Source organism: Cucumis melo, chromosome 2, assembly GCF_025177605.1.
Source record: "Cucumis melo cultivar AY chromosome 2, USDA_Cmelo_AY_1.0, whole genome shotgun sequence".
In the NCBI taxonomy this organism is placed as follows: Eukaryota; Viridiplantae; Streptophyta; class Magnoliopsida; order Cucurbitales; family Cucurbitaceae; genus Cucumis; species Cucumis melo.
The window spans coordinates 22,442,790-22,571,382 of NC_066858.1; the positions used below are offsets into that span (position 1 = coordinate 22,442,790).

The 128,593-nt window shown below is 32.9% G+C and overlaps 12 protein-coding genes and 1 long non-coding RNA gene across 22 annotated transcripts; 7 read left to right on the plus strand and 6 right to left on the minus strand.

Annotated features, from left to right (window-relative positions):
• Window positions 1-1,126: 1,126 nt before the first annotated feature.
• Window positions 1,127-4,279, minus strand: LOC103494240 (uncharacterized). 2 transcript variants are annotated; one of them, XM_008455343.3, is made up of 3 exons: window positions 3,358-4,279; window positions 1,635-1,799; window positions 1,127-1,520 (listed from the first exon to the last, which is right to left on the minus strand). In XM_008455343.3, exons 1-2 carry the CDS (start codon window positions 3,758-3,760, stop codon window positions 1,678-1,680), a joined length of 525 nt encoding a protein of 174 aa, XP_008453565.1. In that variant the 5' UTR covers window positions 3,761-4,279; the 3' UTR covers window positions 1,127-1,520; window positions 1,635-1,677. The 2 variants fall into 2 exon arrangements, with proteins under 2 accessions (XP_008453565.1, XP_050936928.1); XM_051080971.1 differs by having other exon boundaries at window positions 1,127-1,799; window positions 3,358-3,977.
• Window positions 4,280-21,586: 17,307 nt separating this feature from the next.
• Window positions 21,587-22,656, minus strand: LOC103494348 (uncharacterized). The gene is made up of 3 exons (XM_008455477.1): window positions 22,483-22,656; window positions 22,039-22,221; window positions 21,587-21,910 (listed from the first exon to the last, which is right to left on the minus strand). Exons 1-3 carry the CDS (start codon window positions 22,654-22,656, stop codon window positions 21,587-21,589), a joined length of 681 nt encoding a protein of 226 aa, XP_008453699.1.
• A 7,283-nt stretch (window positions 22,657-29,939) lies between these two features.
• On the plus strand, window positions 29,940-33,008 carry LOC103494239 (uncharacterized). Its single transcript, XM_008455342.3, has 2 exons — window positions 29,940-30,288; window positions 32,712-33,008. Exon 1 carries the CDS (start codon window positions 29,995-29,997, stop codon window positions 30,265-30,267), a length of 273 nt encoding a protein of 90 aa, XP_008453564.1. The 5' UTR covers window positions 29,940-29,994; the 3' UTR covers window positions 30,268-30,288; window positions 32,712-33,008.
• A 1,346-nt stretch (window positions 33,009-34,354) lies between these two features.
• LOC103494238 (pathogenesis-related homeodomain protein) lies at window positions 34,355-42,830 on the plus strand. Of its 3 annotated transcripts, XM_008455341.3 has the most exons (12): window positions 34,383-34,876; window positions 34,996-35,041; window positions 36,615-37,223; window positions 38,380-38,545; window positions 39,050-39,173; window positions 39,264-39,376; window positions 39,507-39,860; window positions 40,414-40,641; window positions 40,740-40,829; window positions 41,180-41,230; window positions 41,490-41,687; window positions 42,463-42,830. In XM_008455341.3, exons 3-12 carry the CDS (start codon window positions 36,682-36,684, stop codon window positions 42,739-42,741), a joined length of 2,145 nt encoding a protein of 714 aa, XP_008453563.1. In that variant the 5' UTR covers window positions 34,383-34,876; window positions 34,996-35,041; window positions 36,615-36,681; the 3' UTR covers window positions 42,742-42,830. The 3 variants fall into 3 exon arrangements, with proteins under 3 accessions (XP_050936929.1, XP_008453563.1, XP_008453562.1); XM_051080972.1 differs by having other exon boundaries at window positions 34,355-35,041; window positions 41,490-41,796; XM_008455340.3 differs by having other exon boundaries at window positions 34,383-35,041.
• Window positions 42,831-44,805: 1,975 nt separating this feature from the next.
• LOC103494237 (uncharacterized) lies at window positions 44,806-55,174 on the minus strand. Of its 6 annotated transcripts, XR_007818759.1 has the most exons (9): window positions 54,801-55,136; window positions 52,962-53,995; window positions 48,479-48,539; window positions 48,256-48,371; window positions 47,616-47,706; window positions 46,868-46,907; window positions 46,697-46,753; window positions 46,216-46,263; window positions 45,186-45,200 (listed from the first exon to the last, which is right to left on the minus strand). XR_007818759.1 is itself a non-coding variant. In XM_008455339.3 (8 exons), the coding sequence occupies exons 2-8, from the start codon at window positions 53,867-53,869 to the stop codon at window positions 45,102-45,104; spliced, it is 1,380 nt and encodes a 459-aa protein (XP_008453561.1). In that variant the 5' UTR covers window positions 53,870-53,954; window positions 54,801-55,136; the 3' UTR covers window positions 44,806-45,101. The 6 variants fall into 6 exon arrangements, 4 of the variants coding, with proteins under 4 accessions (XP_008453561.1, XP_008453559.1, XP_008453560.1 ...); XM_008455339.3 differs by lacking the exon at window positions 46,868-46,907 and having other exon boundaries at window positions 44,806-45,200; window positions 52,962-53,954; XM_008455337.3 differs by lacking the exon at window positions 46,868-46,907 and having other exon boundaries at window positions 44,806-45,200.
• Window positions 55,175-56,398: 1,224 nt separating this feature from the next.
• LOC103494236 (tRNA-specific adenosine deaminase TAD2) lies at window positions 56,399-61,651 on the minus strand. 2 transcript variants are annotated; one of them, XM_008455334.3, is made up of 7 exons: window positions 61,455-61,651; window positions 61,057-61,094; window positions 60,766-60,832; window positions 58,990-59,149; window positions 58,739-58,835; window positions 57,159-57,259; window positions 56,399-56,967 (listed from the first exon to the last, which is right to left on the minus strand). In XM_008455334.3, the coding sequence occupies exons 1-7, from the start codon at window positions 61,518-61,520 to the stop codon at window positions 56,921-56,923; spliced, it is 576 nt and encodes a 191-aa protein (XP_008453556.1). In that variant the 5' UTR covers window positions 61,521-61,651; the 3' UTR covers window positions 56,399-56,920. The 2 variants fall into 2 exon arrangements, with proteins under 2 accessions (XP_008453556.1, XP_008453555.1); XM_008455333.3 differs by having other exon boundaries at window positions 56,579-57,051; window positions 61,455-61,623.
• Window positions 61,652-62,109: 458 nt separating this feature from the next.
• Window positions 62,110-64,544, plus strand: LOC103494235 (uncharacterized). Its single transcript, XM_008455332.2, has 3 exons — window positions 62,110-62,770; window positions 63,049-63,249; window positions 64,294-64,544. Exons 1-3 carry the CDS (start codon window positions 62,660-62,662, stop codon window positions 64,327-64,329), a joined length of 348 nt encoding a protein of 115 aa, XP_008453554.1. The 5' UTR covers window positions 62,110-62,659; the 3' UTR covers window positions 64,330-64,544.
• Window positions 64,308-71,716, plus strand: LOC103494234 (uncharacterized). The gene is made up of 3 exons (XM_008455331.3): window positions 64,308-64,456; window positions 65,382-66,761; window positions 71,339-71,716. The coding sequence occupies exons 2-3, from the start codon at window positions 65,475-65,477 to the stop codon at window positions 71,495-71,497; spliced, it is 1,446 nt and encodes a 481-aa protein (XP_008453553.1). The 5' UTR covers window positions 64,308-64,456; window positions 65,382-65,474; the 3' UTR covers window positions 71,498-71,716.
• A 2,285-nt stretch (window positions 71,717-74,001) lies between these two features.
• On the minus strand, window positions 74,002-77,997 carry LOC103494233 (transcription factor bHLH35). Its single transcript, XM_008455330.3, has 5 exons — window positions 77,811-77,997; window positions 77,505-77,658; window positions 77,160-77,399; window positions 76,904-77,074; window positions 74,002-74,325 (listed from the first exon to the last, which is right to left on the minus strand). Exons 1-5 carry the CDS (start codon window positions 77,879-77,881, stop codon window positions 74,125-74,127), a joined length of 837 nt encoding a protein of 278 aa, XP_008453552.1. The 5' UTR covers window positions 77,882-77,997; the 3' UTR covers window positions 74,002-74,124.
• A 23,181-nt stretch (window positions 77,998-101,178) lies between these two features.
• Window positions 101,179-105,790, plus strand: LOC103494232 (probable inactive purple acid phosphatase 28). The gene is made up of 4 exons (XM_008455329.3): window positions 101,179-101,488; window positions 101,566-101,713; window positions 104,558-104,964; window positions 105,118-105,790. Exons 1-4 carry the CDS (start codon window positions 101,303-101,305, stop codon window positions 105,583-105,585), a joined length of 1,209 nt encoding a protein of 402 aa, XP_008453551.2. The 5' UTR covers window positions 101,179-101,302; the 3' UTR covers window positions 105,586-105,790.
• Window positions 105,791-112,271: 6,481 nt separating this feature from the next.
• Window positions 112,272-116,895, plus strand: LOC103494231 (protein SMAX1-LIKE 4-like). The gene is made up of 3 exons (XM_008455327.3): window positions 112,272-114,075; window positions 114,150-114,363; window positions 115,074-116,895. Exons 1-3 carry the CDS (start codon window positions 112,736-112,738, stop codon window positions 116,580-116,582), a joined length of 3,063 nt encoding a protein of 1,020 aa, XP_008453549.1. The 5' UTR covers window positions 112,272-112,735; the 3' UTR covers window positions 116,583-116,895.
• LOC127148111 (uncharacterized) lies at window positions 114,873-116,313 on the minus strand. Its single transcript, XR_007818760.1, has 2 exons — window positions 116,170-116,313; window positions 114,873-115,261 (listed from the first exon to the last, which is right to left on the minus strand). It is a non-coding gene; the product is annotated as an uncharacterized LOC127148111 (long non-coding RNA).
• A 7,838-nt stretch (window positions 116,896-124,733) lies between the features above and the next one.
• Window positions 124,734-125,552, plus strand: LOC103494230 (uncharacterized). Its single transcript, XM_008455326.3, has one exon. The coding sequence runs from the start codon at window positions 124,921-124,923 to the stop codon at window positions 125,125-125,127; it is 207 nt and encodes a 68-aa protein (XP_008453548.1). The 5' UTR covers window positions 124,734-124,920; the 3' UTR covers window positions 125,128-125,552.
• The last annotated feature ends 3,041 nt before the right edge of the window (window positions 125,553-128,593 follow it).

A 128,593-nucleotide genomic window follows, 5' to 3' on the forward strand; every position in this document is an offset into this window, starting at 1 on the left:
ATATAAATTCAATTTTGACGGGTTGAATTCATATTTTCATTATAAGAAGAAATATCTATAAAAACACAAAAAGAAAAAAAAAACATAAAAAATGTCACTAGTATCTAATATAATAAAATTAAAGGATGTTTTAAAATATAAAAAAATTAATTAAAATATTTATAAAATATAACAAAAATCATGCTTTTATTATTCTATTAATGTACGTAGATAACATTGATAGAACTAATAGAAATCTATTATTATCTTTTGTAAATAGTTTTATTTTTTTTCTATTTTTCGTAATTTCCTTACAAATTAGGATTCAACATGAAAGTACACCAAACATTTAACATTGGACATGGAAGTACGCCGAAGATTAGCAACGGACATATTCATTGACTTGAGCATGGCAAACACCTTTTCATATGCATCCAAGTATAGTCTCATGCAGACAACACGCGTTTTTACTCGGAATGAAATTCAATCAAGTCCTCTACGAGCATTATTTGGCATTTGCTCCTTCATTTCTTACTCTCGTAAATATTTCTATAACAATTCAATTAATAAATAAATATTTTAAAGTAAAAAAGTTTAGTGAATACCATACAATTTTGCTAATGAAGAGGAGCAAAACAGGACATTATATATAATTTACTTTATGTTGATTTCCTAGCCTCACTTTTGCACTTTAAACACCATCTTCCTATTTTTTTCACAGTTTACATTAACCAACCTATGATGAGACTCATATCAAACAAACGAGGAATGCAAAGGAATACCGATAACCCCAATAGCAACAGCCCCTATCAAATTAAATAAGAACGAAATCTACTTTATCTTTTTTCCTTTTCGATTAGAAGAAAAGGGAAACAAATAAGAGCAATCATTTGTTATTATTACAAATTCAATTCTTAAATGACCAAATCGTAACATCAAGGAGCCTTCAGCAGTGGGTTAAGAAAAACGTCGCCTGCCGTTTGGTTCACCATTAGTTATATGTTGTGTATATTAATTACATGTTTTGTATGTGTGTATATATATATCAACAAGAAGCAGTTCATCAATGTTCTAACAACACATAATAAACCCATAAAAGAGAACTAACTTGCTATACCAAAAGCACAAAAGTTCCAAAGTCAGAAAATATTGCAACTACGAGCTTAGATTGATCTTCAACCACTTGAAATGGAGAACGATTTATCAGTTACTTTACACAGACACAAGGGAGATTTCTTTTATTGAACTGTGCATAGATTTGACAGAACAGTGGTTGACAACTTGATAATTCACCTCATTTAAATAACAAGCTGGTGAATTTTGTCCCAGGACAACGAAGCATAAACAACCATTAGTTTGGGGGAAGGGGTGCAGAGTGGGCTTCAAGTAGACAGGGCAGTTTAGACGAAGCAAATGGAAGTGAATACCACAGCATCCAAACTGGAACTGTCTGTAGAGCACCCTATTTCTCTCCGACCTCTCATCACCATCACTTTCCACCCCGTTCGGTCTCTCAAATCTCTGACAGCCATCTAACGCTCCTGCAGGCAACGGTATGAATTAAGAACAGCACCTTTGCTTACTAGACCATCTGCACATTAATATGTGACTTGTCAGAACATTCTGGACTTGTTAACAATGCGAAATTTGCTTACCCAACCAACTCCGTTAGTGGATGAGGTATGAGATTCTTCTTTCTCAATCCTCTGGCTGATTTGAGTTATCTTTACTTGTTGGTGTCTGCACGTCAATCTCCAACTCGTTTGAAGTTTCCAACTCGGTATCTACTGGAGCTAATCGAGTTGGTCCAGAGATAGATTCTACATTCAAGTAAAAATGTCATCGTTCCACCAATTTAATAGTATAAAATGTTGGTAGACGTGTATGGAAATTTTTTTAAAAAAAAAAACTAAATGGTCAGCAAATAAACTTAGTTTTCAAGACGAAATTTCAATCAATTTAACCGCCCAAACAGATGCAAATATTTTGGTTCCTATCCTCATCACCAATTGGACAATAAGCACAAATCCCTTTGCATGCTTGATTGTGAACCACTGGACTTACCTTACTGTAATCATTGCATGAGGCTTGTAGCTGGGAATACACTTTTTTTAAACAAAGATTCAAACTTCAATGAGATAAGATAAAGGAATACATTAAGACAATACAAAAAATGAAAGACCAAGATAGAAAGAGCAAAATTCATAAAAGTTGAGAAACTATACAATTACAAAAAATGGAATTCGTTTATTCAGGCTATAGATTGGGAGACGGAGAAAAGTTGGGCAACAATAGAGAAAGTATAGTCCCTTAAGGACATCATGTAACAATGAAGACTAGCATGGCAGCACATATTGCAAAGAGGTAGAAACAATGTTGTGTATCGCATCTATACAAAAAGAAAAGTTAATAGTAAAAGAAAAAATATTTTTCCTTCTGTAAATGCCCATATCAAGCAGCCACTGGAATAAGGTCTAATTAATAACAAGAAATAGAGAAATTGAAATTAGATAAAGTGGAAGAGACAACGAAAGTAAATAGATCAAGAAGTTAAGCAAATGACCAAGGATTTCATATTCTGTGTAATTTAGTAAATGCTTGATGAATTGCAATCTAAATGCTATCAAAAGCACAACAATCAGTCATTTGGAATTTCAAATAATCACAACGCAAAACTACCAAATCATTTAACTAGTAACTAGTTATCATAAACCATAAACATATCATACAGTGCTCCCTCTCATGTTTTACATCCTGACTGCAACCGAAAATTATGATTCTGAATTAAGATTCAGCCAAAATATAACACAGTAAGATAATAAATCAGATCGATCATATATACTCATCCTTTCTCAGCAAATGTGAACATTATTCAAAGACAAAACCTTGTCACAATAAATGAAACCCTATGTAGGCTTCTAAAACACGATTTCAGAAACTACAAAACTCAAGGAAAAAAAACTTTGCAACCAAATCTTCTTAAAATCAGATTGCTAATTACATTATAAAACCTTAAATAATAGACAAAGACACCATTGTTCTCTAATTGAAATAATTCGAATTAGATCTTCACACACCATAAAATAAAGCTCACACAAGTATCATCCCAATTCATATGCATCAAAACGAAGCAGTAGTTTTTTAGCATTAAAACAAAAATGCCGATTGATTTACCACTCCAATCCAGAAGAACATAAAAAAATTCAATCACTCAGAAAAACGCGAATAACGCAAATTCCCAATCATAATACAAGCAATAGAACAACCAACGAGTAAAAATTAACACTTTCAATCATCAATACCGCATTAATCAACCACTAAACGAAAATCGATCGGCAAAAAAATGTAAATTGCATATCTATCGATATATATATATACCTTTGGCGAAAAAATCTAAGCAGGGCCAACCACGGGCGTTAGCAAGGGAAGGGGAGTCCTCTTTAGCGATCGGTTCAACCAATTTATCAAATAGGTCGACAACCCTGCGTGGTTTGTTACGGCGTGGAGGAACCCAAAAAGACGAACCGGGCACAAACGGAAGCCAATCAGGAGTGGATCGCTCAACAATAATCCTCTGTACAAAGTCGTCGAGCTTCCTAATAGCAAGAATCTCTGAATCAGCCCCGAAAGAGGAAGACTCGAGATCAATTTCGATGAATTTGACCTTGCCGGACCGTGTAGAGCGGTTCCGATGACCGAGAGTAAAGGAAGACGGAATCAAAACCGATAATTGAAACTTGGAGGAGATGAAAGACTGGGAAAGAGAAAAAACCCGGGCCATGCGAAGAACAGCAGACGAACTTTGAGCTCTATAAATCGAAGAACTACTCCTTTTTCCCTCTATCTCTTCAGCTATGGGTGTGAGAAGAGAACGAACTTCAGATTCGAGGATGAATAAATTTGGAAAAAAAGATTAAACTTTCCCCATTGAGCGATTTATATTTATATACAACAAATTTGGTTGAATTATCCAATGTCGTAAGCATCGGCAATAATATCGACGGTGTGTTTTCCTTTAACAAATAAATGATTAAATATCGACGGTGTGCGTTTATTTGTGGGAGAATAATGGTAATTAGAATATAAAATTTTAGTTGGAAAATTTTCAAAAATAGAAATTGCTATTTTCATATTTCATTTTAGTACATCCATTTCAAAAGTATAAATTGTTGTACCTATACACAGTATAGATACGAGATACGAATATAGGGTACGGTTATACATGTAAAGTTGAGAATAATCGTGTGCTAAGAACTTCTTTTCTTTTGTTGAATTGTTGAAGATATTAAAATGTATTCTTTCGACGGTGTGCGTTTAGCAGTGGAAGTATAATGATAATTAAAATAGAAATTTCAGTTGATAGTTTTGAAAATAGAAATTGCTATTTTTCATATCGTTTTAGTCCATTCATTTTAAAAATAGAAATTGTTGTACAAGACACACGTACAGATATTGAATACAAATATAGGGTATGTTTGTACGTGTAGAGTTAAGAATAATGGAAAACAAAAACTTTTTTTTTTTATTGAATTGTTATGTTTAAGATAAAGAAAAATTGTCAAAGATGGAACATTTAATAAAATATTTACACTTCATAAAAAAAATTAAATGTAACAAATTTTGTATTTTAGTGGTTTTGTTTTTAGATCGTAAATAGTTTACCATTTTTTCTATTTTGAAAAAAAAAACCTTGAAAATATTCAAGCGGCCAGTTATTGTAAATAAGACTTGTTTTTTTCTTCTTATGGTTTTGGACTTAGAAACACTAAATGAGATACTTTAGGATACGTTTGGGGGAAGGGTTGATTAAGAGAAGGGTTAATGTTATGATAAAACTAGTGTTATGTTAAACCTAGTTTTATCATAACCCTTGTTTAGGGGAAGGGTTTAGAAATATACTTTTATGATAAGAGGTATTTGGGAGAAGGGTTATGTAGGAAGGGTTATGATGGTGTTATGAATAAGATGTGTTTGGGGGAAGGGTTATGTGGGAAGGGTTATGGGGATTTTATGATAAGATGTGTTTGAGGGAAGGGTTAGGTGGGTAGGTTTATATGGAATTTATGATAAAATTTATTTGGGGAAAGTGTTATATGGGTTGAGTTAATAATTCTTTTTATGTAGTAGAATATTTTCTAAATGTGATTGTAAATATGATAAAAAAAAAATTCTTATTGAATACTTTTTTATGAAAGCGTCGAACCAGTGTTATTGCAAATTCGACCCATGTTATTGCAAATAATTTATTGTATGTGTAATGTTATTAAATTAGTAAAGACAATTGTCCAATTTGGAATAAATTTCTGAGCATACTGTGAAAATTTTATTAAAATTCATTTTTTAGAAAGACAAATTAATTATTTCCTATTTGTAATTGGCTATAGCGATGTCCCACTATTTTGAACATATATAATTATCTGTATAACGCCGGGGTGAAATTGTGACTATTTTCCTTAATTTTAAATAAACATTATGAAGGGAAAAATAATTGTCTACAATAGGAAAAGCATAAACAGTCAATATCAAACAGAAAAAAAAGTAAGCAAATAAAAAGCAACTCAGATCAGTACAAACATAAACTATCTCGTCATGTCTCTTAGAAGGACTCTACAAAATCCCTCCCTCTCATCCTCAGGCATGAGTACGAAACCCCGAAGGTCGTCTATACGAGATAGAAGATGTCTTTGCAATAGCGCCCTATCCAAACTCGTTAGTTCCGACATCTCACGCAATATGCGAAAGAATTCCGTGCGCACATGGTTGTCATTGGCAAGGGCGCGTGAAGGCCACTCCGCAATCATCTTGAGTTGCTCGTTTGTTTGGTCGAGCGTCAGATGTATGCCTTCAACATCCACTTCTCGTTGACTTTCCCTTTTCCTCTTAGATCCACTCGATCTGGTCCTACCCTTTGAAGCGCGAGAAGGTCGTGATGCGTGTACATCATCCCGCGATAAGTTAATCCCCTGGTTGTACACGGGCGGAACTCTTCGTTTCCATCCGTCATGTCAAATCCTTCATACCCGCTAGGGTCGTTAGATCCCACGTCTGCGAATGTCTCAGTGAACCGACCCGTCACCCTATCACGATCGAACACATATGTAAGTTCATCGTAATACGAAAACGGTTTGTTCAGGAGTCTCTTCGCTGTAGGATGCAGCTGTAGGGAAAAAAAGGACCACTTATGAGTAATGATAGAAAAATTGTGAAGTAAATGTACATTGCGAACGTCGTGTGACGTTTATATTATTTTCCTTACCCTAACCCAATTATCAAATAATTCTTTCTCCACAATTATGCATTTCTCTTCATCGTTCCACCCAAAGCCACTGCGTGCTGGCCCTCGCATTTTGGCGATGGCCTGGAATGTCTGCTTCAGTGTCTTTATTCTATAGTCAATTACAGTCGTTGCGCGGACACGACATCTAGGTAGTTTCTCTACCATCATGCGTACCAACTGGGCCAGGTAACCTGGTCGGAACGTCACATTATCGAATTTCCATCCCCCCATTGACATCAACTCCATTAAACACTCCACAAGAGTGCCCTCCTCCTCCTCGTCCAAACATGCCTGGGGGCACGGGTTGAGGCTAACATACTGAGAATGACAAATTACAAGAAATACATGGAGTACGTTAGTAATATCAGAATTTCACATTTAACAGTCACAAACAAATGGTGCGCGTTCATTTCATATGCAACAGTACATTTTACAGGTCAATAAAATGTACAGGTCAATAAAATGTGCATATAACCGATGACTTCTAATGTAAAATTTTATTATCTAAGCGTTACGCAACTGCCAATCTGTGAACATTGATTCATCTAGTTTGTCACGCCACTAAGACCACTCGTTTGTCGTCTCAATGTAGTGAATGTCTTCTGAAGCGGTGGTTGTCGCGGACGCAGAATCCCCCTTGTCCAAGTCGTAAGTATCGTCGCAATATGTCATTTCTCTATTTATCAAATTGTGGAGCAAGCAACATGCTAGTATGGTGTGAAACTGGACTTGTAGGGGATAGTATGACTTTCCACGAAGAACGGCCCAACGACCCTTAAGAACACCGAAGGCGTGCTCAATGACATTCCTTGCCGAAGAGTGCTTCATGTTGAAGTACTCCTTTGCATTTGTTGGTGCATTTCTAGCACCACGCCACTCTTGCAAGTGGTACCGCAATAGTGAGAAATCCCTCGGCGTTTGGATAACCCGCATCGCACAAATAATAATATCGGCGTTTGGATAACCCATTTGTTTATGCGCTTTGAATATGTAAGTAGAAATCGGCGTATTTTTATTATAAATAAGAAATACCCTTTGACACTTGTAGTCCATTTTCTCGTACTAGGGCATCCCATAGAATCCGCGAGTCTGCCACGAATCCTTTCCAACCGGCGAGGACGTATACAAAATCCCCTTTCGTGTCACACACCCCTAGTACGTTTATGGAAATTTCCCCCTTACGCATTCTGAATGTAGGTCGATCTCCTACGGGGACGTTGACCTTTGTGTACGTCTTGTCTAACGCACCAAGGCAATTCTGCACGTTGAAATAAACACGCTGAAATAAGTACGACGTACGTAAAGGTCAAATATAGTGAACTTCTACCATGCCCACCTCGAAACACTTTCAACGTTGATCATTGATGTTATTTGTTACCGGAACAAGTATCTTTATCAACTCCTCGTACAATTGAACCACAACCAACAATACGAGGTTAAAATGTCGAGATACTGTCTCACCGGACCGTACAAATTCACGTTAAGTGACGTGATTCTTCACGTCATGAGCAAGGACGTGCAAGTATGCAAGCTGCCTAATTCTATGGTGTGTATCGAACGGTGTATGTGGGAGACACTTATTGTTGTTCATTAGTAGCTCCGACTTTAGTAACATCTGACATTGGGCCAACGTGAACGCAGTTAGGACTCCAAATAGTGTTTGTTGATCCATTACAAAGTATGTAAAGTTTCCTAAAAAGTATGTACTAAGTGAATTAGTACAATATCGATATACAGTGTGAAAAGATCCCTAATGGAAGCTTATTATGCACTTACTAAAACCCTAAACTTAGTAATATCCCTATTTACTAAAACCCTAAACATAGAACAAATAACTTCTTTTAAACATTATTTTAAAAAACGGGTTGCAGTAAAAAGGCCTTATGAAATTGTAAGTACAATCTAATGTGGTACCGCTATTATAGAAATAGTATGTGAGATACGTATGTACTCGTGAAGATAGTATTTTTAAAAAACCAAATTTGACATACGTATGTGTCATAGTGCATACAAATTTCAATTAATTAAACACATATTTTCAAAGTTGATGAAATGTGTATTCAATTAATTTAATTTAATTACTATCCAAATTTATGATCATATTAAAAAACAGTATTGGTAAAAAGTTGATGATATCCAAATTTATGATCATATTTCAATTAATTAAACACATCTTTTGAAAGTTGATGAAGTTAATGTCTTTATTTCTATTACTTAGAATGATTGGTAAAAAGGTTAGAACTTTTTTTTTCTGTAAAAAACATTGTTCAGTAGTCGTACTTATAACCATGAATGAAAATCCCGTGTTAGCCTATTCTTGTTATGATATGGTAGTAGAAAAGTTTTTATATTTTTTAAATTAGGAATTGTTGTTAATTAATTTGATAGTTAATAGAAATTGTTGTTAATATATAATTAGATAATTAATTGGATATTTTTTAAATAGGAATTGTTGTTACTATATAAAAAAAGAAGATAGTTAAAAAAGAGAAAGTGAAGAATGCATACACGTTATAAACCGAATAATATTTAACAAAATGTTCATAATAAATTTATACAAAACCCAAAAAAAAAATAAAGAAGAATAAAATATTGAAGAGTATACAAAGCCTACAAACGGCCATTACAATAGTACCTCTTCGAAGAGTATACTCGTGAATGGCGACGTCCTGCATAAGATAAAGAACATGGTTAATATTTGTTACATAAGACACGATATAGAAGGTAAAAAAATAAAAGAATATTACATATACATACCTTATATGATGACAAATCTTACCCGAAATCAACATTGAATGGGGAAATGGATTAATAATGAACATCCAAAGGATAACAAAAAGAAGTTTTTTTAAAAAAAGTTGGTAGCCTTAGAGTTTTGAAACCATTCAAAATAATGAATGGATTTTCATCGAAGTGGACACATCAAAAAATAACAAAGTAAATATGAAACGATAACAGAGAAAGAAGGACAGAAACATATACCAAAAGTAGGACAGAAACATATACCAAAAGAAGAACAGAAACATATAAGGTAAACATGAATACAATAGATGAATATAATGTAAGAATTCCTAACCAATATAGGCTTATATGTGCTACTTTAATGGCAAAAAACAGAGGCAACACTCTGTATTATATATTTATAGTACCAAATATCAACAATCACAAGATAACAACAACAAAAAGGAAACAAGAAAAACATACCACCCTTCACCCTTTACCCTTCATCACATAGTAAAGAGTTAGTAAGTGAGAAAGGAAGACAAAAACATATACCAAAAACATATAAGGTAAACATCAATAAAATAGATAAATATATAAGTACATACAAAACAGTGAGAAAGGAGGACAGAAGTTAATTGCAAGAACATGTAGGGTAACTTAAATGAACAATCAGCAAAAAAAAATGAAGAAGGCAGATTAAATGAAGAATCAGCAAAAAAAAAAAGGTAACTTACGAAGGAGAAGATACAAACAGAGAGAAGATACAAACAAAGAAAAGATACAAACAGAGAGAAGAATGCAGTGAATGAAAAGAGGAAACGTGGTGTATATATAGAAGAAGATGGGGCAAGTTGGGAGGGGCTTTAATGGACGCAAACCAAAAAATAAAGAGGAAAGTAATACACTGGAAGCTATCCATCAATAAAAGACAGGGAATCTCTGCTAGAACTGACATAAAACATAGAAAAGTCCAAGGAGTCAAAGGTTATGTACTGAAAGTTATACCAAAAGCATACAATCTAAACAGATGAAAGAGACAGCACTAGAAGCTATACCGAAAGCATACAATGTAAACAAATGGAAGAGACAATACTATGTAGCCAGGTACTTTTTAACCCAAAAGATGGAAGAGACAATACTATGGAAGAAAAGTGTGTAAACAACTTCAAACATATTTTGTGAATATGAAATCAGGCAACACAATTGATAGCAAATGTTATCAAAACAATGTAAAATGTAAAGCAAGAAGACAGAATGGAAGGCTAAAATAAAGTAGAGCAATGTAAAGCAATAAGACAGAATGGAAGGCCGCAAAAGCATGGACAAATGCCTTTACATACATATATGGAAAACAAAAATCAGACAATACAAGTGCTAAATTACCATAACAGAGAACATAATGCAAACAAATAAATATATTCCAAAAGAAAATCAGTTTGTATTGAAAATGGGAACTCATCATCGGCTAAAAAAAATTGGATTCAAAAGACTTCAATACCTCCCTACCAAGCTCGATCGACACCCAATGGCAGACAACAGTATGTAGTTTCTGTCTTACCATTGAAGGAAATGACCAAATGGCAAGCGAAACACCCAACCGCAACAATGGAACCGCGAGCGACAAGGAGAAAATTACAGGGTCGCCTTCAACAAAATGACTTTGGAGGCAAAACCCTAGTTTCCAAACAGAAATCGTGTTTGGAGCCAACGCCGTTGAAGGGTCGGCTTCAACAAACACACAAAACCTTTGGGGACTGAGAGAGACCGATGAGAGAGATGCAGATAGAGATTCAACGTCATAAAATGGGGGTTCATCGGCGAAACGCAATAGACGAATGAAGGAACAAAATATCAACAAAATTCGGGTTAGGAGAAATTGATTTTTCATGAAGACAGATTGAGGGAGAACACAAAACAAAAGAAGGAGAAGTCGATTTGATTACAGAGAACACAAAACGAAAGAAGAAGAATGCAAATGGATTTGAGAGGGAGAACACAGAACGAAATTCATTGAAATCGGTTTTGTATGAAGACGAATTGAGGGAGAACACGAAACAAAAGAAGGAGAACTCGATTTGATGAGGGAGAACAATGAACGAAAGAAGAAGAAATCAATTTTGGATGAAGACGAATTGAGGGGAAGAGTTAACACGGGTTGAAGACAGAAATGGAAGAGGTGTATCGCCGAATTGAGGGGAAGGCTGAAATCGGGTTAAGGAAACCCAGGTTTTCTTAATATTGGGCCCAAACAGGGGTTAGGGTTGGGCTAACCTAAGCCCATAGTACCAACCCTAACCCCAAACATGCCCTTAATGTCTAAAGTATCTATTTATCTATATTTATAAAGGTCTCAGTGTGGAGAACCTTTAATCTTATTTTTATTTTGTTTTTCAATTAATTTTTTGGTTTTGTGGTAATTTTTTATGAAATTGTCTTTAGTCATAACAAAATCGAGTGTAGTAGATTTGTCTTTTAGTACTTTTTGGAGCGTAAATAGTTTATATTTTTCTATTTAAAAAAACCCTAATTTTTTATTATTATTATAGTTAATTGTGATTTTGATATTTGAAATATTAACTTAGTATTTTAATATTGATGGGGGGCTTCCATCTTCTTATAACAATCAATTAATTCACAACATATATAATAATCTCTTTTAAAAGGTAATTAAGTTTGTCTTTCACCCAATGCTTTTCATCTCCCATTTTAAGTTTAGTTCATCATAAAAAGCATTTAATCCCTCCAATGATGCCCATTAATGCATGAATGATATAAATCCGATCCCCCCCCCATTTGAGTTGGAAAAAAAGAAACGTACGTAGTAGTGAGTAAATTGTTGATGAATTTAAAAATGTCATTTAGTTCATTTCCACCACATAATCTCTTTTCATCTTCCTCTTTATCTTAGTATAACAATAATATTTGCAAATGACACTGTAAAGAAGTGAAAAGAAACCATAATTGTTATTGGTTAATGGGGCATAAAAGTGAAGTTAAGTTCGAAGTATTAACGAAATTAAAGCAACTATCATGGAGGAGATTATTCTGTATTTAACACCATTATTCTTTCCTTATTTAGCCTTAATTTTGTGTATAATTATACATGTATGTTGTAATAATCAAATAAGAAATATAAAGAAAATCAATAAAAGTCACATGGTATAAGAGCCCATTTTCTAACCTAGCTGTCGTCGCCTTCATCTCGTTTTCAGATATCAATTTTCCGGCATCAGTCCCCTGCTCGATTTGTTCAACCATCCGCGCCCACCATCTGTCACCTGATTTCTGCCATAGTTCAAATTCCGCCTGAATTCTGCGCCCATCCATCAGTCCTCTGTTTCGCTTCCACATCCGAATTTCACCGTGAGATTTGTTCATCCATACGTGCTCCAGTCTGTTTTGATTTTTCGTCCCGTGAGATTTGTTATCCAATTTCCGTCTGCCGCCCGATTTCTGCCGTGAGATTTACAGTCCGTACCTCAGATTTGCAGTCCGACCGCCTACAGATTTGTCGTCCGACCGTAAGATTTACCTCAAATCAGCCGTGAGATTTTTCGTCTGATCGCCTACAGATCCATTCTGTCGGCCTCTCTGTCCGTACCTCAGTCTGTTTAGCTTCCAAGTCTGCCCCCTCTGTCCGACCGTGAGGAAGTCTGCCGTGAGATCTACAGATTCACCACGTGAAAATTCGACCATCTGCCGTACTCCAGATTTGTACTAGCTAATTCGTGAGATTAAGTTCCCGTAATTGTATTTAACTCATTAATTTTTGCCACTTTAATCCTTAGAGATGGAGAAAAATGACGTAGCTCGCCCCATTAGCACCATCCTTGATGGCACAAATTATATTACCTAGGCCCACCAGATGAGGAGTTTTCTCATAGGTCGAAAGTTATGGCGTATCGTCACGGGAGATATTACCAAACCTGTCAAACCTACTCTTCCAATGAAAAATATCGGTAAGAACAACACTGAACATAATGATGCGAATACTTCCGATATCATTGTTCATGAACCCACTGCAGAGGATATTTAGTATATTGAAAGACATGAGGACTGGGACAACAAAAATCACCAAATTATCACCTGGTTAGGTAATACTTCTATTCCAACCATCCATACTCAGTTTGATGCTTTTGATAGTGCGAAAGAACTCTGGGATTTTCTATATACACGTTTTCAGTCTATAGGACTGGCTCATTATTAACAGTTGCATTCTACATTTGTTAGTCTAAATCAGGAAGTAGGACAATCTGTGAACGAATATCTAGCTACTCTTCAGCCTATTTGGACTCAGTTGGATCAGGCAAAAATTAGCCCTGATCATATTCGTCTCATCAAAGTCTTAATGGGTCTCCGACCAGGATATGAATCCGTTTGTGCTGCTCTGTTACATCGCAATCCCCTGCCATCTCTTGATGCTGCTATTTAAGAAATCTTATTTGAGGAGAAAAGACTTGGCATTGTCTCCTTTCTGTCCTCTAATGTCGCCCTTGCAACTACTCATCTCCGACAAGCTAATGAGACCAGTTTTTGCAAAAATTGCAAACTTCATGGCCATAAGTTTGCTAACTGTCCTACCATTGAGTGCAAGTATTGTCACAAACGAGGTCACATTTTTTATAATTGCCTAAACCGCCCACCCCGTTCTCATGGTCACTCACACAAACCCAAGTTTTCCCATAAAGCCGGTTCTTCATCTGTTGTTGCTGTTGCTACATCATCCGACATCACTGAACCTTCGAGTCTTCAGTTGACTGATCTTCATGATTTACTGAAACAGGTGATCTCTTCTCAATCTACTGCTCTTGCTGTCACCCCAGGTACCTCTTGGCTCCTTGACTCTGCCTGTTGTAATCACATGACTTCTGACATTTCACTATTATCCTCTCATATTTCTGTTCAATCACTTCCTCCAATTCACTCTGCTGATGGTAATCCCATGTCTATTTCTCACATTGGCACTGTTAATACACCCACAATAAAACTTTCCAACACCTACCATGTTCCGAATCTCACATTCAACCTAGCCTCTGTTGGCCAATTATGTGATCTCGGACTTACTATTATTTTTTCTTCTCATGGTTGTCAGGTTCAGGATTCTCAGACGGGACAAATGATTGGTACGGGACGAAAGGTGGGTCGATTATTTGAGCTCACATCCCTCCAGCATTCTCCTGTGTTCCCAGCCATCTCTGCTCCTGTCATTGATAACACCCTATTTCAGTGGCATCTTCGTTTAGGTCACGCATCCTCTAATAAACTCTGTAGTTTAACTTCTACTAGTCTTTTACACAATGTTTCTCAGTTTAGTATTTTTGATTGTTTACATTGCAAAATGGCGAAACAACCTGCTTTGTCCTTCCCTAAATCTGCTTCTTTATGTGATAAACCTTTTGGCCTAATTCACTCGGATATTTGGGGACCTGCTCCATGTCCTACTGTTAATGGTTATCCATATTTTGTGTTATTTATTGATGATTATTCTCGTTTTACTTGGATTTACTTTCTTAGAAATCGTTCCTCCTTATATCAAATATGTTGATTTTGCAAATATGGTTCAAACACAATTTTCTAGCACCATTAAAATTCTTCGCACCGATAATGCGATGGAATATAAGGACTCTCGTTTTCTTTCCTTCCTTGCCCAACAAGGCACTTTGATTCAACGCTCATGCCCTCACACTTTCCAGCAAAATGGACGGGCGGAACGCAAACACCGTCACATTTTAGACTCTGTTCATGTTCAACTCCTTTCTCGATCCTGTTCTGAAAATTTTTGGGGAGAGGCCGCCCTCACCTCTGTTTATGTCATCAATCGCCTTCCATCTCAGGTCATACACAATCTTTCCCCATTTGAACGACTATACGATACTCCTCCTTCTTACTCTGATCTTAAAGTCTTTGGTTGTGCATGCTTTGTGTTATTACATCCCCATGAACATACCAAACCGAAACCTCGTGCTCATCTATGTTGTTTCTTGGGTTATGGCACCGAACATAAAGGTTTTCATTGTTAGGATCCTATCTCTCGATGATTACGTATTTCTCGCCATGTCACCTTTTGGAAACATCGTATGTTTTCTAGTCTTTCTTCATTTCATGCCTCTCTATCTAGTCCGCACTCATTTTTTACTGATCCTTCTACCCATCTATTTCCCACTCTGATTCACCATCCAACATTACACTTTGTCCCCCACTCACATCTGAGCTCACTCAATCTCACACTATCTCTGCACTCCCGGATCCTTTATCTGCCTCCTGTGAGGAACTTGAACATGCACCTGTCCGACGATCCACCCGGGTAAAAGAAACTCCTTCTCATCCCAAAGAGTACCATTATTTTTCTACTATCATGTCCTGAGCTGAACCTTCCTCGTATAAGGAAGCCAGTACTAACCCCTTGTGGCAGCAAGCAATGGATGATGAACTTCAAGCCTTAGCAAAACTCACACCTGGGATTATGTTGACTTACCTCCTAGTAAAAAACCTATTGGCTGTAAGTGGATTTTTAAAATAAAACGCACTCTGATGGCTCTATTGGACGATACAAAGCACGTCTTGTTGCTAAAGGATATTCTCAAGAATATGGAATTGATTATGAAGAAACGTTTGCTCTCGTAGCTCAAATGACGTTTGTCCGTAGTCTTTTAGCCATTGCAGCTGCAAAACAATGGCACCTTCTTCAAATGGATGTTAAAAATGTGTTCTTGAATGGAACCATATATGAAGAAGTCTATATGAAACCACCACCTGGCACTACTCCACCACCGCAGAAAGTATGCCTTCTTCATCGTGCTCTTTACGGCCTCAAACAAGCTCCTCGAGCTTGGTTTGCAACATTTAATTCTACCATTACACAACTCGGGTTCACCTCCAGTTCTCATGATTCCACCTTATTTACTCGTCAGACGCCTAATGGTATTGTTCTCCTTCTTTTATATGTTGATGACATGATTATTACAGGTGATGACTCTCAAGCCATATCTAATCTGCAATATTACCTGATTAAGAATTTTGAAATGAAGGACTTAGGAAATCTCAGCTATTTTCCTGGTCTTGAGATCTCCTCATCACCTAGTGGCTACTATTTATCTCAAGCAAAATATGCATCTGACCTCCTCAATCGACCTGGTACTACTGATTCTGCCACTTTCTTAACACCTTTGGATCCAAATGTGCGTCTCACTCCTTTTGATGGTGTTCCTCTTGACGATCCCACTTTGTATAGGCAACTTGTTGGCAGCCTAATTTACTTAACTGTGACTCGTCCAGATATTGCATATGCAGTTCATATTGTTAGTCAGTTATGGCTGCCCCTCGTACAATTCACTTCACTTCCGTCCTTCTCATTCTTCGCTACATCAAAGGTACTTTGGGTCATGGTCTACAGTTCTCCTCCTAATCCTCTCTGGTTCTCTCTGGTTTCTCTGATGCTGATTGGACGGGCGATCCTACTGATAGATGATCTACCGCTGGTTATTGCTTCTATCTAGGTGACGCTCTTATCTCCTAGCGAAGTAAGAAACAATCTGTTGTTTCCCGTTCCAGCACAGAGTCTGAATATCGTGCCCTAGCTGATGCCACTTCAGAATTACTTTGGCTTCGTTGGCTTCTTACTGATATGGGGGCCCCACAGACATCACCCACTATTCTTCATTGTGATAATTGCAGTGCTATTCAGATTGCACACAATGATGTATTCCATGAACGAACAAAGCATATTGAGAATGATTGTCACTTTGTTCGCCATCACCTACAGAGTAACACTCTCCATCTCCAACCTATCTCTACCACCGATCAACCTGCAGATATATTCACCAAAGCTCTCCATTCTCCTCATTTCACCCAGTTAATTCACAAACTCAAGGTGGTCTCAACACTCCCATCTTGAGTTTGAGGGAGGGTATTAACGAAATTAGAGCAACTATCATGGAGAAGATTATTATGTATTTAGCACCATTATTCTTTCCTTATTTAGCCTTAATTTTGTGTATAATTATACATGTATGTTGTAATAATCAAATAAGAAATACAAAGAAAATCAATAAAAGTCACACGAAGAACAAGAAATTACTTTCTATATCTCTTTATAATTTAGTTTTTGTTCTATTAAGTAATTTCTCACATCAAAATATAGAGATGAATGTGAAGAACATTTAGTGCAATGTAATTGAAAAGGGATGGACGACATGAACAAAAATGAGGAGGAAGAGAAGCCATTACGAGATGATCATCAACAAAAAGACCACTCCAATTATGGACATTAATCTTTTGAGAATTAATATTTTACCTTGGCAATCCTTCCCACTCTCCGACCGTATGTATAACATAACTAAAAAAATATTATACCTTTCTCTTACCTTTTGAATTATCTCGCTCCATATTATAACTACTACATATAAAAATTCAACTTTTCAAAATTTTGTTGGCTACAACTTTTGACATATTTTGAAGTGGGGATGATGAAGGTACATTGAGTTTGGCAATACGTGAGTTGTCACATATCAGTTATTTTGTAGGAAGGCGAGTGATTTCATGCGTATAAAAGGAGCTCACCTCCTTTATTTACGAAGTTTTTTTTTGTCCGTGTTTTTTCTCCACTTTTAGTTAAAAGTCAAAAAAATGTTTTTATGTAATAAACGAAAGTACATAAGAGTCAAATTAAATGGATCATAACAGTGTTAAACCACAAACAAGTTTCATATTAAGAAAACTAAGATGACAAATAAACAAAGAATCATCTGCTGAATTCAAAAGGACAAAGAAGAAAAAGCAAATTATATCACAGGACATCATATAAATTTCAATGAATTATCAAAAACTGTAGTTCAAACACTTGAAAGGAAAGTTTTAATGATGAATGATCTAACCAACAAAATTTCATAAAATAATATCATTGACCAATTAAAGGTGTAAGAATAACTCGAATAACCCGACAACCTCGACCGAACCCATATTATATGGATTGGGTTGAAAACTTTGGTTTTTTCGAGTTGGGTTGGGTCTCAGGTTAGGGTTGAAGAATTCATGTCAACCAAACCCAACCCGAATTACTAATATATATATTTATTTATATTTATATTATAGATATTTTATTGTTTATTTAATATTTATAGATAATGTTTGAAATGTTAACTTTTATGATGTTTGAAACTTTGAATTTATGAATGTTTGAATTTTTGGATGTGAGTATTTATCGACGTCGTACAACCGTACAAACATTACGAATGAAAAAATATAATACAATCCGATAACCCAACCCAACTCATATTTTAAGAGTTGTATTAGGTTGAAAATATAATCTGGGTTATTCAGGTTGTCAACCCAACCAACCCAAAAATATGGGTTGGGTTGGAAATGTCCCTCAATCCAATCCAATTCAACCCCAGTATTAATTTCACTTTCTTTTACAACACTATGCGAATCATCCATCATCTCCGATGAACATCTTTTGGAGAGAATCAAAACATAAGGAATCTAACCTATAAATAGAACAGTAAAATGGATTTGGTAGCTCAAGTCCATTCAATATCTTGATGCTTCTCATACTTTGGTTTGTACAGAACAGATACATATTAATGAGAAACAAGATCCCTCCATCTTTATAGCCTTTGACGAATTTAAAGTAGGTACTACCAAGTGTTGTTCTTAGAAAAATCTTTTGGTAGTCCTCAATAACAAATTCTAATCTTCTCCATGAATCTTCCCTTTCACAAATTTGCATCTTCACCTAAGGAAGGAATTATTGTATAAACAGTGCCATTAAATACATCCAAAAGTCCTCTCTTTCTACCAGAAGGGAAAGGAAGAGAAATTGTTGATTCAAACTTCTCATTCTCAAGATCAAAACGATGATGACATGCTTCAATCCATCTACTATTCTTTGAAAACCAATCCAATAATACAGAGCTCCATTAAAGTTATTAACGTTACAAAGATATTCTAGCTACAACACTATGGAGTAGATTACGATTGTATTTAACTCAAATATCCTTTCCTTATTTGGTCATCTCTTTGTGTATAAATGTACATGTATTCTGTGATTATATTGAAGAAATATACGGTAGAAATTCAATAAAAGTTACATGGTATCAGAGCTCTAATTTTTCTGTCGTCGCCCTCTGCCCATCCGTCATCCGACAACCATCCACCATCCACGGCAATCTTTGACGCTCTAATCTTCATTCAGTCGTCACCTCTTACTCACGCACTTCACAGATCGGTAGCTCTACTGTACCACCACCGCCCCTCTCTAAAATCACCCAGATTTGTTTACTCTGTCACTCATCATCACAAAACTCGTCGCAAATCCACGACGACTCCGTTCTTCGTTCTTCGTTCCAGATCTTCGGCGAATCCACTGCACCTCTGTTCGTTTACAAGCCTCGGCCAGATTACCGTTCATAATACATATCTCTATAATATTCGTCGGGACCCATCCGCAAGCACCTACAATACCCATCGACCCTCCGTTTGAAAGCATCAGTCCAGGCACCGAGTTTCCCTTCCAATCCGTCCATAACACAGATCAATCATTCACAATCCGTAATATTGCTCGTTCGTCGCCATAATATTTGCAATACCGAATTTACTAACAGTCTGCCGCCTTCGCCCAATCTTACGCAAGTATCCGCCATCACTGTCTCCTCCACTAGATCCGCAATCCGCCGCCACCATTTGACATCGTAGCTCCGCCTTCTTTGAAAACAGATCGAAGTCCCATTGCCATAGAGAAAAGTGATATTGCTCATTTGGGTCACAATTAAGTAAATTAGGTTGCCAACAAGTTGCCAATACAAAGTAGAATCGTCAAGAGGAACACCATTAAAAGGAGTGAGGCACACATTTGGATCCAAAGGCGTTGAGAATGTGGCTGAATCAGTAATACCAGATCGACTGAGGAGGTTAGAAGTGTATTTTGCTTGAGATAAATAGTATCCATTAGGTGATAAGGAGGTCTCAAGACCAAGAAAATAGTTGAGATTGCCTAAGTCTTTCATCTCAAAATGCTTACCCAGGTAACATTGCAAATCAGATATGGCTTGAGGGTCATCACCTGTAAAGATCATGTCATCAACATATAGAAGAAGGAGAACAATACCATTAGACGTCTGACGTGTAAATAAGGTAGACTCATGAGAAGTGGAGGTAAACCCAAGTTGGGTAATAGTGGAACTAAATGTTGCAAACCAAGTTCGAGGAGCCTGTTTGAGATCGTAGAGAGCACAACGAATGAGACATACTTTCTGCGGTGGTGGAGTAATGCCAGATGGTGGTTTCATATAGACTTCTTCAGATAGGGTTCCATTTAGGAATGCATTTTTAACATCCATTTAAAGAAGGGGTCATTTTTTTTGCAGATGCAATGGCTAAAAGACTACGGACAGACGTCATTCGAGCTACTAAAGCAAACATTTTTTCATAATCAATGCCATATTCCTGAGAATAACCTTTAGCAACAAGTCGTGCTTTGTATCGTTCAATAGAGCCATCAGAGTGAGTTTTTATTCTAAAAATCCACTTACAGCCAATAGGTTTCTTACCAGGAGGTAAGTCAGCATAGTCTCAAGTATGGGTTTTCTCTAAGGCTTGAAGTTCATCATTCATTAATTGCTGCCACAAGGGGTTAGTACTAGCTTTCTTTTACGAAGAAGGTTCATCTAAATACATGATAGTAGAAAAACAATGGTACTCTTTGAGATGAGGAGTTTCTCTTATCCGGGTGGACTGTCGGACAGGTGCATGTTCAGGTTCCTCACAAGGGGCAGATGAAAGGTCTGGGAGTGCAGAGGTAGTGTGAGATTGAGTGAGCTCAGATGTGAGTGGAGAACAAGGTGTAGTGTTGGGTGATGAATCAAGAGTGGGGAATAGATTAGTAGAAGGATTGGTAAAGAATGAGTGAGGACTAGATAGAAAGGCATGAAATGAAGAAAGACTAGAAAACATACGATGTTTCCAAAAGGTAACATGGCGAGAAATACGTAATCATTGAGAGATAGGATCCCAACAACGAAAACCTTTATGTTTAGTGTCATAACCCAAGAAACAATATAGACGAGCACGAGGTTCAAGTTTGGTATGTTCATGAGGATGTAATAACACAAAGCATGCACAACCAAAGACTTTGAGATTAGAGTAAGAAGGAGGAGTACTGTATAGTCGTTCAAATGGGAAAATATTGTTTATGACCTGAGATGGAAGGCGATTGATGACATAAACAGAGGTGAGGGCGGCCTCACCCCAAAATTTTTTAGGACAGGAGGCAGAGAGGAGTTGAGCACGAATAGAGTCTAGAATGTGACGTTGTTTGCGTTTTGCTCGTCCATTTTGCTGGAAGGTGTGAGGACATGAGCGTTGAATCAAAGTGCGTTGTTGAGCAAGGAAGGAAAGAAAACGAGAATCTTTATATTCCATCGCATTATCGGTGCGTATAATTTTAGTTGTGCTAGAAAATTGTGTTTGAACAATATTGGCAAAATCAACATATATTTGAAATAAGAAGGAACGATTTTTAAGAAAGAAAATCCAAGTAAAACGAGAATATTCATCAATAAATAAAACAAAATATCGATAACCATTAACAGTAGTACATGAAGCAAGTCCTCAAATATCAGAGTGAATTAGGCCAAAACGTTTATCACATAAAGAAGCAGAATTAGGAAAGGACAAAGCAGGTTGTTTCGCAAGTTTGCAATTTAAACAGTCAAAAGTGCTAAACTTAGAAACATTATTCAAAATGCCAGTAGAAGCTAAACTACGGAGTTTATCAGAGGATGCATGACCTAGACGAAGATGCCACTGAAATATAGTGTTATCAGTGACTAGAGTAGAGATGGCTGGGAACACAGGAGAATGCTGGAGAGATGTGAGCTCAAATGATCGACCCATCTTCCGTCCCGTACCAATCACTTGTCCTATCTGAGAATCCTAAAACCTGACAACCAAGAGAAGACAATAGTAAGTCCAAGACCACATAATTGGCCAACAAAGGCTAGGTTGAATGTGAGATTTGGGACATGATAGGTGTTGGAAAGTTTTATGGTGGGTGTATTAACAGTGTCAATGTGAGAAATAGACATGTGATTACCATCAGCAAAGTGAACTGGAGGAAGTGATTGAACAGAAATATGAGAGGATAACAATGAAATGCCAGAAGTCATGTGATTGCAACAAGCCGAGTCAAGGAGCCAAGAGGTATCTGGGGTGACAGCAAGAGCAGTAGATTTGGAAGAGATCACCTATTTCAGTAAATCATGAAGATCAGTTAACTAAAGGCTTGAAGGTGCAGTGATGTCAGATGATGTAGTAGCAACAACAATAAATGAAGAACCAGCTTTAGGAGAAAACTTAGGTTTGTGTAAGGGACCAGGAGGGCGGGGTGGACGAGTTGGACAATGATCCAAAATGTGACCTCATTTGTGATAATACCTGCACTCAATGGTAGGACAGTTAGCAAACTTATGGCCATGAAGTTTGTAATTTTTGCAGAAACTAGTTACATTAGCCTGTCGGAGATGAGTAGTGTCGAGAGCGACGTTAGAGGACAAAGAGAAGACAATGCTAACTCTTTTCTCCTTAAATAAGATTTCCTGAATATCAGCGTCAAGAGATGGCAGAGGGTTGCGATGTAACAGAGCAGCACGAACGGATTCATATTTTGGTCGGAGACCCATTAAGACTTTGATGAGACAAATATGGCCAGGGCTAATTTTTGCCTAGTCCAACTGAGTTCAAATGGGCTAAAGAGTAGCTAGATATTCATTCACAGATTGTCCCACTTCTTGATTTAGACTAACAAGTGTAGAATGCAACTGATGATAATGAGCAAGTCCTATAGACTGAAAACGTATGTACAGAAAATCTCAACGTTCTTTCACAGTATCAAAAGCATCAAACTGAGTATGGATGACTAGAATAAAAGTGTTGCCTAACTAGGTGATGATTTGATGATTTTTGTTATCCCAGTCCTCAAGTCTTTCAATGTACTTAATATCCTCTACAGTAGTTTCATGGACAACGATATCAGAAGTATTTGCATCATTATGCTCAGTGTTATTCTTATCGGTATTTTTCACTGAAGGAGTGGGTTTGATAGGTTTGGTAATATCCCCTATAACGATACGCCATAACTTCCGACCTATTAAAAGACTCCTCATTTGGTGAGCCCAGGTGATGTAATTGGAGCCATCTAGTATGGTGCTAATTGGACGAGCAATATCACTTTTCTCCATGGCAATGAGACTTCGATCTGTTTTTAGAGAAGGGCAGAGCTGCAATCACTACAAGAGACGATAGTACTCCCGACGCTAAAAAACATCGGTGAAAATGAAAATGACATCGGGAAAGGATATGCCGACATATTTCACGACGTCAGAAGAACCGAGTCAGGAGAGGCATTTTCGATGTCGTGTGGATACGGGGAATGCCTCTCTCGATGCCGTCACATGCGTCGGCAACAGTGGTGTCGGGAATGCCTCCTTCTCGACGGACCTTATGCCGACGTACCGCGCGGCATCGGGAATGCCTCGAGAATTCTTTTTTATATTTTTTAATATTTAATTTCTATTTTTTCCTCTAAAATATTTTGCTCAAACATTCACAACGACGTCCGGATTGCTCAAATATTTTTTCCGATGTTTTGGATTAAATTAAAACAAATTGAATATAAATTAATAAATTAAGAAATATACAAACACAAATTAAAAAAAAAAAGATTTAAAATTAATAATACGAATAAGTTCACAAAATATTAGTAAGTTTAATACAAAAAATGTAGTTCTCATAATACAAGAAAACGCAAACATAACAAAAAGTACCGTAGAGCTAGGGATCATGTGGTGGTCCCTGTTGTGCACGAGTTAATTCTTTCATCATCTTTTTCATTGTTTCCACTTGTGAAGCTAACGCTTGGTGATTTCTATCTTGCACTTCAATCTGTTCCAAAACTTCATTAAGTTTAGCTTGTAATTTAATCTCTTTTTGTGTGGACTGCGAACAAGATGTCGATGAACTGCTCGCACTCGTCGTCCTGCGTGCCTTCGACTTGGGTCCCCAACCAAGGCCTTTTGAGTAGACTGGTCGTCTATCCAACACCTAATCGTATATCTCATCCTCAGAGAGTGGCTGACTACCCTCTAAGGTAGGCTGAGATTGGAGTTCCAGCATTTGATTCTGCAACAAATTTAAAAACCATGTTAAGTAATGCGCAAAAATATGTAATGAAAGAGGATAATTAATAAGGGCATAACTTACATGCGCATCCTTGGCAGCCTGCGACACGAACGTCCCAGCTCAAACGTGTGTTTCTCGAAACAACTCCACACGATCGACCGGCTCCCCTTTTCTCTCAGCGAGCTCGTACTGTCGTTGTAGAAACGACTTGGACCCGCTACTATGATTGTAAGGTGCCTCTGTCTAGCAGCCTTGTTCGTCCGTGATTGCTCCTGCATTAAAACAATTATATTGTTTATTTTTATACATATTAAAACTTGTTATTATAATTAATCATGACAAATACCTAGAATGCACGGCTGATATAGTGGTCGTAAAGGAAGTGTCAATCCTCATGACGTCCAACCAATGCGTTTGGTGGGTTGGCACGAGCCTCCTCCGTGTTGCTGTACTTTTTGAAATGTCTGTGACAGTCGGCCCGAAACTCTTTAAAGGTCGTGAGCATCTGATGCTCAACAAACCTATTCATTGCTTGATCATTGAAATCAAGCACAAACAATCGCTACACATTACAAACATAACACATTAGATTGGTTAAAGTTAGATATGTTTCAAATGAAATCATAAACATGTAGTGCACTTAATTACCTGGAGGTCGCCCTTGACGACCTCAATGTATTCTCTCCCAACATCCGCCCACTTAAGTTAGCGGGCGGGAAATATCTTTCACATGCACACGTCTATCGCCTGGTTGAAGCGAATGGCGTGTGGGCAAATAGGCTTCTCTGCTCCAGGGGCGATCGTCATCGGAATGTGCCCATTTATCGCAACGTGGCGTTCTAACTCCAAGAGTCAAGACTGTGCACGTCTCTTAGGAGTCGGAGTCGCAGGTTGTTGAGAAAAAGATCTTGCTCAATAAATCGATAATAACATATAATGCTAGAAAAAAAACATGAAATAATCGTAAGTTCAAATGAAGAAAATTCTTAGACTCACCTGTATTGTCGCCCACAAACGACGACCCTCCAGCGATGTTATCTAAATCGTCCTCAAACTCAAGGAACATAGCGTCCGTCTCTATAAAATTATTACGTGGATATGACGATGACATAATGGTTGTGGACATAGAAAACAAACATTCAATAAGCAAATACGAACACATAGCTAGAATCAAACTACAGAGGCTACCATAACTACAGGATAGCCAACACAACCTAATTATTAACAACAAAATACTTCAAGCTATCCTACTACCACCCCTTGAAACCATCCCAAACAGAAGCAAATTCAAAACAAAAAAGACTACCATAACTGCAAGATAGCCATCTGAAATCAATAATAAAAATATTCAACACAAACAGGCTACCATAACTGCAGGATAGCCAAAACAAATCTTAGCACACATATTACATTTTCAAATTCAAAACATAAACCCCCTACAAAAATTTCAATTTAATTATAAACTCCCCTTCCCCCAATTCAATTTTCAATTTAACTATAACCCCCCCCCCCCCCAAATTCAATTTTCAATTTAACTATAAATCCTAAACCCTAAACTCTTCAAATTTAAATTCAACCACAAATTACATACATTTTATATAAAAATACATTTAACAAACAAAAATCTATTAAAAAAATCCAAAACAATTCTCCTAAAAAAAACCCTAAAACATAAATTTAAACTAAACAAACTTTATATTTAAACTTACCAAACGTGGCAGAGGGCGACGGAACGACGAGAGGACGGCGACGACGACGGAATGAAAGGCGGTGAGCTACGGACGGCGAAGTCTCGACGGTTCTCTCTTATCCCTTTCCCTTTCGGTTTCAGTTCTGTGAAATACAGAACTGAATCGATTATAAAGGGGATTTCCCAACGCAAAAAGGCGTCGGGAATAATCGTATTCCCGACGCTCATTAAAAGGGTTTTCTGACGCGCTATGGTGCGTCGGGAAAACCCCTTATTCTCGACGCTGTTCCTGATGCACTGTGCACGACGTCGAGAATAAGATGTACTTTTAATTTAATTTGGCCTATTCCCCATGTCGTTTGGCCGACGCGTGTTTGATGCGTCGAAAAAAATGGTATTCCCGATGCAGTGGTCATTGCGTCGGGAATACACTTATTGCCAACGTTCTTTGTGTCGACGTCTTTTTTGGCGTCGAGAAACCCCCGTTTTCTTATAGTGGATGTTAAATGGTGGCGGCGGATTGCGAATTTAGTGGAGGAGACATCGGCGGCAGATACTTGCGCAAGATTGGGCAATGGTGGCAGACTGTTAGTAAAGTTGGTATTGTAGATATTACGGCAGCGAACGAGCAATATTATGGATTTCGGACGGTCGATCTGTGTTACGGATGGACTAGAAGGGAAACTTGGTGCCTGAACTAATGAAGTAAAGTTGGTATTGCAGGTGCTTACGGGTCCCGACGGATATTGTAGAGATCTGTATTATCAATGGTAATCTAGTTGAGGCTTGTAGACGAACAGAGGCGCCGTGGATTCGCCGGAGATCTGGAATGGAGAACGAAGAATAGAGTCACCGTGGATTTGCCATGAGTGACGGAGTAAATAGATCTGGATGATTTCGGAGTGAGGCAGCGGTGGTACTGTAGAGCTACCGATTTGTGAAGTGTGCGAGTAAGAGGTGGTGGCTAAACGGAGATATGAGAGTTTGAGATTGTCGACGGATGGTGGATGGTTGTCGGAAGACGAATGGGTAGAGGGCGGCGACAGAAAAATTAAGGCTTTAATACCATGTAACTTTTATTGAATTTCTACTGTATATTTCTTAAATATAATCACAGAATACATGTACATTTATACACAAAGAGATGACCAAATAAGGAAAGGATATTTGAGTTAAATACAATCGTAATCTACTCCATAATTGTAGCTAGAATATCTTTGTAACGTTAATAAAGTAGCATTATCTAGAATATAATGAGGGGCAAGCCCTCAAATTTGCATATCTCCATTGATTGTTTCCACCATGTGAGAAAACTTGGTTAGTCTAAACACTTGAATGGTTTTGTCTTAAGGCTGAAACCAAATTCGTAAACAAAAAAGTTATATTGACGGCGGGAAAATGTTCTAGAATGACCATATATATTGTTGCCTCGAGGAAGTCTAAAGTTCTCATTCGTCATCGGATTTACTACACCGAAATGAAACTCATTCATGATCATCAGATTGAATTCGTTTTCATCACAACGAACAAACCATTGACGTCATTGTGAATTAAATGCAGTCCATTACAAGAACACACGAGATGGAGGTTCGACCAATAATTCTTAGAACCAAGTGAGACCACATCATTGATCTCTCTCAAATAATTATTTGGGTTAAAGTCGATGCAATGCACCTTTAGGGTCTACTGTTTGGAATGATTTTAGAAGATGAAGAAGCGTAATTTAAAATCAAATCATTCCAATTTTTACATGCCATCCTGCATGTCGGAAAACCGACGATCGAAATTTTGAAGAAGATTACCGGTGGAATTAGCCTCAAATTGTTGGGTTTCAACCAAAAGGGGATAAAGAGATTGGTGAGGCAAAATTTCTCAAATATTTTTTAATATAGAGAAAGCGAATATTACCAAGAAGACGAAGAGGAACGGACAGTGTGATTAGGGCTTGTAGTTATGGTTTGCAAATTTTCTCTCTTAAAACTTTTCTTTCCAACCAAATATTTCTTTTCTTTTTCTTTCTTCGACCTGTTTTTAAATTTGATTTTGTTGGGTTGGGTTTAGGGTTCGCAAATTTTCTCTCAAACTTTTTCTTTTCTCTTTATATTTTAGGTTTAGTTTTTATTTGATATTTTAAAATATTACATTTTTATTGTGGGATTTCAATAATATTCAATTTTAGTGATTTAACTGAAAAAAATTAAGATAATTATTAGGTCATTTTTAATATAAGATTTGTAACGTAGTTTTCAAAATTGTATAATAAAGGTGCTTAGGATGTGTGAAAGATGACTATCTATGGAATATTTGGTTAAAAAGAAATGATCGCACGCATAATGATAGTGGTGAGACTGTAACACGCTTTTGAAAAGACAATATTAATCTATCATCTCTTTGGTATGAAAACACCAGCTTCGATCTTTTGTAGCTATGTGATATTATTTCTGTATATATCCCTAAGTTATATTAGAGGGTGTTCCTTTACCTTTGCTTTTGTATTGTCTCAGACTTCTCTCTAGCTGGTTTTGTATTTATTCTAAAGTGTAAAAAACTCATTTTAAATTAAGTTTTAACTATTGGGTTTAGACAGTGTTGAAGACTATTTGTTTTTTTTAATAAAAATTATATTTGAATCCTTTTCATATTTGAAATATTAAAACAACCAAGGGAATAAAAGTTATATTAAAATTATCTTTTTAACTATTGAGCTTTTCATCTTTTTAGCTATCCTTTGTACTTTTTTTAATCTTTGAATGCATATTTTGGAGATGAGCTATATTATAGGGTATCAATCTAGTTAAGATGTTCTGATGTATTTACTGATTCTCTCTAATATCCTGAGAATGAAAAATTCATTTCACAACAAAATCATTGTATTTCACTAATTTTATTTACAATTAAACTATATAGTAAAATGGTTAAGCAAATAAATGTGGAGAACATGTTAACGAGTCTTTATTTCTAATTTGTTCTCCAAACGCCATGAAGTCTAATCTCCTTGCTATGATTAGATCAAGCATTGTGAGTCTCAAGATTTTGAAAGAAAACTCTTATAAGTTCGGAAATTAAGAGATGAATCTATGACAAAAATATAATGTATTATATTAAATAAATATATTAAATTATTCGAATCACGTTCAAATATTTTAATTATCTTAATTACCATGAGTTCTTATTTTGATTATATACATAGTTTGTCTTCATACATTATTGGTTTTAGAAAAATTCTTAATTAAGGATTGAAAAAATTGAAACTATTTATAAAAAATAGCAAATTTTTTTTTTTAATAAATTATAGAAATTTTGATATAGTTTGTAAATAGTTTTAATCTTTTGTTGCTATATTTGAAAATGTCCCTTGATTTTATTTGATAATGAATCAAATATTAACATAGGTAGAAGTACATTTAATATATCAAGTATTAATTTGAATGCTTCAAATTATATTTTTACCTATATTGAAAGAATTATATTTGTCTCTCTACTTGCCCTATATTGTCTCAAGTGACAATTTTATGAAATTACCTTTTCAACTTTCTATTTGGTCAAGTGTCTAGAATGATAGATTTATTGAATCAATTGAACGATTTTTATCCATACAATAAATTAAAGAACAAGTCTGAAAATTCATACGTATTTCAGCATAAAAGATTTAAATCAAAACGTTTGTAATACAGTGAAACAAGATAAGACTGTCAACTTCATCCATTTACTATTATATATTCTCTTTAAGTGATCCATTTATATCTATGTCAACCAGATAATGTTCAAATCTTAGTTCAATTTTCGTCGGTTTTTCATTTACAATATAAAATCCATTTATTTTAATCAATGTAGTTTAAGATTATTTTAAAATTAGGAACTCAGATTATTCATTATAAATAACATAAACTATCTTAAATAACTATAAAATCAGGAAATAAAATGAAAAATAAAAAAAGAAACACAAAAAATTCCTTTTCCAATTACGGAAACCTAGCAGTTCAATGACATTTGTCAAAATCCAAAGCGTTCAGTAAGCAAAATGAGGCCAAAGTAATGAACGGTCTCGATTAGACTGCCATTTCTCCCCTCCAAAAACTCCCTTTTTTTTTTTTATCTCGATCTTGTATTTCAGGGCTAGGGTTTGAGATTTTGTGCAAATTATTCAGAGATGGCAATGAAGCAATTCTTCTCCGAAATCAAGGGCTTGAAAGTTAAGGAGCTGCCTGCCTATGTGAAACCGATGCTCTCCATTGATGCTGCCAAGAAGGTTGTGCAGAGAAGTCTCGACAATTACCATGCCAAGTACATTCAAACTAGTTCAATTGATCCTCTCTTTCATGTCTGCTTTGGTGGTATGATCTTTTCGTACCTCGTTGCGCTTCCTGAGGAACGACGCCACCTTGAACATCAGCAACACGCCAAAGAACATGGTGGCCATTGATTGAGTTCTTTATATTTTGAGGTACGTGTTTCAATGTGGAGTATTTATGTTAGTGTTGGTTTGAGTAATTAGGATTATGTAAAACAAATCTTGCTGTATTTTTGGTTTTGTTGGATTGGTTGATTTGGGGTTCAATTCATGCATCTATTGAAATGGGTATTTGTGATCCGAAACTTCGGATTTTCTCTGATCGGTAGAATTTGTTTCCCTTTTTCATTGTTAATTAACTTTGGGTGCCGAGATTGAATTTGTTTCCATTTAATATTTGCTTTTCCCCCTTCATTTTCTGGGATTTGGAACTGGAATCCATGATAATTGTTATTATTGTGTTGAATTTTGTCTACGCTGGTGCTCAAGTGATCTTTTTTTCTAACTCTTTTTGTGTGTGAGTGTGTGAGTGTGTGAGTGTGTGAGATTACTATTGTTAATACGTAATGAATATTGTTTCCTGTGGAGTTTGTTAATTGTATAAGAGCATTCGGCATATGACTATCTTTAGTTCCTTATTGAGGCAATTCTTCTTATTCTTCCATAACCAGAGATCTTGAGTTTTTTGTGTTTGGCTGAACGTGAATATGATTCTCAAGTGTAAAGCATCCAGATTTATAGTCCAATACAATATAACATGGCCTCGGCTTTTATGGACCTAATAGGCTTGCAGCTAAGAAGGAACTTTAATTTGGCCAGTGTGGACGCTCTGGCACTTGTAGGAAACCTATCGGACACATGTTAGCCCAATAAAAGTTTTACAATATAGGACCCAGACTAACATTTGTTAGACATACATCTAACACTTGTTATGTATGCTTAAATTGACAAACATATGAAAACAATGATAACATTTAAGAGCGAATTACATCAAACTAATTCTGTAGGTGTATAAGTATATAAACTTAATGAATTTCTTTATTTAAAAATGATATATATTTTTTAAAAATGTATGTAAATGAATGTATCATTTTTGTGTCCGTGCCCTAGTTTTTTAAAATGGTTGCTGTTGTGCTCTCCTGTCGTATTACTGTCTTGTATAAATGTGGCTTCCAAGGTTGCAAGCTTGACCTTTTGCTTCTTGAATCTTCGTGCCACCAAGACGTACTTGCCATAATTAAAACGTTACATGCACTTTCACCAATTTCACTCTCTATTACTTTTTCGTTAAAATAATCTATGCATGTTTGGCGCTTGAAAGATGATAGAAAGAGTAAACAATACGTATAGCCATTAAATGACTGCTCGTTTATGGGACATAGAACCACTAGTGGCATCTTTTCTTTATCCAAATTTAATGGTCGGTGTTTGTGATGCATGTGAATACCATTCATTTGAGGTCTATTCTTGCAGTTTTTGAGTTTTTCTGCATCCATTAGTTCCCCACAATTAGGACATTTCATTGCTCTTGATGATTTCTTATAGTTGTTGATGGTTGAAAGAAACATGTCTGATATGCATAATTTCCATAATTATAGACTTAAAAGATCTCTGTACTCATACCGTATTAGTATGTCCTTTCTTATTTTTTATTATTTTTATGGAAACTACTAAGGCTATTTTATTTCCTAAGAATAAATTCATAAAGTTTCGCTCCTTTTTAATATGTTGAGATCAGTTGTCTTTTGTGCTTTGGCTGCCTACAAGGCTTAACGGGGATGTTATAGTAGAGTGATTGAAAGAGTTATCGAGTCTATCTTATTTCCTAAGAATAAAGTTTTTTGCTTTCTGTTGCTGCTATTTTGTTCCTTTCTATCTGTTGAGATCAGTTGTCTTTTGTGCTTTGACTTCTTATAAGGCATAGCGGGGAGGCGAGAGTAGAGTGATTGAAAGTGTACGATAACAAGTATTTAAATGAAGGGATATTTATTAAGGGGACAAAGTACCCCCCATGATAGGAATCCTAGAATTGCTACCTTTGCCAGAATTTAAGACTCCTTTCATTGCATCCTGTACAAATACGAGTCTATTGAAATACGAGTCTGGAATTGTATTGACCAATCCTCTCCCAAATACAAAAAAAGTCTCGTAAGAGATACAAAATCACAATAGAAAGTAACTTTAGAAAACAAAACATAATAGAAATATGAGAGTCATATAGAAGTGTTTTAATTGAGACAAATATCTTGAATAGTATATATCCGATTATCCGACAAAGTGTTTAGAAAGAGAACCATGAAGAGAGACCTTCAGACAAGAAGAACCAAACTGATCATCCTAAGAAAATGAACAACCCTCTAAAATTTCATTCGAACCACAGCTCAGATAATAAAGTCTTCACTGCCTTGGACCATAAGAAAATTGACTTTTAAGGTACGAATGATCTGTGCAGTCTTTTAAAACTTGCTTATACTCATGTGATTGTATAGTAAACTCACGTCTCTTTTCAATGATTTAGTCTCAATTATGTTCGTAAACTCAACTCCCTTTTTCATACGTTTTTGTTATTTCTGCAGGGTGAAGGTGCCTCAAAGGTGTTTCTGGTCAATAATTTGTTTCCCGAATGTTTTTGTATCTTAGTCTTACTGGCAGAAACTTGCAATTCTTTTCTTTTATACATGGTGCCAGAGGAAATAAACGTACTTTTCGGTGATGTCTAATCATATCATTTATGGCAACCATTGTTGAGTCGCAGCACACGTTCATGGCTGGTTTATTTACTTTATTGCACATTATCCTTCTCCATACTTGTTTCTCTAGTTAGTTCTTTCCCAATGGCCTATAATACTATTGCTGCAGACTTCAGATGCAAATTGATTGTCTTTCATTTTCTCAAGTCATTAGTAGTAATCTCAAAGATTACAGTGATGAATTCCATTTGAATACTCACAAGTTTTTTGTGTTAAAAAATATGTTTGAGTAATTCTAAATATGATAAAAGTGATTTTTACGGTTTCAAAATAATACCAAACTCTGTCCGGTGCATCTACTCTTGTAAATTAATGGTGTTTAGATTTCTTTTCAGACTGAACTCTGAATCATCTGATGTGAGTGAATTTCTAACAGATTGTCTATTATTTGATTTGATTTTTTTATTTTTAAATATGTTACAAATTTGCACTCTATAGGTTGGTTATTGGGGAATGAGAGAGTAGGGAAAATAATGGAATTTTTAATTGTTCCCTTATTAATTATCAAAATTTACAAAGATACTATTTCAAATGACTACATGACTTAAATATTTGAAAAACAGGAATTATTAAACATAGTTCAATTGCTATGTACATTCTGCCGCTTAGCATATTGTTAAGCAAATGCAATCTATGATTAAGAGGATGGTAATATAGAATCCTTACCCTTTACATTTCATAAATAAAAAACTTTTTTTTTCACCTTTTTTTTTTAGTTCTTTTTTAGTATAACTCGGAGGTAGGAGAATTTGAATTTGGATTTTCATATCCTCGAAAATAGTTAAGCCTTAATATCGACAAAACTTTACTATAACTAAACCCTCGATTCTTGACAAAAATGTTAGCGATTTATTCATAAATTTCTCACAGGACCAAAAAAAAAAAAAAAAAAAAAAAAAAAAAAAAAAAACTATTGTTTTATACAGTTTGAACTAAGTGGAAATTGGTAATAATCTTGATTCTAATGGTAAAATTAGTGAGAGTTTCCCTTTCGAGCTCCAAATTTCCATCGGCTTATGTGTAAAAGACAAGTTTATATTTTTTCAATTTCAAATTTATCTAATATTAGTGTATTTATTCATCCCTGTTCGTTCTAAAGAGGTAAATTCCCAGATCCAGTTTTTGAAAAGAAAAAAGATAATGTAGAATGACTTCTTGGGGACATTAAATTACCATAATATATTTCTATCTTCTTGTTCTCACTAACAAATCTCTATACTTACCCTCTCTTTCGTGGAGTTGCCTGCACAGACTCGTTGTATTGAAGAATATAGAAATACACTAACTTCACGATGTCATGACATCAACAATAAACATTTCGATAAAAAAAAACGGAGTTATTTGCCATTTTGAATATTTAAATATGTTTAAACAGTTAATTCACGTTCAATATGAATTCATAAGGTGAAGGCAAATACATATATCTATACAATGCCAAAAGGTGTTGTCTCAGAAATAGAATATGTCAAAAGGGCACAAACAAGTCTTGTGAGTTGCACCCAAGGCCAAAATTTATCTCAAACTTGCTTTCATTTTATCTTTAGTAACACAATAAAATTATGATTATGATTACAACGATTTGAACCCAAGTTCATCAAGTAATTAGCACAATTTCTCTTTCAAGATTACCTCAAATTCAACCAGGAATTCCTACATGGCGTTTGAATAAACCCTTTATTTAGTATTTCACAATCATTTTTATTTCCACAAATATCTGAATCAATCAATCAATCATTCTCAAAAGTTATTGGAACATCAGATCCATTTTAGTTCGAATCCTTTCATCACACAGACTATGAGCATCATTTCAAGAATGGGTTTCAGTTTGATTCTCTAGAAATCTAGAGCATTGCAATCGTTTATGGTATGTTTATTGTTTTGATTGGGACAGAGTCTCCATGTTTAGAGATCGCAGAAGCAGAGGCTGAGCACACAGAACGGTGGCCATTGCTATGATATTTCTTTCCTCCTTGTGGCGGCTACTGATAAATGTAGTATTCAAAACCCAGATTCTTGATTTAGTATGAGAAGCATCTTCTTACTTGTCATTTGCTCTTTTGATTTTACTTTCCTTCCGTCTGCTGCTGAAAATTATGGCTGTGGTTGTTAGATCATTCAATTTGAAGATTTCCTTCGTTTTTGCCGTTCTCCCCGAGGTACCCTTCTTCCACTGTTTCATCATGTTCCATAATGTGATTTTCCATTTCTAGGCATGTTCTTGGGGGTTTATGTTTGTGTGGATTTATTGGGGATTTTGGCCAAACTAGCGTTTGGGTATTTGTGGAATTGGTCTGTTACGGATCACAAGAGCTTGACCTTTTGGAAAGTTTTGAACGGACTGTCGTTGGTGATATTGATGATAGATCTTTTAAACAAGTTACTTTATTTCCTCTAATGTATTTTGAAGAATTAAATTTCTGTTGTGGGGATCCATGTAGTTCTTCTTTGTCTAAAAGAACTCATTACCTTACCTAACGTTGGTTGATAATATGACATTTTCGGTGAACATGTGTGAGGAAGTTTCGTTCATGTTTTGTGAATTTGTGTTCTGTCACCATATCTCACTACGTGGGGATTTTTGTTACGAGGATTGAGTATAATGTGTGAACTTGTTGTGGATTTAGGCCTAACAAGCTCCTGTTGTCTGTTGAGTTCGCTTATTATAAGTATAACAGGTGGCTTAGATTTCTTTTCATGGTTGGCCATTATCCCTTTTGGTGATTATGATGATAATTTCTTTTAACAAGTTGCCCCATTTGACCTAATATACTTGGAAGTATTAATTTTCTAATGCAGAGATTCCCGTAATCTTTCTTCAAGAACTTACTGCCTTAACTTGTGTTGGTTGTTATTTGATAGTATGTCATTTTCAAATTGCAAAGGGAAACTTGATTTCGGATTTTGCTTAGAGTGAGTTGTTATTTGTTTTCCATTTTGCAACATACGTGAAACTCTCTTGCATGATTAATTGCACAGACTTGTGCACTCCTGAAGTCCATGGACTTGGATTTTGAATAGTTTTGAGTAGGATTTGCAGTAATGAAAGAAAGGAGAAAGATGGTCTTCAAATCAGCTGCTTTTGAGTTTTTCATATCTGGGACTATACTAAAATTCTTTCAAAATTAGTTCCTTGAATTTGATTTCAAAACTATGTCAAGAGTATCATATCAATTTTTTCGAAATTAAACCAACTTTGTGAGAGGAAGATTTGTTAGTTGTTTCTTTCATTGGAGAAGACTGTCGTTATAGGCCAGCTGAATTGGCCTTTTCTGTTCAGAAAGTATACTGCAAGGTGGTCTAGGCATCAGTACACATTATTCTATCTTCTATATGGACTCCAGAAGTTATATATGTCATTTTTTCTTGTTGAGGCTGGCTATAAATTTAGATAGTTTGTACAATCCATTCTGTTTATGTTTTTAGCCATTGTTATGTGCTTATAAAGCATCTATATACTAGTCAATATTAATAAGTTGCCTGCGAATGGTGGATCGCTTTCTCCTCTTCAGATCCTTTTCAGAGGAATGGTAATGCTAGTTTTCTATAATATGAATTGGTTTACCATTGAAGGAAGAAGAAGAGGGCATCTGCTGTTGGATTAGTTTTATAACAAAAGAAGCATTTTTATTTATTTTTTTTACAAATAAAACTGTAGGTGTGCGGGGGGGGGTAATTCTTTTCTTTTATTAATTCTCCGAAGATTAACATGTTCCATAATTCCATGTGTAGATACACGTCAAGTACAGTTACCGGTTCTTTTGTGCAAACTCTCTATGAGAACGCATTGGAGATCAATATGAGAGGTGCTGGAAAGAGATTGATTGAGGAATCTGAAAAATGTTCTCACTCCAAGCTGGAAACTGGATCAGAGTTGATCTTTCCTCTGAAATTGACAAGATGTAGCAAAATATCCCATTCCAAGCAGAAAAAATCAAGAACTAAATCACATTCGCAGGCGATTTGTTCAACATTCAAGAGGAGATCTCTTCCTAAATCTTTGAGTAAGGGGAATAAAAATGTGACAATTAGACAACTTGCTGGTAAAACATTTTTGCTAAAAAAACTTGATACAAAACCGTCCAAGGAGTTACTCCTGTCAAAGCTTCAAGGTGGAAAATCTCTGCCATCAACTAATACGAAAGGGAATCCAGAAAAGGTTGAGCCGGTTGTCAAGATAAACCAACAAAGGAAAAGGAAGAAGAACAAAGGAAAAAAGGAAAAGGTGGAGTTAGATGAAGCTTCTCGCCTACAGAGGAGAACAAGATACCTTATCATTAAAATGAAGCTAGAGCAAAATCTTATTGATGCTTACTCTGGAGAAGGTTGGAAAGGCCAGAGGTAAAAAGTATTATTTCAACATCTCACCGTATTGAATTAAGTTATGTGTTTATTTTCTTATCTTGATAATGATAGAATTGATGTTTCTTCACCTCTTGTAACAAAGTATGGGAGAAGGAATGATGCGAGTTTGATGAGAGAGAATCTCTCTGAAAGAGATAGAGAAAACAAAAAAAGAAACAAGGATCGTGCAGGTCTGGAATTGATGAAATGTGGAATTAATAGGAGCAGCTTATAGTCATTAGCTTTCAATGTTTAATTTGGCCCTCTCTAATAGGATGCCGTCCCCTTCTAAAAAAATGGCTAGAATTGGACAATGAAAATTTCAATGAAGGCCAAGGAGATTTTATACATTTCCAGCAGCACGGAAACTTGCAGAAGTTAAATCCTTGCTGAAATGAAAATAGTGTATAAATGCGAACATTCTTACTACAAATGATTAACAAGCTATATTTAGCCTAAGTTCCCAAAATTTAGAGATCTTTATATATCTATCTTCCAAAGTCTTCTATTTCTTACTTCTTAAATTTCTTGTAAAGTAGCTTACTTCTTAAATTTCTTGTAAAGTAGCACATACAAATAGAACTTTTCCCTTGAAACCTAAGAGAAATACCAGATCCTATTCTTCAAAAAATGGACTTTGACAAAGTTGATATAGGTACACGTTACCCATCATTAATTGGATAGCCCTGCCAAAACCAAAACTACTGACAGAGATCTCACTTGTTGTTTCATAACAGGACAAGTGATTCTGAGTATCATAGTAGGCTCCTTTGCACACATGTTAGATATGCAACTTTTTTTAAAAATTAAAAAAAAATCTATTTTGAACTGAGAATTTCATTCGAATGACATTTCTGCTGAAGAAAAATGGAGAAGTGATGTTATTGTTTTTATCTTTTCCCTTGAATACAGAACGTAATGATATGAAACTGCTATTCTGTTAACCCAATACATCCTTACAGCAGCCTCAAAAAATTACAATAGTGTGTTATACTCCTCATTTCTTTTGTTTTATATTATTCCATGAAGAAATTTTTTTAAAAATTCAAATGATAAAGTTTTTTTAGAAGCTGAAACCTTTGTGTTGAAAGTAGAAATGATCTGACCTTTTGTTGTTATGTGGGTTTCTCTCCCACATAACTATTTACTACAGTCGAGAAAAAATTAGGCCAGAAAAGGAACTTCAGAGAGCCAAGAAGCAGATATTAAAGTGCAAACTTGGAATCCGTGATGCTATTCGCCAGCTGGATTTGCTTGGTTCAGTAGGATGCATCGAAGACTCTGTTATTGGTCCTGATGGATCTGTCTACCACGAGCATGTAAATAATGCAGTTAAAAGTATTCTGCGTTGAGCAAATTACGTGTGTTGGTTCTTTTTCGAATCAGATTAATTAGAGAACTATATTATCATTATGATTTATTCTGGGTGGACTACGGTTCATGCCTGAAGTTTTTATTATTTTAGTCATTAAAGAAAGGAGATAGATAAATTCATGCCATGAGGCATATTCAATGGGGTGCATAGATGATAGTCTGGAAGTAATGAACTCCGCTATTTTCTCTTGAACATTTTAACTTCTCAATTAACTTTTAGATTTGGGATATTGCTTGATGGCTTTTATCTAGTACCTTCTGCTTTGTTCTTTGACTGTTAGAAATGTGAATTGTGAGGGAAAGTTCAAACCATGGTCAGTTTAAAGGACCAAGTACTATGACATTTATTTTCTTACAATGAATTGATTATACATAGCCAGTAAAAGTTAGGATGCTATAATCTTGTATCTCAAATTCTACTGCATTAAAATCTGTTTTCTGTTCTCTAGATATTCTGTGCAAAATGCAAACTGCGTGAAGCTTTTCCAGACAATGACATTATACTTTGCGATGGGACATGCAACTGTGCTTTTCACCAAAAATGTCTGGATCCACCATTAGACACGAAAAGTAGTAAGTTGACACCCTATAATTTTCTCCTGAATTTGCGAACTGGGTTTTGATCTGGTAGCTTATGACATTGATTCCTGAAATTATATGTAGTTCCTCCAGGAGACCAGGGTTGGTTTTGCAAATTTTGTGAGTGCAAGATGGAAATATTGGAAGGAATGAATGCACATCTTGGTACTCGATTCCCATTGAACATTGGTTGGGAGGTTAGTTTCTTTGAAGATCCTCCAACTCAATTTCCATCTTTGTTTTAATGATAACTTTTCCTTCACATAATTTGTGATATTTGTATCAAAACCAGTTGTAATCACAAAATCCTACCCCTTCTCTGAATAGGACGTTTTCAAAGAAGAAGCTGCTTTCCCAGATGGTGGGAATGCGTTGCTTAATCATGAGGAAGATTGGCCCTCAGATGATTCGGAAGATGATGACTATGATCCAGATAAGAAGGAGAATGGCCATGACAACGGAAGTGAGGAAGAAAATGACAAGGATGTTTTGGAGGAGTCCAGTAGTTCAACCAGCCTGAGTTGGTCTTTAGATGGCGAGGATTTAATTCCTGGAGACGGTATTGGATGTGAAGATCACTTTGGTGCTGGTACCGGCATAGTTTCTGATGGATCCAATGAAGAGGGCATCACATGCGGCCGACGGCAGCGACAGGCTGTTGATTATAAAAAGTTATATGATGTAAGTTTATCTGCATTCTATTTCTTCCAAGCTTAGGAAGTAATATTCTCAGGCTGCCTGGCTACTGAAATTGAACATTTTGATTGAGCTTACCTGTTAATCAATTATAAAGACGGAAGAAAAATGTGGTAGTTGGATTGCATGAAGTTTGAGCCTGGGTGTACTAGAAAATTTTGAATCATAATCTGTATATATATATAAACTTCAAGTCATAGGTCCAATGCTGGTAAATTTCTCCTGTCAATATTATGATTTCTTGGAAGTTTTCTTTTTGGTTAGGAATCAAGAGAGAATTGTTGATCACGACAAATTTTATTATATTTTATTTTAGGAATAATCCTGTAAACCATTCTATGAGTGGCAAGGCACCACTGTTATCAATGAATAGTTACAATGGAGGATGCATTGCCTCCATTTTTTTTTTAAAGTTTCCTTTTAGAACTACAGGAAAATTATTAGTTTGTGTTGCATAGTATCACGAGGAATCTTCTGGAATCGATTTTAAGGATATCTTGTATATATTTGTAGTTGAGGTTGCAAGTCTTCCTTTCAGGAAATGTTTGGAAAGGATGCTCCAGCACACGAACAAGAAGTGAGTGAAGATGAAGACTGGGGACCTGCAAAAAGAAGACGGAGAGAGAAGGAATGTGATGCTGCAAGTACTCTCATGTCCCTCTGTGAAAGCGAAAAAAAGAGTCAAGACATTGACATGGAAGCAGAGAAAAAACTTCTCAATTCTCATGGTAGATCATTTTTCAGAATCCCACGTCATGCAGTTGAGGTACAGATTTAATCATCCAATGTGTAGTTTTTTCATTTAATGTTTAAAGGTGCATTTCTTCCAGTTTAACATGTTACCCACTTTGTGAACCTTACCAGAAACTTCGCGAAGTGTTTGCTGCTAATGAACTTCCCTCTAGAGACATCAAGGAAAACCTTTCTAAAGAATTGGGTCTTGATGCTGAAAAGGTAACAATAATCATATAAGTTATCAAATGCTGGAAAATGTGTTTTTCCTTTAAGAGATATATTAGACAAATTACTTAATGCTAATTTAAATCCAGTTGAATGCATTGATGAGCAAATAAAAGTTAGCCAATAGATATGTCGTATGTGCACCTTCTCTTTATAGGATTACATTCTATCCTGACGGTTAAATAATTGTATAATTGTTTTATGCAAATTGCATTTTCTAGGTGTGACTTGATTTCCATAGAGAATCGGTTGGTTGGTTTACGTTGTCATCTACAACTCTTTCTTATTCGTTACATGTCCATTTATAATTTAATTTGTCATCGAGTATACGTCTTGTTTTTCAGGTCAGCAAATGGTTCAAGAATGCACGATATTCTGCACTAAGAACTAGAAAGGTGAAATTGATGTCCTTGAGAACTTTTCAGTTCTTTTCCTGCTTTCTATGATTTCCGACATCTGCTAAAAATTTAGCAATCCTGTTCTTCTCACAGGATTATTTGTCCGTAGATGAAAACTGCGTTTGATTCCTTTAGAAGCAGTTCTTTAAACTTGATCAAATAATAGAACGATAGAAATAAAAGGCTTTTTATCTTGTAACAATTTTGTGCGTGCAGAAGACTCTGACTCTGATTCTCACATTCTTTTACATAACAGGCGGAGGGAGCAACACAACCCCATAGTTCTTATACGACTTCCAACGAGCCCAGATTAGCAGATTCAAAGGAAATGTCTGAGAATCTTCATTCATTAGAGGATGCACCAATAAAAGAACTGCAGCTGAAGTTGCGCGGAAGTCATAGCAAGAAAAAGCAGCACAGAAAATCATCACATGTATCTTCTAACCATAACAAGGTATCGTTTGCTCGTAACAAAAAAAATAATGACAATACATCTAGTTTTGTCCAATGCTTGACAAAATATAATCAAAGGCAAAGTAGCATCGAGGGGAACTCCAATTCAGGTGTGTTAGAAGGGTTTTTTTTTTTTTTTTTTTTTTTTTCAAAAAGAAAATGCGTTGAGAAAAGCTTAAAATATGAGGTTGATTCTTGTCTGAAAATCTGTTTGGAAGGACATTGCTTTCCTTTACTTCATTACTTAACTTTTCATTTTAAAGGCAATTCATATAATAGAATAGAACTGTTCTGGTTTTTAATTAAATTTGAAACATCGAAATATGACTAAGAAACCATGTCTGGAGTTAGGAATACTAGAACTGTTTCTGCGAACCTCTCTGTAATACAACTACACGGGTTTTCGTATTTTCATAAACTGCATTGGGAGCAAGAGCCCCTGATTTGATTATCGTCTAGTAATCATACCCCCAGTCTACTATTCTGTTATTTATTTATTTATTTTGTGCATGTTTAAAAAATACTCATGACTTGGAATTCTCAAAATTAACATAGACCTGATACATGATGCATATCATATAATATGATAAAATAATCTGATAAACCTCACCGAATACATGTTTTAGGCTCATTCAATATGGTAAGTATACCAAAAAGACCATCCTAGGTCGATCTTAGATATCCTAACTTTTCATGTCAAGCTTTTCCCGTTATGACAATGCATGTTAGAAACTGACTCATATTTAACTTGGGTCTGATTAATTTGCTTCATCCAGGATGCTTTTGATTTTGGCGATGATATAAGCTTGAAGAATCTCCTAAAGAAAAGAAAAACAAAGGTAAAGAAGAGGGTAAACTTTGTAGCTAGAGGTGAAGGTCAAGAAACAGAATTGGAGATGGAGAGATTGTGTAAAATTAAGGGTAGATTAGAGACAATGAAGCAGAAACTACTTAGACTAACGAAAAGGAAGGATGATGGGATTTTAGATAGGTCACACATGATTGAACAGTCTATTGTGTATGTTCCTGTGGCAGTGTTAAAGGAAAAGGTTTGATCTTGTACAGTTTACTTTCATTTTTCTATCCCATTTTCAAAGGTGGGGTCTTATGATATAATCTTAAATACCTGAATTTTGTTTTTAAACTTTCAATCAGATGCTTCAAGTTCCAATATTGCATATTAAGGAAATATTCTCTTAAAACATTACTTCTGTTAGATTTTGTTTCGACTCTAATCAGTGATAGTTGAATGGATGGCTGATCTTTTTTACTTACGAAATTAGAAGAAAATAGATCAATGATGAATAATGACATTTAGAAATTCATTTTCGAGGCTCGAAATATATACATTATACCAAAAGCTTCCATATATAGTGTTAGGTCTTAAGTATTGTATATTTTTTAAGTTTGATGAAAATTTTCCTTTTCCTTTTGTGGTTACTATTATACAAGACTTGAAAGAGGGCATGATAGACCTATTTGGACTTGAAATTTCCATCCAGATCAATCATGTTTTTCATCCAAACCATTGTAGTTTATAACTTTTGTAATGGAACAAAATCATTTCAGTTGTCAGAAATCACAAGTGCAGTAATTACTAGATATATATATTCCATATTTTCAATTTTTTTCTTTTTGTTTTCTTAACAATTCATTAAATTAGATTACAAAAGAAAATTTGAAATTTGCAGCTCACACCATCAATAAATACAATCACAATATTAACCCTTCAAGCAACATTTTATTAGTTTGTAATCACGTAATCAATCTCAAGAATGTTTAACAGTTAGTGTGAATTTTCCCTCAAAAGATTTCTGTTAGAGAAATGAAAAAGGAACAAATATATACTATACAATACCTTCAATGCATGCTATATTAGCAAGATTGATATAATGAATAATTTGAAGAGGATAATGGTATGAAATTTACAAAACATAATAATCATATCTAAATCATAATTTAAACAAAAGTCTTCTTTCTTCTGGTTATTCCTTTGGAGGCAAGGCTTCTCTAGTTGGAACCTTTGCAGACATCAAGTTAAATCAACTCCCCCATTTGAAGACATTAGACTGTCATGTCATCCTATATCTAGACTATTGATTTACTACAACAAATTTCACCATGCTACACTATTTAATAGGACACATGCAATAGTAATTGGAAAAAAAGTGAAAGAACATAAATCAAATGTGATTGCAATATCAATTTTATTTAACATAGCATCAATTCTTCTGATCACCCGACTCACACATGTTTGAGAGAAGTTGAATAAATGAGAAGAGACTAATGTTTGAAGAACCTTACTAGCAAATTTTATAGGCATGTTTAAAGAATGAAAGGTACAAAGATTAAAATGTACTTGAGATTTGAGATAGAATCAGTTCCTAGAAAAGGAAAAAGACAATAGATAGATCAATAAATGGCGAGAATTAAAAGAACACCAATTAAACCTAAATCTTTGCAATCACAGGACATAAACTTGTGAAAAAGAAACGGACCCAAGTGTTCCCTCCAACAATATTATCTTCTTTCACTTAACTATGTTTTCAAGTTTATAGCATCAAATTATCTACACTAAATTAATTTTCTTCCGGTTTACGCCGATGAAGGTACCCTAAAAAAGGGATGGGGTGAAACCAACACAAATAATATATATATTAATTAGTTATGTACTTGGATATTCAAGGAATGAGTACTGAAGAAGACATTTCCCCACTCTTGATAATGTTACACAAGCTATATAATGATTATTCTTCAGTGATTCTCTCTCCTGATAGTCTTTTAGAATATTACAGATTCATGTGGAACATCAGACAGCCACAGACCAATAAAATTTCCAATCTCCTTCGCTCTCATTTCTTTCTACCTCCTATACTTGACAATTGACACTAATCTCTCCACTAAATCACCTCAAACTCTCCTGGAATATTCAAAACGGAAAAGAGAGTGACTTCTTTAGTTTCATATTTTTGGTGTAAAAAATATAGCCCGAATCCACGAAACTATAATTCCTTTCTATGTAGGAGAAATTTTGAAATTAAACGATAGCGATAAAGTGCTTGACTAGCTATCAGTGTTCAATCAAATCTCAGGGACAAAAACAAATACAAAACTGCAAAAGATCTTGAACTATTCCAATTTCATTTCTCTACTCACTAACAAAAAGCAATTTCCATTTACCCACTTTTCCCTTGACAGACGTTCTCCAAGAGAAAAAGAGACAAAAAGCCAACAGAAGAAGATGGTAAATGGCTCACACATCATATTTAGTCCTTCATTTGCAACATACAAGATATTACTATTACAATGCTTCTTAAGGTAGAGAATATAAGACCCAATTTTAATCTGAATGACTTGATTTTGTAAGAAATATGGAGTTACGGCACTTGAATAGTATCAAGCAGTTCTCACCATATCAAGGTTTGTATTCTGTATCCTCTGTAAGGTTCTGCACATCACTTCTGCTCTTCGCCTCATCCAGTTTCCGTCTTTTGGAAGCTAACCGAGGCCTCAGCTACAAGTCCAGAGAGAGAAACAGTGAGAGAGAGAAAAGAGAATTAACTTTATCAATCCAGACCCAAGAGGGATGAGAAAAAAACGAATTTCCAAAAGATTAAGTCTGTAATATTAGTGGGGAAATGTAAGGAATATAGTTTGGATATTTGGAAAGAATATCAATCATTACCAAAGGACTAAAGGATTGGTTGCACATAGAGTATGTTGGAAGAGTTTTAGTCCCTCCCCATCGTTCTCATACACTTTGTAGTACATTATAATTCCACTTTCTAGATTTCAAATCCCCGGTTCTAATTTCCACAAATAGTTTTCTCAGGGCGGAGATAAGCTGGATGCAAATAGCTAGGGTAGATTGGGTGAATGTAAGAAGCTCCAACACTGCTTATTTCCACATTATTACATTTGACTGTAGGAAGAAAAATATCATTTGCAATGTGGAACACAGGGATGAGATAGGTTTGTCAAGAAAAGAGAAGATTCAGGGATAATTGAGCTCTATAGTATACTTCCAATAATCTTTTTATTAACATCAACACCATCAAGACGATGGATTAATCGATCTAGTTGTCTTTATAATCGTAGCAAACTATGTGCATGGTTTTAGTAGCTTATAAGACAGAACAAACTACACCAAACTTCAGAGGAGATGATTCATTTGATTATTTAAGGATTCCACTTTCCTTAGTTAAGAAGAAATATACTTTACACGGTTTTAATAGTGCTAATAAAACAGTGGATTACTTGAGAATAGACAGCAAGATGGTGAGCGTGTCGAAATTGATTTCGAAGAAGACATATTTCCATATTGATTGAGATTGGAGAACTTCTATATTTAATTGTTGCTTGGGCTTCGAGAACCTTTTACGAATTATTAAAGGAAAACAAGGAGACCCAATGTCTGGACAATGCATACAAAAAAATAATAATAATAATAAAAAAAAGAAAGGTCTGACTAAAAAATCTAACGTAACAGCAGATGTAGTGTAAAGACTACGTGAGAGAAATGACAATACCATCTCAATGTACTTCAACTGCTTTAAAACTTGACCCGTCTCCAATTCCTGCAATTTTGCACAAGGAATTGCCTTGATTATATTTATTGCAACCTACTATGATTAAACTTTTTCTGTGACTCAATCCAAATGATACAAAAGCAAAAGAGAGGAATAATGAAGACTAAAGCTCTCTCAGTGAATAATGACTCACAAATGAATTTGGTAATAGTAACTAATAAATAAGAAGCCCAAATCCTCCATTTATAAAGGAATAGCTCAACTAACTCAGAACTATTTACTAACAAAGTATTGAACGAATCTTGGTAGATCTCTAGTATTTTCTTTTTCACAGTGAAAGCTGGATTTAAAAAAAAAAAAGAAAAATCATTGACTAAAAGGAAATTATAAAACTCCCTATAAATTATAATTTCCATAATAAAACAATATCGTTCATCCACATGCATTATCTAGTCTCCACGTTGGTGCATTAAAATTCTACCTTTATGTGGACTTTGAGATTTCTCATCTTTGCAACAATGCAAAATTTGTAGAATTTCTATAAAAGAAAAGTTATTGATTATAGATGGCAAATTTATAGTGCAGGAACAAGATAAAAATGCGGAGAGAAGGTGAGACAATTACAATAAATAAAATTTGAAAAACAAGTTACCTTTATAAGACTAAATAGATAATGAAGAGGGCCAAGAGATCTATGATAGCCAGGGAAAATGACAAAACATAAGCAAAAGTTCTATGAGACAATGAATAATATAACAAACATCATTGGAAATAGACTCTACAACTAAAGGTTTTTTTTTTGGACAACCCACTTAACCCTACGATATTTGGGTGTCAAGAAAACTCGTAGGAAATTAATAATATCTAGGTAGGTGGTCATCGTGCATTGAACCTATGAACTCTTATTTAGTTGTTGAGATTGCATCTCCTTTTTTACAACTAGGCCGACAAATGATGGTTGACTCTACAACTAAGGTTTTAAACGTTGATGTCGGCAGAATTGTCAAGTTATCAATTTATGGAAATGTAGACAAAAATACTGATATCTCTAAAAAAAGATTAAAAATATAGAATTCGTAAAATATTTAAATTAAGAAATAAGCATTTGACATTTTAAAATAAGTTTAAATATCTATAGGGGTTAGTAATCTATGGGAATCTTGGAAACACGTGGGTTGAGCAGAAACCCCCAAAAAAAAAAATGTCCTTTGAATGCCCCTTCGATAGACAGATCTTAAGATTTGAGGCATGTTGCCAAACAATTAACATATGAATGAACATACAAGATTTCGCAATGACCTCTTGAAAATAATGTCAACTCCTAAAAAGAGTATTGCGTCTTCCAAAGAATTATGTATACAAGAACAAGAGAAAAAGACCCAGCATAAAGGTCATTTCACCTGAGGTACAGCACAATCTGCATGTGTCGGATCCCAGAGGATAGAGCAGAAGCATTCCCAGTCATCAGTTTGGACTTCAAAAAGAGGAGCCCTACAGTGCCAAGTTTTAAATTAAAAATAAATTGTACCCCGGGGTTTGGCATGTTCACAAAATTATAAAGATTCAAAATCATGAACAACAATCAAGAAATTGATGAAAAAGAAGAAATAGAAGCAAATCAGGATTTCATCCCCCAACTTTAGAAAAGATTGGAATACTATGACAACAAATGAATGCGTGAGCATAAATTTTATTTCCTGGCAAACGTTTAAAGAAATTAATTTAAACAATCAGCCACGAGAAGAACGCATAATAACCTAAACAACAAAAGAACCACAAGTTTAATCTTCTGTAAAAGAAGAAAGAAAGTCCTGCAAAATAGACAGGATATTAATCCTGCCTAAATTTTGAAATACAATAATATTTACCACTATAAGTTTTGTTTCTGATTGCAAAGTTCCACGGAAAAAAAGTTGAGATGGAGAAACAAGTGAACTTGTTAATGTAATAGAAATTGAGATCATGTAGAACACATATTAAGTTCCAAAATGCAAACAAGATATTAGTTAGAGAGAGCGTGAGAGTGCAGCATTTCCATACCTGCGCCACTTGCCACATATGCCTCCATTACCACCACCCACTCCATCTACAACTTGTTGACATTGAAGCCAATTTCCAATAGTGCTCAATCTACAAGCTTTATTGGTGCTCTGCTCCTATAATTTTGTTGGTTGAGAAGTAGAAAGTCAAGTCACTATTTTTTTCATTAATTTACAAACTCTGTTACTGAATGTAATTTAACACAAGCAAATCGATGCCTTACATGCATAAGAAAAGATTCTGAAGAATCCATTTCCAGTGGCTCTCCGATGGCATCAGTATCACTACATCAGCCAAAAAGAAATATATGCTTTAAGAGACTGCAAATGTGACCAGGAACTCAAAAAATTGATACTGAACCTAGCATGCATTTTCTCCATATCATGCCAAGTAAAGGTTCTATTGTAAGCATTATTTTTGTTATCTTTACTCTTCTCTTTGAGATAATTATAGGGGTAGCCTATGCCATCATGCGTTTTTCTGATCTTACACTACTAACTTTTCAACTAATAACTAATGTAAAAAAAAAATACAACAAACAGAAGTATCTGGGTTCGTAAACATATCATGATGTAACTATTCACTATAACTGTTATATCACCATTGACCCAATTTTTTTAAAAAAAATAGAAACAACTTTCAATGAGAAAAAAATGAAGAATACATGAGTGTACAAAAAACTAAACCCACAAAAAGAGATATCCCTCTACAGAAGAGACTCTAGCTAAGCAAAATAATGTCTATAAAACAGTAACAAAAGGTCTCCGAAATCGAATCCCACAAAGAAACATGATATCAAACAAGACCAACCTTGCTAGAGTCCCTATCCCTCCCTCTAAAGGTCCTATTGTTTATCTCACCCCACAAAGTCCGCCAAATTGCACACACCCCTACAAGCCATAAAAAGTGACCCATGCAGCAAATTGAGGAGGAACTTGCCAGGTAAAGAACCTCACTGTCCTCGAAATCTTAATCCTCCAAAGAACTGAAAAAACTGAGTCATGTAAGGCCAAATGATCAACCAGTCTACGAAGGAAGGTACACAAAAACTCCACCATAGGACTGGATCTCCAAACTCTCAAATCCCTTATCCTAGAGTGACCCACGAGAAAAGAAAGAAAAGAGGCTAGATCTAAGTTCTAGTGCTTCCCTACAGGAAAGGAAACAGTGGAACCCGTACGAAAAGGAACACAAGCTCCCAGACCAAACAAGGAAATCAACTATAAAATGGTTTATGAGAGAAGACAAATGAAACAACCTGGGAAATAAGGCACATGGAGGTCTCTCCCCCACCCAATGATCTTCCCAAAAATAAGTATTCCCTCCCCCACCGTACAATAGACTAAGTGAACAAAAGAAGGAAGCCCTTTTTTAAATATCCTTCCACAGGCTCTTCAAGCCAAATATTCAATTAAGAAGTTACATATACTTTAACATTCTCCTCACTCATGGATTTGAAAACTTTTAGAATGTCCAAAAGGTGAAAACCAACATTAACTCGAGAGGAAATGACATTCAAGTATTTAAACACAAATCTCCTACTCTAGTATAATGTTAAATCACTATTGAACCCAAAAAGTTTTGAACTTATCAATTTGGTGAATTTAATATATTGATACTTTAACAATAACTAATGTAAAGGTTCTTAAAAGAATTAACTATTTAAAGCCTCACAAAAGCGTTAACTCTTGTACCCACAAGACCTTCAACAATTGCATTTGTGCAAAAAGAAAATAACAAAAACCTATGCTTCTTCAGTCGAGCTTTGATGCAAGAAAAACTTGACTTTGATGCTAGAAAAACTATAAAAAGAAGGGTACAAAAAGCACAGACTCTAGATAGACTCGTCGACACCAAAAAGGTACAAAAGAACATAATAACAATAATAGTAAACTAACCACCATGGGTTGACCAAGTGGTAAAAAGGGAGACATGGTCTCAATAACAACTAAGAGGTCATGGGTTTAATCTACGTTGGTCACCTACTTAGGAATTAATTTTCTACGAGTTTCCTTGACACCCAAATGTTGTAGGGTCAAACGGATTGTCCCGTGAGATTAGTCGAGGTGCGCGTAAGCTGGCCTGGACACTCACGGATATAGAAAAAGTAATAGTAATAAACTCATGTACTGCTGGTGCTCTTTTGTGGGAGCCCCGGAAAGAATGAAACATAATGATTTTCAAAGATAAGTCCAGTTCCTTTATTATTTCTTCAGGCTGGACTTTTGGACACATGGTTTTTTTTTGCGACGTCACAGGCTTGCTCAAATCCTCCACAATTGTGAGGCTTTGATCATATATATAACTTTTTAGGGGAGAGGTTTCTCATCTTTTTTTCCCTTTCTTTGGATAAAAAACCATTTCATTGATATTGTGGCCTCCACAATACTACCATATAAACTTGAACATTCGTTAATGCCACAAAACTTGCGGCTGCAGGATAAACATTTTGCCTGAGCAACCAAAAATCTTACTACCATATAAACTTGAACAAACTCCATAGGGAGCTACCCTCTCTTTCTTGAGCTTTAATATGGTCCACTATGCTAATCATGTAAAAACAATGAAAAAAATACATCTTTGGTATATTGTTCAAAACAAAGTAATATCAATTAAAAAAGTACACAGCAAAAAGCTCAGCAAGAAGATATATTCAGCATAATAATTGTGAAAATAATAAATATAGTACTGAAAAAGGAAAAGAAAAACATTGTAAATACCCTTGGTTCTCACTTAGTCACTTCTAAATGCGAAAGGAAAACTCTTCTCTTCTAAATAGGGAAAGGAAAAAGGTAATATTTCGGAAGGACCCTTGGCTCTTACTGGTTGTGTGTGTTGTTTCTAAGTGGTTGAAATCAAAAAGTCTAATTTTTATCAAATGATTATTCTCTCAAATGAGAGGAGAAGTGTTGTATTTATAGAGAAATGTGAGTACAAGGTCCAAACTACCCTCTTCTAACTAACTTTCTACCTTCCCTCATTAAAAACAAGTAACTCTCTCTCTCTCTCACAGGTACACCACAGAGGCTCTGTGGAATTTCCTTAACACAAGAGAAGACAATTTATGCTGTTTGGGACCCATGTTTGTAGGAATATGTCGGAGCAGTGGTCTAGGAGGCTTTTTGTAATTATTCGATAGGTATGATTCTTATGGACTGGAAGCCCTTTTTAAGAGAGAGCAATGTAAGATAAGTGTTCAAATACAAATACAAAATCAAAATCCGTATCTTTGTCCTTTAAAATATAATGGTTTCTTCATCTAAATGGACCAAAAGAAGGCTATGATGAAGTTTAACCAAATGACTTCCCTTTTTCTCCAAAATGGGTGACCAAATAAGCTTAGATTCTAGCATGACAGAGGATCTCCCAGTAGAAAAATTGACCTCCCAGTAGTTAATTTGTCATCAAGACCATGTGTACTTCTTAAGAGAAATACCAACTTTCATTCATAAAAAAGATACAACGGTAATACCTTTTTGAAAATATACAAAAGTAATACAAAAAAGAAAAGGGAAGTCACAAGAAAAAAGAAATAGAGTAAGAAAAGAGATGGCTGACAAACTACAAAATTTATGAGAAAGGCCGCCAACTCACAACCATAAGAGATAAAAGAATAATCACTAAAATCCTTAATTATAAAGGTCCAACAATAGGGATCATAGTATTAGTATGAAGCCCCTAATCATATAAACTTGTATTAAGAGGGGTAAGAAGGAAAGTTAGTGATGGAATGTTGGTTAGTAGGTTGGAGGAGATTGTGTGTGGTACACCATACACTCTGATAGACGTCCATTATTTCTACAAGGGGAATGAAAGAGGGATACTCATAATTTTGGATGGGATTTATCCCCTTTGGAGGAGAGAAACCTGTTGGATGATATAATATTACACCTATTAGCTTAAGCTTTTGGGTCCATCAGTGATTTAAGGTGCCATCAGATCAAGTTGGTTCAGAAGGTCCTATGTTCAAACTTCTACAATGTTGGTTCCTCCCAAATTAATACTAATTTTCACTTGTTGGGTCTTTTTCATATTTCAAGCTCACAAGTGAGGTGGTGTTTGATGATATATAATTAAATTTACCTTCATCCACCACAAGTAAGGGGCTTTAGATGATATTAATTAAATTTATCTTCATCCACTAGCTTAAGCATTTAGGTTAGTTGGTGATTTAAGAAAACCAGCCTTCTAGATTGGTTGTAGTGTCTTTACATTTTAGTTTGCTTTGTTGTTATCTTGTTGAACTCTTAGAAGTTGCTGGTTAGTTTCAATAAAGCAATAATCGTTCTAGACTATTGTTGTGTTCTATGTAATTTTAGGTTAATTCAGGTGCCTATCACATAGCCAAGACCCAAACCTCACTCCAAGAACTTTTTGTGCCTTTTAAAACTTTTCTATTCACTCAAGCAAAAAATTTCAAAAGATCCCAGCGAGTCAATCTCTAATTTTCAATCCTTTCATGAAAGCATAGTGATTTATAGGAATTTTAATGGCCCATGGGCAACAACTACTTCTACCTCTCACTTAATGTTTCTGGTATCATTAAAAGTTCGGATAATGGTCAATAACATGAGTGCAATACCTCAGTTTTATTTCTGAACCAGGGGGTGGGGGGCAGAATCAACCTTCCCCAGAATTACCTAATAAAACCATTAATTTTAAGTTTGCATGAAGAAAAATATACATATAATTAAAAAATAACATACTCTGAAATCGGGCCAGACCAATCTGGAACTTCTGCTTGAAAACCTTTGCCAATCCGAACACCAGTTGTATAAGGTTCTGTGTCCTTTAACATTAATGCTATAGAATTTGATTCACCCTTGGAAGATCCATTTCTACTCAAGGTGTTTGTCAATTTCTTTGAGATAGCTTCCTTCAAAACTTTGTGCTTTTTTTTCAGACATGAATTGCAATACCACTCATCATTTGACACTTTCTTCATGCGATGATTGCAACATGAGACATGAAATGCATCTTCGCAATGATCACAGATTAACATCTTCAAGACTGATTCTGAAGAGCCACAAGTTTTGCACAATCGAAAACAATTATTGTCGCTTCTAGAATCACTTTCTTCCTCAGGAACATGAGCCATAGAAGATAACAGCCCATTGCTTCTAAGGATAGAGATGCATAGATCTCTTCCAGAAATATCCTCGACCGTATCCTCCATAACTTGAATGCTAGAAGAGGAGCACTCACCTGTGTCATCCACTTCAACTTTCAGGGAAGTTGAAACAAGTTCCATGTTTGACTTAGATGAGGAGCAGCTATCATTAATGCTGTCAACCTCCAAACTTTTTTGCAGGTTATTATTAGGTGTTTCGTCTGAACCATGCCCTTCCCCAAATATACAACCGTTGGCTGATTCTAGTTCTGAAACTTGAGTTTTTCCATCGCAAACAGGAAAAGGAGGGACAGCATTTCCAACAATTTCATGCTCGTGGTTACGTTGAGAAGCTGCAGCTTGCTCTTTGTCTTCTGCCAAATGACCATCACAACTAATCAAAGATATACAATCTGTCCCATTAGCCAAAAACCTGGAATCAGAACTGCCCCGCAGTTTCTTTCTCCTATATACTACATTAGATTTTGAACCTTCAGACATCATAATAGCAGTTGGAAAGGTCCTAGGAAAATTTAAGCAACGCAATCCACCATTGTTCTTCTTTTCCTCAATGATCGGTCCAGCTTTTCTGCAGCCATCATGAGAGAATTCATCACAATGGGGGCACATCTGTGAATTTCAAGAGCAAGCATGACATAAGACATTAAGTAGAAAAAAGGGAAGTCTTTCTAGAGCAGTGGAGCACATCCGATTATTATCTATCAGCATATTATCTCGGATAGACAAAAGGCAACATGCCTCTCTGAAGAAATTGAACTGCAGATCTCACGTAAATCTATAATCCATCAACAGGTTCTCAAAGATTTCTTTTAGTTTTCTGAAAAAAAGAAAGAAAGAATCGAACATAACTCCATTAATGTGTCAATCTCCTTCCTGATTGGAAGCCCTTCAAGTTGACATAGTCAATGACACGATGGCAAACCAAGAAAACACGGACAAAATCTCACCCAGGAACTCACCAAAATCTATCTACTCAGTCCCAATCTCCCCAACTACAAAACATTGAACCCTAAATTTTCCCACTCAAATAATAATATCCGTCCATCCAACTTCACATTATCGAGCAACTTAGAGAACAAAATATTATCCAAATTTATCTCATCCTCCTACACAAACCGTCCACTTTAAATCACAACCCATGAAATAAAAAAGCAATATACGCATGTAATTCTAAAGTTTTCGTCGACTACCACAACCACATCAGAAAAATCCATCATAACAGACCATATGTTCCACACTAATACCTCTTAAGTTAATCAGTTACATACTCAAATACTGCTAAAGAATCCATTCAAATAACAAATGAAGTTTAAAATCAAGCAACCAACAATTGAAAAATGGGCAAAAAAGTTGAACAACATCATGCTATACTCTGTTCCCGAATCTTAAAGTAGAGAGGAATTATTAAACTAACCAAAAGAAGCGTACAATCAGCCAGTTCTTCCGAATGATCAACCCAGTTGTGGAAGAAAAAAAAAATGCTTTCCTTTCTGCTCCTTTACCACTCAGAATCCCAGATTCATCTTAATTCAAAATTATGCGTTTTTATTTCTCTTTTTTTCTCTTTTATATATTGAAGAAAAGACAACGTCCGTGTTTATGAACTCAAATTGATTCATTGGGGGGTTTCCCTCACTACAATAGACGCAAACTTTTCACTTTGCCTTTGTAGACACTCATTTTGCATATTACAAATTTTCACCAAGTTTTTGTTTTTGATTTATCTTTTTTTCTTTGTAATATACAAAAGTGTTACAAAGAGAGAAAAGGCAAAATGACCAAAAATAATTGATGATTTCGAATAGGTGTATTTGACAGCTATAATTTATTGGGGGTTTTGTACGGGTGGACAGATCCTATCAAACTTGGAAAAAAAGACTTAAGAGTACATTGTGTAGCAAATATGCGTGTAGTTTGTGTTATTTTCTTGACCAAAAGTTAAAAAGTTTGAATATCTACAAAATTTAAAAAGGATTAAGAGAGATGTTAGAAAGTTAAACAATGCTATCGAATGAGAATATTTAATAAAACGACTTTCTAGATCGATCAATGCATCGACGCTAACATATAGTGTTCTTATTTAATGTGTATTTGTATGTTATAGACTAAATTTCACATTTTGAGAGAATCATTTAAAAGTCGTTTGAGACCTGCAAATCCATTGGTTAAGATCTACGTTACCTTTTGAAGCTTTAGCTTTTTTTATTATTCGATGACAACTAACCAACATCAACACATAAACAACATATGTCAACAAAAAAGCAAAACTTAATTGGTACTAGCGTACGCCAACGACTAGAAAGTTACGTGGTTCAGATCTCCTCACCTCCATTTGTAAGAAGTAAATAACAATAAAAAAACAGAACCAACATATCAATAGTCAATTTATTTTGAGAAACGTGTTAAGGACGTTAATAGAGCACAAAAGTAATAAAGCGGTCGATGTGGAAAAAGGTTTGTGTAAGTTATGTTGTACAAATGACTTCTTACCATATTGTTAAAAAGTCTAGATGGAAACTTTCTTTGAAACTAGTTTTTTAAACATATCAAGAATTTCAATTTTGCGATCTGTAAGAAGCAAATATATCTTAACTATTAAACTATCCTCATATAAGCCACCTGAAAGTGATTCAGTTTGTCGATATCATCACAACTCTAATAAGTTTAGAAGATAGAGACCTTGTCAGAATTTTCCTAAACACTACAATCCAAATGATACCATTTAATCATCAAATTTGTTCTTAACATTGAAGCAATCCCATCAAATTGTTCAAACATAAAATAATGAATACAATGTGTTAAATCTTAAAACTGACAATTTGAATATCAACTCATGATCACATAGTAATGGCAACCTTGTTTTGCGTTCCATCCAATAGAACAAATCGAAGGCCATGCAAAAAAGTGAAAAATGTAAAGAAACCTTCCAGATGGAAGAAAATGAATCACAGTCCCCAAAGAGGACAACGCAAGTTCCCACGCCATTCAAGCATTGTGTGTGCAACACCTCCATCTGAATTTCCTATCCCCCTTTCATTTGAGTTCTGGCTCTCCATAGTTTTGCATAAATGACACTAATTCAAGTTCAAAAGAGTGGTACAAAACCACTCATTTCAAATTCACTACCGCATTTGAATAAATTCAGAATGCTTCAACCAAGCAGCATTGGACAACAATAAAATAGTTCTCCTCTTGTTGTAAGCCACTATATCTATTTGCAAACATTTGAAGCTGAAAACTGATTCATAGTAGATATAAATGATTTAATTACAATTCGAGTTTGAATCAATATGTGAACGTATAGGACTAGTTCAGGTAGCAGTTCCAATGGCAAGGGGACAGATATTGTATATCATAACCTCGAGGTAGGCATCTTCAAGCTCAAAAACTGATATTGTTTGAGACGGGTACTAAATGTGCATTGAAATTCATCCATCGTTCGTCTTTGCCGAATTCAAAAGCTCTTCTCACTGCTAATGTCTGTTTCGACAGGAACAGAATCGTAACCAAAAGTAACCTCATTTCAAAAGCCTCTCATTGGCCTGCCTGATGGTTAACAAGAGGCCTGTGAGGTTTTGGAGCTGCAACAGAACACCATCACTTTCAATGAAACCTCTAAGATGTGATGCATTTTTTCATAGTCTCTTGATCCAAAAGAGAAAAATCTGATAGGTATATTACACCAACAAAATAAACGGATCTATTTGGGATATACAATATGCAATACACAGAGTGAACCAAGCAGATCAGACTATCAAATAATTCCACATACCATTGGGATTCCCCTGCTCATAAAAACTTCGAAAGAGACCAACTGCTTCTGATGCCATTATTCCTGCAGTACATTTGAACCCCCTTCCTAGCCCATTACCGCTATCATAACAAATTAAAGAGATTAGGCAATAACAAAGAAAAGTAATACACAAATTAATAAATAAAAAGACTAAAGAATATGAAAGGACTTCCTACACATGCTCAAATTATCAGCCCTCCCAAAAATCTAAACTCTCACGTACTTTAGTTTGTATTATTTGTATTACTTTATAGAATCCAGAACACATGAATTAGCCCTTTGTTCACGTGGGAGGATGATAGTGCAAAATGTAAAATCTGGATGAATTTATGTTGTCTTAAAACTTAACCTATTTATTGACACGGAAAAGAAAGCTTCCTACATAATAGTAGTCCAAGCCTGAAATAAATGATGACATGATCATTGCTGAGACATTGAATTCTGTGACCGTAACCTATAACTAAATACACTGCTTGGACCAATTGAACAAATGTTAAGGATAAAAGTTGCCCCCTTTGTGGTTTGGTGAAAGGGTGGATATTTGACAAAGGTCAAAGTTCGGCTCCCACTGTTGTGGAGCAATCAAAGTTGGGAAGCCTCCACCAAATAATGCTATTTTATATTCATTATCTTGAGGAATAGGAGATATCCGAGTGTCAGGCTATGTTAGGTATACTGGTATAGGGTTCAATTAGTAAAAGGATTTCTTAGCCCTTTTGTACTTTCTCTTGATTCTTTCATTTTTTTTTCAACAAAATTCAAGTCTTTTCACATAATAAAAAAAAGTTTAGTTAGTCTTTTTGTTTGTTTCCTTCATAAGCAAAGAGATTGAAGTTTCGCTTACTCCCCTCAGCTTTTCCACAAGCTTGCTCCAGAACAATATTAATTTTCATTTTTGAATTTAACAAAGGATAGCCACACGCAGAACTTGGACACATAAGCATGGAGAGCAAAGCTTGCATGCTCATGGGAGACACTCCCTCTTCAGTGTTCAACCTTTCTTTCACACTCTGAACTGATTTTCAAGTAATATTTGTAGTGTCAGTATTTCAGAATCTCAGATATTTAGATCCTTCTAACTTATAGGAGTAGTTTATAACTTATGAGGCTAGTAAATGATATCTAACTCATGACGTGACAACTGTCGTGATAGAGAGTTCTTACTGATAAAGCAAAAGTGATACAGAGTATCCTCTATGTCCCCTCGCGGGCACGACCACCAAAACACTCAATTTTATTTTGTTTATTGTCCTAAGTTTTCTTTTTCGAGAAGTATGAAGGGAAAATGAAAAACCTTAGTTACAAAATTTTCCCATGGCAGGTTTATTTTTATCCAACATTTTCTTGTAGGAACCTTGTTCAGGAAACAGAAACCATTTCGTTGAAGAAAGTTCAGTTAAAAGGAAGCATATGAATTGATAGCATGTAAGCACGGAATTGTACATAAAACTATACTTTAATTTCGAAAGGTGAACAACTAACTTGCGCAGTGTGTTCAATTCCAAATAGTCCATCACCCACAAATCTAAAATCTGATAATGGTAGATAAAGAAATTAACCTTGTAGGTGCCTCCCCGCTACCTAAGTGAAGCGACAATATAGATCCACATCCACCAAACTTATCATTTGCACAACCATAATATACTTCCTTTATACCTACAACAGAAGATCCAATAAGCAATGAATGAACCATGTTCACTGAAATTAAGTGAAAGGTAACTATGACCTAGGAGCTCTGACCCTTTGGGAAAACTGTTGCCTTTGGATTGAGAAACGAGAAAAGGAAAACAAAAGGGAAAAGAAAGCATACCAATTATTGATAGGGCAGAAGCACACATAATGCATGGTTCACAGGTAACATAAAGTTTGCACTTCGAGAATTTATCAGCCACTTCTGAGGTTGAAAGTCCATCTCTTTGCCATGCCTCAATCAGGATATCAATAGCTTCCATCTCTGCGTGTCTGGTGGCCTATGAGGATATGAAAAAAAATGTTCAGAAGAAAGCTTATGAACATTCTAACTTGTATGCAAAACAAGCCAGCAGAACACCACACTCTTAAGGAAAGTTCGGCTTGAGGTGATGGAAATCCCCGTGTACTCTTCCTTTAGATCTAAACTACACAAGCAGGGTTAACATTGCAATTCTTCCTTCTCTCTTCAATGGGATAACGTGATGTCTTAGCTTAGCTTATGTCTACCTTGCCTTAACACAAAAACTATGTGTGTGAAGTGAGACATTTCCCTTCCATTTATTAGGGCTCCCGAGAGTTAATTGACTTGAAAAAAGGGTTGCTACATGCAAAAAGATCTATTTCTCTAGAGGAAGGAAACTGACTCCTGTTCAAACAGTTATAAGTGGGATACCTAGTTTTTTCTTTTCCTTGTTTTGCTTCCAGAACTCGGTAAGTAAATTTCTTAATGACAAACTTCATGAGGGAAGGGGAAGGATTCTATTTGGTTAAGTGGGAGGTGGTGTTGAACTCCGTTGAACTTGGAGGATTGGGTATTGAAAAATTGAGATTATGAAATTAGGCTCTTTAGGCTAAATGGTTGCCGTAATTCTTCAAGGAGACGGACATGTGGTACAGGGTGATTATGAGTAGGTATATCCCTCCCCTTTTTGAGTGGGCTTCGTGTGAGGAGTTGAGAGGCCTTAGTAAAACCCTCTGGAAAGCTATCTCTTTTACTTTCCCCTTCTTCACTTAGTCTGTTAATGGCTTAGTTGGAGAAGGCTAAAATATTTATTTTTGGGAATTCCATGGGTGTGAGATAAGTATTTGTGTGTTTAATTTCCCCGTCCTTACTTTCTCTCAAATAAGAGATTACATTATGTGGTCACAATGTTGACTTCCCCGTACCCTTCTTCTTTGGCCTCTTTGGGCTCTTGTCGTCTTCTATCAGATAGAAAGGCAATTGATGCGGCAGGATTTTTTTTCTGAGAAGAAGGGGTATTAAGATTTGGACCCATATCCTTCTAGGGGATTCTTTTGCCATCCACATTTTTATACTTTATCTTTCCCCTTTTGCTTTGATGGTTGCTTTTGAGGTACATGTTTTCTCCTTTTTATGGAAGGTTAGAATTCCAAATATTTCCTCTTTATGTTTGAAACCCTTAAAAAATATATTTCCTGGTTGATTATTCTACTCATCCTACCTATTATTAACAAGACAAAGAGAAATGAGAAATGGAGAAATAGATCTCCTTATCTCAAACTCCAACTAACTCTTAATCTCTTACAGTCACTCTCAACTTTCTATAAAATGTAAATTGCGACTTTGTTAGTAAACTAGTATATAGTTGTCTTCACCCCATTCCTTTAAACTCAAGTTTTGTTTCCAAATAAAGAAGAATTATCCCTATTCTGGGTGGTTTATTGAGAAATACTAGCTTCAACAAATGTCAAGATATGTATGTCCGGAGGCATATTCACCCGCTAAGTAACAGCTGAACAACAACAATAATGTAATAAAGGATGGAGCCCAAGAAAAGGGGGCTACCTTAAATCGATGCCAACCACTAACTAACATTGAAAATTATGTTTGTTAAGAAAACGAGAAAGAAAGATAAGAACCATGATAGATTACATTTCGGGTCTCAGTAGTGCGGTTTCTTCCAGTGGCAATGACCATCCCATCTTCAACAATCACACAGCTGAATGTCAAGAATAATTAAGATAACTTCATAAGCAAGATCATTGGCACAGTTGCAAAAAAGGAAAAATCAAAGGGTTTAAGTTAGAACTACGATAACCATTTTCACCTAAATTCCAACCATTGTGTTTAAGCAAGAATTATTGGCCAAAACAGGTATTGAGACGCACCAAACAGTAAATTCATTACGCAACACGACAGGGTAAAAATAGAACAATAGCTTACCCCACAGGCACTTCAAGGCTGTGTAGTGCGAGTTTGGCCTGCCATGACATGGAAAAATATTGAGTTACTATGAAGATAAATAAATTTGACACCAATAAGACAAACATTTAGGTTTAACGACAATTTAATACTCGTCTATTTAACCAAGTTTAAGCTAGTCGATGAAAGTAAATTTAATTGTATATCTTCCAACATGTTTTATGAAATCAGAACAGTTAAACAAGAGTATAGCAGCACCTCAATGACATTAGATAGTAACGATTGAAACCCTGATGCATGGGAACTAATGTTTCCTGGAAAGTAAACGAACGAACTACAAACAATTTGAGTGTGGATATGTAATATTTTAACAATTACGAAACTAAAATTCACCATCCTCGTATAGAGAAGCGAATCACCTGCTGAATGGCAAGCTCCATAAATCTAAGAGTACCGGAAGAGCAATCCTCCACTGAAGAATCCATCTTAAACTAGAAAGGCGAGGATGAGTTAAGTAGAAGAAGAAGGAAGGACGAAGGACGAAGGACGAAGGACGGAAGACGGAGGGCGGAAAACCCACGATGAGAAATGAGTTAATTTTAATTTTAAGCGAATCGAACCGGTTAGGCTTGGGTCGGTAATATTATTGTTGTAAACCAGTCCAACCCGAATTGAACGGAGTCGGTTCAGTTCGGTTTTTTCACACCTATTTAAACTAGGTCTTCTAAGCAATGTAGGGTATTTCTCTCTTTGAAATTTAATGATAGTAATAATAATAATGTGTTAAAATTATGATAACTTTTAAAAATATTCAACTAAGTTCAAAAAAATCAAGAAAATCAAACTCGAATAAACAATTACTTTCTTCTTGTTATTTGATATTTAAGATTTGTTTCTAAGTATTTAGAATTTTTAAATAAAACGAACAATCTATCATCTTAAAATACGTTTTCTTTTTAACCCGAGTTATTACAATGTTTCTATTGGCCAACCTTCATCAAGGATGAGCTTGTCATCGTTCGTGTGAGTTGCCTATATATTAAACTATCAAAATATCTACGTTGGTTGGTTTTTTGAACATACCACAAAGATGGAAATTATTTTTTTTTAAGATGATAAATATCTATTGAAAAATATGAATTACGAATTTTTAAAGTGCCTAGCTAGTAAATGAAAGTCTTACTAGTAAAACAATAAATTGTTTCTTTGGACTATAAGTATCTTATCTAAAAACTGGATAGCAATTCATACTATAGGTTAGCAAATCACAATCTTGTTTAAAAGATAAAAATTGGTTGCTTTAAAATTGTAAGCACATTCTTAATATTCATAAATTAGTTTGGAATTCAAAAAAAAAAACTTAATTATTAACGTAAACAAAATATATAAATTCATGATTTGTGAAAAATCCTTCAATATCAACATATCTATAAATTTGAAGTCTTGAAATTGACACTGATATTTTCGTACGGTTACACAAGATCGAAGGGGACCGATTGAGATTACGTTCCGACCCATTTTATCTGCAAAGTCTCTCTGGAAGCCACCCGTCGCCATTGCCATTTTATATGCACAGAGGACAAGCTTTAGCTGGTCATCCCCCATTAGCAGCTGCAGAGGAAAAATGCCGACTTTGAATTTATTCACGAATGTTCCAGTCGATACTGTCGTCGCCGCTGACATCCTCAAGGACGCTTCGAAAGCCGTTTCTAAAATTCTCGGCAAACCTGAATCTGTTAAGTTCTCTGCCCCTTTTCCATCCTCCCTCAGTCTCTTACTTGTACTGGGTGTGTACGTTTACACGGTGCTCGACATGCCCACATGGTGTTCGACGAAATTACAGTGAGAAAGTAGAAGTCAGTTTAAGCTATCGAGTTGTGATTTTTCATTGCTAGACATTTCTCTCGGTGGTCGATGAAGTTTTTTTATTTTTATTTTTTTATGGTAGCATTGGAAGCATGTTTATGGCTATTCAAGGGCACGAACTTACATTTTTCTTCTTCAATGGTTCAGTATGTGATGATCTTGCTGAATGGTGGCACTCCAATTATATTTGCTACGACGGAAGAGCCAGCCGCGTATGGAGAGTTGATTTCCATAGGAGGCCTTGGACCTGGCGTGAATGGAAAACTTAGCTCAACAATTGCTGAGATTCTTCAGACCAAGATCCAAATTGATGGTTCCCGTTTCTATATCAAATTTTATGACGTCCAGGCAAGTTTTTCTCGTCCTTTCAATGTGTTGTGACTAGCTGAGATTAGTGCTAGTTGATTCGTGATATGAAAATTGGATAGGAGAGATATGTGTTTGAATCTTCAAATTACGATTTCCTCTCAAATCATACAATAGTTCACTCTTTGAGCTGTATCTTTAGAGTTTTGTGATAGTCCAACCTAGTATCTTTGGAGATACTATGTTCAAACATCTCACAGGTTTTGGAGTGCCATAATAATTTAATTAAATTTGTTTTGGTCACAAATTTTGAACGTCATCGTCCTATTGAAGGTTCTCCCTCAAAAAACCCTTGCTTAATTAAGGTTGTTCATGATATCTTTCTAATACGGTCAAACGTAAATCTAGAGGCCTGAAAAGGTTGGCTATTCAAATTTTAGATATTTTTTGAAGCCGTCTTTTTACAATTATTTCTTTCTTAACTCCGGTTTATGTGTATTTGGTTCACCAACTTTTTAGCATTACACAAAACTCAGATTTCATAGAATAAATTTATAATTTAACAAGCTGGACTTTTGTGAAGAATTAATCTTCTGAACTATAAACTTGCATTAAATCTTTAACATTCATCTGACCTCTTGAGACTTAGAGTTGAGCGGGAAATTCACCAATTTATATGTCTTTTGACACAATGTGAACTGTTCCTTGTTAAATCCAAGAGCTTTTAATCAGCTTGGCATGACATTAGAGTAAAAAGTGTTTAAATTTCTATCCGTAATTTTATACTCAATTTGATATTAATTCACACTTGTTGAGTTTTGCACTCAAAACTGAACTCACACAATAAAAAGTTGGTTTTGATTATATTTATAAACAAACATCTTAACACATTTACTTGAACTTTTGAATTTAGCAGTGATTTAACACTGCTAACTATCTTAATCCAACTATTTTGAGTTGTTGCATTGCATCCCTACATCATAATCATCCTAACATTTTACCTATGCTGATATATTTATAATGGAATTATTTTCGATTAGAGTAAGATGTCGATTAAATTAACACATCCATTTTGATTATTTCCAGCGCTCAAACTTCGGGTATAACGGCTCAACATTTTGATAAGTATTTTGTAGGATCATAAGACAGAAGTGTTATCAAGCATGAAAGTTGTGGAGTACTAAGATTATTCAAGGGAGTTGATGGAACACATTTTCTGCCATTATTTGTAAACTATTTGAATGTGGATGTAAGTGAATGATTGTCTTGCATTTTTATTTGTTTGAGTGTTTCATATCATTAAGTATAACAACAAGCTGAGCTTCTCGGTTGAGTTATTCGATCTTTATTGTACAGAAGAATTGGTCCATGCCTCGGTTATGCAGTTTTCTTAGAGCAACCACTTCTACCTTATCCAAAATCACTTTCCATCATATCGTATGTTTTAAGAGTTGTTTTAAAATAGTTAATCGTTTTTTTAGGTTTAAAATCACTCGAAAACTCGCTTTTAATCATTCAAAATGAATTTGTAGTTTAATTGTATATTCTATAGATATAAAATATTAAAGTTGATTTCGATTTTCTTAATGATTAGAAGCAATTTGAAAAATTACAGATTGATTTCCATCATTTTAGAATTACCTTCAACATACGATCTTATTAAACATTTAAGTCAATTCATGGACTATTCAAAAACTATTTTTTATGTATTTCAAATTGGTTTTGAATAGTTAAAAGTATGTGATAAAAACGATTTTGATTGTTTTAAAATCACTTCAAAGTATGTAATTTTAGGACTAATACTTTTATCATTCTACATTCTTCTCATGCTTGTTTAATTGAGAAGGAAATATAGTTGTAACGAATATTAATTTAAATCAATAGCAGTATCGATTTAATTAATTAAAAATAGATTAAATTATAAAATTATCTGTTGTTCATAATTTTAATTTTTCAGATAACTAAAAATAATTAAGTAAAACTAAAATATTTACATGCAAAATTTTGGATCTACATAGACATAATGAACTTTTATTACTTAGAAGTATATCGATATAGAATATGAAAATTAAATATTTTGAGATATTTAATTATTAATTTCTTTAAAATCTTGGATTAAAATAGCAATTTAATAATACAAAAAATTATAATTTTTTGTTCCTTTTCCACAAAAGGTATTCACCCAAAAACCACGTCGCCACTGCACTTGCTGTTGCCTCCATTCATTACTTCCAAGTTCCAAGCAAAGCTCGCGATCTATTTCTCTCATGGACTCTCTTTTAGCCAACTACGCCTCCTCCGATGACGAAGAAGAGCATCACCAACAACCGCCGGCGCAGCCACCGTCGTCAATTAGCAAGCCTCCGAGATCCGAGCTCTCAGAAACTTCCACCTTCAGAAGCTCATCTTTCTCCTCGTCTCTTCCCCCGCCTAAATCCTCCTCCCTTTTCCAATCCCTATCCCAGCCCAAACAATCCTCCAAGCCTTCTCTGCCCGCTGGTTTCTTCGACGGCGATAAGAACGAAGACCTAGAAGAAGATTCCTCCTCTGCGTCGAAATCTGGTGCCGCTTCAATTAAACCTTCCTCTCTATTCTCTTCCCTTCCACGGCCCAAGGGGAACCCTACGAACCCTTCGACTTCCGGTTCAAGTTCTCGATTTGATGGTGATGGTGATAGTGACGGGAATCTCACGAAATCAGTGTCTATGTTTTCTTCCCTTCCACAACCTAACTCGCAGAAATTGCAGGAGCCTAAATCTAATCCCTCTTCCTCGTTGTCCCAGCCGAAAAGGGTCGTCCTATTTAAGCCGCCCGTTAACTCTTCTCTGATGAAATTGGGTGAAGAGGACGACGACGACGATGATGAAGAAGAAGAAGAAATAAGGCGCCGGAAGGCATCTCAGTCGTCGTTCCAAACCCCTTCTGTGACTTCGTTCTTGTCAAGCATTCCAGCGCCGAAGAACTCGGCAACGTTGGGAGTTGCTTCGAGCTTAGGTTCAGGGCGGAGGTCGATTATCGAAACGGATGTGCCGGTTTCGTCTTCTGATGATTTTAACGTAGCGAATGATTTGGGCAGCACTCAAAATATGGATCACAGTACTGAAAACTATGATAGTTTTGTAAATTACAATTCAGGTGTTGAGCAGAATGTTGCTAATCATAGGGAGAGCTATGAGAATGCTGCAACCTACAATTTCGGTACAGAACAGAATGCATGGAATCACGCAAGCTATGGTAGTTATGGGAATTACCATTACAGTGTCGATCAAAATGTTGCTGGTGAACCACAGTCTGCCTCTACTGCAAGTAATGCTGGTGACTATGGAAGCTATGAGAGTTATGGTAACTACGGTGATCACATGCAATACGGTAGTGAACCTGCCGGCCAGCCCACCATTGGGGACACTGAAAATTCTGTTAGAATACCTGAGAAGAGAAGAAGAAATGAAGTTCCATTAGAAATAGTCGAGGTGAAGCAGGATGAATTGATTAAGAATCGGCCGAGGCAGGACCAGGTCAAGTTAACTGGAATCGCTTTTGGTCCTTCTTACCAGGTATGTCAGTTAGGAATTCATGGCAAAATAACATACAATGATGTTTTATAAGGTAGTTTACGTATGGGTCTTTTTTTTTATTTTGCATCAGCAAGTTTATGTTCTTGGTTTAGTTTTCATATGGACATTGGTTGATAGTATAGAAGATTAAAATGTGACATCTAATCAAAGATTGGAGCTACGATATGACACTGGATATTTATATTATGTGGCACTGACACCATTCCATACGGCTTTTATTTGGTTGTTATGCATAAATATTTAGGATTATCAGTTATGGGTTTAAATGTCATGGCTGGGTCAACTGTTTTGAATACTAAAATTATGCAACTATATGTTGTAAGGTTAACCAATTGACTTGTGAGATTATTCGAGGTGTGTGCAAGCTAGCTTGGGGATACTCATAAAATAAAGGAAACACTTTCATGATTAGTGAAGTATCAAGAGGAAAATCTCCCAAAAAGTTAACTGGAGTAGTTCTTTTTCTCCGATTTGCATTGATGATTGAAATATAATAGTCATAACAAGGTAAATACCCAAAAAAGAATCAAGATATTCTCGTGGCAGTGCATATGAAGCAATATCGGCAGTCAAGATTTATTTTTCTTGAAACACTTTTCATTGATGAAATGAAAAGTGACTAATGCTCATACTGATACATAATAAGAACTAGATTCAACTTGGAGGACGGGGATCAATATCAATAGAAAGAAACCTCCTTCGATTGGTCCTCCCCGAATTTGTTGCTATTTATGATCAGTTATGGAGCTTTACTCTTTCCTCCTTTCGTTCGCGAACTGCTTCTGAATGACAGTACACGTCTCCTTAGTTATACTTTGGATGGTAAACCTGCAAAAGCAATGCAAAGACTAACCTGACTTACTTAATTGAGACTTTTTCTGTGGTTTCTCTAGCTGGAGAGGAGTTGAGATTTTTTTTGGGAGAAAAAGTCTAAACCATTTCGGAAGAACTTCGTCATTGAAATAGGATACAAAATCAGAGATTTGGAAGCTCTCATCATTTGGATTGTCCTTTTGGAGAACTTTATCAATGAGCGAAAAGATCAAAAATTGGAGTTGTTGGATCACCTTCTTTGGAGTTGCAAGTTTGGGAGATTTGTGTAACTTTATGCATGCTCGTCAGGAGACTTTTGACTATTAGAGAGTTGATTGGTGAGTTCCTCTTACATCCACCTTTTAGTGAGGTCATTTGTCGTGGAGTGTGTCGGGGAGGTTAGGGGCTTTGTAATGGGATCTTTAGAGTGAGCGGAAGAATGAAGTATTTAGGGGTATGGAAAGAAACCTTGATGGGGTTTGAATTGTTTGATCCACGATGAGATTCCATGTTTCTTTTGGGTAAGGGGCACACTCTTGTAATTACTCTTTAATCAATACCTTTACATTGTTGGTCCGCCTTTCTTCAATGGAGTTTTTGTAGGCTTGGTTTCTTTTTGTATGCTCTTGTATGTATCTATTTTTAAAAAATGGAAAAGGAAAGGATACAAAAGTGGAGATTTGATTGTTCCTAAGAATATTTGATCCATTGGCTTGAAAATAAATATTTGATTGTTCCTAAGAATGTTGAAATGTAAATTGACGTGTGGGGGAAAAGGATATTGACTTTAAGTACTCTATTTTTAGTATATTGTATAAGAAAGATGACAATCCTTGTTTTATCCGTATGAGCTGGATTGGAGACCAATGAATGGTGAGGCTAGGCAGGCTCTGGAGGCTCCTTTCGAAGAGGAGGAGATTCAGGTTGTTGTCTTTGGTTCAGGGAACTTTAAGTACTCTATTTTTAGTATATTGTATAAGAAAGATGACAATCCTTGTTTTATCCGTGACGAGCTGGATTGGAGACCAATGAATGGTGAGGCTAGGCAGGCTCTGGAGGCTCCTTTCGAAGAGGAGGAGATTCAGGTTGTTGTCTTTGGTTCGGGGAACTTTAAGTACCCCATTTTTAGTATATTGTATAAGAAAGATGACAATCCTTGTTTTATCCGTGACGAGCTGGATTGGAGACCAATGAATGGTGAGGCTAGGCAGGCTCTGGAGGCTCCTTTCGAAGAGGAGGAGATTCAGGTTGTTGTCTTTGATTCGGGAAACATTAAATCACCTAGGCCTGATGGCATGACCAGGGAGTTTTATAAAAATTCCTGGAACATTTTAAAAAGTGAATTAATTGAAGTGTTCGAGTTCTTTAAAAACGAAATTATAAACAAAAGGTGCGATGAAACTTACATCTGCTTGATCCCCACAAAGAAGAAGCCTACATGGGTAAGTGAGTTTGGACCTATCAGCTTGGTCACATCTCTGTTTAAAATTATTTCGGAGGTCCTCATCAAAAGTCTGAAAAATGTCATTCCTTCCATTATCCATGATACTCAAATGGCTTTTGGGAAGGGAGGCTAATACGTGATGCCATTTTAACTACAAAATTTCTTGAAGAATGGAAGGTGAGTGGGAATAAGGGGACTTTGCTAAAGCTTGGTCTTGAGAAGGTTTATGACAAAGTGGATTGGACCTTCCTTGATGCGATCCTCGACCTCAAAGGTTTTGGGAAAAGATGGAGGAGGTGGATTTGGGGATGTCTTTCATGTATCAATTTCTTTATCATTATCAATGGAAGACCACGTGGCAAGACTATGGCACAGAGAGGGTTATGCAAGGGACCCCCTCCCCTTTCCTTTTTGCCATTGTTGGCAATGCCTTTAGTAATATTGTTCACTATTGCAATGAAAAAAGATTGATCCATGGATTTTCCTTTGGAAACCCGTCGGTGGAGGTAATGCACCTTCAGTATGCGAATGACACTTCGATCTTTTGCTCTTGGGGTGATGAAAATCTTAGGGCTTGGTGGTGTCGATCTTTTTTTACTTTGTTCGAGCCTACCCCTCAATGCTGCCAAGACTTCTCTTATTGGGATTGATCTTTGTGATGGGCTTGTAAAGCTAGTGAGTTGGGTTGCAAAGTGGATAAATTATTACTTGGGATTTCCCCTCGGTGGGAAGACTGCAGCTGAGGAGGCTTAGGTTGTTCTTGAGGAGAAGTTTAGAACTAAAATTGATAAGTGGCGTCGATTGGTCTTTTCCAACAGTGGTAAACTTACTCTCGCTCATTGGGTTCTTCAAAGTTTACCTTATTACTTTTTCTCCTTATTGGAGACCTCGAAAGGTTTTATTTCTCTCATGGAAAAGCTATTTCGTGACTTTGTTTGGGGTGGCGGATCTGATAAACCGGCCTCCCTTTTTGTCAGCTGGAACTGGACCTCTCTCCCCATTATTTACAGGGGTTGGGAATTGGCTCTCTCAATCAGAAAAATTCTGCCCTCTTGATGAAGTGGCTTGGGAGGTTTTGTCATGAAGAAGACGCCTTGTGAAGGAAAGTGATTAGAGATATTTACGGCATGGAGGAGCATGGGTGGAGTTCTATAAAGCCTAGAGACAAAGGGAGCTTCAGATTATGGAATGGCATCCTAAAACAAAAAGGAGCATTTTTTTACCTTTGTTGATATTGTGGTGGGTGATGGGAGACATCTAAAGTTTTGGGTGAATAGGTGTACAGCCCAGCCTCTTGCTTCCCTGTACCGTGACATCTACATTATTTCCTCAAAAAAGAATGAGTTGTGGGGGCAGATTCTTGGGTTGATTCTAGTCAAGCTTAGGATCTTGGGTTGAGAAGGAGATTGTTTGATAGAGAAATTGGCAATTATATTGCTCTTGCTCAGCTGCTGTCTGGTTGGGTGGTGAATAGAGGAAAGGACTGCTTACGGTGGAGGTTGGAAGCTTCGGGCCAGTTTTCTAACAGGTCTACTTTCCTAAAGTTGACCAAGGGGGCTACTAAAGTTAGTCTTCTTTTGGTCGATCTTATTTGGAAACCGAAAATTCCTAGAAAAATGAGTTTTCCCTTTGGTCCCTCACCTATAGAAGTCTCAACACCCATGAAAAGCTCCAAAGGAAGTTTCCTAATTGGAATCTTTCCCCTTCCATGTGCCTGCTTTGCCAGAAGGAGGCCGAGACTTTGGATCAACTTTTTTTACACCGCAAGTTTGCATCCAAAGAATGGAATAGGATTTTTGAAACCTTTGGGTTGGATGGATCTCCCTTTGCAGGTTGATGGCTGGATGATGGAGGGTTTGTATGGGGGAAGCTTTTGTGGAAAAGGAAAAATTTTGTGGAGTTGTGCAACCCGTGCACTCTTGTGGCATCTCTGGAAATGAAAGAAATAGTAGGGTGTTTGATGATAAGTTTAGCTCTTTTGATTCTTTTTGGGCTCTTGTCCGGCATACGGCCTCTAGGTGGTGTACACACTACACAAAGTTATTCTGTAATTACAGCCTTCTCATGATTATCAAAAATTGGAAGGCGCTCGTTTTATTTATTTATTTATTTGGGGGGGGGGGGGGGGGTTCTTCTTGCTGATTTATATATAAATTTCTGTCTTTTATCAAATGTATATATATCAACCAAATGATGTCTAAAATATGAAAGTTTTGTGTATGGTGTATTGAGGTCCTATATTTTGTATTTTTATTTCTCCATTGCACTGATATGATTGTCGGCATCTCGTTTTCTGTAGCCTGCCTCAGCAAAGGGGAAGCCTTCAAAGTTGCACAAGAGAAAGCACCAAATTACATCGTTGTATTATGATATGAAGCAGAAGGAGACAGAACTAGCGGAGAGGCGTGCTAGAGGTCTACTAACAAAGGCTGAAACACAAGGAAAGTATGGCTGGTGACCCCTTTACTACTGTGGTATGTAATTCATGCGCTTCATGAAGCTGGCTCACTAAAGTCCATAAACATGCATGGTTTATATACGCAATGTACACTTTATTGGTCTTAATGCAGTTGTGTAACTTGAATGGTTCACTGTAACTTTTTGCCTCAATTCTATTTTCAAGAATGGTAGATTTCAACGACTTCGTTGAAATCTAACGCTCATCCTTACGTTTTAAGGTTTCTTAGTTCTCTGTCTTTGAGAGTTATAGGACATCTGTGGCGTAGTAGACTTGAGAATGCTGATTAATGTTGATAGTAGCAGTCTAAACAACTTGAAGGGCAGGTGGATTATTTTTCGTTGAGAGAATGATCTTTTTGGTGACCGAGGTTGAGTGATAGTTCTATTTGATCCTTGAGTTTCGAATTCTTAGCCTCTTTTCTTGAAAGGTTTAAATATTGTTTTATGATAGTTATACACTTGTTTTTTAAGGGGGCAGCCCAATCAGAAGAGAAGAGTACAATTTAGTCCAAGGGGAGGGGGTGACCAAAAGGAGTGAAAACCAGAAAAATGTAAAACGGATTGCCCGTGCAAGAAGCCCGCAAAATAGGAAAACTAAACGAACCAACAATCCAAGGAACATAAAACCAAAGCACCCCAAAAGTGGAACAGAAACCAAGCCATGAACATCAACTAGTTTTGTGCACAGGTTTTTCCAAAAGAGCAGAAGAGGAAAGGTGAAGAGAGAATTTGGATTGGATGAAGGAAAAAAATGCGTATGAGCGTATTTGATTGTGAAAGAGAATGAGTTTGTAGGGACCGAGGAGGCTGAAAGAGAAAGATGAGAAGACTTGTTCTGAGTGTAAATCAAAAAAGGATGCATGGGATAAGTCAACAGTAGAGAGAGGTTACTGTTTGGGCGGGAAAATAGATAAAGATGGAGGCTGGTTGAAATCTTTAATTAGAAAGATGAAGAATTTCCATACCTTCTTTTCATTCCCTAGAGGGATTATGACTTTTTTAAGGGCTCTATTACTGCCAAGCTTAACAACTTCTACACAATGTCCTTTCTGGCAGGTGATCTTTTCAATCCATTGGTCGTATTCATCAAGACGACATTTTTGGAAAGAACTTTAGGTTAAGGGGGTGTCAATCAATGCGATAAAATGAGGGACTATCCAAGAACAAAACTTGTTCTAAGATAGACCGAAAGATCTCTCTTTCCAATCTTCATGATCACAAGTCATGGTCAAGTTCAATGGAGGTCTTTTTTGTGGATAGTGAAGGACAGAAGGGGAGAGGAAAAAGGGCGAGACATGTCGATGAAGACAGGGTTAAAGATGGTGATTGGTAAAAAAGAGATGTAGGGAGATGATGGTGATTGGTAAGAAAGAGATGTAGGGAGACGATGTCATTGCTCAAACTGACCTTCGCAGCCTACCTTGTATTGTCTCTCTTCCTTCTCCTAACCACTATTTGGGCTTCCTACCTCATCCTTAGCCATTCCACTGTCTTTGTTCCTCATCCATCCCTTTGCCATCAGGGGAAAGAGAAGGTTCTGGCTGTGCCAATCATTGAACTTTAACGTGGATGGGTGTTTGTGTCACCCTTATCCATTGTTTAGATGACATTGGTGTTTTAAAAAGCCCTTTTGGGCGCGTGACTAGGCTTAAGGTTCAAGTCTAGTGCCTTTCAAGGCAAGGCTCACAAAATAAGGCACGCCTGGCCTAGACGGTGCGCCTTTTGTGAAGCCCCAAAGTTCAAAATCCTGTGCCTTGGGGCATTTTCGTTATTTTCTTTTAAATAGTAGTAATTAGGAATTTTCCTTCTCTATTAACTGAAGAAAATTAATCTAGTCAGCCCAAATGCAATACTTCTTCTGGTTAGAGGTTTTTTTCTTTCATATTTCTACATCAACTATGCTTTCTGTACTTAATTCAGTTTTATATAGTGCCCCTCCCGAAAAAAGCCCCACACTTCTTTTTGCCCCTTGCGCTTAAGCCCTAGAAAACTGTTGTGCTTTATTGTGCCTCGAGCTTTAAGAAAAAAACACTGGAAGACACAAGAGTTCCGTTTTTTGAAAAGAAATATTGGAACCACTTTAAAACTCCATTTTGGAAGTTTCGTGCCTTTTGATTTAGATCCATCTGAATTATTATTACTAGAAGAGAGATAGGTAGTGGTTTTATCTCCTATCCGCCCTCCCTCCCTCAACTCCACCCCATATATTATCAAAGGAAATAGATGGATCTGTTACCCCACCTTTCTGTCTTTTTATTCTTTTGTCAAATTTTCTTGTCAATTATCCTTAGATGGTTATATTTCGTATTTCAAGGCAAAACCACAAGCATTCAGTTCACTCATTCCAATATCGCAGTTGGTAGAATAGGGGAAGTTCACCTTTTTTTTCCTTCTTTTTCATAAAAATGTCAAGAAATTGGATATTGCAATCTTGATGCTGTGCAATGGCATTACTGGGGATTCTGAATATAGAAACTGAAGCACGTCAAAGGGAAATCATCATTATGTAAACACTCTATAATATCATTATGTAAATACATTCCTACATTTGATATCTTCTTAGACCAAGGAAAAAAATTTCTCGAAACCCCTGAAAGGAGAACTCTCTCAACAAGGAAAACAATTTTATGTGACATTACAACCCCAAGAAAGAGCAAAATGGAAAAATCTGATCAGGGAGAGAACTAGTTTCCAGCCGTCCGATCTCTCTTTTCGTGTGTGTCTTCCATTTGTGGATTCAATACTCATGGGGCTATGAGGATCATTAAGACCTGCAATGGCTGTTTCTATTTTAATCTTCAAGTAATCTCTCTCCTCTTGCTCAGCCTGCAATGCCAGAAAGCACAATTTTAATTACATTTTCATATTCAACTTGGGAAGAGTTACTTCTACTTGAATCTCACCAAAACCTTTTCCCTGTACATGGAGTCGTTGGAATACTATGGTATTATTACATATTCCTTTTAGTTTCAAACAAGGAAGGAATATAATGAGAAACTTGTCCATTAGTGTTATAGCTGATATGGCCACATTATTTCTAATAGGTGGTTGCTATATGATTATTCTTTTTTCTAGTTGTCTGATTGCTTTCTAGAAAGAAGTAAAAGCTGAAGCTAATTATAAATTATACTATTTAAAGTAGGAGCACTTATTCGACAATTCTTTTTGTTACTAGGAAAGGAATGATTGTATTGTATATATGAACTTCTGTAGTCGTCATACTTTAGGTTGATTCGTGAATATGCCATTAATTATCGTTTAGGAGATTAATATACGGTTTAAATGGTTTATATTATCAATATAATTCCCTGTTATGTGACTTAACCTCTAGAACGGAAAATTATCACTGGCTGGATGTGATAAGTTTGCGGTGAGGTCAGAGGGAACTCTTATCAGCTAATTACATGTTCCTAAAGATGTGGGGCTGATAAGGTGAGGGAATGGAGAAATAGCTGTCATTCCCAACCTCACAAAATTTGCATCATAAGTGAATTTTCCACTTTACTAAAGTGGTTCTATTGACTAAGTGTACTTAGTCCTGGCCTACTCTTTATTTGGATAATATCTTTTGTTTTCCTTTTTCACTCTATAAATTTGCCTTGGACAATAGACAGCTCACCGCAGAAGGATTCCCCATACACCAACTTCTACCTTTCTTCATTCAAAAGCAATCAAGACTTAGATTACGCCCCATTTTGTGCTTTATTTTTTAAGTTCGCATTAAAAGAAAAAAAAAAAGAAAAAAAAAGGAAAAAATTCTCCAAAAACATGGCTCAAGTGACAGGTAAATCTCCCACTCGTGTATTTAATAATGATAATAATAAACAAATCTTCAAATATAATGTATTTAATAAACATTATATTTCAACGGAAACGGAAGTTATGTTTGAAACATAATACTTTCACTAATTTCATGTTGTTCTACCCTCATCTCCCTAATTTTCGTGTACGTTTTGAGTTCTCTCACGTTTTTTTTTCTATTTCCAAAATGACTCCATTGGATAAGAGTTTGACTTTTAAAATTATTTTAATATTAGTTCTACCCGTAATTTTAGGTTCAGTGTCGTATAATCCAATTTTTTTCAATGTTCTAGAAAACTAAGTTAAAAGTTTTGAAAACTAAGAAAATCGTTTTAAATTTTCCTCTTTTTTTTAGAATTTAGTTAGGAATTCATGTGAAAATCATATTTGATAAGCGAGAAGCAAAATGCAACATCTTAGGCAGACAAACATGAAGTTCAAAATACAAAAACTAAGAATGAAATAATTATCTGGTCTACGTTTTTAAATTTTGTTGGCAAATATGAGTTTGTTTCTATATTTTGGAATGGGGAGATGGGAAAATTGTCATAAATAGAAAAACTAACAATATTTACATTTCATGGAGTATAAAGAGTTTTTTTTTCCAATAACCCTAAGGAAGTGGATGGTGTTGTAAGAAATAGAGTGAATTCGTAATTTATGTTGTAAAATTTTGGAAATATTCCTAAATTACAGTGTGACAAAGTGTCGAACTTTATGGAAGGAAAACTACACAGACCAAACGAAAGGCAGGAACTTCATTTAGGAGGGGGAAAAGGACAAAATCTGGCCCACGCGGAAACAAAACATGATTGACTTCATTTGTTTATTATAAATATTTAGAAATTGTAAGCAATTTTCAAATATAATTCCAAAACAGTCCCTTCATCCCACCCGCAGAACCCTCTCTTTATTCGACAAGAAATTTGAACCACGTATATTTTGGTCGTTAACACTGGAGAGAATTTTAACTTTTAATTTTCTTTGTAAATGCCTCTCAAAAGAAGATTAGGTAAAGGAAAATCGAGGGTAACAGTAAAACACATTATTAATTCAAAACCACCAAATAAACAAGAGAGCAAGAAGCTGTCCAAAGGAAACGACACAATACTAATAATAAAAGGTATATTTAAAAAAGAAAAAGAAACATTCCACTGATACCACCATATGTTTAGACAAAAGCATATATTCATATATCTCATTCTCCTCCCTTTTTTGAGGATCAATTATGGGTGTTATGCGTATGATAGCACACGACAATCACAAAGAAACATACCCAATTTCAATTTCCTAGCAATGGCCACGAGTTCCTTATTCTTCCTCTTAAAAGTTCTTTTTCCATTTCATTTCTTCTTATAGTCATTGACAACGTGGTTTGATTCAGCTAAGTCAACTCTCTTATGCAATTGATACCCATTTGAACATCTTAAGAGAACAATGAAACAAAATACTTCAAGCACAAAAACCCCAGTTCAAATTTTGAAATTACGGGGTGAGAGCGTCACAATGTGACCGACTTCGAGAGAAAGTATCTCAAATTCAGAATCAATTTGATTTATATGGATTATGTTAAATATCTAAGAGGTGAGCAGAGTGTAGTTACCTCAATGAAGACAGTTTTCAAAAGCCTTCCAGAGACAGTAGTAATATTGGCAGTGATGATCTTGAGCTTGAGTGACTCAAAAACTTCACAGAGTTTAACCATTGAATCTGCTCTTTTGCAGCAGGTCATGCTCACTACTATTGTTCTATCTCCCATGTATGTTACACTAAGCTGCAATTCATCAAAATCCCCCTCAATTTCAAAATCCCTAATCGAATTCATTCGTTGAAACTTAGCAAGAGAGAATGAAACTTACATCCAGGACTTCAATTGGGGAAATTCTTGAAACAGGAGAATCATAACTGAGGTATTGCTCTGTTTTCTTCCTCTTCGATCTTAGCAGTAAGGGAAGTTGATCCTGGTCGAATTCATACCCTGTTATCTTCTTCAAAGTCCCCGATTCGAGCTCATAAATTTCAGCTTGAATCCTCCTCTCTTGGTCATGCAAATCATGGATGTAATCGATCGCATCTTTTATAATTGAAGCCTTATCCATCTGCTCAATACAAAATTTCTCAATTGATTAATTTCCAAAAAGACAGCTATTATCCTAGTTATGGAAAATCAAATACCAGCAATGAATTGATCAATTAAACCTAACCTTAGTTATATTCGGAACAACCGATCGGAGTGCAAAAAGCCTCTCGTTAAGCTTCCTCCTTCTATTCCTTTCCGATACAATGTTCTTCGAAGCCGCCGATCCATCCGGCGAACTCGAATCATAATAAGCAGAAAGCGGCTCTTCCAATGCCCAACTGTCTTCAGCAAAAACACCACCACAAATTCCAGTTAAAATCCCCTAAATCCCTAAATCTCTCATTAACTAACACACATCATCAACATTTTCAAAAGAGAAATAGAGGAATAGAGAAACAGAGAAATAGATAAATAGAAGAGAAAAAAAAACCTGTCGAGCTCTTCTCCTATGAAGATGTCAGTCCCTAAGGAATTCAAATAGTCATCTCCGATACTATCCATTCCCCCGGCGAAGGGCGGTGTTATTATTAGTATTGTCGTCGTTGATGATGATGATAATTAGTTTATAAGTTAATAATTGTATTGTGTTGTTATCTCAGTATTAGTAAATGAATTAGGCGGTGATGAAGTTTCCTTATATAGTGTGAGTGTGTGTGTGAGAGAGAGAGAGAGAGGACATGGGTGTTGCTACAGTTACACGCGGGTTATTCAATTTTCAATCACCTTCTCTCTTGTGTGAAACTCTTGATACTTCCTCGAAAGATCTCCATCGTCCAAATTCCCGTGGGAACGTTCCTTCATTTTCCTCTCTCTCTTTTTGCCTTTACTCACTTTCGTCTAAAATAACTAATTACTTATAATAATATGGTATTAAATTTATCTGAAGATTTTGTTTCCGTTGCTTCTTTTTTTTACGGTGGCTGCTACTTTTTTATCATAGTACTAAGATTAGAAAAATCTAAATCATAATATTAGGATCAAACATGGAATGGGTTACTTCATTCTAATTCTAAGGACAAGTAGCTCCTGAATGCTTTTCTATTACTATGTTTTTCATTTATAAGATTATAATATGTGAATGTAAATATACGGATTAAATTAATAAGTGTGTAAGAAAAACTCTCTTCAATTTGGTTGTTGAGTCTTCAGATGATACAAATTTCACCTTTTTTTTTTTTACTACTTTTTTTTTTCCTAAGAAGTGTTTTTCCTTTTCTTTTTCTCTTTTTACATTTTGATAAATTTTTTTCCAAATTATCAATTGTGTTAGGGCAAATATTCCATTTGGATGACTTTGAAAATATTCCAAGAAATAACACTTTTAGAAGTCTTGGAATTATGGTCTTGTTGAAAGTCGTTGGTTAAGTTCTCAAACTTTTAATTGGATTTTTTTTTTCCTCTAAGAAAACACTTGCAACTATCTTTTCAAAATCATGGGTAAAATGAAATCTTATTATTTAATTTTCAAAAACGAAACGATTAAATAAAACTAAAATAAATGAAGATGTTTTTAGATTTTTTTTCAAAGGCCAAAATTGAAGATATCATTCAGATTTGATGTTTATTTTTCTTTATATCATTCAAATCTTTGGTATTCAGAAGTTAGGGACTCTTCTGGTTCTTGAAAAAACTCTCTCCAAACGTTATGGAGTAATGTTTTATGTACCCACCAATAAAGAGAACAATAGAGTTCTCTGTTGGGCTTTATGGGTTTGGGTCTTATTGGTCTATGAATAAGATACATGGATTTTGGTCATTAGGTTAAATTAGGGGCTCGTTTGGTAACGTTCCCGTTTCCTATTTTCTGTTTTTTTATTTCTTGCTCTGGTTTCCTGTCTCTTCTTTTTTTAGAACAAGAAATAGAAATGTATTTGATAACTGTTTCTGTTTCTTGTTTCTTGAAAAAAACAAGAAACAAAAACAAAAAATGTGTTTGATAACGGGTTCTTGTTTCCTTATTTTCTTCGAGATTTGTTTTTTTTATTTTATTCACATCTAATTCAATTAAACATTAAACAAAAAAATATGTCATCCATTAAATATAAAAAATAAAATTATCAAAAGTTTATTCATTTAATACAAAGTACCGGTGCACAAATAAAAATAATAACATAAACATACAATTGTATCTATCCTTCAAATGTTGCCAATTTTGATTGACAATATCATCTCTTACTCGAGCCATTTCTCTTAGATGATGTTGACTTACTTCTTAATCCATCAATTTCGACAACTTTATTGATATTTTAGGACATTTAGAATGTAATATTAATTTTAAAATAAGTTATTACGTCCTCATTATTTAGAATTAAAAGAAACTAAACAAAATTTAACATTTAACTCTGCTACCTATAATGCTTGAGAGAAAAACCCACAACGAAAATCTAGATCCACACAAAGAGGAAGATGAAAACTATGAATCCGACGAAGAGGAAGAGTCAGGCGAAAACTATGGATCCGACGAAGAGAAAGAGTCCAGATTGTAGAGGAAGACGATGAGAGAAAGATGAAAAGGATAGTTATTTGGAGAAGATGATGGAAATAAAGAGGAAAAGAAAACCAATGAAAATAATTGAGAAAAATGAAAAGGAAACAAATAAAAATAATTAAGAAAAATGAAAAGAAAACCAATAAAAATAATTTAGAAACGGAAAAAGGAAACCAATAAAAACAATTGAGAAAAAAAAAGAAACCAATAAAAAATAATTGAAAACAAAAAAGGAAACAAATAGAAATAAATTGAGAAAAAGAAAAGGAAATCGATAGAAATAATTGAGAAACGAAATGGAAGAAACTATTTTTTTTTCCTAATAATTCCTTATAAAATGTGAATTTTTTTTTTTTTTTTGAAAATGAGAAACAAGAAACATTACCTAACACATCAGTTTTTTAAAAAACTGAAAATAGAAATAGAAAACAGGAAAGGAGAACTTTACCAAACGAACTTTTTTTTTTTAATTTGCTTAGATTTATCCAAATAAATAATAGTTATTTGAACCAAAATAATTTAATTGATGTAACGGTTTTAATAAAAACATGTAGAATGAGTAGCAATGTGAATGAAATAACTTTAAAAATGATTTAAAAACAATATCCAAAGATTACTTTAGAAAAAGTTAGTTGTTATGAAAATATGTTTAATTTAAGTCAATTATTCCATGTGTTTGATATAAAAAGATATGAGTCTACTCACCATACCATAAACAATGGTATAACATGATGATTTCAAATCAATATCCCAAGAACCAATTACAATCTAGAATCCAATCCACTCCATTAAAAAAATTGGAATGATTAGACTTTCCAAAAGTTAGGGTTTATTTTATTATATTAAAAACAAATCACAAAATTTAATGCAAATTAATGATGTGTTTAGATTACATTTTCAACTGTTAATTTAAAAGATAAGTTATTTTGAGAAAAAAATTAAAGTATTTGGAAAACATTCAAAATAGTTTAAATTAAAGAATTTAGAAAACACTCAAAATAGGTTTTACGTGTATTTTAAATAAATTTAAACAAATATTAATTTCTTGAAAAAAAATTCTTAAGTCAATCCAAACATACTGTAAGTAAATGTAAAGAGATAAAAACATTTTCTTTTACTACTTCTACGTGATGCAAATACTTTTGTTCTTAAATTTTTACTTAATAATTACTTTCTATCTATGAATAAATATTATCTAATTAGTTTAATTAATTACATTATATTATACTATTTTTTATAGATATTAATTCATTAAAGAGTTTACTCTATGGCTACTTAAAATTAATAATAGAAAAAAGCTTAAATAAAAATGTAAAATAATGAAACTTAAAAACTAAAAATTAGGACATATTAGAATATTATAACATAGAATTAAATAATAGAAATGAAACTATAATATATATATATATATATATATATATATTATAGGAAATAAATACTATACAAAAGAAAAAGAAAAAGTTAATTACATGGTGATATAGAAAAGATTTATATGTTTAAGTGTAACAACCATAGAATTGGATTAATCTACAACTTAGGAAAAACAAAAGGGGTCAAAAAGAATTAAAGAATTAAAGAATCAAACTTCTCCACAAAAAAAGGAAATTAATAATTAAAGCACAAATTATCCTAATTATTACGTCATGGACTTATGTCACCCCATTTATTTTACGCTGACGTCATTCTCCTTCTTCTCCATTTTTTCTTTTCCTTTTTTCCTATTTTGCTTTATTTAATTATCTTTTTCTTTTTCTTTTTTCTTTTAATAAAAAAGAAAAGAAATTCAAATTGTTAATTGATTTTTTTCTCTCTCCCTTTTTGGTTTTACGCATTTCCCAACTTTATCAAATTAAAGGGCAGTAGGTTTTAAATGTAAAAATCTAAGTGCAATCAAGTAAAGGGTCGACAAGAAGAATAACAAAATTACAGGTTTACTTTGGATAAATGATAATTTTATTTTTAAATTAACAAAATAACAAAACATACAATTTTTAAATAATAAGTGGGAGAATAATGTCTTAAATGCCCCTACCTAATTGACAAATGTGATTTTTAAATACATTTGTAACAGAATCCACAAATACCCTATAATTAATACAAATTATGCACCCACATCCACAAATACCCTATAATTAATCCAAACTATGCACACACACTTGGGACATGACTGCTCAAGGACAGAGGCTTATTCAACGACGAGGAGATCACGCCCTGGTGCGGCAGTGTGCTACGGAGAACGATGGATGGTGCAACAAGCTTCATGCAAATGGGAGATCGTGACGGCGGTTGGGTTCGTGGAGATGCGACAACGGCGGTCGGAGTTTCGTGGACAAACACCGGTTGGAGCAGACACAATCCATTCGCTTCAGATTCGGATGTCGCTTCAGATTCGTTAATTTCTTAGCATTATCTTTGCCATGATTTTAGGAAGGGATTCAATTTTGAATGTATAATTACAAAAAGAAAAATATTGAATATTTGAAATTCTCTTTTTTTGTTAATATATTTGGCATGATTTTACGGTTGAATTTTGAATCTAAACTTAACTAATTTACCATTCATAATTATTTGCATTATATTTGCCATAATTTTAGAGAATGATCGGTATATATTGTGTTTAGAATTTGAATCTTTTAAATTATTTTTTTATTAATTTTTTAATGTTTTTTGTTAATAATTAATTGTTGCATTATTTTTGCCATAATTTTAACGAGGGATTCATCTTTTGAATGTATAATTCCAAAAAGGAAAAAATGAATATTTGAAACTCTTTTTCGTTAATTTCTTATTTTTTTATCATAATAATTAATTATTGCATTATATAATTTTGAATCTATAATATTTTGGATAAATATTAAATACTTGAAGTTATTTTTGATTAATTTGAAGGTAAAAATTGAGATAAGTAGGGGATAGTGAAACAAATTGAATATGTTTAAGGATCTCTAAAAAAATATAATAATGTTTTTGATTTAGTTAATAATTATCATAAGTGAGTGTGTTTACCAATACACTCTAATCGTGATATGTGATATTTTATTTGATTTTTAAATCTCACAAAATACAATGTATTTGTATAAGGACAATTGTCATCCGTGGAGGGGTAATTTCGGGCCTAAAAAGTAGGAAAATATTTAAGACAGTTAGTTTTGCCATAAATCAAATTAAAATAATAGTTTGCTATTTTTCTATTTTCTATTCTTATATTTGTCATTTCCACGGAATTCCCTTACAATAAAACCCCTCTTTAATTTCATATGAACAAATTATGTTTAAATGGCACTTTCTCTCTTTATTATTTGTTTTAGTATCAAATTTGTAACCATATCCTTTTGAAGGATTTATAAATTAAAGTGTTTAGCTAAAAATTATTTTCATCCGGTTGTATCAATTTACATTCTCTCATATTTTGTGCGTAGTCTAGACTTGTGCGTAGTCTAGTTCAAAGTCTATTGCAATCTTTGGTGTTATCTAGTTACTTTGATTTTTATTGGACAGGTGATCCTATTGATCGGCGTTCCACCAACGGTTATTGTTTTTACTTAAGAGATATATTCTCTCATCTCTTGGCGAAGTAAGAAACAAACAATAGTGATCTCTCGTTGTCATTCTAAAATGATGTATTCTATGAATGCACAAAACAGAAAAATGATTGTTACTTTGTTCATTATCAACTTTTGAGCAATAGTCTCACCCTTCAACATTCATCTCCACTATACAGCAACCTACTAATATCTTCACCAAAAGCATTGTCACCTTGTTGTTTCTACTCAATCTCGGTTCATTTTTAAAAGGTTGTATTTGATAATTGTCTATAGCAAAACAAACTGCTATTACAGTTGTTTATGATTGTTTTTAAATATAGTAAAATAGACCAAAATACTTGTTTGAAATTTGTATTTAAAAATAGCAAAATGAGCTAAAATATTTAACAAATATAACAAATACACAGTCTACTTGTGATAGATTACGATAGACTATTACATGTGTTTATTACAACAAACATAGACACAAATATATAGTGCAGTCTGTCACGATTTATTACAGATAAACTGTGATATATTTTATTAAATTTATAAATATTTTCAATCGTGTTGTCATTTAAAATGATAACGGTATCTTTATATAAAATAGTTTTAGGTTAGATGGACTCTTGTGTGTTGAAAAATTTATATATGTATTGCCAAAATGTGAAGTTTCTCCCTTCCCATATAAGGGTACGTGATCCAAGCTGTTTTTTGTAGTGTCCTTGTCCATTTTTGCTCCTTCCTGTCCATTGTCCATACAATAATCCTTTTGAATAAAAAGGACAGACATGAAGTAAAAAGTCAAGAATGTTGATTATATATTAAAAAGCCATTCAATATGTGGGAAATGGAATGGCCCCCCTAGAGGCTCACATTAATTTGCATATATTCAACTATGTGAATGCAAAAGTCCAATCAATCAATCATTATATTATACTTATCGTTTGATTACAAAATCTTGAATTAAAGATATGATTAGACAATTGTTACAAAAATCTAGTTAAATCCTATAATGAACATCAATCATATGTAGAACTGAGAATAAGTTTTGTTATGGTTTTTAATCCAAACAACTTGGAATAATCCTCCATATGAAATTGCAATAAAATATACATCCTTTCTAAAATGGTTTATTTATTTTTTAATTTATTTAAAATCATATTTTTTTTGTAACACACTAACCCCATAATTTATGTGTAGAGGAAAATAAAATTTTCAAACTCATCCATAAGAGGAAAACTAATTCTGGATCGATCTCGTAAATATGGGGTTACAACAAAATTAAAATAACAAAGGAAAAAACATCTATTAACTCTTTAGTTATGAATTGATATATTTAATTTTTATGAATCTTACATGCATGGTTATAGATCTTCAAAGAGAATGGGCCAAACAAAATATAATATATATTACACATGGATCGGATATATAGAACAAGAATGACAAACCGTGGTAATTAAGTAAAAGAAAAACATATCAATTTATACATATGACATTTTCGTTATATCATGCCCACGAAATGGTTTGAAATCAAATAATGCAATATGCCTAAAAGAATAATAGACATGTGACACACACATGCATGTTTGAATGTTTCCTTACACACAAAATCTTATAATTTAGGACACAATTTTCATGACAACAACATTACATATGACATACTTCAATTCTTAATTTCGTTTACAGCTATACTCTTGTGTAGGCTTTTCCACTTATTAGAGTTAGAGATTCATTTTCTAAAGTATAACTTTTAGCTCCTAATTTTAAGATAGGATACGTGCTTTCAAATCTTTAAGTTTGAAATGTTATTCTTTTTTTAATGGTACTCCATGAATTACGTTGATGATTGCTAGTTGACTAAAAAAAACGTGATCATATGAATATCATTTATTGATTGATTAAATGATAGAATATATTAAGCTTTTAAATAAGGATATGGGGCAACATCGATATTATATGAAAATTTTTAGTACTATTGTAATATTCTATCCTTCTTATTCATTATTTGATAAGTTATTAAATGATTATTTATTCATTTGTTTAATTCGTGAATCCTATCCGATTTGCGATATTACTTTGTGGCGAAAATTTTCATATTGGTGTAAGACTTAGAAATTTTCTCACCGAGCATTAGTGTACCAACCTGACTCCGCCACCCAAAAATAAAATAAAAAGTAAATTTTACGTGGCAGAGAGATGGAAAGTACGTGAGAGATGTAGATGCATTGAATCATTGTCGGAGATGGAGATTGAAGAAGATTGATCTCATTTGTCATGTCACCCATGTCACCGTCCAAATCACTCATGTCACCGTCCAATTCACCCAAAAGAAATATAAAATTAATAATATTTCATCCTCTAATAATAATTAAGTGTGTTGGTTATATGTCGATTTCCATCCATCAACGAATTTCAAAGATAATCTTAAAATTTTGTCAACAAATTAGACATTCCAAACCTTAATAAGCAAACGTTCATTTTGATTTGTAAATTATTGTCTTTCACATTAAAAAAATGTCACTATACATATAAATAACAAAATTCAGTGAGTCATTTGTACCACTAACTTGATTAGAACGTAGTGATATAATATATACATCACTCTTGACCTCCTATTATAATGCCTCTCGGTATATAATAATTCAATTATTAAACCCATATTTAGCTGAAAACTTTAATTGTTATACCGTATTTACTATTTCGTAATTATCATCTTTCTTCATTTTTAACACAAACAAAAATGGATCATAAATACAAATTATCATAACCCTAAAACTACACTTATGATTTCACTCAATTATTTATAACTTAGGAAGTCATGAATTTGAGTGAAGAAAGAGTTCGTAGTTTCATATAATAACTTTGTAAATCAAGATTTAAATAGTGATTATAAATATTACTTAAAAAAGATCAAACAAACCTTCTGTCTCTTACTATTTATTTGGAAGTTCGATTAGGAAAACAAAAAAACTTTTGAAAAGTTGAAAAATAATTTATTTATTTTATTTATACTAGTAAACAACATGCGCGATTTCACGTAAAAATCACACACGGAAAATTTATAGTTTTAACTTAACTTTATAAAATTAGAACAATCATTTAAATATTTTCATATTCATATTATTTTTATATTCACATCGTAATGAGTAAAAAATAATTAAGCAATAAATTTAGAAATATCATAATATACCATCCCAAATTTTATAATAGTTTTAATAAAAAAAATTAAATGAAGAAAAAACATGAGCAAAATTTCCATTGTTACATTTGAAAAGATTCTCAATATTACATAATTTAAACATAAAGAGCATAGACATATCTTTACATGTCAACCACGAAGTTGGTGGTTCAAGTTTTTCCAACTTCTATTGTATACTAAAAAGAAATTAAACCTATAAATGAAGGAATATACATAACCATACTTCTATATAAAAAATAGAAAAAAAAATAGTATTTAAATAGAAATTATTTGGAGTCATTAGAGTCGTTAACTTTGTTTAGTGCGTATACAAAATAGAGTAAAACAGAGAGAGTTTCTTTTTATAAGAGAGTTTTTTACGTCTTAATAAGAAATAAAGTTTGTAACTTCTATTTTGTATATATAAAATGATTGCACGTTATTCTCTTCTTTTTCTTCCTTATTATTATTATTCTTGATTTACTTTTTGTTACAATTTTTCTCCATTCGATCACAATCATTTTCTTAAATGTTTCAACCTTATATATTTGTTCTACTCAATTTAAAACAAAATGTTTTTTTAGTCACAGTATCTGAGGTGAAAAGGTCGAAAGTCATCGGTCTGTGAAGTTGAGTTGAATTACATATGTTTGTGAAAAAATCAAAAGTGATTTCAACGTAACATAACGTTTGGTAATCTTCAAACGTTAACACGATACAAGTCTTCTCTCAAACGTGCAAACATCAAAGAAAGGATTTGAACAATCAATAAAGAAATTTGATCATATATTAGGTGAAAATTACACAGAAATACTTCGACATTTCAACTTTATTGAAAAAACGGTACAAAAAGATCTTGTACGTTGCTTGTTTTTAGATGCACAAATTAAGTTGAATAATTTTAAATCTACAAATAATATTTTTGTTAAAAGAAAATAATTCTTTTTTTTTTTTCAAATTATCAATGACAACAGCCACATCCACATGTTTTTAATGTCGATTTGCTAACACTTTGTTTCAAATCACACACAAGTACTATATATATGTTCTAACATAAAAATCCTAAAAAAACTCAAAATCTTTTCATATAGAACCAATCTTAATAGATCTCATGTGGGATTTTGTAAAGGGCTTCAAAGCCTCTAATTGCAATAAGTAATAAGTATGTTTTAAAATTTAATAATTAAATATATATAGCAATAACTTTTAAAGAATATCAATAAATGCGAAAAAAAAAAAAAAAAACTTGAACTTGAACTTTAAACTTTATATTTAATAAATTTTTAAATTTTTAAGATTTTGTGCATTTAATGGCCTCCTAGATATATCATTGTATCTATTAAACATATCAATTTATACATATTAAAGTTAGATGTGACATTTTCGTTATATCGTGCACACAAAATGGTTTGAAATCAAATAATGCAATATGCCTAAAAGAATAGACATGTGACACACGTGCATGTTTGTTTGAATGTTTCCTTACACACAAAATCTTATAATTTACAACACAATTTTCATGACAACGGAAGGAGTAAAAAACCGGTTACATGGAAGAATTAAAAATACCCAATTTTAATTGGAACCTTAAAAAATATCAATACATTGACAAAATTATAAAAATAATTTCTATGATTAAACGTGCTTTGAAGAAAATATAGAAAAGAAGAACTTACTTTCGTTGACGACTCTGAATCTACCAAACACCAATTTGGGGCATCACCACTTGAAAACCTTCCTATTCTCTGATTGAGATGGTTTGTGGAAACAAAAATTGGATTGAGGAAATTTTTCCAAAGAGATTTTATTTAGAGAGAAATGGAGGATCTTTCAAAATTCACATAACTATTTTTGTTTTGTTACGCAAAGAATTCTCTCTTCTTCAGACGGAAGAAGTGGGAAGTTAAAGAGAATAAATGGGAACGTGGAAAAACTAACCATGTTCTCTATATTAACTTAATAATTATTAAACTAATTAATTAATTTAATTAATTAATTTGATTAATTAATTTAATAATTAATTAAATCATATTTAATTAATTTTTTCATTTAAATCATATTTAAATGAATATCTCTCGCATAACCTATAGTTTTAATTTAATTAAATCAAATTAAACTAAACTATTAATTAATTCTCCAATTAATTAGTTTCTAAATTAAATATCTTATATTTAATTTAATCTAATACTTGAATCATATTCAAATATAAATTTCTCTCATAACCTATAGTTTTAATATGTATCACATACAAATTAAATTTTAACCTATAGTTTTAATATGAATCTAATTAACATTAAATTAATATTTGAATTCACTCTCGCATAATATAATTTTGAATCATATTCAAAATTAAATTTATATAATAAAGTCTAATTAAAATATAAACTTTATATTATAATGTATCAACATACATTATAATAATTTTCAAAGTAAATTTGAACATTTCAAATTACAATCAATATAAATAAATCTCATTACTCTTTATGAGTTAGGAAAGGGACCTAATAGACCTACAAATCAGAAGCTACAACGATATGAGATTAATTAGTTAAACCCATTAACCACATTAATCAATATTCGTTAACTGTGTGTACACTCCACTAAAGACTCACAGCTGAACTATTCTCACTGTAGATATATTTTTGTGTCCACGGGTATAGACCAATACCAGTAAATTAATCCTTCACAAGTGTTCGTAACACCAGCTGGGTCAAATTACTGTTTTACCCCTAGGTTACTTTTAGTCCTTAAATACCAGTGCTCCTCTAATGAACAACCTGTTTATGGTCCAACCACTAAACAAAAACCCCTCTCGTGCCATAGAGAGAATAGGACCCTTTGTTCAAATCTCGGAGACACCATTTAAGAGAACACTTATCTACTTACCCTAAAGGTGGGAAAGAGTGAATCGCATCTTATGTGATTATGTTCCTAGCTCCCCACTCGGTCTTGTCCCCAAAATGATAAGCATATTGAGCCGGAAATCTGACCACTCTCACCCATACAAATCAAAGGCTAATCCCTCACAAACAGGAGTTCATAATACACTCAGGATTAAGACTAAGTCACCTAGGTCATCCTAATGAAATAGAAATCCAACTAGTTAACGGAGTTACATATAGTGATTACTATTTCGTGGTCCAGTCTTATGCAAACTCATTGCATAGGATGCCCTCACTCGCATGTCGCATACATGAACGCATTAGATCAATATGTTTGTATCAAATAAAAAGTGAGTCGTATCCATAGTGTTAACAGGATAAGGTATCCAACCTTAACCCTATACTATAGACCCTTTAAGCTGATCTTGAACATTGATCCTTGTATGTCTCTACATACTGTTCAAGACTCATCAAATAGCTTAGAATGTTAGTTTATTGGATTTAGGTTATTAAGACAAAACTAATAATATAATTAATAACACTTATTGAAATTTTAATAATAAAACACTTTATTAATAACGATCAATTTATTATATTTACTATCTACGGGACATAAAATCCAACAACAACAACATTACATATGACATACTTAAATTCTTAATTTCGTTTACAGCTATACTCTTGTTATAGTTAGAGATTCATTTTCTAAAATATAACTCTTAGCTTCTAATTTTAGGACATAATACTCACTTTCAAATCTTTAAGTTTAGAATTAATATTTACGACAGTTTGAAATGTTTTTTCTTTTTTGTTAAATGGTACTCCATGAATTATGTTGATGACTGCTAGTTGACTAACAAAAAAAAGTGATCATATGAATATCATTTATTGATTGATTGATTGATTAAATGCACTAGAAGAAATCTGGTCTTTAATGTTGATTTAAAACCGACATCTTTGATAGTGTTATCGAAGCTCTTTAATGTCGGTTGAGCTTTGATGTCGGTTTAAAACCGACATTAAAGAGGCCAATAATGTCAATTTATAACCGACATTATAGATCTCCAATAATGTTAGTTTAAAACCGACATTAAAGCCTTGTTTTTAAGTCTACTTTTACAAAAAAAAAAAAATTGAAAAAGCAATGTGAGAAATAATCAATTAAACCTTCAGTTAATATTAAAGCTAATAACTTTTGTAACAGCTTGAGGGGCAGGGGAAGAGAATAACACACGAAACTTTGGTAACCTAGTTCGGCCAATGTTGCCTACGTCTGGGGGGGGGGCAGCTCACAACCCTGATGAGTAACTTTTATTAATATTCACTTAAGTCAAGATACATCAATACAACATATAAACTTTGAACGCATGAATCACTTTTCTTCATGATGTCTGACTTCAGGCTCCCCTTGAACGTATGAGTGAATATCTCCGACGATATCTTTAAACTTTACTTTAGATCGTAGTAACCACACATACCACTGTCTCGTCTTTTACGTTACTCGTTGACAAACACAACTTAGATCAACATATTGATCTTACAATCATAAGATCATCATACCTTTTTTGTTCCAGCAGCTTCTGTGAATCGTTCTTCAAAAACTTTCAGCCGTCGATAATTCTCTTCAGATCTTTTTCCACACCGAATAAAGTATATCAACGGCCTATTTATACATATAATATTTGTATGTATAAATCCCCCTTTTTTAAAGATAATTATTAAGATTCCTAAGATAATGGGGAATCTTTTATCCTTTAAATATCTTTATCTTTTTAAAATTAATTAATCCATTAATTTAAAAGATATTCTCATAAGTCTTTTAGACAAAATCTCCAACAAACTCCCCCCTTTTGTCTAAAAAAACTTTCTTTTTTGGTTCAACACAAAGCTTCCACAAAACAACTGTTGAGGCTAACAGATGATAACAAGTCATATCCACCTTCTCATATTTAAAATTTCGCACACCATTAAAGATCAACTAAACTGATTCATCATTTTAAAAGAAAAATAGCTTCTACATAACAAGAGGCAGAAATTTTAGTAGAAACAGGCCTCAAAACAATAAGAAGAACCTCCAACTAATAATCAAAAGACCAATGCAATGAATACATTTAAAAGAAATACAACAACTAAAACAACCAACCAACCCAAGTTATCCACCCAAACATTTTAACCTGCACCCAGCTGCTGCTGTCACAGCCACTGCTCCCCATTTGAACCAAAAAAAAATAATAAATAACATCATTCGAACTCATGTTCCCTTCGACTAGTAGATGGTGCAAAAGACTTTAAATGACGAATGAGAGCATCCACCTCTAAACGTCGTTCGGATAACAGATTGATAGAAGTAGACAAGGCTCGAGATTCAACAGTAAGGAATTAACAATACGAGAAGCCAACTCCCTATCAACAAAGAAGCCTCCAGCTGACTCATCCCAGTCACTTGTATAAAAAATGTGTGGGCCGCGAGACGGATGCACATCATGATCAATATCAGACACATGACTGCTCTGAAAAAGTCTGTAACTGAGTGATAATGTTTTAGGATAAGGTCTAGGAGCATCTGATGCAGTTAGCATGACACCATTTAAGTGAAGTAGCAGACTCGAGAAAAATCACGGGAGAGGAATTTGAACCTTGACCCCAAACTAACCAACATGCCTTAACAGCTGATTATATATAAAAGCACTTGTATCCACCTTATTGTCATTACAAATTTGATATAAAAAGGTTCCTAAGGCAACAGATACACTAGAGGCATGAGATGAGGGGAACCAATTAGCAATACCAATCTTATGCAGAATGACATATTTGATGCTAAGAGCGACTGCAGGGATTCCATTGACAGGCCATGTAGACAAAGTCCCACCAGATAATACAAAAGCCAGAACATTAGTGGAGGGAGACGATGAAGATGATAGAATATATTAAGCTTTTAAATAATGATATGGTGGAACATCCATGTTAGTACTGTTGTAATATTCTACCCTTCTTCATTATTTGATAAGTTATTAAATGATTATTTTACTCATTTGTTTAATTCGTGAATCCTATGCAATTTGCAATATTACTTTGTGGCGAAAATTTTTATATTGTTGTAAGACTTAGAAATTTTCTCACCGAGCATTAATGTACCAACTTGACTCCGCCACTGGAAAAAAAATCAAAAGTAAACTTTTAATTTTAACTTTACGTGGTGGAGAGATGAAAAATACAAGAAATATGTAGATGCACCTAACCATTGTCTGAGATGGAGATCGAAGAAGATTGATTTCATTTGTCATGTCATCCATGTTACCGTCCAATTCACCCAAAAAAAAAATTAATATATTTCATCATCTAATAATTAAGTGTGTTGGTTATATGTCGATTTCCATCCATCAACTAATATCAAAGGTAATCTTAAAATTTTGTCAACAAATTAGATATTCCAAACCTTAATGAGCAAACGTTCATTTTGATTCGTAAATTATTGTCTTTCACGTTAAAAAAATGTCACTATACATATAAATAACAAAATTCAGTGAGTCATTTGTACCACCAACTCGATTAGAACGTAGTGATATAATATACATCACACTTGACCTCCTATTATAATGTCTTTCAGTATATAATAATTCAATTATTGACCCATATTTAGCTGAAAACTTTAATTGTTATACCGTATTTACTATTTCGTAATCATCATCTTTCTTCATTTTTAACACAAACAAAAATGGATTATAAATACAAATTATCATAATCCTAAAACTACAATAATGACCTATATATTTTTAATTGCTTTATACGAAAATATTATAGCAAAAAACTGGATGATTTCACTCAATTATTTATAACATAGGTAGTCATGAATTTGAGTGAAGAAAGAGTTCGTAGTTTCTTATAATAACTTTGTAAAATGAAGATTTAAATAGCGATTATAAATATTACTTAAAAAGATTAAACAAACCTTTTGTCCCGTTTATTTTCATATTTATATCATTTTTATATTCACATCGTAATGAGTAAAAAATAATTAAGCAATAAATTTAGAAATGTCATAATATACCAACCCAAATTTTATAATAGCTTTAATAAAACAAATTAAATGAAGAAAAAACATGAGCAAAATTTTCATTGTTACATTTAATAAGATTCTCAATATTACATAATTTAAATATAAAGAGTATAGACATATCTAATTTACATATCAACCACGAAGTTGGTGGTTCAAGTTTCCCGAACTTCTGTTGTGTATTAAAAAGAAACCTATAAATGAAGGAATATACACAAGCATATACTTTTATATAAAAAACGATAAAAGAAATAGTATTTAAATAGAAACTATTTGGAGCTGTTAGCTTTGTTTAGTTTTTTTATGTCTTAATAAGAAATAAAGTTTGTAACTTCTATTTTATATAAAATGATTGTATGTTGTTCTTGTCTTTTTCTTCTTCTTTATTATTATTATTCTTGATTTTGTTCTACTCTTCTTCTTCTTCTTGATTTTATTATTATTATTCTTGATTTTGTTCCACTCTTCTTCTTCTTCTTGATTTTATTATTATTATTCTTGATCTTCTTCTTCTTTTTGTTACGATCTTTTTCCATTCGATCAAAATCATTTTCTTAAACGTTTCAATCTTATATTTGTTCTACTCAATTTTAAAAAAAAAATGCTTTTTTTAGTCGTGTGAGGTGAAAAGGTCAAAAGTCATCGGCCTGTGAAGTTGATATATAAAACAAGTCGGTTGAGTTTATGCTTGTGTTAGACACATCAAAATATAGTTATGTGTTAGAAACAATATAATGGTCGATATTTTATTCTTATGGTGGGTAAGATTGAGTTGAATTGCTTATGTTTGTGGAAAAATCAAAAGTGATTTCAACGTAACGTAACGTATGGTAATCTTGAAATGTTAACACGATACAAGTCTTCTCTCAAACGTGCAAACATCAAAGAAAGGATTTGAACAATCAATAAAGAAATTCGATCATATATTAGGTGAAAATTACATAGAAATACTTCGACATTTCAACTTTATTGAAAAAACGATACAAAAAGATCTTGTACGTTGCTTGTTTTTAGATGCACAAATTAAGTTGAATAATTTTAAATCCACAAATAATATTTTTGTTAAAAGAAAATAATTCTTTTTTTTTTTTTCAAATTATCAATGACAATAGCCACATCCACATGTTTTTAATGTCAATTTGCTAACACTTTGTTTCAAATCACACGCAAGTACTATATATATGTTCTAACATAAAAATCCTAAAAAAACTCAAAATCTTTTCATATAGAACCAATCTTAATAGATCTCATGTGGGATTTTGTAAAGGGCTTCAAAGCCTCTAATTGCAATAAGTAATAAGTATGTTTTAAAATTTAATAATTAAATGCATATAGCAATAACTTTTAAAGAATATCGATAAATCTATCAATAATAAATTCTATCGCTAATTAACTTTTAACTTTCTAGTGCTAGATTTCTAATTTGCAATATAAATAAATTAGAAAAAAAATATATAAAATGTTGACATTGATGGATATTTTTTTAAAAAAACTAGTTATAATGGCACGTGACTAAAAATCTTTAGAACATAACTTTTGTTGGTGAATTTTCAACATGGAATAAATATTTTTTAAAAAAAGTTTAAATAATTATAAAGTACAAAATATAAGATTTATCTTTAGGAAGAGTTTAAGCTTTACGATGATGAATTAACAAATTTGATAAATAATAACCTATTTTAACAATTTATCTTGTTTAAGTTTTAAAATTATTAAATATTTGATTTTCACAGGTAACTAAGTTTATAATTGGAATTTATCATTATATATTACATATGTGATGAGGTGTCATGGTGTGAATGGAACGTAGAAATGGAAACAAAATTGACCATTGGTCTCTATCGTTTAGTGAAACCATAAAATTCAAAACAAATCGTAGTTTGGAACTTTGGTAATTGCGACTTTCAACCATTCCTTAAATTCATTTGAAAGGGTTGAAATATTTGCATAAGTCTTATTCTTAGAAATTTGTTCGACTTTACACTTTTATCACTTCCTCAACTTTTATATATAATTACCCCTTCTTTTAGGTAATTTTGAATTTGGTCTTTAATATTTTGAAATTCCCAAATTTTATTAACATATTTAAATACTATTACTTGTTTCTTGACATAAGTAAATGATTTTTATTAAAAATAATAAAAGAAGAAGAAAAAGAAATACATTACACGTGCATAAATTTCTTACTCAAAATTGGGAAACGAAGACCAAAAGTCAAACCACACAGTTGTGCAATGGGAAGAAGAATATTTGGTCATTACTGTTGGAAAGAACGAAACTACTCAAAGAAAATTAATACTTTCCTCCTAAACTTTACTAACGATTTATACTTTAATTTTAATATGTATGGATTTAATCCATATACTTCAAATTTTGTAATAAGTTAGTTTTGAACGTACGAATAAGAATCGAAATAAAATGTCAATTTTTGTTATTCTACGATGTAGATTATATACTTTTGTAAAAGTATAAAATTTTTAATTAATTTCTTGGTTTATTTATGAAAAATATTATTAAAATAATTGAGACTAAATGGGTACCAACTTTAAATCGTAAGGAATAAATGGTTAGATAATAAAATTTATAAATTAAAAGGTTACAAAATTAAAAACATATAAACTAAATAATTAAAAATCAAAATTTAGAAATTAAATTGATACTCTTATTTGAAAATGTAAAGACCGAAAGTGACTTTTAATTGAATATAAAATATTGAGTGTTTGATAAAATGTTGAAGGACCAGAAGAAAAATCAATGAAAATGATATATATATATATATATGGATAGATAGATAGATATTATATATATTGAATTACAACTTTCCAAATATTTATTGGTTTGAATCTCACTCCTTATCCTTGCTTTTATTCAATTTTCATCTTTAATTTTTAAAAATTTTCACCTTTTTAATTCCTTCTTCAACTTCTTCTCTTAGTTTATGGGATAAATTTTATTATTTATTACTTATCTTCTTTTATTATTTTTAAATTTAACGGTTTTCATTCTAAACTAATTTTAAAATTTAACCTTTATTAATATAGTTTGCCATTTGTGTGGACAAGGCCATTCTATTGGGCCGATAGACAAATTGGATTATGTAGTTGGGCTGGGCTTAATAGGCCTTTTAATATCCCAACAAAACCCAACTACTATTAGAGGAAACTTTCGAAATAGAAGATTCCTCAAACAAAATTAGTAAATGACTAAATTATTCGATTTATGAAAAATTACACGTCTGAAGAATTTTTCTTTTTTTTTTTGGTCCAAATTTACCCCTCTGGCAGTTGCTCATATACAAATACAACGTATTTGTTGAAATAAAAAAATCAAAAATCATGAATACAGTGTATTTGTAAACACGTTCCCTTATGATAATTCTTAACTAAATCAAAAAATATTATATTGTCCCAACAATCCCTAAAGATATGACTTTAGTTTCAACATCCTCTAATTATTAGGATACAAAATCAAGTAATTAACGAATTTGTATATTTCATATTGTTTATAAAAAATATATTAAATAATACATATTACAAATTTATACTAACAATTTCAATCTACATGATCTCCTAAAATCGTCGATTTGAATTCTAATTTCCTAAAATTAATTCAAAGGTAAATTCAACTATTTTGCATTTTTTATTTTCTGAATTATTAATGAAAAAATATACCTAAAAATACATAATACATATTTGATATTCTAACATTATTTTCCATGCTCAGTTTTAATTCAAATTTGTAACACTATTTTAAAATCTAAATTATATCCATTAATTTTAGATTCTTAAATTGAATTCCTAAAATTATGACAAAGATAATGGATAATGCATTAATTTTACCATTTTTTATTTTTCAAATTATTTACGAAAAAACATACGTAAATACGTTAATTTTAGATTATTAATTTGAATTCCTAAAATTATGCTAAAGATAATAAATAATCCATTAGTTTTACCATTTTTTATTTTTTAAATTACTTATGAAAAGACATACATAAATACATTAATTTTATATTATTAATTTGAATTCCTAAAATTATGCCAAAGAAAATGGATAATCTCTTAATTTTAGCATTTTTTTTATTTTTCAAATTATTTATGAGAAAACATACATAAATATTGTTTGATAAAATTATACCACATATAATATTTGATATGTATCACACCCTAATTTTACTTCATAGGTCACGGTTTTAATTCAAAATTTTCAAATTATTTTTAAATTCAAATTTTACATTTTAATTTAGACTGTTACTTTGAATTCTTAAAATTATGCTCGAAGGATAGCATACGAACGCAGCGAAAAAAGATCGAAAGATTACTCTTATTGCATCTAAACTTATTTTAGAAATTAACATGTAATAAAACAAAAAGCCCTTGTTACACTAATTAGGGTTTAGGAAAAACCTTACCTTTGTAACTTCTTGATACTTCGAAATCTCCTCACGAACACAAACTCATACCTCCACTAAATTTGACCTGCTAATCTTCGGATTTAGAGCCGAGTTGTGGGACCCGTTCAATGAAGGAAATATGAGTTAAAGATGGAATTTGAAGGGTTGAGATGGACAAAATACCTTCTAAAATTCAAAAAAACAAAAAAGTCCTTTTCTATTTGAAAAATAAGCCATTTATAAGAAAATTACATGAAAAATTGCAGGTAAATTTTTTATAAAATCTCAACATCTAATTTTCCACTAACCTTTAGTGGAATTAATCACCATTCCATTTTTTCTTAGTGTGCTTAGTGTCATCACCATGAACTTCCACATAACTCAGTAAGAGTTAGTGTGATTATCTAACAAATTATTGGATTTTTCCACTAACTTTGGTCAAGGGGCAAAATAGTCATTTGATCTTTCTAGTCAAAGTCAAACTTTAACTTTTCAAGTCAAAAAGTCAACATTTTGACTTTTTACCATTTTGACCTCATTGACTAATTTCGACCTTCCGAGCATGAATCCGCATTCATTTTTTCAAGATTCTACTTATTTTTTTAATATGTTACCAGTCAAAGTTTGACTTTTCAAAGTAAAAAATCAATCATTTTGACATTTTACAACTTTGACTATTTCCATCTTTTCCAAGTTTCTGAGTTTGAATCTGCATTCATATCTTTAATATTTCAATCCCATTTAAACATAAAGCTTTATCAAGACTCATTAAACAGCTTAGGACGTTAGTTTATTGGATTTAGGTTATTAAGACAAAACTAATAATATAATCAATAACACTTATTGAAATAATAATAATAATAAAACACTTTATTAATGACGGTCAATTGATTGTATTTACTATCTACGAGTTTTAGGACATAAAACCCAATACATCCATCATATGCTATGATAAAGCTGGAAATCAAATTTTTGCAATTTAACAATATTTTAGCATAATATTCTTCATAATACACAAATACTGAACATGTCAAAAACCCCACCAAAAAGCACCCGGTTTAAATTGATAACAAAAGGAGTATAATTATATATATACGCCAAGAAAAGCAATCTGAACTATCATCAATTTTTCTTTGCTTTTTTCCATTCATTTAAAAGAATCATTCTGGTATATTTTCGAAATTTCAATATAGCCTGTTGCCGAACAATTTTTCCATTGTACTTTGACTAGACTTTCTCAAATAGCAGCGGTTTTGCATCTGAAGAGAACATATCTAAAGATCTGAAGGAAAACATGGTTGTTAAATAGAGTTTCATGGATAAGTATGTGAGACATTTTTCTCTTCTCTGTATTGTCTGATTTACAATATTTTCTTTACCAAGTGAAGGAAGTCTATTTAATTATCATCTCTAAGTTTTTCTCTCACCTAGTTGTCATTGTTTGATGTCATATTTAGAGAAGTACACTGTAATTACCATAAATGAATCTCAGACAATCCATAGAATTGAATACACTATAATTATATTCAATGCAACAGAAGTCAAAATAGACAATATAATTTAGAACATGGAATATAGTGAACATACAAACTGCATAAAACTCCTGAATCAATACCCAAATACACTGTAATTAAATGCATCATATACATGATAATCCAAAATATATAGTATAATTCACAAATGAGTTAGATTCACAATACACAAATACAGAACATGAGTTACATTCACAATACCATATTCCACACTTAGAATATTCAAAACATGAGTTACATTCACAATACACAAATATAGTGTAATTAAATGCACCATATACATGAGAATTCAAAACATAGTAATTCACAAATGAGTTACATTTACAATACACAAGTACAAAACATGAGTTACATTTAAAAAACATAACATGAGTTACATTTACAATACCATACTCCACATTCAAAACCTAAGTTACATTCACAATACACAAATATAGTGTAATTAAATGAATCAATACAATAGAAGTCACAAATACTATGTAATTATCATACTTCACATAGAATGCATGTAGTACCATACAACACATACCTTGGATTTTTCCAATTTCATTGGTGCTTTTCCCTTCCTCCTTTGATCTTCTCTTGCTTTTTGTTTCTTTTTAATAGCTTTCACCTATGTTATAAAACGAAAATTTATAGCCAATATAAAAAAAATTAACACTTTATCAAATTAACCATGTGCTTGCTTGCTTTCCTTTTTCCACATTCTTTTTTCTCTTCTTATTGTATTTTGGTCTTTCATCTTGTTCACTCGTCCATGGACTCGAATCTTCATCTACCACTGTCTCACCCTCCCCCTCTTCATCGTTATCTTCTTCTACTTGTTTATCTTCTTCTTGTTATTCATCATCTTCTTCTTGTTCCTCTTCTTTGCTTTCGCTTTTAGTATTTTTCTGTTTGTTAAAGTTATAATCAATTTATGTGATACATAATTGAAGTACAACAAAGGGGAAAATACATTCCTTTTCTTCAACCTCTTTTTGTTTCCTTTCTTATGGTTTCCTTCTGGCTTTTAACCGGTCATTTGCTCTCGTTCTAACCTCTCCCTTCTCCTTTTTCACTTTATATTCACTACAATTTACAAAAATAATATACATTTATAGATACACAACAAATCTTGCTTGTTCTTCCTAAAATAAAGAACATATCTGTTCCTATATTTATTTATATAATCTAAAAAGATAATTAAATAAACAAATAAAATATATTCGTTCAACTGTATCTATAAATATAACATTTGAGTTAATAGTCCTCTATTTTCAAAATAGAAGAACACCAGACATCACAACAATGGAAGAACTATAATGCAAAGAACAAATCTGAAGAAGGAAATATTTTGAAGAATTTGAAGAACTCACCGATTTGAACAACTCAATGAAGATTTTGCAGCAGACGAAGGTATGTGAACGAATTGAAAAACTTGATGATTTCTGAAAACTTGATTTCGAACTTAACGAACTGAAAAACTTGATGATTTTGTAGTAGATGAAGGAAAAGTGTGACAAACAGACTTTGAAAATTTGAAGATTTGAAGGGAAGATTTGAAGAAACGTTGAAGATTTGAAGTGAATTCGAACAGACGAACTTTTGTTTCCAAATTCAAAATAATGGACAATCTAAAATTGTGTTTAAGAATCACATCATGGATTGCTCCCTTAAATTTTTTTTTATTAATTTTATGTACTATTTTGTCGATCCAAAAATAAATTTGCACGGCTCTATTATTATCCTATGTGTAAATACTTTTCTCTCCTTTTATGTTTCTCTTTCAGAATTAACACTGAATCTTCAAAAGGAACAACGAAACACTCTTACAAAACCTATGAATCAGTTTGAACATTGTTACTATCTGCCTTCACTGGAACCTAATGGAATTTGTGGCAGAGAATTGGAAGTTCTCGATTCTCTATCTTGGATTTATTTATTCAATCATATTCCTCCTCCATTCTCTCATTTCCCATAAATTACTTCTGGGATATCAAGCTGTTCAAATCAAGAACAACCCGGATCTTCCTCTCCGCTTCCGTTCTGATGGTACCTTCAAGATTCTCCAGGTTTGTGTTATGGGTCTTTTTTTCAATTCAATTTCAGGCTCATTCTCTGTTTGGAACTGAGACTTTTGTTATGCAAGGTCGCTGATATGCATTTTGCCAATGGAGTTAACACGCGGTGTCGAGATGTGTTGGATATCGAATTTGAACATTGCTCGGATCTTAACACGACTCGGTTTTTGAAGAGAATGATCGAGGCGGAAAATCCTGATTTCGTTGCTTTTACAGGTCTTTTCTAATTCTGCCCATGTGTTTGATCTTCGATTGCTTTTGTTCCTTCATTTTGAAGTTCTCTTTAGTATTATCTTACTGGATTTTGGTGTGGTCAGTGTACTCTGTTTTTAATGGTTCTGTAAAATGATTGGTTTTTGGTGTAAAATTAAGTTCATACAAAAAAGCCCACTATTGTTATGTAGGTTGGGTATCCATATTTCTTTTGTTACTATATGCTGTTGTTTGTGCCACCTGATGGCGTCTTTTCTTTCTTCGTGATGGCTGTGATTGGTGGTCTTTTAAAACTAACTTCGTCCTGTCTCATAAATAGAATAGGATGAAAAGGAGTTGGATCTGCAGTTTATTGGAAAGCAGAAGAGTCAATCCATTTTAAAGGTGAATGCATACTGAGAAGGATAAGGTTGATGAAAAGGAATATGTTCTGTAAAATGAATCTATGTAGTAGCGGCAATTCAGCGGAAGTGAGAGGTATTGCTTTTCTGATGCATAGCAGAAGCTTTATCAAAATTTGGAGAAAGGGAAAAATTGGGAGGGCTGAAGGGGTTAATTTAGTAAACATTGCTTGCAATAAGTCTATATAACTTCATAAAAACATGATAGGGGATTGATCCGAAGGTTTCAATTTGAACCAGAAAATTCAAGAGCTTGGAGGTCTAAAAAGTTTAATTAGGTGTGGAAGATTCTGGTAAGGTATATGATGTTATTAGAGTAAATCAAAGTTTGTTACATTTTTGTTATAAATACTGTTAGAACAGGTCTTGTAACTACTTGTTACTACTCTAGCAACTGCTGTATTCTTGACTATTTATATTGCCCTCATTAATCATTAATAAATCAAAGAAAGGGTTTATTTACTCTTTGCTTTAATATGGTATCAGTTGAAAATTAGCATTCCTGGCATTCTTGAAAAACCACCACCATGGCTGAGACAGAACCCATTCTTCAACCTCCTTCTGAAATTCCAGAAAACTCATCCTCAACCACCAACCCAACACTCCCTTCCTTCATAGCAATGTATGAAAACCCATACTATCTTCATCATTCAGATAGTACAAACTTAGTATTGGGTTCTGATCTTCTTACAGAATCCAATTATACCTCTTGGAACCAAGCATTCACCCTCGGCCTTACCGTCAAGAACAAACTCTGCTTCATTGATGGAACCCTGCCTTGCCCCACTGACTCTCTTCGAAGCTCCTAGATTATTTGCAACAGCATTGTTACAGCTTGGATTTTAAACTCTGTCTCGAAGGAAATCGTTGCCAGCATCTGTTTTGCAGATTCAGCCCGAGAGATATGGTTAGATCTCCAACAGAGATACCAAAGAAAGAACAGACCCCGAATTTTCCAGTTACGCCGTTAACTATCAAACCTAAACCAAGACCAACATTCAGTCACAACCTACTTTGCCAAACTTAAAACCCTTTGGAATGAACTTGTCATGTATTGTCCTCAATGCTCGTGTGGAAAGTGCTCATGTGGAGGAGTCAAAGTACTTCAAACTCACTTTCAAACAAAACATGTAATGATGTTTCTCATGGGGCTCAATAAATCTTTCTCCCAAATCCGCACTCAATTACTCCTTATGGAACCAGAACCTACACTACAGAAAGCATTTTCTTTAGTAGTTCAAGAAGTCGAACAACGTGCTTCACTCTTCCAAATAACCCCACATCCTTCTGTCAATACTGAAAACTCAGCCATGTTTGTGAAAAATTCCTCACAGAATCAACATCATCCACGTTCCTCAAATCCAAGAAAGATCACCCCATATGCACCCATTGCAATAATCCCCAGTCATACTATTGAAAAGTGCTACCGGATTCATGGTTTCCCTCCTGGATACAAAACCAACCGCAACTCCAAAACTGAACCCACCAACACAGCAATCACATCCACAACCAACGATCCATTCTCAAGTATGAATGCTGAACAATGCCAAGGATTACTCACCTTATTCGTGCCCATGAGCTAGGCCTTCCAATCATGTGGGAGTATATTTCATTTAACAGTTTTGCAATTCTAACCTATTCTAAATATTTAGGATAAGTATTCTAAGTATTTATTTGCAATTCTAACTTGCTCCTTCTAGATATTTATAGTTTCCCAGTTACTTTTGGAATTAAGGGTTGTTATTCAATGTTATTTTAGTTTTTCTTTTGGGCACAGTTTGGTCTCATTTGGATTGATCATGCCAATCATTGTTTGAATAATGCTGTTTTTTCCCCCTTTAATTATCAAACTTGTACTATTTGAATATATTGTGGAAGCTCCAGCTATTTTAATGGGAAGAAGTGGCTGTTAATAGGACTAAGAGATTGAGCATAATAATTACAATCGAAAAGGGGATTTTAATCTTTAAACTACTTAGAAGATTGGTTGGGGGTCCCAGAATCAGGTTGTCTGTCCAGTGAAATGATGGTGTCTTAAACAATCACATAGGATGAAAACTAATCCTAGCTTTAAAAAAAAAAAAAAATCTTGTTATTTTCAAGTATTTTCTATTGGTGATCACATGCAAGGGAACTTTGGTAATTAGATCAACCAGAATGCATTACTATGTCTCTAATATAGTACTATAACATTTGTTCGTTGTATGTTAAATGTCTTCGTCAGAACTTGGCAGAGCTGAACATTAACCTTGTTGATTTTGGTCGAACCAATTATTTATAGATCAATCTGAAACAAATTTTCTTGTAGATATCCCCTTTCTTGTCATTGTCTAACTCTAGTGCTCGGGTTCTTACTCGTTTTGGTTATATGGAACTTTTTCCAACAATGAGTAATTGAGTATGCATTTCCGTTGTGTGAAAATAATCAGACTTAGTTTCTGACCAGGTGACAACATATTTGGGCCAAGCACTGCTGATGCTGCTGAATCCTTGTTTAAAGCTTTCCGTCCCGTTATTGAATATCAAGTTCCATGGGCAGCAATTTTGGGAAACCACGATCAAGAGTCTACTATGACTCGAGAAGAGTTAATGTCACTCATTTCCCTCATGGATTATTCAGTATCTCAAACCAATCCTTCAAATGCAAATCAGATGATACGGAACATTGACGGATTTGGGAATTATGATATTAATGTCTATGGTGCTCCGGGTTCACATTTGGCAAATTCCAGCATCCTTAATCTTTACTTTCTCGACAGTGGAGACAGAGCTGTAGTGCAAGGAGCCCGAACATATGGATGGATTAAGGAATCACAGCTTAAGTGGCTTAGAGATGTTTCTCAAAGATATCAGGTATAATAGAATATATTTAGGGTTTATTATTTATTTATTTATCTCTGGGAAGCTGAAAAAGGTAATTTTGGTTATAGTTTTTATTGTAATTCCCAAAAGGGATATTTCCTAGATTTAGATTTCATTAACATCTTGCAGGCCACACACTAACAGGGTACAAATCAGGAACATTTTCCCTCAATGGATACTTTGGCCCAAGGGAAGCCTCTAGCACTGACATTTTTCCATATACCTATCCCAGAAATTCGGAATCTTTATTATAAAAAGATCGTCGGCCAATTTCAGGAAGGTGTGGCATGTTCTTCAGTGAACTCGGGAGTTCTACAGAACTTAGTTTCCATGGGAGATGTCAAAGCTGTATTCATCGGTCATGACCATACCAATGATTTCTGTGGTAATCTTGATGGTATATGGTTTTGTTATGGTGGAGGATTCGGATATCATGGTTACGGGAGGCCTGGATGGTCAAGGAGAGGCCGCATTATTGTAGCAGAACTTGGAAAGGACAAGAAGAGTTGGATGGGAGTCGAGAGGATTAGGACATGGAAACGAGTAGATGACGAAAAGCTGACCAAGATCGACGAACAGATTCTGTGGGAACACAATCAACAACCTCAGTAACTCTCGTTTGAAATGCGCAGCATCACAAACATCAAACCAACCATGTTTGTACCATAAAGTGTTGAACTATGAACAAAATATCTTTATACCCTAGAATTCTTGATCATTGTATATCTACAATCAATTGGATTTTAGTTACATAACTTAAAAACATGATCAGTGAAATTACGACATGGGTAGCTACCCAAGTAAGTGTTGAACGAAACCTTGCCTTTCTTTATTGGATTACTTCATTCTAAAGTTGGATTGAAAATAAACTTTTCAAAATTTACCCATTTGACTATAAATCAAAAAGTATAGAATTTTCAAAAGCATATTCAAGTGTAAGCATCTTTATGAAATTAAATAGCAAAAATTTCATGTGGGCAGTAAATTCATATTGTTTAATTAAATTTTGTAAGGAGAAAAAGAACCTTGATGTTAGAAAAAGGAGATTATTATTATTAAAAAAAAAACATATAATATAAATAAATTATATATAAAAAGGGCTCCCAAAAGAGGAATAGAGGACAAAACATAATGATGAAAACGATCATTCTCTAGGAAGTAGCTAAGCCCTAAAATTCCCATGCAAAAGTACCAAAGTTGATGAAAGAGTAAAAAAAAAAAAAAAAGAAGAATTTGAAACTAATGAAAGCTGCATATAATTCATTTTTTTAAAAAGAAATTGATAAAAAAGATGAAGAATTAAATTAAAAAAATGAAATATTTAGAATCTTTGATGATCAAAAGTGATGGGTTTGGCAGTGCGAATCCAAAGGTTACTTGAAAAGGAGAGCCCAAAGAGGCTGCTGGATCGATCTTTTTATGTGGATTTTTTTCTTTCTTTCTTATAATATAATTTCTTTGTGTATATTTTTAAAAATTAGTGCCATTTACTTTAATAAAGCTTAATCTCTATGATTTGAATATTCTTCCAAGACTTATTATTATTTTTCTAATGTTAAAGATTGTGTTAATGATGAAATTTAAATTGTGGTTTCTTTCAATTTATTTTGGTAGATTTTGGATGGAAAGCTATATAGATTTTCATATTCAAAATTTTTACAACCATAATCATTTTCCTTTTTGGGTTTTGGATTCAAATCCATTGTTGTAATTACAAAATTATAACTTAAAAAAGTTGTAATTATGTATAAGTATGATAAAGAAAGAAAGAAAGAAGACATAGATCCATTTGTACTAGCTTTTACATTATAAAAATGTATTTTTGGAAAAGATTATATCTATTTTGTTTAATGCTAAACATATCAAAAAACGGTTCATAATCTTATTACATTATTTAAGATATAAATAAAAATTGTTGGGTGTAAAATCTTTTTAAATTTACATCAAATTCCAAATCTAAATTTAAGATATCCGATGTATGAATTAAGCAATGAAATAGGCAAATAAATCGATGATTCAATTATCTAAACTAATTAAGATACTATTAAGTACAAAATTAAATAAGATTTTAAAAAAGTTAAAATCGAGTGATATATGGATTAGATAATATGGAATAATATGGAAAAATAAAATCTAGTATGGTTATTATTGTGTTTTTGAAATATAAGTTTTGGTGGCATACAATGTGTATATATATATATATATATAGATATATTTGTATACTTTTATATCTTTATAAGACATTAATGATTTAAAACATTGAAAAACTTTTGTTTCTTCAAAAAATAAAAAAGAAAAAAGAAAAACATTGAAACTTTTGTCCTCAAGCTGACAGTCAAATGGTAGTAAAAAAGAGAAATTCTCCCCTTTCTTTCAGCATCAAAATGCTTTTCTTTTTCCCCTAAAACTTTCTATTTTTCAGGAATCATAATTTTACTATTTTCCCCTAAATTCTAGATTTTGATTTTAACAAACTAAAATATTATCTTACTATAATTGTTAATTTGTTGGATATTATTTTGGAAAATAAATGTTCAATGATTTTTACCTAAACTGATAATAGACAGGTTTTTAATTAACCTTTGAATTTGATTGATTTAATTAATGCAATTAAATATTCTCAATGTGTTAAACCTTTATTAAAAGAAAATTAATAAAGGAAAATTTTTCTATATGTTACAAAATATCAAACTATTTATAACCCTTGCAACAAAGCTTATGAAATTAGCAATTTTTTAAATATTTCAGGTTTACCCTTCCACTTTTTTCTTTTTCTTGTTGCGATCTCTTATTGTTTTCCTCCTCGTTGCGATTTATCGTCTTTCTCTTTTTCTCTTCTTTTTTTCTGCTGCGATTTCTTTCCATTGTCTTTCTTCAATTTTTTTTACGTTGTTTAATCTTTCTATCATCTTTTTTCTTTTCCTCTTCTTTTTTTACGTTGTTTAAATTTGGATAACCAAATCTAAACAACAAAAAATAGCAAAACCCAAAAGATTGCGTAGAAAAAAAATTATTTAGATTGGAGTAGCCAAATGTAAACGATTGTGTAAAAAAAATGTAGACAAATCTAAACGATCGTGTACTAAAAGAATTAAAAAAAAATAATTATAATATGTAGCAATTTTTAGAATAATTATTAAGTATGCAGCAATGTTTTAAAAAAATTGCAAATGTAGCAAAATCTATCAGTGATACACTTCTATCGTTGATAGACTCTTATGGTTTATTAGTGATAGACCAACATTTGTTACATGGTCTATTGGTTATATTTGCAATTTTTTTAAAATGTTGCTATATACTTAATTATTTTGAATATAATTGCTACATTTGCAACTATCCCTTAAAAAAAACATTTAGCCAAAACTAAACGATTGTGTAAACAAATCTAAACGATCATGTAAACAAATTTAAACGATTGTGTAGATTTGAGTACAAATCTAAACGATCGTGTAACAAAATTAAATGATAGAATTGAAAAAATAAATTGTAGTCATATCTAAACGATCGTGCACCAAATAATAGCCAAATCTAAACGTGTAGCAAATATATTACGTTTTTGTATTTTACACGGTGGGCGTATGGACTTTTTCCATTTTCGAAATTATTCTATACTGTATAAATTCTTTGCCGTTTTGTTATATTTTTTAAAAGATCCCTTAATTAAATTAGAAATTTAGTATCGAAACTTAGTAAGATTTGTGTTTAATTAGGTTTATGGACGTGTTCTTAATCTTTTAACTAAACTTCTTTTTAACAGAGTTTAACAAATTCAGACATGTATACATACAACTGTAAACTACCGACACGAATAGATAACTTGATATTTTTTATTCTAATTTGGACTTTTTTCAGAATTTATCGATCCTAACCATTACGGAATTGACCTATTATAGTGATCAATAAAGGATATAATTTTGATAATTATTTTACGAACTTTCCTAACACTAAAATATTGTAGGGTTAGATAGAATGTTTCGTGAAATTAATTAAAATACGTATAACTAAGCTAGTTCAAACAATCACGTATATCTCATTTATGTCATCGTATACTTACATAAAACATAAAATTTGAATGCATTTAAGTTTGAATAAAGATTGAAACTTGTAATTTGACCAGAAATGAAACTAAGGCTTTCCCATTGTGTTGGATATATGCTTTGATTTTCTCTTTTTTGTGTGTTAAAGTTTGAGCCAGCTTTATTCTTATTTTTTTAATCTGTACAAATTTCTAACTAGTTTTGACTATTCTTTTTAGTAAAATAAAAATCACCTGAGTTCATTTTAATTAAGATTTGTATGATTTATTAATTATATTTTCCAAATCTAGATTCTAAGATAATTATATATTCATTCAAAGTTAAAATTGATTCAACCATCAAAATTTAAGAGTAACCATCAAACTTTTCACAATTAAAAACTTAATTGATAAGAAAAAAAAAAGAAGAAGAAATTAGGAAAAGCCTAATAACAACCTTGACATTGGGATGTGAAATATAAAAATTGTAAGGTTTTGGACTTTAAGTTTAGTATATGAATTTTTGTAATTTAAATGCTATATAGAAACAAACAGTTAAGAACTTTTGATTTTAATTTTGTTTCCTTTTTATGTTGACAATCTGTTGGGTTAAATGTAGACCAAATCATTCACATTTTTAGAAAGAAATGAGATTCAATTATTTATCCCTTAGCCTTCATTTGGATCATAAAATTTAAAAGCCCAATTTGATACTTTTCTTGTAACTAGAGCAAATCAATTACTAATAATTATATATATATATATATATATATATATATATATAAAATTTGAAGTATAATGTTCCAATGATTTCTCATAATTATTATACTTTTGTATTTTAAATCAACCCCACATATCATCTTCCAACAATTTGTAAAATTTTGTGTTGTAATTCAAATAGGATGATCTACCTAGTCTGAGTTGAAAACACTTTAATCTCTAAACTTTCATAAAAGCTTTAGTTATTGTAACTAAATCCAAACTCGTAATAAATTTAATCTTTGGACTTTGCAATTTGTAATGATTTAGTCTTTGTTATGGAAAATGAAAATTCTTACCCTATAAATCGATAAACCATTAGAAAACATCAAGTTTATTTCAAAAGTATGAATGACAAAAAAGTGTTTTTTAACGGTTAGACAAATTACAACTTCCTTTTAGTGAAAGTTGAAACATTTCAAACTATATACATATAGGAGACGTTTGAATTGCAAGTTTATCAAATGAGGGCCTAACATCAAGCTCTATACATATATGTATATATAATGTGTGTGACAAAAAATGTTGAGAGAATTGTTGGAGGATCCAAAGTTATATGAATAAAGTTTTAGGAGAAATAAAAATAGTCCAAAGTTAAGGGGTTGCATAGGGATTAATGGAGGGTGGGGAGGAAGGAATTTTATGACTTTGACTATGAAAGTGAAAGCTTAGGTTGAATATATATGAATATGGTGTGGAACATTAAAGTTTGGTCAGAAGGGGATATTAATTTTGTGAATGTATATGTAGCTTCTTGGAGACCTAAGTTTTTGCTAAATCACTTTTGACCCAAAAGTGACCTTCTGGGTTTTGTATATAATTTTCAAAAAACACAAAGTTTTTGATAATGTTTTGAATCTGATCTTCTTCTTGTCTTAATTCAAATAATTGGTTTTTGTTCTTTTTCTTTCAGATTCTTCTGGGTTTATCTGTCTTCTTTCCATTCTATTGTTTTTTTTTTTTTTCTCTCTCTTTCTCTTTCTCTTTATTTGAGTCATAATAATGTCTATGGGATTGCAGCTTGGGAGGTTATGTTTTTCTTCTCTTCATCATTTTGGTCACTTATTTGAATATATATCTTAATCATTCATATTATTGATATTAATCAAAAGTCTAGGCTTCACATAAGTTTGAAAGTTAGTAAAAAAATTATATTAAAAAGGCTAATTATATAAAGAAAAATACTTGTTGCTCTCTCGAGATATATATATACATATATATATACATACCTATCTTTGATTTATATGATTCACCTAAATATAAAATCATTGCTCATTAATTGTTTCAAAAGTTACGATAATATTACCTTTAACATTTCTTAAACATTTCAAAACTATTTTTGAATTAAGAGGAAGTCGATATGTGTTTGAATTTTGTTTTTATCCGACTAAATTTAGACACGCATTATAGTGACACTAGTAATTCTATGTGGTTTATAAAAGATTTCTACTTCAAAAATAGTCTTGAAACGTTACCACGGAAAGAACATAAGCATTTTTTAATCAAGAGGATAAAGTCCAGACATTTCTTTTACACACTTTAGCCTATTAGAAAAAAAGAAAGAAGAAAAAAAAAACACATCGAAACGATTTAAAGCGACACAAAACAATCCTCGAGAACGGTTTCGTGATTGGTCATTTGAATTTCTAGAGATAGAGAGAGAGAAAGAAAGAAAGATTTTAGTATATATAAATATATAGGAAACGGTGTGTGTTCACTAGTGAAGTAGAATATTTGGTAAGACTCAAAACCCTTTTATTTGTTCTTTCTCAGACAACATTCCAACATTCTGCATCTTTTATTACATATAAAGAACACATTGATAATTAAACATTGAATCAAAGTGAAAAATAAACAAAAGTGGAAGAAAGAAGAAAGAAAAAATCTTCTTCTTTTTTTTTTTTTTTTTTTTTTTTAAAGCCCTTTAGTAGTACTCTCTTTTGAATTCCTGTTGTTTCTCCAATTCAAAGGCTGATGTGTAAAAATTTTCAAAACTCACTCTCTCCCAATAAAGCTTTTTATGCAAAATATAAATATGAATTACCATTTTGTTTTGTTTTTATTTGTTTTGCTTATGGACCCCTTCTTTTCTCATCAAATAATATTATTCATTCATTTTGAATACCAAAAGAACTTGCAGCATTTCATAAAGTTCTTGATCATTAATCTCATACAATCATCACATTTTGATTCCTCTGACATAATAATGCATTTATTATTATTTTTCTTTTTCTTATGTTTTCACTTTTCTTTTCTCTATTAATTCTATGATTCATCTTCACCCTTTGTTTTCTTTTCTTTTTATAACAGAGATAACATAAATTTGGATTAATTAATTCATCCATCCATTCATTTTTTCAACAAGGTCTGTGGTTGATTTTGAGTTTCCTATATATAGTGTTACGAATTATCGAGTATATTGTCCTCCTTTTGTTACGTGTACGTAGCTAATACATTGTTAGTAAACATTGTAAGTTTGTGGGTTGATTTTCTCTTCTTTTTTTTATTCTTTTACGTTTTTTATATTCTTCGTTCGATGATTTTCGTAACACAAAAGTTACTTGGAAAAAGTAGGGAAGATAGCTGGGGAGAGGTTAATAAGTTAAAGAGATGAGATAGAGATGGAAAGACAGCCTAAAGGGGGGGAGAGAAGCCAAAATAGAAGGAAGTTAGTATAAAAAGAATGGGATTTGGTCCAACCTCATCTTTCTAAAGCCCAACTCTCAACCTTCAACCATATATTCTCTCACAAACTTAACATCAGCTCAACTTGTTAGACGCTTCCATTTTTCTTCTGCTAACTCCTACTTTGAGGAAGAAGAAGAACAACAACAACAACAGCTTTAACAAAAAGCTTCTCCTCCAATCACAAACTGAGGCCTTCACTGAACTAAAGAAAGAAAGGAACTCTTTTTCTTGTTCTTGTTCTTGTTCTTTTTGACGATAACGGTAACTTGTTTGGTGGGGGTGGGAATTTTCGGGTAAGTGATGCGATCGGGAGGTTGTGCAGCGAATCAGACCTTCACACCGGAGGCTGCTTCCGTGTTGAAGCAATCTCTGAGCTTAGCAAGGAGGAGAGGTCATGCTCAGCTCACTCCTCTTCATGTGGCTGTTACTTTGTTCAGCTCAAGGAGTAGTAATCTGTTAAGACAAGCATGCCTCAAGTCTCAACCACATCAAACTTCACATCCTCTCCATTGTAGAGCTCTTGAGCTTTGTTTCAATGTAGCTCTCAATAGACTCCCAACTACACCTGGTCCTTTATTCCATGGCCAACCTTCACTCTCTAATGCACTCATTGCAGCACTTAAAAGAGCTCAAGCAAACCAAAGAAGGGGCTGCTTAGAACAGCAGCAGCAGCAGCAACAACAACAACATCAGCCAGTGTTAGCTATTAAGGTAGAATTGGAGCAGCTCATAATTTCCATTTTGGATGATCCAAGTGTTAGTAGAGTTATGAGAGAGGCTGGTTTTTCAAGTACTCTTGTCAAGAGTAACTTAGAGGATTCTTCTGTTTCCTCTGTTTTTCATTGTTATGGTAGTTCTGGTGGCATCTTTTCTTCTCCTTCTTCGCCTTCTCGTACCGATCATCATTCTGACCAAAGAGATAACTTGATTTTCAATCCAGGGGATTTTTGGCAAACCCAGTTCTTGACTCGCTCCTCTGAGCAAAACCCGCTCCCATTTTCCCCACAAAAGAGAGTACCCAACCCTAACGTTATAGCTGAATCTGCTTCTTCCTTAAAGCTAGATATCAAGTTAGTGTTTGAAGCAATGCTTGGGAGGAAGAGAAAAAACACTGTCATAATTGGTGATTCCATAACAATGATCGAAGGTTTAATTTCAGAGCTTATGGGGAGAGTAGCAAGAGGAGAGGTTCCAAATGAACTAAAATCCACAAAATTCATCGAGTTTGTGCTATCTCCCGATTCTTTAAGCTCCATGAAAAGAGAAGACATTGAAATGAAGGTAGCAGAGCTGAGAAGGAACATTGACTCTATTACATCAAGAGGATGGGGAGCCATAATATATACAGGAGATTTGAAATGGATGGTAGAAACAGATGTTAGAGTAAGAGAGGAAACTAGCTTTTCTTCTAGTAAAGAAGCTTCAAGTTACAGCCAAATCGATCACATGATCGAAGAAATCTCGAGACTAATATCATTCCACAGCATTTCTTGCACAAAGTTATGGCTAGTAGGAACAGCAAGTTATCAGACTTACATGAGATGTCAAATGAGACATCCAACACTCGAAACTCGTTGGGATCTTCAAGCAGTACCTGTTCCTTCAGATGGATCACTTGGCTTAAGCCTGCACAGTTTCAGGTACGATTGACTATTTACACTTGAAGTATAAAGATAGATAGCATTATAAGTTGGTTGATGATCTTAATATGCAGTCTTCATGGGTCGAGGACCACGGCTTTCGGTCATAATCCATCACAAGTGTGGGAAACAAAACCATTTGGTATTGGTAGAGAGGGGCAAGAGAAGCTGAGTTGCTGCGATTGTTCTTCTAATCATGATAAGGAAGTTCAGCCATTGAAGTCAAGTCAGCAGAAAGAGTTGCCTTCTTGGCTGCAGCCCTTCAGCACCCAACTATCCCATCTTAAGGTACAAATACGGAATAGAATTCATCTCTTTTATCAAGAACTTCATTGATAGATGGAGTTTAGTGTAGAGAAAACAAATGGAATTAAGTTGGTTAACTTTAAAAAAAATTTTGTTAAATTTTTGGTTAATCTCACGTTTGGTATCGATTAGATCCATTGTTTTCTACTAAGTCTAAATGATCAATATTTCTACTAAACAAGTTAAAAACATTTTTAAAGTCAATAAAACAAATATTTTATTTTTTATTTTTAAAAATTGTTATTTTTCCTCACCAAGAACAAAAACAAAGTTTTTAAAAAACTATTTATTTATTTATTATTAGTTTTTAAAACTCGGTTTCCTTTGCAAAAATATTGGTAGCAAAAATTTTTAGTGGTGGAAATGTGTTAATAAACTCGAATTTCAAATGTCAAACGGTTATCAAATAAGTTTTAAATACAACATTTTTAGTTTAGCCGTTTTTTATATTTATTTTCTCAAAATTGAACTGTTGGTCTCTACCGATGATATTAGATGAAAACTTATTTAAAATTAATGAATTATGTCTCGTAGCCATTACAAGCATAGCTCAACCATCCTTCACCTTACATTTTAAAATTTGAAACGGGTGAAAGAGGCCATGCTAAGTTCATTAGGTTTTGTGTTATTAACCAAATTAGGTCTTAAACGATTGATCTTCGTCTAACATCTGAGGGTGGTTTCGTCTTTAGAGTCAGGAGAAATCCACAATGCAGAGCAATGAAAGTTCAAGTGGAAGCAACTTCCTCAACACTTGGCCGAATCCATTTTCAACAAAGAACACAATGTTTCAAGATTCAAATACAATCTGCTTCACCGAACCATCATTAAAAATGTCACGAAGTTCAAACCAGATGCTTAAATTTAGGCGCCAGCAATCCTGCATCACCGAGTTCAATTTCGACAAATATCAAGATGCAACGCCAAGCTTAGACAATCTCAAGAACATGGAAGAAGATAACAAAGAAGTAAACATTTCTCTATCTCTAGGTGACTCTCTATTCAAAGATCCAAAAGATTTGACAAAGAAGAGTGAAGCAACTATACAAAGAGATCATCTATGCAAATCATTGGCAGAGGATGTTCCTTGGCAATCAGACACCATTCCTTCAATAGCAGAAGCACTGATGAGTTTCAAATCAAAAAATGAAGAGTTGTTTTGGATGGTGATTGAAGGGGATGATAAAATTGGGAAAAGAAGGTTAGCTCGAGCTATAGCAGAATCTATTTTTGGGTCTGTTGAAAACCTCTGCAAGATCAATGCGAGAGGTAATAATGAGGAAAACCCACCTTCTAAAATCGTTGAAAACGCCATGAAAACACAAGAAAAACTAGTTGTTTTAGTTGAAGATATCGATCAGGGAGATCCTCAGTTCATGAAATTCCTAGCAGATGGATTCCAGAGTGGGAAATTCGGAGGAATGGATGAAAAAGATAGAAATACAAGGCAATTCATATTCATTTTAACCAGCGGTGGAGAAGGAGGAGATAAGGAAACAGATTCTATAATCCCAATGACAATGAATATCGCGATCAATACTGGCTTTGGAGCGCTTAGTTTAGATCAAAAGCGCAGAGCTGAATGGGAATCCCCAATCAACACAAAGCATCAAAGAACAATCAAAGAAGAGGAAGAAGATGCAAACCCCAATACTAATACGATCGATGCAGCGAAAATCAATGGAAGTGGAAGCCTATCGAGACAATCAAGCTTTAACAAACTCGACCTAAATCTCAAAGCAGAGGAAGACGAAGAACCACAAGAAAAAACAGAGGACGACAAAATACCTCCGGTAACCCATCCAGAATCCCCACCAAAGAAACTCCAATTTCTGCAGTTAATTCATAACCGCTTCGTTTTCAACGAAACCCCATTATCAAAAAGAGAGCAAAGAGAATGGTTCAAGTCGAAGATCGTGAGATCATTTGAAGGGGTATTCGGACTAAAGAAACAAGCGAATTTCAGGGTGGAAGAGAGAGTACTGGAATCAATTTCATCAAGGTCGGATTGTTTCGGGAATGGAGTGTTCAACAAATGGTTAACAGAGATTTTCGAAACGAGCTTGAGAGGGGTTGGATTTGGCGGGCAAGAAGGAGCGGATGTGAGGCTGTGTTTGAGTGGGAAGGAAGATGGCGGCATTGAGAATGGGTTTAAAGGAACAGCTTTGCCCCAAATCATAAAGCTTTCTTTCATGGACTGAATTACAAAATTAGGACTTCTTAGTTTGCAACTCATCCATTGAAGAAGACACAATGGAAAAAGTCCATAATGTCCTTTTTGTAATTTTTTATTTTCAGTTTTTATTTTCTTCTTAATTTTGATCTTAATTTTATTATTGGGTTTTTCCCCCCTAATATTTGAATGAGTTTTTACTCACATAATCCAAAGTTTTTTTCCTCTTTTTTCTTTTTTAAATTTTGGAAAAGGACATAATCAATAGAGTTGAGTTTGAGTATTTAATTCTTACGTGAGACTCATAAATTAAAATAAATATTATTCTAGTTTTTATTTTATTTTAGTTCGTAAACATTGTCTTTAAAGAAGATATACTCCCACCTGAACTAAGTAGTTTCAACACTCTATTCTAGAGATACAATTTTATACAAGATAACTCCTGTGCAATACCACAAAAGCTATCTTACAAATTATGTTGACTTGTAGGATCATCTAAAACCTTCTTAGAATCAATGTTTTAAAAACAAAAGTTTTTGTGTGAATACAAAAACTACTTATGTAAATGTATGTTTTATATTTTGGATAAGAAAGACGGTTAAATTAAAAGTTGAGTACAGAAGTAGTATACCTCTTTACACTTAGCTTAAGTTTTTCTCTTTAGATAAAAGAGTGGGTCGACTCTTTCTAATATATTTACTTGATATTAAAATAAATTACAAATAATAATAATAATAAACTATCATATCTATGTTTGAATAGACTTGACCATAAGTCATAACAATTTTCAAAGTGTTTGAAAATTTCTAATAAGTTATCGTTAAATATGTTTTTAGATGGAAATGTATAAGATTTGAATATTATCGAAATCTTTATAATCTACCCCTCTAAAATTGTTGAAAGAATTAAAAATAAAATTGTGGTCAAATTTTTAATTGTTAAAAAAAAGGGATAATTGAAAAACATGAAGATTAGAAAAGGAGAAAATCGTTTATTTGGACAAATTAGAAAAATATTTGAATTTGAGTAATCAACTTTGACTAAATAACCCATAAACATTTAATTAATACATTCCAACGTGCAAATTAATTTTTCAAAATTACCCAATTGCTCTCTTGAAATTGAATTGAATTGAATTGGCCACCTTTCATTTTCAAATTTCAACTTCAATTTTGGGAGCTTTACTTTTTTAAATTTTATATTATTTATGAAATTTTTTCAAAGTAAATAATTCTTAAGGTTGGAATGTGTGAACTAAGGTTTTTTCTAAAAGAAAATTTGTCTATGGGAAAAAAGAAAGTAAACAAATAATTTTAAAAGTTGAAAATTAAATTATTGTGAGAAGGAGACATATACTTTTAAAATCAGCAAACAAAGAAACTAATTACCCTACACAACAACCAAACATGTTTTTAAGCTATGGGGTATATCCATATTAATTATTCTTAAACATATATGTGGTGGTGTTACTTCTTGAACATGTTTTTATTATGTTGAAAATTAAAATAATTTCTCTAAAATAATTAACACAACCCTAGCTACCCCATTTTGGCAACTATTTGGTTGGAAAGAGTTTGGAAGAATCTATAAGAAATTAGGTTAGACATTAGCGAAGTTTAAAGCTCGTAACGGTAGAGGGGCCTAGGTAATAGGAGTTTAATGGAGTTCGTAAGATTCCATGGAGCTTAGAGGAGCTTAAGAGAACTTCAGTTGAGCAATTGAAGTATTAAGAAGGTGTTGAGAGTTTGAGTGGTTCATCGGTTACTATAACAATTGGACAGACTCATCCATTTAACTTAGTAACTTCAAGATTTTAAGAGGAGCATTATGATTTTAGATTTTAGTTACATTTTTACTACCCATGTTAAAAAACAACAGAGATCACTAATCGAAGGTAGACCTAATTAAAATTGTACTACTATTTTTCTACTGTTTAGTTAACTTAGAAACACAAGATTGACTTGAGCGTCGCAAGGAGTGTGATTAAACACTACATCAATCTTCATTTTCTTCCATCTCTAGCAGATATATAAACGAATTTAATTTTTTATTGTAAAATAAATTGATCGTATTAGTTGACATCAATATTAATCATGGAAATTAATAATGACCAAAACAAAGAAGCTTTCTTTTTGGTGCCATGTGCCCAATTAAATATGCATATAGTAGGATTTGTTTCTTTTTGTATTAAACACTCATTATAAATTAAATATTTTACGTACATTCTCATTTTTTTATATAATTTTTTCTAAACAGAAACATCTCATAATTCATGGTCAAGTCACAACAACTGATCGATGAAGAATTAGAAAATTTATTCATCTCCTTCTGACGAAGGGGACAAAAACAATTACCTAACAAATGAATCATTCCAAAGATTTATAGGATGACAAAATAATAATAATGACTTAAACAGAAAAACTTGAATCGCCTAAAAGATGAAGGTAAGAATTTGGACTTTCAAGAAAAATTGAACGAACTTTCTTTCAAAGTGAATGTTAAAATTTGTATTCATTTCTAAACATAAGTTTTTGGATTATTCAGTGAAATGGTATTAGAGTAGATGGTTTAGGAAGGTTTCGTGTTCAAAGTTGATACAATATTAAGTTAATACAATGTTTAAATTACCTATAAATATATTTCGAGTAAATTTTTTCTATAACTTACATGAAAAACAATCGAGACCTAAAAAAATCATCGTAGCAAGTCAATTGATCCAAACGAGTGAGTTGCATCACCATATTTAAGAATATATCTCATTTATAGCACCTACCAAGATACCAAATGGTTTGTTAAACGATTTTAATATATTGAGAAGGACTAAAATACATAAATTAATGCATTGTCCACTCATATGATCCAAACTAAATGTTAATCTATATATAGCTTAATAGATAAAACATCTAATTACCACACCAAATCGATATTTGAACTAAAACTTCGCTCTACATTTATTTTAAATGAAATATATCGTATTAAGTATGTATGTATATATAAAAGCGTGATTTATAATATTAAAACATAAAACAATTTTTAAAAGGAAGAAGAAGTGAAAGTCCCATTCTGCCAGGATGAAAAAGAGAGAAAATGAAACCCCTAAGGTTTGACATTTACACAAAGAAAGAATCTGTTCTTATTAGCTTTTGTATGTCACATGCACTTGCGACCAATTTCTTTATTTTATTAGGAATCAAAAGACATTTTTGTTGACATCACTTTATTTCTTTTATTTATTATTTCTCTTACAAATAATATATATATATATATATATATATATATATATATATATATATATTTGAATTGAATTTTGTTGGTGGGTATTTAATTTGAACAACCATGGAGACGAGTCTTTATGAGTATTGGATCCATAGGGCCTTAGTTTGGCCTACCACATGTATAAATTTATAAACATGTCAATAACTTTTTCTACCCTCACCTCTTATTCATAATCTCCTATCAAACCCATAAATAACAATAACCACACAAACCTAATATAATTTCATGAATCAAACTCATCACCTAATGACACAAGTCTTAGTTATATTTCAAAAAATATCTCAAAGCAATTATAAGCTAAATATATCATTAAAACACTTACTACGCATAATCATTAGCTTCGTACATATCATATAACAATACGAATTTTTAGAATTTTATATCATATTATGAATTGAATTGAATTGAAAATAGATCGTGGAATCCAAATCATAAATTATTAATATATTTGTATGTTAGTATAATGTGATATTGCAATATTTGTTTGAGATGAGAAGTAAATAATATAAAACAAAATGTGTGTATATATATACTATTTTTGTTATGGGGAAAATGACAGACATGTGTAATAATGAATAAAAAGATGGTGGAAGTTGTCCAATATTCACCACCTTTAAAAGTAATAGATATACATATATATTATAATTATTTAAATCAATTTAATAAACATATTTTGTTTTATTGCAAAAATCCAAAGTCAAAATATACAAATGTTAAATAATGTTAGGTGGTTGAACTTTGTGGGATCAGGTAATATGTCTAATGATTTTAACTTTAATATTTATTTGTTGATAAACATATGAACTTTAGTTTTCTTTTCCTTATAATAAATGTCTAAATCTTAAAAACTACTTAACATTAATAAGTCCTAAATTTTTAATTTTGTCTTTGAATAATATATATAGAGTATTTTTAAGTTTAAACATCCAATAAACAAAAATCTAAAATTGATTAAACTTGCAATTTAAAATTTTATTTTTTTTCTCAACAACTCCGATTTCAGTAAGTCTTAAATTAACTTTCTACTTTTAGAAAAGAAAAGGTGTAGAAAATTTGGTAAAATATTTAGCAAAATTGTGTAGACTTTAGTGATATTTTATATCATTTAATTTGTATAAAATATTTTGTGATTTTTATTATATTTGAAAAGACCACTTTTAAAATCTTTTCAATTATCTTTTGACTATAAATTTTAGAAACATATTTAGACATAGTATTTACATTATTCAAATTATTATTATTATTTAACTAATTTCTATAGAATAATTTTGACAAAAATAAGTTTAAGATATACCAAAAGCATAACCACAAAAATCAAACATTTATATCTAAAACTAAAATCTTTTCAAAGAAAATAAATATGATCGTTCTCTTGAAAATTGAAAGTTTGATCTAATCAAATTTTTTGTTTTCGTACTCAAAGTATATAAATAAAATGAATTTTTTTCAAAAAAATAAACAAACTATTTACTCACATAAAACAAAAACTAAAAGAATATTACACATCAATTTTTTTTTTTTTTATAAAATGGAAATATTTTATCAATTTTTCTATTTTTTATCTTCTTTCTAAATAAAATGATATTTTAATTGAAAAACATCACAATAATAATATATTGTCGTGTTTGTCTAAATGGCAAATGATCTGTCCAATGCTCTGACCACAACTCACAAGTGTCTTCCCTTTCCTTTTGCATAAAAAAAGTGAAACTTAAAATATGCTTTAGTTCCTAAATTTTCAAATATCCCCATTTTATTTATTTGAGTTAAATATCGCTTTAACTTTTTTTAAAAAAAAAAAATTATAAACACTAATACAGAGGTTTTTTTCCTTTCATATTTTAACAGTAAAAATATGAAAGATAATTAAGAAAATTGAGGAAGAAAACAATAATAAAAAAAAAATATAAAAATTTGAAACGGAATGAAAAAGAGAGAAAAAAAAGAAAAGGGTCGTTTTCAAGAGATTGGTGAGTTGGTAAAAAGGGATATAAAATCGTAGAAGGTTAGGCTTATGGTTTTTATGGAAACCCGTGACGTGGATTTCCTAACGTCTACGTGGATAACCCCGTCTGATAGTGACGCCACGTAACCATTCTGTTTCAATTTGGCTTTTTCCTTTCCTTTTTCTTTCCTAATTTCTTTTTTCTTTTTCAAACTTACCTTTTTTTATTTTTATTTTCACACTTCCATTTTTCTTCTGCATTATTCTACCCAATTTTAGTTATCAGATTTTTTTAATTTTAAAAAATGAATCCATTGAATTGCAAGAAAAATAAAAAGGAAAGTAAATAAATATCTTTTCTTATCCCTAAATTTGTTTCATTACAATTTTATAATTTTGTTAATCTTATAGTAACAGTGTTGCAATAATTTAATAAACTTTAATAAAATTAAAGTATGTGGATGCATCTCTAAATCATTGTTCTATTTTGCAATTATTATCCCTACATTATTATTTCTAATATCAAAATAGAATATTGTGGAAAAGGTCTATAATTGTTGGGTTTTTTAAAAAAAGAAAAATTCTATTTTATGAAAAAAAAAATAAACCTCGAAATTCTATGACTAAAATAAAAATGTAAACAAATAACAGAAACGATTCATAAAACATATTTTTTTCAAATAGTTTTAATATTTTATTATATCTATGGTAATTCTTCGAACTAAAATTTAAAAAGAAAAAAATATATGCATTAGTATTTAATACGATAGTGACTCTCGATTAAAAACAAAAAGAGCAGTGAATTCATATTTTTTTAATACTATCATGTCTAAATTATTATTGAATTTCATTTACTAATCATGGAACATATGCTAAAATGGAGAAATGTAACAATCATTGAAAAATACATATACTCTTCCAGTCTTCCTATTAGAAAATAGTTGAAATTATTAATTTAGATACTCACTTAATTGAGATAAATTGGTTGTTCAAATTTTCGGTTTACCAATAAATTTATTTACTAAGTTAAACGTTACAACATTTTTAAATATAGCATAACAAAACAAAGTTAAATTCTATTAACGGTAGATAAATGATTGATAGAAGTATATTATTGTATATTATCGATAAAATCTAAAGTTTTCCTATATTTTGTAAACATATTTTTACAGTTTTATTGTTGAAAATAATTTCTTTTTAATTCTTTTTAACTGTGCTATATTTATTAATAAAAAAAAATTTGGTCAACCTCTTTTAAATGTTTTTACACAGTATTAAATATAACTGCACAAATGTTCACCAAGAAAAAATGGGAAACACTGATTAAAAAATGAGTAAAGACTAGACTTTCCTATAAAATAGAGTAAATGGATAAAATTAAATATAGATAATAATTTCAATTTGATTGAAATAAGAGAATTATTATCTTCAAGACATTTAAAATAATTATGGTTTTGTTGAAACTTTATTAGAGAAAGTATGAACTCTAAGCTTACACATGACTATGCAATTTTGTTTTTGTTTTTTCTTTTCCAAATATCCACTTAAGTGATATTAAAATAAAGTATATATATATATATATATAAATTTCTTTTAGATAAATGGTTGGATCAAGTGGGAAAAAATAATGTTTTATGATAAACTCTTTGAAAAATGTCATAAGTTTATGATATATTTTTTCTTTATTTATTAAAAGAATAACTATGTTAAAAACATGTGGTTTAATTAATAATTTATTCTATGTAATTAAAGTTAGTGTTTCTTTCAATTTTATTATCAATTGTAAGTGTAAATCACTAATACATTTTAAATAATTTAAACTTCAAGTTAATTTATAAAGTTAGATAAATGAAACGTCTAAAAAGATTTTTAAAAAAGATACAAAAAGAGTAGTTCTAATAATTCTGCATTTTGGTGTAATTTATAATTAATTATTTATAAACATATGGTTTTATTTATGTACACAACAATCTTTTTAAATTTATTTCTTATATTTTTTTTACTACACTACTAGATACAAAAAATAGACGTTTGCAAAAATAGCAAAAAAAAAATTTTTTATGATAATAAGGTCCATTTACTACATTTTCTAAATTGCAAAAGTAAATTTTAAAACGGATAGTCCTCTAATAACTCTTTCATAGTCGTCTGATATATCTAATTATTTGTCGTATTTATCATATTTGCAATATGTAGAAAAAGAAAAGGTGTCATGGACTGCTTTTTTTAAGAAAAAATTGTCATTTGATGCAATTTTTTCGTAAATGTAAACCTCCTTCAGAAAAAGAAGTGTAATTCTGTAAAAAAAATATTTATTATTATTATTATTATCAGTATTTGTTTTGGAATAATTTGGACCAAACGAGGTATTTTCAAATAATGCATTGGAAAGGAAGTATGGGTTCGACCCACGTCATCCTAGTCAATCTAAGCACAAGCCAAGGAAGAGAGAACTTAGAAGTTGTCATTTATTTTCTACATCTTGATTTTCGTAGACATCATAACCTATTTTTTCTTTGTTTTGGAAGTTCTCCTTTCCTTCCTATAAAAACTCACAATCAACGTCACTTAGAGATCATCGATTGTAGAATGACGAAATGAATGATGTATGCGAATATCAACCAAACAATAATTTGAAAACATAAGTGTAACAAATTAATTTAAAAGAAATTAAAAGAGATTTAGGTAGGCAAATTAAAAAAAAAATAAAGAAAATTTAATGATGAAAAATACCCTAAAGAATAATCTAGTGTATTCTATATATATATATATATATAGAGAGAGAGAGATAGATAGATATGAAATAAATTATGTAGTATATTCAAGAAAAAGAAAAGTGACAACTCCTAAATTAAAAAGGTATAATGTATATTAAAAATAAATAAATAAATGAAACTTGAATTCTCTCTCTATAAATATCGGATTTCATATCTTCCTTTTATTATTATAACTAAAAAGCGCCTTTCTTTCTCTTTCCCCACCAAATTTCCCTTTTTTTTTTTTTTTTCCTTTTTCTTTTTCTCTCTCTCTCTCTCTCTCGCTTTCCGATTCCCCTTTTTTTCCCCTCTCGCTTTCCGGCCAAGATTGCTCGCTTGCTTGCTCGCTCGCTCCGCCGAAGAATCTCCCCTCTCGCAACTGTAGAAGAATGTGGCTAGCATGCGTATGGGAAGAGAAAGAGCAAGAGCTCGGAAGGCAACAAGCGCCAGGAACATGTCCTTTCTGTCAAGGAAAAGTGTACGCCATTGATGTGGAAAGACAATGGAAGCTCTGTTTCCTTCCTCTCTGTCTCAAGATCAAGAGGAAGTATCTCTGTACTCTCTGTTCTCGCCGCCTCGAATTGTGCCACTGGTAGTACTAATTAATTAAAATCTAAAAGAAATTAAATTAGGTCGTCGTCTCGATCGGTTTTCTTCATCCATCGATTAATCGTCTAATTATTGGAACCGCTACTAGTAAAATTAATGTGTGGCTGTTCTTCCTTCAAGTGTTTGATTGAATTTTGATGAAACTGATCGGGATCAGGATTTATTGGATCTGAATCGAACTTAGATGGATATATATATATATATATATATATATATATCTCTAATCTTGTTTTTGTACAGTAAAATGTTAAAAAGTTGTAGATAAGAGGAAGAGGAAGAGGAAGAGGAAGAGGAAGAGGAAGAGGAAGACACTTCACTTCGGCCTTTCTATAGTAATTGAAATCTTGGTTCATCTTCTTGTTCTATGCTTTAATGTGTTGAATGGATTTGCCATTGCATGTGGTTGCTTTTAGTTTATGCTCTCTGATTTGGATGCTTGATTATTTAGAATATGCTTTCTTCCGGGCCTTATTTTATGGATAAAATTTATAATAATTAACATAGATGATGGATACAATTAAATAAATTGAGTTAGGTATAATTAAATCCAACTTTATGATAGGGGGATCTGAGAAAAATACCATTTGCAAAGTTCAAATTCTCTTTTTCTTACCAAGCTGCTACTTATAGATCTAAAATATAGAAAATAGAAAATAAACCCGATGAATAAATTTTGTATCCTGTTCTCTTTTAGTTGAGGAGCTTACAGAAAGAAAAAAAAAAAAAAAAAAAAGAAAGCATAATTTGGTCAGAATTTCGTTAATGAATGACTTTTATATGTAGATTACTAAACTTCCTAATCAAATAATTAATCTTAAAGAAATTTAAGATTATAACATTTGTTTGTAGTTGAAATGGTAAATTAATGTTTTTGTTGAAAAAACTCAAAAAGTTACTCTACCTATAAGATTTTGACGGTCGTCATTTTAGCTAATGGGAATTCTATTTCACATATTAGATGCCATTTCTTTCATAAAAAAAAGCCTCAAAATTGAAATATTTTGTGATTTATCAAAGATTCTTTCTTATTCTTTTTTTTTTTTCTTTTTCTTTTTTTTAGGTTTTTGTGGTTCTTTATAGAAATATTTACTATAATTTCATAGAGTTTATTTTATATCTAAATTGTTTTTATTTTATTATCGTTAGTTTATTTTACCATGTCGGATGTTTGTACATCTATTTTATCTTTTTATTCTACTCAATTTTCTATTAACTAGTGAAAAGAGAATAGTGAAAAGTAGGTGAATCGAGGAAGGAATGCGAGAGATTTGAGTTTTGGAGAAAAAACTGAAATGGTTTTTTGGGTTTGTTTGATAAATGTTTTGTTATATTTATGTGTTGACGTAACAAATTTATATAATAAATTAGCGAGATTTCTTTATTATTTATCGATTTAAGTAATAAGATGAACTAAAACTTGACTATTCAAATATAGAAGCCATATCTATTGAAAAGTTATCAGAATTCTATCAACTTAGACGAGAGTAAACCTGTTTAGGTCTTTAATAGTTAAGGAACCAAAATAGAATAAGATATGAAATTGAAGGGTCAAAATAGTATTTAAATCATTTTTAAAATGATATATATATTAATAAAAGTTTAGTGTTAAATTGTAAAATTGGTTGTTGCCAAATATTTTTATTTCGAAAACACATTGATATTTCATGTACAATAATAATCGTAAGTTTATTTATAGAGGAGAAGAACGTGACTTGTAAAAACAAATAAATTTCTCGCTAAGATGTAGTGAATCCTTTCCTTAGTTATAGTTCATGAAAAAAAGAATAGAAAAACAATATTGTTAACATTTTTGTCTATACAAACTTTCAAATCATTGGGCCATCCTCTTGCTTTTTAAGATCTACAAATCCCTCATAGAATAAAGGTTAGAAATAAACTAATTAGAAGTATATGATAATTAAAATGAGAAACTTTTGTAAATGTAATATAACACTAAATTATGTTCTAACAAAGCCTATAAAATTAGATATTTTTTAAATATTTTTTTGTTCTTCTATCTTTCTTCTCTTTCTCGTGCGATTCTTCTTCCTCTTGCGACTTCTTTCATTGTTTTACTTGTGCGATTTCGTTTTTTTTTCTTTTTTTTTTGTCTGCGATTTCTTTTCATCATCTTTCTTATTTTTTAATTTTTTATTTATGTCGTTTGATTTTTCCATTGTTTTTCTTATTTTTCTTTTTTTTTTTCGCTTCGATTTCTTTCCATAGTTTTTTTTTTAAATTTTTTTTCGTTTACATTTGGGTAACCAAATCTAAGTACAAAAAATAGCAAAATCTAAAAAATTGTGTATAAAGAATCTTGAAAAAAATCTTTTAGATATGAGTAGACAAATGTAAACTATCATGTAAAAAGTAGTAAAAAAATAAAAGATTGTATATAAAAAATCTTGTAAAAACAACCATTTAGATTGGAATAGCCAATTGAAAATGATCGTGTAAGGTTTTGTAGATTGTAGTAGTCAAATGAAAACGATGGTGTAAAAAAAATAAAAGATCATATATAAAAAATCTTGAAAAAAAATTGAATTGGAGTAGTCAAATGTAAATAATAACGATTGTATAAAAAAATCTAAATGATTTTCTACCAAAATTTTTTTAAAAAAATTATTTAGATTTGAGTTACAAAATCTAAACGATCACATATAACCGATAACCAAATTTAAAAATGATTTTTTACGTTTTCAAAATTGTTCGTAAATATTTTGGCTTTTTTTTTTTTTTTTTTATGTTTTGAGAAGGCACTAATCAAAATAGATGCCAATAATATTTAGTCCTTATAAATTATTGGTAAAAAGACCTTACAGAAACCAACTGTGTGGTTGCTACAAAATCTTTATATATATATATTTCTTTATATATATATATATATATATATATATATATATATATATATATATATATATTTGTATTAGTTCAAAATACGAATTCATTTGACCTCATTTAGATAAATTTTGAAGACCGATCCGAATTTTTAAGTTGATCAAATTTTACTTTATGTTCTAAGTATATTTTCATGATAAAACAATGTAATTTAATCTGTATCTAATACAAACTTCAAACAAATCTTCTATTATTTATAAGTTATATATATATATATATATATATATATATATATATATATATATATATATATATATATATATATATATATATTATATAACATTAAAAATTCAAAATGACAAATTAAATTGAATAGTTGCTTGGATCCTCGGGTTATTTGATATCCAAAATACACACACACACACACACACACATATATATATATATGGATTAAATAAAACAATCTGAGTTAGTCGAGATGTATTTCCATTATTATATTAGATTTTAATATCTATTTATGATCTACAACATTCTCGTATACAACAGAATTCATTAATTTAGATGTAGACATTATTTCACCTATGAATAATTAGCACAAAGGACAAAAGAGATTAT

Excerpts from the sequence above, each read along its gene's own strand:
- LOC103494231 (XM_008455327.3), top strand. The coding sequence starts at position 112,736 with ATGCGATCGGGAGGTTGTGCAGCGAATCAGACCTTCACACCGGAGGCT. Across the intron at positions 114,076-114,149 it reads TTAAGCCTGCACAGTTTCAG|TCTTCATGGGTCGAGGACCA; the intron begins GTACGATTGACT and ends CTTAATATGCAG. Across the intron at positions 114,364-115,073 it reads CCCAACTATCCCATCTTAAG|AGTCAGGAGAAATCCACAAT; the intron begins GTACAAATACGG and ends TTTCGTCTTTAG.
- LOC103494240 (XM_008455343.3), bottom strand. The coding sequence starts at position 3,760 with ATGGCCCGGGTTTTTTCTCTTTCCCAGTCTTTCATCTCCTCCAAGTTT. Across the intron at positions 1,800-3,357 it reads CTTAGATTTTTTCGCCAAAG|AATCTATCTCTGGACCAACT; the intron begins GTATATATATAT and ends ACTTGAATGTAG.
- LOC103494230 (XM_008455326.3), top strand. The coding sequence starts at position 124,921 with ATGTGGCTAGCATGCGTATGGGAAGAGAAAGAGCAAGAGCTCGGAAGG.
- LOC103494232 (XM_008455329.3), top strand. The coding sequence starts at position 101,303 with ATGGAATTTGTGGCAGAGAATTGGAAGTTCTCGATTCTCTATCTTGGA. Across the intron at positions 101,714-104,557 it reads TGATTTCGTTGCTTTTACAG|GTGACAACATATTTGGGCCA; the intron begins GTCTTTTCTAAT and ends GTTTCTGACCAG. Across the intron at positions 104,965-105,117 it reads ATGTTTCTCAAAGATATCAG|GGTACAAATCAGGAACATTT; the intron begins GTATAATAGAAT and ends ACACACTAACAG.
- LOC103494234 (XM_008455331.3), top strand. The coding sequence starts at position 65,475 with ATGGACTCTCTTTTAGCCAACTACGCCTCCTCCGATGACGAAGAAGAG. Across the intron at positions 66,762-71,338 it reads CTTTTGGTCCTTCTTACCAG|CCTGCCTCAGCAAAGGGGAA; the intron begins GTATGTCAGTTA and ends CGTTTTCTGTAG.
- LOC103494237 (XM_008455337.3), bottom strand. The coding sequence starts at position 53,995 with ATGTGCCCCCATTGTGATGAATTCTCTCATGATGGCTGCAGAAAAGCT. Across the intron at positions 48,372-48,478 it reads CAGAATCTTTTCTTATGCAT|GAGCAGAGCACCAATAAAGC; the intron begins GTAAGGCATCGA and ends ACAAAATTATAG. Across the intron at positions 47,707-48,255 it reads ATATGTGGCAAGTGGCGCAG|GGCTCCTCTTTTTGAAGTCC; the intron begins GTATGGAAATGC and ends TTGGCACTGTAG.
- LOC103494348 (XM_008455477.1), bottom strand. The coding sequence starts at position 22,656 with ATGGGTCTCCGACCAAAATATGAATCCGTTCGTGCTGCTCTGTTACAT. Across the intron at positions 22,222-22,482 it reads CTCATCTCCGACAGGCTAAT|GTGATCTCTTCCAAATCTAC; the intron begins GTAACTAGTTTC and ends TTACTGAAATAG. Across the intron at positions 21,911-22,038 it reads CTATTTCTCACATTGACACT|GATTCTCAGATAGGACAAGT; the intron begins GTTAATACACCC and ends GTCAGGTTTTAG.
- LOC103494238 (XM_008455340.3), top strand. The coding sequence starts at position 36,682 with ATGAGAGGTGCTGGAAAGAGATTGATTGAGGAATCTGAAAAATGTTCT. Across the intron at positions 41,231-41,489 it reads CTGCACTAAGAACTAGAAAG|GCGGAGGGAGCAACACAACC; the intron begins GTGAAATTGATG and ends TTTACATAACAG. Across the intron at positions 41,688-42,462 it reads TATCTTCTAACCATAACAAG|GATGCTTTTGATTTTGGCGA; the intron begins GTATCGTTTGCT and ends TGCTTCATCCAG.
- LOC103494239 (XM_008455342.3), top strand. The coding sequence starts at position 29,995 with ATGGCAATGAAGCAATTCTTCTCCGAAATCAAGGGCTTGAAAGTTAAG.
- LOC103494233 (XM_008455330.3), bottom strand. The coding sequence starts at position 77,881 with ATGGATAGTATCGGAGATGACTATTTGAATTCCTTAGGGACTGACATC. Across the intron at positions 77,400-77,504 it reads TTGTTCCGAATATAACTAAG|ATGGATAAGGCTTCAATTAT; the intron begins GTTAGGTTTAAT and ends TGTATTGAGCAG. Across the intron at positions 77,075-77,159 it reads CCCCAATTGAAGTCCTGGAT|CTTAGTGTAACATACATGGG; the intron begins GTAAGTTTCATT and ends GATGAATTGCAG.
- LOC103494236 (XM_008455333.3), bottom strand. The coding sequence starts at position 61,520 with ATGGATTCTTCAGTGGAGGATTGCTCTTCCGGTACTCTTAGATTTATG. Across the intron at positions 58,836-58,989 it reads TTCTGCCCTATCAATAATTG|GTATAAAGGAAGTATATTAT; the intron begins GTATGCTTTCTT and ends CTTCTGTTGTAG. Across the intron at positions 57,260-58,738 it reads AGCGGGGAGGCACCTACAAG|CGGTAATGGGCTAGGAAGGG; the intron begins GTTAATTTCTTT and ends TTGTTATGATAG.
- LOC103494235 (XM_008455332.2), top strand. The coding sequence starts at position 62,660 with ATGCCGACTTTGAATTTATTCACGAATGTTCCAGTCGATACTGTCGTC. Across the intron at positions 62,771-63,048 it reads TTCTCGGCAAACCTGAATCT|TATGTGATGATCTTGCTGAA; the intron begins GTTAAGTTCTCT and ends TCAATGGTTCAG. Across the intron at positions 63,250-64,293 it reads TCAAATTTTATGACGTCCAG|CGCTCAAACTTCGGGTATAA; the intron begins GCAAGTTTTTCT and ends GATTATTTCCAG.